This window comes from Lepisma saccharinum, chromosome 2 (genome assembly GCF_977018435.1).
Source record: "Lepisma saccharinum chromosome 2, izLepSacc3.1, whole genome shotgun sequence".
Classification (NCBI taxonomy): Eukaryota; Metazoa; Arthropoda; class Insecta; order Zygentoma; family Lepismatidae; genus Lepisma; species Lepisma saccharinum.
Window position 1 is genome coordinate 132,521,686 of NC_139230.1, and position 144,179 is coordinate 132,665,864.

Here is a 144,179-nt window from a genome sequence, read left to right on the forward strand (position 1 = left end):
TCTTCTCTAAGAGCTTGGAACAATTAAAATATCAGCAGCTGATGAAGCTATATGATGGATTGGATATTGCCACTTTTGAATCAGATGTTAAGCCACTCCATGAATGTCTCGATAATTCTGTTGTTGTGTTTGATGACATTATACTGGATAATCAAAACAAGGTTATAAATTTCTTTACACAGGGCCGACACAAAAACATTGATTGCTTCTACCTGGCACAGACTTTTTCTAAAATACCGAAGCAGCTGATCCGAGACAACAGCAATTTTATATGTGTGTTTCATCAAGATCATACCAACCTTAAACACATACATGATGAATATGTAGGTGGGGACTTGAGCTACAATGATTTTTCCACGTTTTGCAGTAGGTGCTGGAACCAGGACAGTTATGGGTTTGTCACAATTGATATGACAAGAAAACCCAATAGTGGCAAATACAGAAATAAAATCAACAATTTTCTAGACATTGAAACATATATAAATAACCATGAAAAGGCCAATCATTGATGATCTTAAATTAAGAGATTATCTTGTAAAAAGATTTAAGGGATGGAAATCAGAGAACCGAGGAATTTATGAACAACACTAACAAACAGAACAGCCTGTTATTGATGCTATTAGTGAATTAGGTAAAAATATCAAAACTGTTACAGAGCAAAATCAAAATTTGATCACAGAGCTTGTACCTGTAGCTGCAAGGAACATATTAGATTATCCAATCACCCCACTTTCTAGTATTCATACACCTAGTCCTGTTGCTCCTCGAAGAATTGAAGCTACTCAGGATCCTATTGAATTGGGTCTTCTTGCTCAAAAATATTTAAGCACACCTAAAGACAACAAAGATGAGGTTTTTGGCTTATATGCTGACACAGAGCGTGATGGTAGCATCATACATAGAATTGGCAATTTCAGAGTAACATTTATGGGAGATGATATAATTGTATATTCAGAATCTCATCTTGGAGAAAAAGGTGGTTTTGTTAAATATCCTGGCACACCTGGATTGTGGGAACTGATGACTAGGAAAAGGCCTGGCAGCTATACAGATCAAGATTATGAGCATTACAAAGAAATATTAATAAAATCAGATGCTCTATACCAGAACAATGATCCCACACAAAAAAGAGTCAAGTCTAGCAGTGGAGCAAAATACAACAACTTAATCAAGCCCATATGGTCACAGATCAAGACTGGCAGTGGAATCAAACAATACAACACCCTGCCTAAAGAATTTGTCTGGGTTGATGATGTCAGGAAACTTGTAGATAGGTTATTGGTGATAGCTGGGGAGGAAAATGCTGGCAACCACAATTTTTACAATGAAAAGGTTGGAATTATGGACATGATAAGCACCAAATTGTCTAATTTTATAGTGAATGACACTAAGGGGATTGGATATCTTATAAAAATTATTAATACTCTACCACCTAAATTTTGGAATATTTCTGAGGGCCGGGGACTGGTTAATGGCATTATAAACAAGCTGCCATTTGAACTACACATTCCAGGCTATCAGTATTGTGGTCCAGGCACAAAATTGGACCATAGATTAAACAGAGGTGATCCTGGTGTTAATCCCCTAGATGCTGCTTGTAGAGACCATGACATAGCATACAACACACATTCTGATCTTGACAAGAGACATGTTGCAGACAAAAAATTAGAAGAGGCTGCATTTGGTAGATTTGTAAGCAAAGATGCTTCTTTAAGTGAAAGAATAGCAGCATTGGGAACCACCATAGCTAAACACAAAACAAAAACTGGGTTGGGGGCTGTGAATATGTATATAATAAACCTACAATGAAGGCCAAGGGTGTTATGTATCAAATACCTTATGCAGGTCTTAAATCTCTTAAAACTATTGATAGTCTTTTAACCAAAAAGCAGCACAAGAAAAAAAATTCTTGTATTGCCAAGGGCCATGGTATGAAATTATTACTTAGTACCCCCCAATTAAAAAAATTACAGCAATCTAGAAAAAAATCACATGTGGGTGGATTTATATTTACTATCCCGGCCATCTTAGCAGCACTTGGGGCTGTTGGGAGCTTGGCTGGGGGATCAGCTGCCATAGCAAAAACAGTAATAGATGCCAAGAAAAATAGGGCAGAATTAGATGAATTGAAGCGCCATAACCTGGCCATGGAGAAACAAGGCAAAGGTGTTAAGAGAGCCATGAATAAGTTTAAAAAAACAAGAGCCGCTTACAAACCAAGATATTGAAGCTGGGCATCAAAAATTTTAGAGGTGTGTACATGTCTGATTCTTTACCAGAACAACCACTCAACAAAGAATGTGGCATTGTTAATTTGGATAAGTACAAAAATTAGGGCACTCACTGGATTTGTTATCTTAAATATTTAAAAGATGAGGCATTTGTGTGTGATTCATTTGGAGGTGTTCCACCTGAAAATTTAGTAAAATATCTAAAATCAGCTAATCTTTATTACAATAATGCCCGTGTTCAAAACTTCAAAAATGTTAATTGTGGACATTTGTGTTTATCTGTTCTTAGATATATGTCTCAAATAAATAAACCATCAATTGAAAATTTTCAAAAGGCCCTGTGGTATCTGAAACATCATGGGGGTATTCCATCTCACCAGCCAAAATTCAATATTGAAACTCAAATTACATGATGATATAGTGTATCCCAAAACAATAGCTCTCAGAGCATTTTATGGCATGTACTTGATCCCTAATATTACACACCACAACAACACAATTGCAGTAGGGGATCAAAAAATTGTCATCACTCCAGGGCAATATAATCTATCCACTCTAAATGCTCAATTACCCAGAGGTATAGTATTAACTCAAAATTCTGTCACTCACAGAGTAGAGATTGTATCTGCTACAGAAGCAGTGGATCTGGGTACTATAGGAGAGCTGTTAGGCTTTGAGAACAACACAAAACTTGAACCAGCCATCAAACACACTGCTATTAATATACCTAAATTCTTAGCCATAGAGACTCTGAATATTCACTGTAATGTGGCCGAGGGTATGATCACCAAATCAAATGGCATAGGCACTCACAAACAAACTGGCATCATTGCAACATTCAAACCTAACTCTGAATTTATGGAGCCCATCATCTACACTCCATCCCCAACATTATATTTTCCTGTGTGCCATAATAGAATAGATTATATTGAATTGATGGTCACTAATGAAAAAGAAGAATTAGTTGATTTTGCTGGAGCCACAACAACTGCAATCATGGAGATTAATATTTAAATAAAAATACATACAAAAAAAAATGGAAAATATTGAGAGTTATGAGCTACAATCATTCCCCCCAAACAGGAGGACCTTTGCAAATTTAAATCAACCCAACACAGAGATTGAGGTTGATCTTGATGTAGGGGATGCCTTTATACACCCCCACAGAGCAGATCTATACATCAAATTCGATGTTGTAAAGCTCGATGGAACAGATTATCCGGCAAATTCAAATATAAGATTGGTGGACAATTTTGTGCCGCATCTGTTCTCTGAAATTGAGATCAGAAAGCATGGTGTTGTTATAAACAGAGTGGATTATCCCGGCATTACCTCCACAGCTTTGGCCACACTAAAATTATCCAAAACCGAGGCTTCTTAATACAAAATAGGTGGATTTGAGGCTGGTGATAAAATTATATCTAAGAGCCACACAGTGCTGTTCCCAATGCGCCTGTTGCCAGGATTCTTCTCAGATTACAAATATATTATGTGGAAGGGTGGTTTAAGAATCACATTTAGAAGAGCTGCCAATGATAATAATGCTTTGATGAGGTACAGTGCAATAAACTCTACCGGGGAAGCTTTGCCTAATACCCTACCTGATGAGGGCAAATGCATTATTCAGACTGTGGAGCTAAGAATCCCGGTTGTTGAATATGAAGCCAGTTATGCTCTTAAATACAAAGCAGATATAATAAAAAATCCACAGATTCCTTTACAATTTTATACATATCAATGTGTACAGAAACCTGCCACTGGTACCTATTATGAGTTTGATGCTACAAATTCATTCTCCAGTATACAATATGACATGCCGGATTTTGTGGTGGTACTGTTTCAGACTGGAAGACACAATAATCAGGAAAAAAATTCAAGTAAATTTGATAACTGCAACATCAAGAACATATATCTTAAAAATGGCAGAAATGAGGTATTCCCTAGAGAAAATTATAATTTAAACATGTCCAAGGATGATTTTCTTAAATTATATGAAGCATTTACAGCATACAAAAGGGTCACTACTGGCAATACTGACATGTATTACACACCAGATGAATTCAAAGCACAGAGACCCATGTTTGTTATCAACACTTCAAAAAGAAAACAAGTTGTGGTTAATGACAGGACAAACATTAAAATTATCTGTGAATTCCACGATACACTCCCTGATGACACTATATGTTGTGTTATTCTTATAGGGGAAAAATCATATATTTATGATGTAAGAAATGAGAGAGTCACAGAGCAATTCTAGAGGGCCTCTGCATATTGCACAAGTTGAGCCTGGTGTATAATTAAACTTAAACCGGAAGTAAATATGTGTGTGTGTGTGTGTGTGTGAGGGGTGGGTGTGGGTGTGTATGTGGGTGGGTGTGGGTGAGGGTGGCTTAGTTTTAGGTGTAGCCAAAAAAAATATCAAAAAGGGCATATTTTTGACAGGATTATGGACAACAATCTCACAGATGTGGCTTTTATAAGTGTAGGCAAATCAATCTGAGGGGGTCATCATTTCACGGGAAATTCCCGAGGGCATTTTTACAAAAATCTTGGATTAGACAGGGTTCCACACTTGAGCAAAAAGCTCATATAGGCATGTTGAGCTTGTTTTAAGTGTAGCCAAATCTGCCTCAGGGGGGCTCATCATTTCTCGAGTTTATATTAGCATCAATTACACTACTTTCAAAGCATATTTCTAAAGATGTAGCTTGCAGTTTTGCTTTGAAATTGGTATGTGCATACTATATGAAACACCATTGTTACTCAGAAATTTGATTTGGTAAGGTTATAATTTTTCATTTTTTAATAAAATGATACAAGTTAGATGTAACTGTCATTTTACTATTTCAATAATTTTATCACGATTTTTTCTTCTTGTGTGTAAAGTAACCTGATATCCTTGTTTTCATACTTAATATTTCTTTGCTCATGTTATGGTTTTAAGCAACAAAGTAATTTTTCATACCATTGATGATTACTCATCTTGACAACACATTTCATATGTATGCAAAGGCATGTTATTTTAATCTTTTTTACAATCGATTAGTATTTACATCTTCTTTCATAATTTGGACAATCGTAGATATTTTGTTGTTGGATAAAGTATTTATTCAATTGCAATTCTTTAATTTACATGTATTCATGTTAACTTTTGTTCGAAGAAGTAGTAGAGATGTTATGCAAATAAAATATATTTATTTTATGTTTGCAAATTGGTTGCTTCATGCATGTTTAAACTTCTAGGATTTTTTTTGTTATTGCAATACTCATGTACCATAACACAAATGCTTACAACTCAAATTAACCATATGGTATATATGCATTTAATGAAAATTGAAACCGTAGTTGTTTCTTTTTTCTTTTGCAAGTATCTTATTGATTACTTATTTCATGTTACCAGCAACACACGATGAATAGCATGAATAGCTATATTTCTTTGTGGTGATGTCACCACAGCATTTTGTTTCATGATACATATCTAGAAGTTTAATAGTTAGTTTCTACATTTAGTTCCATTGGAACTTAAAATGTTTTCTTGGGTATTTAATATGTAATTGTTTAAATTAAAAAAGAATACACAGCACATTCTCATTCACACGGTATCGTTGTTTTCAAGGTATCTTCTAGTGGTAGCACAAGAAACTATCTAGAGTTTACTTACCTTTCAACCTGTTATGGAATTTAGTCTAAGCATAATATAGTTTAACCATCTTCACAAAAATATCTGTAAGAATGTTCCTTTTCTCCTACAGCTACATTTCATCAATTTAATTTCATCATTATTCATCCTCATTGATGTGATTAATCAAGAGAAGTAGAAGAGTGATGTAAAACGAGAAAGTAAAAGTAAATAACTTTACACATTTGTTATTACTCAATTGCAACAATGTCAATAATCAGCAAGTAATAAATATCAAATAAATTCAAGACTGTTATTAAACTCAAATATCATACTTAAAAACATAATTATACTTTTCAAATGTGTTCCAGAAAAATTGTGATATACAATTTTAGCTTGCCTCAGGGAACATGTTCTTAATTTATTTGACTGCCTCAGTGAGTGTGGGATATACAAAATGAGATTTGAAAATGGAATCTTGAATAGACAGCAGACACCGATGAAATTGAGAACTAAGAGTGGTAAACGTTGTAGTGCCAAAAGCGAAAGTGTTGGGAAATCTCATCGTTCAGCACATCAGCCCGTAAGAATGTTCACACTAGTGCTTTTTTACACGCCCTTTGAACTACTTAGGGGGCTACCAGCCAATTTTCACATTTCCCACATTATCAAGCATGGCACATTTCACAGTTTAACTTGGAAAATGGTGTTTGAATTATTGTGGCACTTACGCATTTTACCAATTTTAGTCTTCAATTAATGATAGGTCTTTATTGAGTTTTTTGTTTCCCCAGCCAGGTTTGATTGATTGATTTGTTTTATTTTACTTTGCATTTTGTGCCACATTTGGCTAATTTGTGAAGATGAGGATGATGAAATTGATGAATGGACACTCACAAGCATCCATATCCATGCTGTGATTCGAACCCGGGACCCCTGTCAGGAGCATAGATTCAATATTGAAGTGTCTTTATTCCTGTTGGCTTTCTATTGAACTTCCTCTCAACGTTACTGTGTCCATTTTAGTAGTTTGCCTTCAAAATTCCCCATTCCTGGGAATATTCCATGCTGGAAACAAGAGGTTTGGAACACTGACAGCATCCCCGCTCACCTAAGGTATTGGCGCAAGGAAAACGAATATGGATGTTGCCAGTCCCAAAAATTGTGCAGGGGGGTGGGGGTGTGGATTCAAAATGGCCGACAACTCGTTTCACTGAAACAGCAATATCTTCATCATTTATACGACTACAACAAATTTTCAAAGCTTTAAATACTTCTTGATGCAGTTTTTCCAATTACTAAAATATTCCAAATAATATAAATGAACCTGTTAGCCTCTTACGGATTGCTTGATACAGCTCTTCTGGTTTTCGTTGAAGGGTTACTTTCTGTTACAGAGTATAAAAAATATTTTGGAATGAAACAAAATATTCATTGTGTAGCTTTCATTATTTATTTAATTTAATTATGCCATCATCATAAATTTTAGATACAAGAACAGAAAAACTCCATGGCATCATATTGATGTATTTGTTTGTTACCGAAAACACAATGAAATGAATTAAATATTATAATAATCTGATTCAGAAGATCATTACTACAAAGTGTTTGAAAACAGGAGGTCATCCAAATAAAAATAATGTAAAATAATAATTACACTTATTAATCAGTTTCACTGTCTTCATCTGAACTATTATCCCCATTCTGGTTAAAACAATTATTTACATCATCGTCGGGGTCCACACATTCACACATGTCAGGGCATGGAAAGCCATGACGTCTGCATTTACATACAAGTGTTGAACATCTACTCTTTTTGCATGAACATTTCACTAGTTCCAAAATGGCCTGTGGGGCAGGTTGCATCATGTTCATCTGGAGTACAAATGTACCGTTTTGTCTTTCCCATCCATAACCAGCATCTGGCTGTGGAATCTTCGGATTTGCAACAACATCATTTCGCCATACCATGGCTTGATAATGAGCTCAATATAGCATAGCGAAGAGCTGACTGTGTTAATGGCATTTTCTCTGATTCGGCAATTTTCTTTTGAAACAAGGTAAACCGGACAGCTCCAACATCCGATTTTGCAGAGTTTGGCATGTAAAGTTTACAAACAAAACGTTCTAACGTATCAAAAATACAATTAGATAGTGTTGCATCCAATCCCAAGTTTGTAAAAGCTTGCAAAATATTTGTATCACATTGCTGAAATGCTTTCCAACATGAAAGTTTACCTTTGCCAGTGCCTGTGGTATTGCTTCCAGTGAAGGCATGAAACCCAGGCAATGCATTCACTTTTTCTTCGCCTTAAGCATTGTAGATTGGTTTTAGAGGAATCTGTCTTTTCTTCTTACCACTCCCTACAATACAAGATATTCTAGAACATAGCATGGAGTATCGCCGAAGAGCCAATATAACAACATCTGTATCTGGTGAGTGAATATCAATAGTAGAGGCTCCTCGTAAGGTTGCATCAGCAGCGTATAATATCAATTTTGTGTCAGCTTCCTTGTGTGAGCTTTGTAGGTGCTGTACTGTGATGTGAGTAGCTTCAACTTCTTCTCGCCATGCCACAATGACATGTAGTTTCAGTTATTTAAACCGATTGATAATTTTATTTGCGAAGTAGGCAGTTAACTCTTCTTTAGTCTGCACACTAGACAGCAATGTTTTCATGGTAATGTTCTATATTCTTGTATTGTCAACAATATGATATGCGATTGATGCACTTCCTCCGAGACGTTTGTGGTGAGTTGCATTCTTCAATGAAACCAGAATATTATATCTATCAAAAACAACTTGCACTTCGTCATAGGAGTTATAGTATGTCTGTAATCTTTTAAGGAAATGATTGGACAAATCTTCACAAGTATAGATATAATTAGGCTTATCAAGGCTCTGCAAAATTTCCATACCATCTACAACTGCAACACACATGTGGTTGAGTGGCTCTGGGTCTTCAGGTGCTTGGTCACCAATTTGAGATTCTAGAATGGCAAGAAGGTCACTCTTGCTAATTGGTAAAAGCAGGTTACCTTCATTTCACTTGTCTCTCATTATATGTCATGGATATTGCAGTTTGTGATTTGCTCATGACAGCCTTGTTAACACTTGATTGCTTGCGTTCTGAAGACATATGTTCAACAGTACCACAAATAAGCCATCTTAAAAAAGCATTCACTTCTCGAGGCACATGTTCTTCTGTTGCTTCTAATGATCCTGTGAATTCCCACTTCTTAGTGTTCATTATAGACCTACGAAGATAACTAACAGCATCATACAAACTCCTCATAGTCAAGTCCAAATCTTCGTCATTCTGTGATGTCATAGGAATATCTCGTGCATACTTCATATTAACAATTTCAGGTTGATTTCTTTGTTATGGACGGTGAAATTCAATATCTGTAACATTTTTCTGCAGCAATTTCTTAATTTTTTTCCTTGTTATAGATGGATAAGCGACATTATTCATAACACGAATGTTTTCATAAGTGGTTTGCACATCAGCCATACTCAAGGAACCAGTCTTTAAACACTCTTGAATCATACAGATGAATTCAATCTCTGATGCAGCTTCAGGGGCTGTAGAGATATTGGGTGCACTGGTATCAGGACATCGTAGTACATGTCACATTATTTGCCCAGCACGGCAAATGGTATCCAATGTTGATAGCGTGACCATCTTCAGGGTTAATTGATGTATTGAGCTTTATCTGGAGGGCTTCATTTCCACTTTGTAGCAATAGCATCACTCAGGCTTTTTTGAGCATGATCAACCGACAGCTTCCTGAGGGAATTTGCATGTGTCTGACCACCATTACAGAAGAAGCATTCATCTTTGTTAAATGGAATGCAATGCGAACGTGTAATCTTGGTGTGCTGCTTTCCGTCACAGTTGGTGTTTGCTGATTTTGGCTTTCATAGCACTTTTTCATACGCTCCAATTTTCCCTTGTGAGTGACATCTTGATAACAACTTCGGTGCCATGATGCCTTGTTGTCTGCCAGCATGGCAGCAGTCACTCCACGTAGACGAATATTCGATGATATTTGTATTCAGCATTCTCGTGCACTATTTGTAAAACCTTTTCATGTGTGGTGGGGTTTGTGATTAGTCCTTCTGTTAATTTCTGTTGACATATTATACAGAGTGCATAGCTGATTTCCATTTTTAGCCTCGTTTCTGGTTCACTGAGATCCATCTGGAAAAGAAAGTTTTTTGTATTTAATTATGCATAACATGAGCTTGTTCAAGCTTTTTTAAAATAAATATGTAGCGTTACCGCTAGTTTTTACACAATTCACATTATTCCTAATAATCATAATTGTATAAACTGCATCAAGAAGTATTTAAAGCTTTGAAAATTTGTTGTAGTCGTATAAATGATGAAGATGTTGATGTTTCGATGAAACAAGATGTCGGCCATTTTGAATCCCCACCCCCACTCCCATGCACAATTTTTGGGACTGGCAACATCCATATTCATTTTCTTTGTGCCAATACCTTTCAGAAAAACTAACTCCCATTATTGTACCACAAAAATCCCACGGGAAACTACATGCTCCCCCACTATTATCAATTTGAATAAAACAGTTTTGATGTTGTGATCTGTACTTGGGTTAGGTTAGGATGGTATGGCTGGTTTATACATTAATTGAAACCAGGTTAATGTAGTTTTAATATATTGTTTTTAATATATTTTTTTCCAGTAAAACAGAAAATTGCTAACAGTTATTATAATTTTGTACAACTGCAAATGCAGACTAAGTAACTGTAGAGGAGAAGGTCTAAATATGGGTTTTGAAGTTTTCAGCGCTCCCGGGTGCTGCAGCTGTCAGAGGCTATGGGAACTGCTTATCTGTCAAGGACAAAGTTTACGGCGCCAATTCGCAAGAGAAAGTGTGGTTAGTTTCGGCCTTGGATGCTGTTATAGAATTGTGACCTCCAAAAACTTTTTGCAGGTATGTTTTAAATCAGTGTTTTCAGAATTCTCCTCTGCTTTCTATAAGTTATGATATTAGCGGTACATAAAGCAAATGCAGGCTTTTATAATGCCATGATTTGTTTGTGAAATATGTACCACAGAGAGCGAAAATAAATTGAAGAACAAAAATAGCATGATGGTCTAAATATGGGCTATGACATGAGGTCTAATGCTGAGATCACATTTCCAAGAAATATTTGGATGTTTTTCTTAATTTAGATTTTTCCCATTCCGCATGATTTTCAAAACAACAGATTATTCATAAATATGAATTTTATAATGTTTAAGCGATAAATTACTGTTTTTTTTAAATTTTAATTGCTTTCGGTGATATTGCCACTAGTAGCCCATATTTAGACCACAATTTTAAAATACATCATTTTACCATTTTTTGGAAATTGTTTTTTTTTTTTAAAAAAATGGAGACCTTCTATACTTTAGCATGCTATTACATTTAAATATATATTTCATAGATATGCAGTTTAAAGGCAGGTGCTTGATATATTATTTTTTTTCTTCCGAAAATGACAAAATAAATAGGGGGCCCATATTTAGACCTTTTCCTCTACCATTTATCATCATTTTAACAAAGTGCTGGAACTCCTTGGACACATCTTACATATCTTGCAATATTCAAATACACAAATCTTTGAACCTCTAACAAAAAACTAATCTTTTAATTAAACATTTTTAGCATGAAAGACTTCTTAAAGCATTTACATCAGGTCCCAGGAAGAAAAGGATAAAACATTAAACCTTTTTCTTTTTTTGCATGAAAGACTTCTTAAAGCATTTACATTAGGTCAAGAGAAAAAAAGGATGAAACTGCTTTTGTGTATTAAAATGCACAACTGACAAAAAAAAAGTTTATGGAATGAAAGCACACACAAAAAAATAAATCTTCTATTAGATGAATCTGGATGGAAGATAGGAACTAAACACTGACCAGAGCAAATCACACACAAATGAATGCCGTGAGATCACCTGACATCTTGTATTAACAATTAGAACACAATGGTTTTTCATTACCTATGTCTCAAGGCTCTTCTTTCATCAATCAGTCCAAATGTGTTTATTAAACACAAACAATATCCTTATATAAAAACAGTGATATAGTTTAACTCTTGTGTTTTCATTTATTCAAAGTAGAAATGGAAACACTAATGATATCTTATTCAAAATATCATTAATCACAGGAATTTCTTCATAATAAAGATCCCTCCCGTCCTTAAATAACTAAGTGTTACTTCTCTAGGAACATCTTGAAATACAAATAATTTGCTTTGATTTTTTTAATAAATATTCTTAAATGAGGTAGGTAACAAATATAATTTTCTTTTCCACTGTGCCAAAAAAGATAACTCAAAAAGAGCTTCAGTCTTGACAATTGTCTTCATTGTTCTTCTGGCATGTATGTTGGTGTGAAGCATCCCAATGTTGATTCTGCAATAGAAAAGAGAACACGATAATTAGTAGACAAACCCTGGCTAGTTTCCAAGGTAACTCTTCACGTTTCTGTGTGCAATGACATGTTACCAGCCAAGTGAATATATTACTTGAATGTTACGCGACAGAACACAGCCATTGGAATATGCAGATATTAAATAACAGAACAAGAGCAATCTCGAGGTGAGAATATTTAGTGTTTACCATAGCTCACATGGTTGGATGGGAATTTAATGTTACAAAGTCATGAGCAGCTAGCGACAACTATAGCAGCTTGGAGAAAAATGCTTACAGCAGCAAACCTGACGTGCCTAACCTACTCAACATATACATTCAAGAAAAGGAATAAGCATGTGAGTTGGGTAGGCAAGTTAAGTTTTGTTTATTTATGCAATTTGATATTAGATAGGCCAGGTTTAGTGCTGTTAGCATGTATTGTCCAAGTTGTGATAGCTCTCTAGCTGCTCATTACAAAGTAATGGGCAAATACTACTACTATCGGAATACTACTACACAATAAACATCCGTGTGAAATAAAGGAGGAAAGAAATCTTAAGCTATTCAAAAATAAAAATAAAACTATATCTTAGTAACATCACCCTACAGCATAGAAGAACTTCTACAGAATATCTAAAACTGCTTTCTCAATATCACCCATATACATAATCAATTTGATACAATATACATAACAACATGTATGAAATTTTAATTATGTTGATCTGCTTCCCATATATGTAATTAATTTAGTGGATGTAATATATATTTGTAACTCAATTATGCTCATCTACATCCCAAATATGTAATCAAGGGTATGTCATATATATTTGTAGCTATTAATTGTTACATCCCATACATGCAATCAAACCAATGCACAGTGGGCCATAATTCTGAAAATGGTGACACTTCAAACCAGAGCCTTTAAAGAATTTGTTCCCGTAGAGCAATGATGTGGTTGTCTCAAACTGCAAATTGTTCCATCCAGATGTTAATATAAATGAGGATTTAAGGTGGGCAAAAAACATACATTTGCCAAATACCATTTCACACACGTCTCGCACACAGTTTTGCCCATTGAGACTGGTGTTGAATTATCGTAAAATTATCTGTGTGGGATTCTGTTGCACATATTCTACATATCGTCAAGGTATGCACTTTCTGTGGGTAGAGTATGAATTCAATTACTGTATTGTGGACATGGTTAGATGAGCAGGTTCATACACTGCTGTTTTCAGCCAATGTGTGCTTATTCCCTTTGACTTTTGAAATTTGTGGGACAAGGTGGGATGAAGATATTTATGCCGAATGATTCAATGGGTTTTATAAATGCAACCAAGAGAAAATGGGCTAATTTGCAGTTACAAAATACAAAAAGAATGTCAGTTGCATATGGCTTCACACTGACAAATCAAATATGCCTGCATAGAAATAGAATTTCATTAGAATGCAGTATTTAACATAAACCGAGCAGAATTAGAATACATTGGAGACCAGATACAGCATCTCAGTCCTACATACCTCTCAACTGGCATTCGGGAAGATCTGAAAGTTTTTCACACATTAGTTTGCAACAAAGTGTGTGGTACATCATCTGCTCAGGTGTGTTACATTTGTGGTGCTTGCCTGACATAAATTAAAACAATTTTGACAAGATAACTCATTCATAGTGCGACAAACATTTGAAACTGCGAAACATCATGCAGCAGAATATTTCTTGTATTATTGTCTGTTAGCGTATACAAGATCTTGGTGCATGGTCCAGATGCCATAGCAGCAGCTGTAGTTCGACAGCTTTCTGAGAAGGCACAAGAAGATAATGAAGAGAGTGACTCTCCCGACATCTCCCGAATTTCTACCAATGAATATCTTGTGCATCATCTGCTTATCTCATCTAATCCACTAATATGAAGCCTTCCACCTGCCTGCTAAGAAATGTATGCTATCAGAAGACGTCACTTGCTTGCTCGACATTATGAGTATCAGATAAACCACAACAATCTGCCTGACAATGGAAATCTTTATCCACTGCTAACAGTGAAGGTTAAGGTTCATCTCAGTCAGTACATGAACACGGTGCACTTTACAATTTATTTTGTAGTGTAACATACGTGAAATTCACTGTGTCCTGAAGGAATATGGGAGAATGTGGTATTTCCACACATTCACGATCTTGGATCTTTGTGGAGGTAATGCGATCAGTACCATCCTAACCCCCTCCCTAATTTCCGGGTTGCCTCCAGATACCCATTTATTACATGCTGTGTACACCTAATAGCTGCTTCAAGCAGGAAGAAAGCTGGAAAAATTCCGACCGTAGATCACCCACTCCGAGAATCGAACCTGAGTCCCCTCTTGGCAGTCTGATGCTCTACCAATTGAACCACCATGGCTCCATTTGGTAGTGTGTTCATGTTGTCAATAAGCACAAGATTTAATTGTTTTTGTGTAATATTGCAAACAGCAGTTTTTCTCAGTACATGAGCATGGGGCTTTCTTTGTACATGTTCTGTTAATTTATTATCTTGCACTGTCATCATGTGAATAACACCAGAATTTCAATCATTTCATGTTTTTTATGTATTATATTTTGTTATTAGAAATACCTACAGCATAAAGTATCTCTATTCACCAAATCAGATTTTTGACCCCATTTTCAGAATTCTGGCTCACTGTGCAATGTAAAAATATATACTTGTAACTGTAATTATGCTGCATCCCATATATGTAATCAAGTGGATAGATTTGTACTGTAATCATACTGTAATATATTATATGTAGCAAGATGACATGTTCTATATTACTGCAGATAAAAATATCAACAATCTAGTCCACAGAATGAGAATAAATTACAATTGCAATACCCATCAGTATATTCAATTTATCTGAAGTCACTGTAAGTTTATTGCTTATAAAGGAGGAAACTGTAAGTGGGTTTATGCTTATAATGAAGAAAGCATCTTACTTCAGGAAATACGCATTTGTGTTCTTGATTTCTCTGATATTTTTCTCCTATCTGTATTATGCAACACCAGCACATATATCTGAAATTTGGTTTATGCATAAATTCACCTCTAACCATTGCTTCATTATCACGAGGAATTCATTGATTGACACAACCTCTGTAGGCTACTTCTAATAAACATGGATTAAACAATGTTTCAGAACATAGAGTGACTTTCACAGGGCTTGTAACATTCTGTCAATTCTGTTAAAGTAGCAAGCACAACAAAGAGTATGGCCAACTGTTTCCATACTTGTGACTCTTTTAATTTATTTATGTATTTATTTATTTATTTATTTACCAGATAATTCCAAATACAGTGTTAGCCATTTTACATTGGAATGTAAATACCAAGAAAGATAGAACAAAAATAACAATAGAAGATCAAAAGTAACAAGAAGGAATAACATAAACTGATATACAAATACAGTATGTGATAAAGTGATATTGCTACACAATAGCCTTCTGAAACATGCCTGGTTTTTAAAAATAATATATTTGGTTTGCTAAAGTGTTGTATTGGCCGGGTATCTGTGGAAGAAGGAACTCTGGATGAGGCATAATCTTGGTTTCTGATATGTTAAAATTTGAGTGTTCCTTGTGGTGCACTCGATAGTAAATTTCGTGGAGAAGGCGATCACTATTGATGATGTCATTGGTTATTTTATGGAGGAATGTATGGTCTGCAAGTTTTTGTCTATTGTGAGGAGTATGGATATTAGCATTTTCAAAAGGATGAACTTATGCAACTCTATTGTGAATGGAATCCCATAGCGAACAATAGCCAGAAAGAAAATTAGAACAGAATTTAGTCTATCTAAATTTGAGGGGCATGCCATAGACCAGATCAGAGAACAGTATTCAATTCTTGGTAAAACGAAAGACTTGCAAAAAGTACTCAGAGCATATGGTTTATTCAGTTCAGTAAAATGATAGAGGAAACCCAGCATCTGCATGGAACCCTTAGTGACTGTGCATTTTGTAGGTTTTGGTGCATATTACTAAAAATCCCAGAATATAAAAAGACGTTAAAAAATTAACGTTAAAAACTGTACTTATGTATGCGAGTATGTTGTTCCTATTTTTCTTTCTTTAGAACTACGTTTTGGAGACTAACTATCCCCTTCTTCAGGTTCATGAAAAACTAAATATGCTGACCAAGGCAGTAATTTATTTTATTAAAAACATAAACTAAACGTAATGTTTCAACCTTCTAGCAAGGTCTTCTTCAGACTCTGTATCAAGTACAAAAGCAACAAGATACAAAAACAGGGTATTATATATACACAAACATTACTCCCTCCAGTCTGTATGTTTTTAATAAAATAAATTACTGCCTTGGTCAGCATATTTAGTTTTTCATAATCATGGAAACAAGGCTTAATGGTGTTATAATTCAGGTTCATATGAAAAAACTAGGTAGTACCACGTTGAAATGTAATAATAGGATTGTGAACAAGGCTTGATGTGGATACATTTAAGATATTATATCCCTGCTCCAGACATATATAAAAAAGCTCGTCGTTCACTAGAAACTTGCACAATTAACCTATTCTCATGTTAAAACCGTTAAAAAAGCTAAAAAAAAACCCTGTGTGTATCACTATATACAACTTGCAGGTTCAGCCTTTCCTGCTCAACTGTACTTCCTACTCTACATGAAGGTCCTCTGCGTGTACTGAGTCATGCTTTACTTCGGGTATTTAGGTATTTTGCCTCCTTGAGTTAATGAGTGACTAAAAACGTTTGTGGTTTGATTTGGTGTTGTTTTTGATAGTGTATTTGATGTATTCTCTGTATTTCATTTTCTGCAGTTGTTTACAGTGGCATCTTAAGTCAGTGAAAGTTTTGTGAGTGTTCTCGTTAGGAAATTGTCTCCAGAGATTCCAGTTTTTTTTTTGTTTTGATTGTTTCCAAGGACAAGTAAGAGTTCAGAGTCGAACCAAGAAGGGTATTTGCTTGATATAGTTTTCTTAACTATTAACTACGTGGGAGGGGTAAATTTGTCAAATACCCAGACACTTGTTGGTTGCCCCCTGTGCTAGCTTATCTAAAACAGTCTGATTCAAGTGTCGAGGTCATTTCCTTCATAAAAAAAAAAGGTAAAGTGTTCCCCTGTGCATAGCACCACGCCATGAAGGTGTATAGGGGTAACGCCCCACACTTTCTTGATCCAGTCGTGAGTGGGGGTAATGTGATCAGCATCACGCCCCTGACCGCCTTTACCCCCCGGGGTTTCCCCCAGGTACCCATGTTATTCGACGCTGGGTGGGCGCCGGGGCCGCTTTCACCGTTAGAAAAGTTCCCGGATTTGAACCGGCCGGGGATCGAACCCGGGACCTTGAGCATGGTAGTCAGACGCGTTACCGACTGAGCCACCGCGGCCAACCTTCATTTCCTTCATTGTGTGTGTAATTACAGCAAGGTGAAGTGGTTCCAAAGTTAATGGGGGTCAAATTTAACTCCACAGCCTAGTTACATATGTGATTTTTTTTGTTCATTTTTCTTGAGAACTTTCGCTTACTGTGCTTCGTGAGTGAAATATTTTAACAGTTTTTACTTGATCTGTGTTGTGTGACCGTGTTTTAATGGGAATGTTTAATTTTTCTAAGAAATCATTCAAAAGCTCGTAGTATGGCTGTTGGAGGACATTTTAAACCTAGTTCATCTGAAGTGCATCAAGATGAAAAATTGAGTCCAAATCAGATCATGATGTACAATATCATGTTATTATACTAATTCTAAGAGAAATCATGATGATGAGAATGATATCCCAGATGAAGATGAAACTTATTTCCTTTGAAAAGACAAAATAACTCAATGGAAAGAAGCTCCCTGCTCATGTTCGAATGTTCACAAAGAAGTATGAACATTGATTTACGTCATCTTGGATCACTTGCAACTGGAAAAAATGACAAATCTGCTATCGAGGATTTTGACATTTCATTTTGACATTTGAGAATCATTGTGGAAAATACCAATACATACATAGAAATTATATGGGGATATTCTGTAAGGGAAATATATGCCAAATTTGTTGATTAAAGTGAAGTTTTAAAAACAAGACAAGTTTATTTGACATAATATAAGCAGGCTTTCAGAAATGCGTGCATCAAGCAGCTGAAGAGAAATTAATATTTGTTATACCCTTGTTATTGTTTTATTATTATTGTTTAATTTTTATTATTTTATTATTTATTTATTCTTGTTACATATGTGTGCGTGCTTCTCATTTGTTAATTTCTATTTTTCTCGCTGTTGATATCCTGATATAAAATGGATTCTCTCTGTATTCAGGATTTCTCAAATAAATAATAATAAAAAAAATAATATATGATCAAAAAAATAATACAATGGTCCTGTTTAGTTAGTTGTGTAAAACAATTGGGATTTTGAAAATTGATATGTATTGGAACTTAATTTTTTCATGGGAAAACGTACTAAAAATATACATTTGTATTTCTTTAAAAAATGGATATTGCTAAATTTACACAAAATATTTGAAGTGTATAACTTACCAAAAAAATTGTATTTCCTCATTATTTTAATTTCATTTAACTATTGCAAGAACGGGTTTTGAAACGTTGAAAAAAATGCCGGCCCCCATGGTGGAGCGGTTAGCACTTCGTGCTACGACTCCAGGGGTTCCGGGTTCGAATCTTGGCCTGGGTGTGGATGTTTCTGAGTGTCCATTCATCAATTTCATCATATCGTCACTCATTCCGATCTTCGCAAATTAGCCAAAAGTGGCACAAAAAGTGAAGTAAAATAAAGTAAATCAATGAATGTTGAAAATGCAATGTCTGTCCATATATTTTTTTTCATTAATTGCACCTATTTTCTATATTCAAAACTACTTTAAGTTCTTGAAAAGAGTCAACTTAATCGTATAAAAATACTTTTGGGTACTTGGGGGTCAAATTTCCTCCCACGTGCCTAGGCGGTGAAAGAAGTGTGCCTGGTTAAGGGTTAAGAGCCATTCAATCTTTTATCACTGCCTGAAGAAGATTTGTCAACACGTCACATGCTTCTTCAACACTTTCACTTTCCAGAATCATCCAAAGGATGGAATCCAGCACAGAACGGATGTCGCCCCAGGGTGCTTTGTGTGAAACAATGTATTGGCATCTGGCGATGGGAGGTCCTTCACTCCTCACGTGGTCCGGGAGCCAGTACACAGAGTCCAGCGATTCGTGGTGAGGTTTCTCGAAGGGGCAATGTGCGCTGTAGGGAGGGAGGAAACAATGTAGTTAAGGTTGCTGTCTTTCCGAGTATTATGGATGTTGTGCTTTTGGAGCCCGAGGCCATAAATGAAGTGATGCATGAAATAGTTGTCCTGGTTGTCTTTTGCAATGCCATGCCTGGAGTCTGTCTATATTATAGAGAGGTTAAAGTCTCCAAAAAAAATTACATCCCCCATCGAGGATTCTGACAGCACACAATCATAACAATCCCCAAGAACTGCCCGAGGGCAAGTTTTGTACAGTCTATAAAAAATGCCAATGAATAATTTTCTCTTTTCGTAGGGATGCCGTGGGATATCACAATCACGCTCTAGGTCACTTTGCACCACACTTTTCCACTTCATTTTCACGCAAAGCATCACTCCCCTGCCCTTTGATCCTCTGTCCTGCCTGTAGATGTTGAATTTTTGTAATAATGTTAGTTCGCAATCAAGAACACTGCCAAGCTGCATAGTGACCAGATTCGCTTACTAGGCCCGCCTGGATGGCGGGTGGGGCGAGTAAAACTATAGACCTGGGTTTTGACCCATTAAGCATCAAAAGCCCACTGGTATAAATCCACCAACCCATCTGAAACCCTGGGGTGGGAGCAGTGGTGTTAGTGTCCCTAGTTAAAGTTAGAGGAAGCCTGTATTTTGCATATTTTCCGAGGTCTCAGGAAGCTTACTGGATCTATAACTGGAAGGCCTTGCAAGACCAACCTCGATTATCTTCAGTGAATGCTCATTCCGATTTTGCACAGTCTCCAGATACATGAGTCATGCAGTCACTGCCAACTTTTAGATTCTAAACTGGTCAAGGAGCACTTAAAATGTTCATCACATTTATCAATTTGAAGTTGCAGACATTTATTCCTTGGTAGAAAACATTTGTATCACTCACATCTAGTGGCAGCGATTACATTCCAAAACTAGGGGGCCAAGGTGTAAAAGTGGGGGTGCAAGGTCAGTTTAATTTCCCTTGGTACAGTTCTGTTAACAGAATCTGGCACACTCGTTTGAGTTAAAGATTAGCTTCGGAGCCGATCGAGTGTGGCAGTACAGCCAAAGTAAAGGTTCGGGAAACAGCACTCTTCAGTGTTGCTTACCATGAAAGTTTTTCACCGTATGCAGGGAATTTTCCAACTTGCCGAGTGAAAAGAAACGGTTACAGGAAAGCTTCGCATTTTAATTATTAATGCAATGTAGTGTCCAATTTTAAAAGAGAATGGCGGGAAAAATTCAGGAAAACATGTTCGAAAAAATGAGTATCCCATACTAAAAAAAATAAAAAAAAATAATAAAAAAACATGCCTCAATCCCTTCGCTTGCGAAAAGCTGAACTAATGAAAGTGGCACCCCCGATTTGACCAGAATTTCCTGATATAAAGCAGTCTGCAGCATGAAATTACTTGCCGCCCTCACTCTTTTTTTTAATATTACCCGGACCCGGTTGATACCACATTGATCTACCAAGTTGACGGTCACATTTTTTGGGGGGTGGGGAGGGAGAATGTTTCTAATGCTACCTGCGGCAAGTTTTTTCGCGTTTTCCTCAATGCCATCCAGAAGGATGACATATGGTCCCGGCATGTTTTTGTCTTACCAGTATTTGGGAAAACTGTGTTAATTTTCGGAAGCAGAGTCTCCGCGGGGAACTTTGTCTGGCTGGTTTGATTCCTCAATTTCATTCCAGTGTCATTTTTTGATGTTTTTCTCTGCACTTATCTGAGGGGGTGCTATGTGGTTAGTCTTGTTTGTCTTTTGGAGTTGATCTATTGTGCCCATGTCGATGGTCTCCATGGCCATTTGGGCCAGCTACCCAGATGAATGTATACGTATCACTTATTCTATTAAACCACGCAGTATTTGTTCCTATACAATACCTGTTCACTACACTATCACTTGGGAACAAAGTCACGAGAATTAGTTGAACATGTAAACACTGCACGAGGATCTGTGTATATATGTCTTGATCCTGTCAAGTTTCCAGTTGAACTCCACATTTCGGAAGATACACGTAAATTGAACGCTCGAAGAGCAGACGACAAACCAGCTATGCATACATGACGTATCAACATGGCAGATCGTGTTTTGAGTGCAACACCAACCTTCGCAACTTTGTAGGTCTCGTTTCTGCCTTAAACTGAATGCAAAGAAACACGAGAACTTGCAAGGCTCATTTTCCAGGATAGAATTGTTGTAAAAAATGAGTGGAAATGTCCATTAATAGTGTAATGTAAATTGGTCCCTGTATAATTACGTTTAACACGAATATGTCACGTTGATATTACTGTGGATTCTGAACTGGAATATATTGCTCATTTGTGTCATTTATTGAAATCATGCAAATAGAAATTAGAGTCCTATGTAGAATTTTGACTTCTCTCTCTGCAAGTAAGAAAAGTTTGGTTAAGTGAACGGTCGATAGATTGTAGAGTGCAGGTATTACGTCACTCAGTCTACCGATATCAGTGTAGGTATTCTGAATCACTTAACTCCACTTCCAGCTGGCACACGTTCCACTCGTAGTCAAACTAAACACCCGACGTGACAGAAGAGTTCAAGAAGGGATTGGAATGGACATTTCCACTTTGACATGAAAAACGTTTCAAATCCATTCTTTTTACGGATAATGACACAAACATGAGATGTGCAAAATATTTCGGCGATAATTGTTTTGGTTCTCGAGAAACACGCCTTCAAACACCGCTGAAATTCACCTCCTACATCACTGATATGAAAACGTCCTCTGCACAGACTAGAGGTCTTCTGACGTCATCACTTAGATATGCGTGCAGGCAGGGTTTCTGCTCATCCCGTGAAAGCGACAGCAAACTCACTTGTTACTGTGTAACACAAGTATCTTGTAACATCCAGTGCAATAATGTGTGCTCCATTTGTTGGAGATGAATTATGTCCTAAAACTATAGCAGTATTTACTATAACTCAGCCACTCAGTAGAGGGTTTTCCCATAAGGCTGACAAAGCAAAACTTGTAACAGTCAATGACTGAACACGTGAACAGCCCTGTTCATTGCGAATACACAGGTTGGTTCTGACTGGCAAGAACTTATTGTTATAGGAATGCTTTTTCTGGAATTACAATTATTTTCGTCATAATATTTTCTTCGCAAATTTTAAAATAACAATACGTTTAGAACACTCCGGTTTACATGCCAATTTCTGCAATATTACAGGTGATACAGTATAAAAAGGTACGGGAAGTTTTTAAATGTCCTTGCAGTAAATGATAGTTTTCTTCAGTTAATATATAAATTGCAAATTTTTTGTATTTACCCTACTTTTCCCTCGCTTTTCCGTCACTTTGCTTAACTGCAGCAATGAGAACACATAGTTAATTTAGTATGTATCTTCTCTAACATCACATTTCTTCCCACTTTTGGCTAATCGCGACAATGAAGATGAATGACTATAGCTTGACCACAAGGAAAAAAACCTTCCGTCCAAAGCGTTCGTGCAACTTCCCTGCCGTCATCGGTGTTCGGGGCAGTGTTGCCAGGTCAGATTTGAAAAATTCGGGAGATTGTTCCTTGGGAAACCAGAAGATCTGCTACAAAATCCGATGATCTAATAGAAGCGGATGAACGACGTTCTTGGGGGTGGAGGGGCGGAATAGGCGTGCCCACTGGTGGGGGGGGCAAGGGGAGTGGCGCTGGAGTGGCCGAAAGTAAACCGCTGAGGGAACCGACCAACATCTTTGATCTCTTCCGCATTTTCGGGTTAGAGGGTACGTGGAAAACACCCTCAAATTTGCCCTTTCTCAGCACCGACACAAGGGGTTTGGGATGCCTCTATTATCGCGAGGAATTTTTATGACAGGAAATGGTAGAAAGTTGTATTCACAGATGAAGCTAACGTGCCGACTTTCTTTGTCGGCGATTTTCCACAATCTTTCAAGTCAAATGCTAACAACAACAAATCAATTTGCCTTCTGCTGGTGTTCGGTGTACATCTATCGATAGGGGTGGGCACGCGTCCTGCACCATAATGAGAAAATGCATTACGTATGTGAAATATATTTGGTGAATTAGACAGCATGTCTTCCTCAATAATTCAAGATAACAACACTTATGCTAGGGTGCCACCCATCCTCCCCATCTGCTAGAAATACACACACACACCCACAAACACATACATGTATAACATAATGTGCCCATGCTACGAAGTCAGTGTTTCTACCTCATAAGGCAAGGACGTTTCATTGTGTTTGTGTCATTTCATCCATTTCATCAGTTTTTCGTTCATCCATATTGTCATACTTACCCGTAGAGGCACAAAAGTGACGTAAAATAACTAAAATAGAAATAGAGTTTAGGGTGGGATAAAATACAGCCATCTTAAAATAGTAATGTAGTAAAAGTAATAAAATAATGTCCTAGCACAATTGAGTAGTGTTTGACATAATTTCACAGTTCAAACAGCACTATTGACGGCTGAGTGGAGTTCCACTCCACATCTCCCCTCCATGTTCAAGTAAGATGAGCAGGAAACGTGTTTTTAAGCTGGCCGTTGGAGGTTCCATAGCAATAGTTTATTAAGGAATTCTCCCGAGAAATCAATAGTTCTGGCAACGCTGACGTGAGCCAGCGAGAATATTGCTCCCCCCTGCCCTTTCCGGCACCCGCCGGCGCGATGTGCTTCTGCGCAGGTTTGGGGTGTAAGGGGCGGCGTTCTTCTAAGTCGCCCAAAAGTCAACCTCACTTCCACGTAGTGCACCCTGGACTAAAGACCAACGAGGCTCTGGCGACTGGCACTCTGGCCAGTATAATTTTGTGTGTGTTGTCCTGTTTTTGTCCTTGTGTGTGCTGAGGGCCCTTTACAGCCTCAGCTTTTAATGAAAGTCAGAACATTTTAAGCTTTTACGATTTTACTTATGCAACGATAGAGTTGTTCTTTGTAACGATAAGGGGCTGGACCCCGTATAATGTGACGGGTGCAAAATAGCCTTAGTGCTGACGCACCCAAAATTTTAAATTCAAATTCAAATTCAAAATTCTGCGCAGGTTTTTTTGCTTGTGGTTCCACTATACAAGCAGTATTCGAAGTTGGGGTGCACGAGAACCCCTCCCCCTTACACACACACATACACACAAAACACACACACATACACACAAAACACACACACTACCATCACCACTAACCAGCACAATCTAAGTATCACCCAACCTGTAATGATATGAGACGAACTTTTTGGTCTATCCCATCTCATTTCGAAAACATTCGCTTGTCCCGTCTCCTTTTATGAGATGAGACGGGAAATGTTTCCTCTTGTGATCAACACTAACGTTAACAATAGTAGCATCTCCCTAGCTGTCCCCAAAGTCTCAAGCAAACACCCCATGTAACAATTTCCAGTTCAATGAAATAACACTCCGTCGTCGCCTTGTAATCAAGGGGTCCCAGGTTCAATACCCGGTGGAGGCACATAGTGGTTCAGATCCCACTTTAAACTGTAGGTCCAGTCCCGATTAGCCTTACTGTGTATAAAGTGGACTTAAAACACCAAATCAATCAATCAATGAATGAAATGTCACTCACAAGGAAACAGTCATACACAGGTCGAGAATCAAACATGGAACATGCGACTTCCTCAGATAAATCATGAACTTTGTGTATAATTATTAGAATGCCAGTTCATTCATGGTAATTCTGAATCTGCAGTTTGGTTTGCATATATATGCACGATAATATCCAGTTTTTGATTGTTCGTAGCATTGAAACGAGGAGTCAAACAAACAAACAAAAGAAAATCATTAAGAAAAGTTTTTTTTTGTATATTATAATCTCTATGCACTGTGAAAGTTTTAAACGCTAAGCCTTTTCATACATTGTTAATTTTATATTTTTCAAGACTTGAGACAAGAATGAGAATTTCCCTGTGAAACCGAGATGGATGTTTATAAATCGGGACAAGACTGTCAATGAGACATTTACAAATAAACACGAGACAGACATTTACAACTCTCAACGAGAACGAGACCCAGTAGTCTGCCATGCATCGTCTCGATAGGATCCTTAGTGGTGAAGTTGTGAAGCAACCAATTAATGCATTCAAGTATTTTTTCGCAGTACAAAATTCAAAATTTTTCGTACCATTTCAGTATGGGATATAATGTTATACGCATGGGCATATATATAGTTCACGTAAGGGAGATGGGTTCAACTTTTGGTATGGTTAGGTTTGCTTTATTTCATATGTGAAATTCCAGGACACTGCTGGCTGGAAGCTTGTTGGGGAGCAGGGGGGTAGGGGGTGCTGGACGTGACAAAGTTGTGTGTATGTAGTCACGAAGTCACCATACTTAGTATTGATACTTTTCTGTTCATCTTGTGTCTCTGCGTTTTTAAAAGCCAAATTTCTTTAAGATCACTCGAGGTGGGAAAAATAACTGATTTGACAGCCTCAATGCAGTTTCTTATCGCAGACATTTCTGCAGACATTTGGTCTGCAGTCCCATCTGGTGTGTGGAATTACGTAATTTCCTTCCCATCCGTACCCCATCCTATACGTCTCTAATTTAAGAGAATTAAATAAGTCCGAAGAAATTTTTATGAACAAGCAGATAGAACAGGTAATCTCTTAATTTTACTGAACCAAAAGTGAGGGGGTTTGGACCCGTTGATCCACCGCTTAAATATGCCCATAGTTATACACATTATTTCCTTTGAAATAATTATACATAAACTAAGTATTGATATTTGTGCAACTGATGAAATCTTCTCAGAGTATTTTCTTTTATCTGCACAAAAATATTTGATCATAATTTGCGCAACAGAAATGAAACACAAACTGAAATTGCTTTATGGAAAATAAAGTAAAAAAGGCTTTATAAAAAGTGAAGAATGTGAAAATTCTTATTTTGCACTACATAGGTTATGGTAAATTTCGATAAAAATAAGTTTAAAATATATTTTTGAAAGTTTGGTCAGCAACCAATTTTACAAGCAATATTTTTCGCATGAGCTGAGCAGAATCCTTTCATTTATCTTGCACATGGGTAGAAGGGATATTTCATAGAAGAATGATCATTACAAAGAATCGATTTCCACTATCGTTCCTAAATTCTTCCATTACTTAAATCTGTACAGATTTGTAAAACTGGGGCACATTATCGCTCACTGTGGGCTACCCCCAGTAAACTGGACACTCGAAGCAGACGACAAACAAGCTCTCTCTAAGTAGTGACGTATTAACATAGCGAGGCGTGTTTTCAGCACAACGCTAGCCTCTCAAGTTTGGAACATCGTTTTTGCCTTAAACTGGATGCAGAGAAACGCAAAAACTTGCAGAGGTCCTTTCTCCAGACTGTAGTTTTTAAAATTGTTTTAAAAAAAATTGAGTGGAAATGTCCATTAGTCAGACGTAGTGGTGAAGCTTTAATTTCTGTAGTAGATAATTTGCATAACACTATTTTATTTAGTTTTTTTTTGGAGAATTAGTATTATTACATTGATTTTTCTTGTTGAGTGATCATCAATTCAGACGAATGGGGGGGGATCAACACACAAATAATCACAGATAGTGCCTTATGCAATAAAGTACAATGTGAATTCATAATGATAGCCTCTAAAATAATCAGTATAGAGAGTCTAGTGTGATTTAGAAACATTTTGGTTATCATTGTTACATGAATGTTCATGATGCTTAAAAAAAGCATTAATCTAATTATTGTAGAAGTTGATTGTAATTATTCAATGACAGTTTATATATATATATATTTCTTTATTATTGTTCCAATACATTTATTAAACTTGTTAAATAAACTGTCCAAAATTATCAAGTGCATTTCATATTTGATGAAATTTATTACATAATATAGCTGATAACTTAGTATAGCACGTACCTTTGGTATACCAGTTACGCTGGTCATTAGCTATCATCAACTGAATTTTTGGAAGGGTATTATGCAGCAAAATTAAAAGTAAAATCTTAAGATGCAATTTCCGAAACAGAACAAGAATGAAGGGCTATAAAATGTTCTTCCAACAAAAAACTGCTATTGAATCCAAAAAGAGAATTTATCTTTGCATATTCCCAGAATTGTTGATCAGTAATAATTACATTATTTGAAGGTAATACACAGACAATAAAGGCAATGGTTGTTTTGAGTTAGTGTGTGTATAATCTATAGTTATTTTTGCATGTTCTAATTCATTGAAGGTTATGCATATTTTGAAAAATTTACTTTCGAAGAATTCCGGTTTCATTATTTAAGACTTGGCATAATTTGCTAACTTGCTATTTGAAGGAGATATTACCAGATTCTCTTTACTGAGATGGAAATGGCTGTAAAAAAATTGTACCATATACTTCACACCGTAGAGACTTTTGTAATACTAGGTTTGGGGAAGTTAATCTTCCACGGCCTCCATGCATGACTTCCTCAATAAACTTCATCCACCCACCTAGAATATTACACCCGTCATTTATGTTACAATTTTGAAATGTTAAGTTTACTCCACAGCTTCCATATTCTGTGACTTTTAATAAATATTAGTGCTCTGCATTTCTACAAAAAGCTAAACTTTAACCCTTTCTTTCATAGTGATCTCATATGAGGTGATGCCTATTAATGATTATATATTTCACAAATTACGCTTCATTGGATAGTGTCTGTATGCTGTGCATACATTGCTCAGAGATCATGTATGTTAAAATTGGAATGAGAGAAAAAGTTGTGTGGTTGGAAACACTGCATTCACTAGTTGTCAATCGCTGTCAAATTTGGACATTAATTTTTTTTTTGTGCTCAATGTATTTGTTTGTTTCTTTCTTTCTGGTGCTAAGATATACAATTCAGAGATGAGATATATTTCAAAGCACAAACTTTCCACTCCCGGTCATGAAAACCTACAACAACGACATTCAGGTTCATCATGCTGAACTTACATCATTCTGTAACTGGTTGGATGATCTCGCATCTCTTCAAATGGGGATTAGACCAGCAGTTGGTAGGTAGGCTCTGGCCTCTCATAGGCTGTTACACCACGGGATATTATTACTATTATTATTATTATAACTTTCCAAAGTCAAAAGTCTACAATTATTTTGAAACTAATTATTTTTATTGTTTAATTTTAAAAGCAATATGAAGTATCATCAAATTTGTTCGAAAAATACAAAAATTGTTGTCATAATCCTCAGAAAGGATTTGGTCAACTATGGAATGTAATGACTAGCTAGCACTTGGAAGTTAATAAAAAAACAGGTTCTTTTCTGAGCTTTGAAACAGTGCTAAACATGATATCAGTCCATTTCCCTCCAGCTAGAATCAGAAAACATTATTTTTATTTTGCACTTTATTTTATTGGCATTTTCAGCCCTTTTTCTGCTTTTATGTAATTTTTCATAATTTTCTTGCCATAGTTGTTGAATTTTTCTTCATTTTTTATTATTTATTATTTTTCTCCTGCCTTTCTGTTTTGTTAATTTTAAATGCAATTGAAAGCATAACTTACACATTTAATTTTCCTGACATGGTTCATTTAGCAAGTTCACCATTAATCGAATATACGGTCAATGGAAAAGCACAAATATTAAGTGAAATGTTATACATCACATTAGGTTAAATAATTAATTGTTGAACATTGATTGTCCCTGTAGCAAACTTAAAATACTCTTTGTTCTACTTTGATGTTCCCTTTCTGACATCTACAGAGGTTGCTCGCTTAATATCCGACCATTGTCGATTTGGTACTTCCACCTGGCGTATCATGCTGGAACTATGAGTCTGCTGGTGGGAGCAGTGTTGTGTCTGACCTTGTAGGTGTGTGAGTGTTGGTAGTGAATGTTACCAAATGGTGCTGAAAATCAACTGGTATTGGGAGGGTTATGTAATGTCCCTTTTCCATGCTAAGTTTTCATACGTACGCATTATGAAACAGTGTCGGGAGAATGGGTTAACACTTGGGGTGACTACTGCGAAAGCTATTGTGGCCCGTTACACACAACAGGCTCTCCTTGTGAAACATTCACCCACGAAAACCACCAGGAGAAGGGCTGCAAGCCAAGTGTCACCTGTAGTGCTAAGGGGGATCTGTCGGTTGGCGTGCCAAGAAAATCCCCCGACTCAACGTGATATGGCCCACAGATTTCACCTCACACCGTCAACTGTGAACAAAACAATTTGCAAGCACCTCACGTTGAAGTGTGTGCGAAAGGCCCATGTACACCACCTTCTACAGCATCACATTGCCGAACGTAAGACGAACTGCAGGAAACTGTATGAAAAGTACCTAGCGGGTTCCAAATGGAAGAAAGTTGTCACAATGGATGAATCATAACTCCATCTCACTGTTGGTGGTCACATTCTGGCGATCACATACCATGATATTGACGGCAAGAGGCGCAGCAACTTTGTTCGTCAGTGCAGGGAAAGTTTCCCTCGTGGCTTTATGGTTGTGATGGGATTCGGATATGAGGGTAAGTTGATGATATACAAGTTGGACAAAAACGTGAAGGTGAATGCCAGATACTTCCAAGACTCCATTCTGACACCTATCTATCGGAGAGACATCCCAAAATTGTATGGAATGGATGCGAACCAGGTGATGATCCATTTGGACAAGGCTTCGGGTCATACCGCCAGAACATCACTACGTTTTTATCAGGAAATGGCAGAGGAATTAGGAATTCATGTCATTCCGTTTGAAGACATTCCCGTGAAAAGCCCAGATGCCAGTCCAATGGATTTTTGCAAATTTGGACTGTTGAAACGACGTCTTTAACATCGCCACCCAAGCACCCTGGATGGTCTATGGAAAGCTTGCAGGGAGGAGTGGAACAGAATTGCCATGACTGTCCTGCACCGGAGCTTGATGGAATGGAAACTGCGATGCTGGGCGATAGTCCACAATGCTGGGGTTCCAATAGAACATGATCGGTGGTGGCGGCACGGTATCTCTTTAAGTACCCCTCAAACATGGTCGGATATAAAGCGAATAACCTTCTGTATTATCCCTTTAAGCTAGGCTTTTAAAGTAAAATTAATCGCAATATGAAAAACAATATATAATCTTATGTATGCGGAACACAACTGATTTTTTCAGATGCTGGCCATCTGCTGTATTGTAGAAGGTCCATTCTGAAATTAATTGAATGACTAATAAAAAATAATAAACACTTTGCAGTGTAGTTTATGTAACCTTCAACTAAAATTTTAAAGAAACTAAATTAGCACTTAATTGCTTTTATCTTTTTTCTTTAGTAGTATGCACGCATTGTGATGCTATTCACACTGACTATCTTTTATTTATATGTATCAATTTTACTTTACACCCTATATTGTTGTGTTTTGTAATAAGCCAAGGAAATTCATTTTATTTTTTAGAACACATTTCAAATGTCCAACAATCAGGAAATAGTATATTACTGAAAGGGTCACTGTTAAACTCATCACTCTCGTGAGTTTGAAATTTCTTGTGGCAAGAGCCTGTTCACTGCAACTGGAGACAATTTTCTTTTAGTACTTTTGTTTCTAGCAGTTTGAAGTTGAACTTGAGTTGTATTACATTTGGAAGGTGTCAATATTAGCCACAAATCTAAACTCATTTTCCACTTGTGACACCCATATGCAAAATAAATATGGCACACAAGTCGGCCAACTTGTCGAGAACTGGACGATACCAACTGGACGAGAAACATACAGTAAAATAACAACTTAAAGTGTCTGTTTTTATACTTCGATTCACAACATGAATCGAGATCAGAACTGAAAATGTGCATGGCCAGTTATGATAAGTAAATGGATAAATCACGTGACTACATTTCTACTCATATTTTAAAGAATTTTGATCAATCAAACCAAATAATTGTAAAAGGGACAATCAGTTGATGGCTATAATTTTAATTCTCCTATGCAAAAAGCAAAGAACTTATTTAATTTCATGTTTTCATTGCAGACTCTATTGTTGCATTTATCATGACATATGATCAACAAGGAGCAGTCGGCCATGGATGGCAGGGTGGGGAAGAGTGTAGAGCTATACGGTACAACACAAATATGCAAGAAAGAGAGAGAGAGAGAGAGAGAGAGAGAGAAATAAGCAAGTACATTGATGGCCATTCCCTAGCTACTTGGCAATGAGCTCCAATAAATAAGTGCCAATTTTAATAATTTACTACTGTTCTCCTTTTCGGCAACTTAATTTTCTACCGGTATGCCATACTGGTTCACACCAGCCCAATTTGGTCTCCCATTTTTTGAAAATTTCAAGGTCATTATACAAGCAATTTTTTTAGAACATCAACTTCAAAGTCCTAGTATGACTAAGCTATGCTTCCTCTCTTGTTTCGGCACCTGTCATGTGTTACCTAATTGTCTGCTGAAATTGAAATATCTGTCTTCAATTTAAAATTTACAACTCTGGGATAGAATCAACATTATTCCCATGAATATGAACAAATATTTCATCAAATGCCTTTCGCCTTCTGAAAAGATTTTCTGCTATGGTTTGGAATCGATCTTGCGGTCCCTGTCACACAAATTGAGCATGCTACAACTATACTGCAGATGCCACCAATACTAAACCTACAGTTTGAAAAATGGCAGACCACCTCCAAGTAGACCACATTGAGTACAGTGTTTCCAACCTCTCAACAGTTTATCTGATTCCAATATTAACATGCCGAATCATGAGTATTCTCTAAAATTATTTGTCATACTTAAGTTTTCTGTTTTGATCTCTATTAGTATGTTGAGTGAATATAGTTTCTGACTTCATGTAAAAACCAAGGATATAAATCTTTTACCTCAGTGTTTTTTGTCCAGTAAAGGGACGTATGGTAAAGTTGACTACTCCTTGCTGGTGCTTGAGAGCTACATTGCCATGTTAACGATTTCTGAATTTAGAAATATTTCAGGATGGTCAGGTAACAAATGGAGAAGTGTACATCAAAATAATGGAACCATATTAGAATTGTATTTAGATATTGTGTTAACAGTTGTTACTCTTTCTTCATATTCTGGAGGATACCAGAAGAATTGTATTGATAATTACTTTTAATGTCATTTTATCTTGCATATTTTATAGGTTTTTATGACATAATATTTTGCTAGAATTTAATGCATATAAATTCTCAGTCCAGTCAGACAGACTTGCATTAAATCCTTAAAACTATCACGAACTCACCTGACAGTGTTCGGAACAGTAGAACACACACATACAGGAAGAACAGATCAGCTCTGCTGGTTTCTGACACAGGTTGCACTTCGCTGCAGTTATCACTCGATTCTGCAAAGAAAATTACAAACACTGTCAATGCATTTTGACTCTAAGACAAACATGAATACAATGCTCACAAAAAATGTTTAGAGTAGAAAATTAACAAAAATTGTAATTATTAACCATATCTCTGTTTCATACATAGACTGCTTAACCAATACAGGGTAGATAACAAGGTATGGAAACTAGAATTTTAATCACAAAATGCCATTCTTGTAGTTTGTTATACCATTGCACATTTGCATTAAAATTCCATTTAAATGAGAAATTCGATCATGTTATGCAAGGAAATCAAGAGATATACAGAGACCCAGAACATGGACACACACTCACGGATATCTACAACAACTGTAGCGGTCTGCCGTGCTGACCACCCATCACCCCGTAACTGGTTATGATCCTCCTCCTCTGTTGAGGCATGTGGGAGTGAGACCCGCAATCTGTAGGCAGGCCCTTGCCTTTACAGGCTGTTGTATCACAGTACAGAACATGGGCAAGGAATAGTTTATTGGAATATAAGAACCAAACACATTATTTATTTTCTTTCCTTTACCCTAAATGGGTAAGGCAGTATCCTTATTTGCAAGTAAGTTGACGAACTATACACCTTCAAACTGCAATATGGTATTATCTTTTAACTGGATGGAAATAAATGCACTTGCCTTACCTCACTACTGACACAGCAAAAGGGTCCAAATTGACAATTTAACTGATGAAAAATGCCAGCAAGACTAACCAAATTAATTATAGAACATCAATAAATTAGCAGTTTAATCTTTATACACCTGATGGAAGATATATATATATATGACGGAGCAATTAATGCATCATTTCTTGAAAACTACTCCTAATATATGAGATATGTCTTTCTTGTTCATTTGTATACATATTAGAGTATTATTGTCTGGAAAGTTACTTTTTTAAAAGTTACTAGTTCCAGTTCCAGTTATTTGCCTCAAAAAGTAACAGATTTACAGTTACATTTGCTCGTTCTAAAAAGTAACTCAGTTACAGTTACCGGTATTTGAAAAACAACTGAAAGTTATGTCTACAGTTACTTCGTACTGAAAATGTTTTTGCAAGCAATTATTGTATGTACGACTGATGATCATTAACTGGAAAGTAATATATGAAGACTTACATGCCTTTTATTTATGGTTCTGGTTGGTACATAAGCCTTAATACACTGCCCTTTGCTCGTTCTAAAAAGTAACTCAGTTACAGTTACCGGTATTTGAAAAACAACTGAAAGTTATGTCTACAGTTACTTCGTACTGAAAATGTTTTTGCAAGCAATTATTGTATGTACGACTGATGATCATTAACTGGAAAGTAATATATGAAGACTTACATGCCTTTTATTTATGGTTCTGGTTGGTACATAAGCCTTAATACACTGCCCTTTGCTCGTTCTAAAAAGTAACTCAGTTACAGTTACCGGTATTTGAAAAACAACTGAAAGTTATGTCTACAGTTACTTCGTACTGAAAATGTTTTTGCAAGCAATTATTGTATGTACGACTGATGATCATTAACTGGAAAGTAATATATGAAGACTTACATGCCTTTTATTTATGGTTCTGGTTGGTACATAAGCCGTAATACACTGCCCTCCAGAAATTAAGCAACAACAAGAAAATGTGAGGTAAAAGAGAAAACAGCTGGAGAAAAGAGAAGAAGAGTGGTGGGCACGCTGAAAGAAAGCAACTAATGCGTTAGGGAAAACAGGTGAGTCATAAAGTGCGATCATCGTGCCCTCGCACGGATTTCTGGCGTACCAGGTATTGGAGTCGAAGATGCACGTGCACGGAAGAGGTGTGTGTCTCTATCTGGAGAGTGCAGAGGTGAGTCAAGTGCGCGGAAAGGGTCGAATATGGCAACCAGGCATCATTTGGCTGGTGAATTACGGTGGCGTGCCATCGGTAGACTAGAAGCAGGGCAGCGTCAGGTCGAAGTGGCCAGGTGGCTCAATGTCGATCGTTCAGTTGTCAGCAGGTTATGGAACAAGTTCCAGAGAACGCAAAATGCATCGAGTAGTTTCAGTGGAGGTCGACCGTGTGTGACATCGGTCAGGGATGACCGATATATCCATTTGACAAGTCGGCGTAACAAGTCCGCAACAGCTACCCAAGTGCGTGCAGCGGCTATTGCTGCCACAGGACGGCCTATGTCAACGAGTACAGTACGCAGACGGCTACACGAGGGTGGGTTGTATGCCAGGAGACCAGTGTTGTGTATACCACTCAACCAGCATCAGAAGACAGCCTGTTTACGTTGGGCACGAGAACATGTGAACTGGACACTGGACCAGTGGTGGTCCGTTCTCTTCACTGATCAGTCCAGGTTCTCACTGGACAGTGATTCGCGACGCCGATTGGTCTGGAGAGAGGCAGGAACTTGTTACCATCCCTCCAATATTGTTGAAAGGGACAGATATGGTGGTGGAGGTGTGCTTGTATGGGGTGGCATTTCTATTGGTGGACGTACTGACCTCTATATCCTAACACGTGGCACCATGACAGCTCAGCGCTATAGGGATGAGGTCCTTGTACAATATGTGGAACCCTTCGCATGAGAACGAGGTCCGGGCTTCAATCTGCAGGACGATAATGCCTGTCCCCATAGGGCAGGACTAGTCGATCGGTTCTTGGACGAACACCATATTCAACGCATTGTGTGGCCATCCCGTTCCCCGGACCTTAACCCCATTGAACACATGTGGGATGCTCTGGGGAGACGTCTCGCTGGCCTTGTGCCCCCTCCACAAACACTCCAAGACCTTCAACTGTCTCTCTCCCAACAATGGACCCTCATACCCAATGAGTTGGAGGACAACCTTATTGGCAGCATGCGGCGGCGTTGTGAGGCATGCATTGCTGCGTGCGGTGATCATATCCCTTATTAGTGTCAGACAACGGTCACTTTCCGTCTCCAACATTTACCACCTGTGATTTCTTTTGCCCACGAGTGTACCTTGTTTTGTGTTTCTTCTGTTCTGTAAGGCGTGGGACACTTGTTTCTTTCGTTACAAATAAAATATGTACACCCTCCTGCCTTGTGTTTGATTCTATTGGATGATCACCATTTGTTGCTTAATTTATGGAGAGCAGTCTTAATTATGTAAGTCTTCATATAGTTATATTATTCAGTAGAACCGGAAGGTATTCCTGTAGGGAGGGGACAAATTTCCAATAATTTCTCGTGCAGGGGTAGGGTGAATTTCAAACAAGAAAAACACTTTTAGAATTGCCGATAACAACAATATATAACATGCATTTTAAATTGAAAGACATTTCATATTTTAACGACACACACACACACACAGCTGGTAATGCCAAATGCACGATGTTTTCGATTAGCTACGTGGCCAATATTAACTTTTGAAACCGGATTATTATGAAATATGTGCTATATGCTATTTATTAGTATTCAAGTAATTATTTATATTTCACAACTGAATAAAATATGCATGTAGTTCATACAGCCAAATCGCTAGCACATGAGAAGTGATAAATATCATAATCATGTACTCCTTGTTTATTTTAAGATGATGTTCTTCTATAGCCTTGATCACGACTTGTATCATGAATGATGAACAATGACATTGATGATAGAATATTAACAAAAACATTCATGCTACAGTTTTAATTCTGAATGTTTGATATTACAACACTTGAGACAAACAGTATGCAGCAGAATGTTATGGTACTTTCTATTATACACAAACAGAAGTGTAATGATGATACCTTTAAATGTAATTTAATAAGGGTCATGGAACAAATATTTACTTTATCTTTGTATCTAGAAAATTTTTTCATCATTTTTCCAAAGCACTAAATTCTATGCTCATTTCTTAAAAACTATTTCACTGCTTCATCTTTCCTTTTGGTAGGCATGCACAATACACTGCTGATTGAGATATTGTTGTGTCGCCTTGTGATCAAGGAAACCCAGGTTCAATACCTGGTGGAAGCACATGGCACAGTGGTTCAGATCCCACTTTAAACTGTACGTCCAGTCCCGATTAGCCTTTCTGTGCATAAAGTGGACCTAAAAGCACAAATCAATCAATCAATTTTACAACTTATTTTCATTTAGATCATTCCGTGTCCAGGGCCAACTCCCACCACCCCCAAGCTATGCTTTTGAACTTGATAAGACTAAGGAAAGAAGGCATTGCGAGCGAAGAGTGCAAGAAAATTTTACAGAAAGTACTTTTATTTGCATAAATTTCAAATTGTGGCTGGTAATTGCCCCCCTGCAGGTACACTCAGCCAAGGTTGGGGGGCAATGCCCCCCTTGTGGTTGCGCCACTGCTGGAGGGTCAGTTAGCCAGGACACAAATCTTCTCAGATATTTCCTTATCTTCAGTCTCTTGGGTCAATTGCCAATCTATTGATGCATCGTGTAAATATAGAGTTCTGCAGCAGCAACATGTGGCTTTATAACATACATAATTGTGAAATATTTTCTTCAATGAATGAGAAGTTTCAGTCATCTAGTAGTTGACCTCTGTGGCGGAGTAGATAGAACAACACGATACAACACCAGATCAGCATGATACAAGATGTATAAGAAAAACAGAGAAAAGAATGACTGTAGAAACTTTTGCTAAAATAATAGTTATCATTAGACCTCAGTAGTAGTAGTATTAATATATTCCTTCTGCAGACGACCTTGTCCAAGGCCAATTGATACCATAGGCAATTTTGGCCAAAATGAAGCTATATTTTCATATTTTCTAGTGGATTTAGCTAATTTCTAGGTGTAGCCAATTGTCTAATCAAGCTACGAATTCTAAATCTTCAAACTATGATGATTAATACAATTCTTGTACTAGGATGATTAATATTAGTACACAATCCTAGTCAAAATTAAGCTATATTTTCATATCTTCTGGTGAATTTAGCTAATATCTAGGTGTAGCAAATTGTTTAACCATGCTACGAATTCTAAATTCTTGTACTGAGATTCTTGAATATCTAGCTTGGGCCCTAAGAGTCATGTGACACTCTGTTGATTGTTTGACAGTGTATTTAACTTATGCTCCAGACAGGTGAGTAGTCTTGTTTGAGAATGGAGCAAAGGTAGTTTCTTAGATATGAAAACTAGAGACCACTTGATTACTAGTAAATTTTTCCTTTGCTTATACCAAAGGTAGTTTTTTAAATATTATTTTGGTTACTAATGCTTTTGTCGCATCCTATGTGAGACTATTCTAGTCTAGTCTACAGCGTGTCCCGCTTATACGTATAATAAAAGAAAAAAATCAAAACATTTTTTATTTAACAATATTTTTTGTCCAAACTTTGTACAAACATGTAACAACTCAGATTTTTTTTTCAAATCAAGAAAAGTAGCGCACTTCCACATGTGAACTGTTAGTGGCATGGCAAATGTCAAACCGGTTGTCAGGATCAAGCCACATATTTTGAAGCATGTGCGGGGTAATGTTGCTTACTGAAACCACAATTCTATCATGCAAGTCTTGCAAATCTCTAACTGGTGTACAGTAAACTATGTCCTTAACACACCCCCACAAAATAAAAAATCACAAAATTCGAACCTCTTCCTATCCATTTTCCATTGAAATGCTCGTCCAGGAAGTCTCTAAGGAGATTTGAGAAATGAACCGGTTTCGCGCAACTGTTTTTCCCATATCTTTATTGAAATGTATGATGGAACTATTTCTTTAGCACCCAAACCATAACGTGCACAAAATCGTCTCTGCACAAGTGTCACAGACTTCACTTCGGACAACGTTAAAACACAAAACAACTTTTCTTGTGACGACTACATGACGAATGGCTACTGAGAAACTGATAATATCAGTTTTCAAGATATTCTGGATACTGCGCATGCACAACTACCACTGAATGTGTTGCTAAAAAAAAATCTGACTCATTCCTTAAAATAAAACAACAATCACACCATTCTGAGATTTTGTTTAGAACTTATGATTCTCTCTTTTATTATACGTATAAACAGGACACGCTGTAGTAAATTAAACAACTAAAATTGTTGTGTTACTCTTTCATTCTTCACATCTATGTATCATCTATATTTTTGTAAATATGTGCTATCATATTTATTTCTACTCAAAATAATTTCTATAAACCTCTAAGCTATCATATTTGTTATAACTAAAAATAATTTATTAGATAAAAAATACTGACTACTTGGTTACCAATAAAAAATAGATACTACTTTTAATACACCCATTTTTCATTCTTATTTGCCACAAGGTATTTTATTAAAAAAAATACTACTTTTAATACACCGTGCCTTTATGTAAATTACTTTTGGGACATACTGTCTATTGAAAACCTAGACATACTAGTATGGATCCAGTCTGGAATTTCTTGCACAAGGTTGTGTGCATGTGTATTGATCTTTTTAGTTTTTTTTCTTTTGCGTATGTGTCATTAGTATCCTTTCTCCAACATGCATAAACATGTTACCTCAGTCGAATGTTATTCATGGAAGTGTTTAAGGTTGGATAATGACAGAATTTGTTAAAATTGTTGGTTTAAGTTAGTTGTTCTTTAGAATATTATACTAATATTGTCTAGTAAATTAGAAGAGTTTCAAAATTTGATTTATTTGCAACATTTCAATATTTTGAGTGGTCTGGAAATCTATTATATACAATTTTGGTTAATGTATAGTGTGTTTAGGTTGCTTGAAATACAAAGTTTTAGTTACTATAGATGCTCTAAGGCTCAAATATTGCCAACATTGGTATGTATGCTATCTCTCTCTCTCTCTCTCTATATATATATATATATATATATATATATATATATATTAGATATATATAAATACCCAATAAAAAAATGGTTAATCCTACTTGTAAAACTGAGTGCCACATTGGTGGTAAATTCGTATCTAAGACAAATTTGTCAAAACACTTGGCAATATGCACTGGCCAACCCATTGTGAATCTCAATCACAAGCAGATATAGATCTAACTGATGGTTATGAACCAAAACAAAGTAAATTTTTGACTACACCTAGTGCAACAGCTTTTGGTGGTTGTCTTAATGATTACTCCTTTGAATCAGAGCCACATTGTGATAACAATTTTTTGAAGATCATAAAGTCTGCAAGAATTGAACTCCTGAGAAATGAACTTAAAAATAAATCTATCAAGTTTTATACTACTCTATCCTCGGAATATGAGAAACCTGATGAAACACATCATATACAGTACAATTGGTCCAAGATTCAGCCTTTGTATTTGGGTGATACAGATAATTTGGAACAAATTTATGCCAAGCTTATGGACACATTACTTACAAAACATGAGGAATTTGAGGCTAAAGGATCTGGTTGGGCATTATGTGGACTCCCTCATAAACTAAAACCGAAAATAAGTCAATTCTCACCTTTTTCTGCTTCTACTTATGTCCCTCTTCCAGTAAATATAAAAAATAAACATAACAAGTGTTTTCTGTGGTGAGTCTTGGCAAAACTTAACCCAGTTGACAGGAAAGACAATCCAGAGCTAGTCCATCATTATATACAGTATGAGACAAAATTTAAGCATGCTATGTCAGGTATCCAATATCCTGTTGCTATAACTGATATAACAAAATTTGAAAAACAGGCAAAATAATTTTTCTTGGCAATCAATGTGTATGCTTATACAGAGAATAATTTTGTTTATCCTCTCAGAATAAGTAATATTAATAATGATAATGCTACTGAGATTGATTTTTTACTTATTTCAGATGACAAAAATTTCCATTACTGTCTAATTCGTAATCTTTCTCGTCTGGTTAGAAGTGAAATAACTAAATATCATGGGGTAATCAAAATTTGTCATAGGTGTTTGACTACATTTAATAATTGTAAACAACAGAACTATATTAAATATATTAATCAAGAACTTACCATCCAGAAACTTAAAGAACACAAAAAAATATTGTGGTGAGAACAAACCTGTGCATATGATTATGCCCAAACCAAAAGAAGTTGAGAAATTCAAACAACACAAGGCCCAGTTGGAGCATCCAGCTATAACAATAGCAGATTTTGAGGCATTTCTTTAACCATTTAACTATTCAGACCCTGATCCTAAAATATCTTATACTACACCTTATCAACTCCATGAGGTCTGTAGTTATGCTTACGTAGTTGTGTGGTGTAATTCATTAAAACCTAATGAGCCTTATGTATACAGAGGACCTAATGCTGTCAAACACTTTTTTCCAAAAAATGAAAGAAGAAGTAAGGAAAATTGGTAAAATATTATCTGTGTCAAAACCAAGAGTACCATTATCTGCTGCTGAAGAACAATTATATGATGCTACTGAGATTTGCCCACACTGCAAATCATATTTTACAAATGAAAATAAGAAAATTTATCATAATGACCATTTCACATGATAATATTTGGGGATTTTGTGTAATAGCTGTAATCTCAAAATACAAAGAGACAAATTTGTCCCCATATTCTTTCATAATGGCAGTGGCTATGATTTCCATCATTTAATTAGGCATCTAAGATATGATCCAGAGCATATATATGTTCAAGCAGAAAATCAAGAAAGATACATAGTCTTAGCAAAACACTAAATATTTCTGAAAACAGTAGTATTAAGATGAGATTTCTAAACTCTATGAGAGTTCTCTCTGCTAACCTGGATGCTCTTGCCAACAAATTATCTGATGAACAGTTCAAAATTACAACTAATAATTTTCTTGGCTTAGGAAAAGAACATATTAGACAAAAATTGGTCTATCCATATGAATGTGTGACTGACCATACTAAGTTTAATGATGAATCTCTTCCTTCTCTCAAGGAGTTCAACAGCCAACTCAGAGAAAATAATATTACAATCATGCACAATTATTATTATCTAAAGTTATATTTGACAATTCTTGCTGACGTATTTCAAGCTTTTAGAAAATTGTCTATGAATATTTATAAATTGGACCCTGCACATTTTTACAGTCTGCCAGGGTTAGCTTGGTGAGCTATGTTGCTAGAAACAAAAATTGAGCTGTAGCTAATTTCAGATGTGGATATGTTTCTTTCTATAGAAAGAGCTATATGTGGGGGCATGGTACAATGCACACAAAAATATGCAAGGGCCAACAACATACATATGACAAAAGTATATAATCTAAATGAACACTTTAGCTATATATTCTATGTTGATGTGAATAATTTGTATGGTTATTCAGTGATGCAGAAACTCCCCTATGGTGATTTTCAGTGGATAGAATCTACATCAATAGACATAGAAAATTTTGATGACACTGCGTATGTTTTTTTTCTGAGGTGGATCTGGTTTTCCCCCATGAGTTGCATAATCTGTTTTCTGATTTGCCACCAGCCCCCTGAATCAAAAGAAAAAAGCTTCTCATGATTCTTGACACTAAAGAAAGATATGTCGTACACTATAAGAATCTCAAATTTTTAATAGAGAAAAAGGTTCATATAGTACGAATTCGAAGAGTCCTCAGATTCAAGCATTCAGGGTGGTTAAAGCCATACATTGAAACTAACACAAGACACAGAACACTTGCTACATCACATTTAGATAAGGATTTCTATAAATTAATGAATAATGCTGTCTATGGTAAGACCATATATTAGGAAGCATGTAGATGTAAGACTAGTCTCTGATTCAAAAAAGTGTAATAAATTAGTGGCAAATCCAAAATTTCAATTTCGTACAATATATGATGAAAAATTATGAGTTTTCCAAATGGAATAGGCATGGTTCAAATTTAACAAACCTATCTATGTGGGAGCTTCAGTTCTGGATATATCTAAGCTCCACATATTGCAACTTCACTATGATACAATAAAGCCTTTTTATAAAACCTTTCTCTTCTGTATATGGACAGAGATAGTTTTATAATATCAAGACACCTAATCTGTATGAAGATATAAAACATTCTAAGTTGGTTGATTATATTGACACATCTTCATACTTATTCCTTTATTTATAGAGTTGAAAATCACTTATCCTATAATAAATAATTATTACCAAAATGCCTAATGATATTTTTGGTCACTATAACAAAACTACTATGCTTGTACGTATAAGCAATGAGAAAACAAAATACATGTTCCTTTGCACCATACATATAACTGAACGCCAATTGGAATATTGCATGTTGTCGTAATTAGCCTTTGGAGTAGAAAAGTAAATACCAAGCCTGCCTGTGGAAAATCAATATCCCCACATTCTACACAGGGTGTGTTAAAAGTAATTACACTTTCTTAATAAGGCAGATAAAGTCCATGTATTCCCATAAGCAATGAGTTGTGTTAAGTAGAAACCGTTCTTACATTTTTTATGAACTATTTAGGCTATGCTATACCTTAAAAGCAAGATGAGACAACAGGGTGTCTTAAAAGTAATATACACTTTTTCAATAAGGCAGCTATAGCCTATGTATTCCCATAACGAAGAGACTATGTTAAGTATAAATTATTTTTAACATATAATAGTATTTGAGGAACTAGAAAATAATAGATTTTGGAGTAATATGGTATTATATGGTCCTACCCAAAAATTTTAAAGTTAAAATTCCAAAAAATAATTTTCAATTTTCTTAAAATTTTTCAAAATTTCCATAAACTATTTAAGATTACAACAAACTCATACTTCTGATTTTGGAGATTAAAATTATCTATTTTATAATAAATAACTATTAACAAAATTCCTAATGATATTTTTGTGCATACAAAACACAACGATCACAGTGATGAAATTCTTGTCCTTGATATTAGAATCAAAAAATTACGTACTGATCTACGAACATTACAAGAAACTCTCAACTCTAGTCTCCAATCTGAGATAATTAGCCTCCAGTCTCAGTGTCTGAATCCTATTCTCAAAATTGATGATGAACTAAAATCCTTACTGCAAAAATACACTAATTTAGCCTCAACAGACAATTTTCAAAACTTAGAAGACAGTGTAGGCAAATTAAAAATGAGGTTGAGAAATTCAGACAAGCTCAGACTACTAATGTAGAACAACTGTAACAACAATTAAATAATCAAACAAAGAGTATATTTCAAAGTACCATAGCCCACATTGAGGATACTTTGGCAACAATGAAAAATGAACTAAGTAGTGTCCAGGAAATACTGTGATCAAAATTACCTGGCATTACTGAAACTCTGAATATAGTCCAAGAAGAAATTACTAAGCTGGAAAATCTGAACACTGAATCTGAATTGTCTCATTTTCATCAATTGATAGATGACATACAAAACAAATTAGAAACACTTCAACAATCAACACCTACACAAAATGACATAAAACAACTCGAAAATGCTTTAAGTACTGTAGCTCATGCCACTGAATTAGATGCTGTACAAAAAGCTTTGACAACACTTCAGGATACTGTAGCTAGCTTACCTACTTCTCAGGAACTAAGAGTTGTGAAAAGGTCAGTAAATAGAATACTCAAGTCTGAAGATATTAAAAACATTCAGATGGAAATTGCACAAATAAGAAACTATTGCCACTTTGCTATCAACCAAATTGTCTGTGAACTTCACTCATTATTTATGGAAATCAGAAGCCAAGTACATGATGTTCCTAGCCAGAGTTCCAAATTAAGACTTGTGGGAAGTTTACAGTAATTTTTTTCAAATATTAAGCTTCAAATTGGGACTATAGAAATAAATCAAGAATCAACCTTATCAAGTTTCACCACACAGCTTCATGATTTAAATAAACAATTTGAACAACTGTATGTTGATGTGAAAATTAAACCTAGCTATGATGAGATTGTTCGTACTATGGGAGAACACTTGGAACCACAGTTGAGCAGACTAGATGAAGTAGAATCTAGTCAGTTATTCTCTGCTCAGATTGTCAGATTTCACAGTATTCCAAATACTAGAGGGCACTGGACATATATTAAGTCTGGTAATATTTACCAATGATATCCTTACTCACAGACTCATGAATTTTCCCTCAATGGTACTACTCAATTTTTAAAATTTGGATATTTGAAAAAGAGAAAACAATTTGAGGTGATACTTTTCACTATACAAAGAAAAGGTGGTGTATTCAGGGCACTTCAAATACTAATAGCATCTTCGGATAATACTACCAATAAATATAAAATACATGAAGATAAACAATTGTCTGTTTCTGATGTTGAAACTGGTGACCAATTATTATTTGAAGTTAAAGAATTGTACTTAGCAAAACTGAATACCCAAATACATATCTTATTGAGAAAGTATTACATAGAAAAAACAAAAAGTTATTAGTGGAATGGCTGGGACTTCCAGAAAAAAGTTGGATTACCACAGACCAAATAATTCTATGACAACAACATGGAATGTGGTAAGACGTTTGCCTGATTAACTAATAACTAGAAAGAAAAATGGTGAGTTGCTACCTAACAATATTAGGTGTCTCATATAGGTCTATCTGGTTGTGGAAAAACTACACTACTTGTAGATAATTTTCTGCTTGCCCCCAATTGGTTAGACTGGAAGAACTGACACTTGTATGTTTTCGCAAAAAGTTTAGAGCAATCCAAATGCCAGCAGCTTATGAAACTGTATGAAGGACTGGGCATAGCTACCTTTAAATCAGAAATAAAACCACTTGACCATTGTTTTGAAAACTCAGTTGTAGTCTTTGATGATGTAATTTTAGAAAATCAAAATAAAGTACGTATTTTTTTTTTTTTACTCAGGGTCGTCATAGGGGAATAGACTGTTTTTATCTGGCTCAGACTTATTCTAAGATTCCCAAACAGTTACTTTGTGATAATACAAATCTAGTTTGTCTGTTTCGTCAGGACCACACTAATCTTAAACATGTATATAATAACTATGTAGGAGGAGATTTAAACTACAGCCAATTTTCAAAATTCTATTTCGTCCTGCTGGAACAAAGATGATTTTGGATTTGCCACAATTGATATGACTCAAAAACCAAACAATGGAAAATATAGAAACAAAATTAACAATTTTATAAATGTTGAGTCATTATAAGATACGTTGTGATGTTATAAATAACTTATGAACAAAAATGACAAAATATAAAATTGAAAACAATTTGAATTTAAGTGACTATCTGACTAAAAGATTTAAAGGCTGGAAATCTGAGAATAGAGAATACTATGAACAACACAAACGTCAAGATCAACCAATTATTGAATTATTGATGCTAACAGTGGTTTTGGTAGAGAAATTAAGGGTGTTACAGAACAAAATAAGAATTTCATCTCTTGCTGCTAGAAATTATGCAGATTTTCCTCCTACACCAATATTTAGTATTCATACTCCTCTAGTACTACAACAATCACCTACTAAGGCCATAGGAGATTCAGAAAAAATTGAATTAGGTCCATTGGCAAGAGATTACCTGAGTACTGGATTATATTCAACCATGGAGCCTAATGAGGGTGTAGTTTGGAAAATTGGAAAATCTAGTTACATTTCAAGGAGATGACTTAAAAGTCAATTTGGGTGGAGCACTGGCACTGTGGGACTGTGGGAACTCATCACCAAGAAACATCCTAGAAATTATACAGATGATGATTACCAGAGTTACTCAGAAATTTTTACTCTACATGAAAACAATGATGCTAGTCAGAATAGAGTTAAATCTAGCAGTGGAGACTAATACAAAAATTTGATTAAACCTATAGGGAACCAACTTATAACTGGTAGTAGCATTAAACACTACAATACTCTACCCAAAGACTTTGTGTGGGTGGATGATGTGAGAAAACTCATAGATAGATTGTTCGTCATAGCAGGAGAAGAAAATGCTGGCAATAATAATTTCTATAATGAAAAAATAGGCATTGTGGATATGATTAGTGCTAAACTAGCCAACTTTATTGTAAATGAGAGTAAAGGCATAGGATACTTAATTAAAATTATTAATACTCTACCTCCCAAATTCTGGAAGGGTCAGGGTTTAGTTAATGACATTATTAACAAACTTCCTTTCGAAATGCACTTACCTGGTTACCAATGCTGTGGTAACAAAACTGGAGAAAGAAGACAAAGGAATTAATCGTTTGGATACAGCTTGTAAAGACCATGACATTGCCTACAATACTCACAATGACCTTAGTGTTCGTCATAAGGCTGATCAAAAATTGGAACAAGTAGCATTTGAAAGACTAATTAGCAAAGATGCTTCATTAGGTGAAAAAATAGCAGCATTAGGTACAATCATGAATACAAAACAAAAATTAGGGTGGGGACTATAATACTAAATATATATACGAGTATATAAATACCTATCATTATGAAACCTAAAGTTATTGTATACCAAGTACCTTATTTAGATCTAAAATCTCTAGGATCCTTTGACAATCCCCTCACTAAAAAAACAACAGAAGAAAAAATCTTGTTTAAGTAGAGGTCGTGGAATGAAATTAATACTTAGTACACCTCAGTTGAAAAGATTGCAGAGTTCTAGAAAAAAGAAACACACTGGTGGATTCTTATTCACTATCCCAGCTTGTTTAGGAGCTCTGGGTGCTGTGGGGAGTCTAGCAGGAGGTAGTGCAGCTATAGCAAAAACAGTAATTGATGCAAAGAAGAACAAAGCTGAACTAGATGAGTAAAAATGTCATAATCTGGCAATCGAGAAGAATGCTTTGAGAAAATATAAAAAATAGAACTATTATCCAACTATGATATTGAAAATTTGATTAAGTTACTGAAAATTAAATATTTCAGAGGTGTTTTCATATCAGATTCCTTACCCTTCAAGGGACCATATAAAATAGTGTGTGGAGTAGTCAATTTGGATAGTTTCAAAAATCAAGGCACTCACTGGATTTGTTATTACAAACAAGCTAACATAGCTCTTGTTTTTGATTCTTTTGGAGGAAAACCACCTTCAGGCTTAGTCAGATATCTTAATACTTCTAATCTTTATTATAGTGACGAGCATACCCAGAGTTTTGAGGATGTAAATTGTTGCTACCTGTGTGTTTCTATGCTGGCCTTCTTATCTCAAATAAATAAACCAACAATAGAAGATTACCAGAAAGCATTGTGGCATCTAAAGCTTCATGGGAGTATTCCATCTCACAGTGAGAATTCAATACCAAAACTTAGCTTCTACTAAATCTATAGCTCTACATGTTCTCTGCAGTATGTATCTTATTTCTAATATCACAGAACAAAATAATAGGGTTGCAGTATGAAATGAAAAAAATATTATTACTCCTGGTCAGTATAATCTATCAACATTACAAGCTCATCTGCCTAGAGGTGTGTTACTATCACAAAATTCTGTTACACACAGAGTAGAATTAGTTTCTGCAACTGAAACAGTTGATCTGGGTACACTTGGTAACCTACTAGGTTTTGAGAACAACACAAAACTTGAGCCTGCCATTAAACACGTAAAACATGTAGGTGACAATATTCCTAAATTCTTGGCCATACAGACTATGAACATCCATTGTAATATGGCAGAATGAATGATTACTAATTCTGATGGCAACATACAACCTTAGTGACAATGAAGTTCGACCAGTCACAAATATAGGAGTGCGTTGTGAAAGAAGGAGAACACATGCATATGCTGAACATATTTTATTCAGCAGGCTACATGGAACAAAAGAAAACATAAATTTCCGCTGCAACACAGCAATGTATGGTGTCCACACAAAATAAAACATTTTCGTCCATCTACACGTGACATTGAAGTTCGACCACTGTTAGAGGGGATCCTGTTTACCATGGTGTGACGCCGCCCCATTGGCGAATAACTGTGGCAATGCATCGGGGCATGCTGCAGACAAGTCGTTCAAGGTATTCCACATTGATGCAGTGCCATTCCTCCTGCAGGCAGGCGATAAGAGCGGCCACTGTCGTGGGTCCCCTCTGTTGCACACGTCGCTTAAGAACACGCCACACATTCTCAATGGGCGAGAAGTCGGGACTCGATGGTGGCCATGGCAGAGTTCGCACGTGATGGCGAGTCAACCATTCTCTTGTCAGCCGCATTGTATGAGGCCTGGCATTGTCATGTTGAAAGATGAGACGCCGCGTGTGGAACAGGTGCCTTCGCACAGTGGGAAGATGCCGCTCCAGTATGCGTGTATAGGCATGTGCATTCACAATGCCCTCACAGACGTGTAGTGGGCCAACCCCAGATGCCGTCATGCATCCCCATACCATCACTGACGCAGGTTTCTGTACCCGACGTGCATAACATTTTGCTTCATTCTGTTCCTCCTTCCGACAAATGACTGTTTTCCGTATTTTCCCATACACAACATTGAAAATGGATTCGTCCGTCCACAAAACCCTGTTCCACTGCCAAAATGTCCATCCTCGGTACATTCGTGCCCACCATAGTCGATTGCCTTTGTTCAACATGGAAAGAAAGGGTTTACGTTTCGCCTTGTACACTCGGTAACCTCATCGCTGTAGGTAACGGTGAATGGTTCTGGTTGACACTTCAATGTGAAAGCGTTCTCGAGTCCACAGTCGTAATTCGGCCACAGAAACATGATTGTTGGTCTGGATATAGCGCCTAAATATCCGTAGGTCACGCACGCTCAGCAGGCGTTTTCGACCGGGGGGCCTTACCTGGCTCTGTAGTACCCGTATTTTGGTGGTGTTTCATGATGCAGTGACTTGGGTAAGTTCAGTTGGCGCCCTATTTCCCGTTCACTGAGTCCATCCCATTGCAACTCCACCACTCTTCTCCTCACGGTGTTGTCAATAGGTTTGCCCCTGGCCATGGTGATGATGCACTGCAGTTCCTCGGTGCACAGCACGCGCTTATATACGGCGGACTCCCTTATCGTGTCCCTGACGTCAAGCTTCCGTCGAATGCGCCACTATCTGGAATTTTCCATATGGGTCTGGTGCCTGGTCGAAGTTCAATGTCACGCGTATAGTTCGCCGTTTTCGTTCTTTACGTGACCTTGGGTGCAACATGCTGGGATCACGATTCTTGCCTGCTCACACGCCTCCTCTTACACACATGCGTCACTTCTGCGGGTCACCCATTCCACCGCCTATGCCTCTGTGCATTTAATCACGTATTCCTTTCTGGTCGAACTTCATTGTCACCAAGGTTGTAGGTGGTCACAAACAAACTGGAAAAACTTTCAAACCAAATTATGAGTTCATGGAACCTATCATCTACACACCCTCCTCACCTATCTATTTTCCAGTATCTCACAATCATTTAGACCACATAGAGTTGGTGGTAACCAATGAAAAGGTAGCAGTAGTAGATTTTTCTGGTGCTTCTACAACAGCAATCACAGAAATTAATATATAAAATAACAACTAACATGGAGCATATTGAAAGTTATGAATTACAATCTTTTCCTCCCAATCGTCGTACATTTGCTAATCTCAATGAACCTTGTCGTGATATTGAATTTGATGTATATATGGGTGACAGTTATCTACATCCTCACAGGGCTGACTTGTATATTACATTTGACATAGTAAAAAATGAAAATAATGAAACATTTCCCCCTGGTGCAAACATAAAACTAGTAGATAATTTTGTACCACACTTGTTCTCTCAAGTAGAAATTAGAAAACATGGTATACTGTGATCGATAGAGTAGACTATCCTGGCATTACTTCTACTGCCATAGAAACAGTTAAATTTTCCAAAGTAGATGCAACATATTGAATAGGAACAAAAATTCTGACAAAAACCACACAATACTATTTCCCAAGCATCTGCTGCCTGGTTTCTTCTCAGATAACAAGGACATCATTTGGAAAGGTGGTTTGAGGGTCACTTTTGGCAGGGCAGCTAATAACAATAATGCACTAATCCGTTATAGTACTTTGAATCCTGATGGTACAACATTACCCAACACCTTACCTGAAACAGCCAAGTGTATCATCAAGACCATGGAGCTGAGAATACCAGTAGTAGAATATGAAACTAATTATGCCCTCAAATACAAAGCAAATATTCTAAAAAATGCACAAGTTCCTATTGGATTTTACACTTACATGGGTGTCCAAAAACCAGCCTCTGATGGACATTATGAATTTGATGCCACTAATCAATTCAGTAGTATATAGTATGATATGCCAGATTTTGTAATTGTGTTGTTTCAGACTGGGAGAGAGAACAGTCAAGAAAAAGATTCTAGCAAATTTGATGATTGCAAGATTAAAAATGTTTATCTTAAAAATGAACGTAATGAGATTTTCTCCCATGAAAATTCTAATCTAGACATAGCACAAGATGGTTTTCTAAAATTATATGAGGCTTACACTTTTTACAAAAGAGTAACTGATGGAAACATATATGTATACTATACTCCTAGTGAATTCAAGGCACACAGACCAATGTTTGTTATTAACACATCAAAAAGAAAACAAGTGGTAGTCAATGACAGAACTAATATCAAGATTGTGTGTGAATTCCATAAGCTTCTGCCAGACAACGCTTTATGTAGTGCTATTCTTATTGCAGAGATTACTTTTGTGTATGATGTGAAGAATGAAAGAGTCACAGAACAATTTTAGTTCTCAAAACTCTCTTGATTGTTAATATTATTTAGATCCAAATATTATAAAATTAAACTCTTAAATAAGTAACATACTTGTAGAATTTACTAGATCTAAGCAAATATGAATATCTAAAAAAATAACAAGTAATCAAGTAGTCTGTAGTTTTCAAACAAGATTAGTTACCTGTCTGGAGCATAAGTTAAGTACACTCTCAACCAATCAAGAGTGTGACATGACTCTTAGGGCCCAAGCTAGATATTCAAGAATCTTAGTACAAGAATTTAGTATTCGTAGCATGGTTAGACAATTTGCTACACCTAGAAATTAGCTAAATCCACCAGAAGATATGAAAATATAGCTTAATTTTGACTAAAATAGTCTACTAATATTAATCATCCTAGTACGAGAATTGTATTAATCATCATAGTACAAGGATTTAGAATTCGTAGCTTGATTAGACAATTTGCTACATCTAGAAGTTAGCTAAATCCACCAGAAAATATGAAAATATAGCTTAATTTTGACTAAAATAGTCTACTAATATTAATCATCCTAGTACGAGAATTGTATTAATCATCCTAGTACGAGAATTGTATTAATCATCATAGTACAAGGATTTAGAATTCATAGCTTGATTAGACAATTTGCTACATCTAGAAGTTAGCTAAATCCACTTGAAAATATGAAAATATAGCTTAATTTTGCCAAAATAGCCTATGGTATCAATTAGCCTTGGACAAAGTCATCTGCAGAAGGAATATATTAGTACTACTGACCTCGGATTTTTAGGTTCTAGAGAGTGTGATTTTAGGTTCCTAAAATAGGCCCTAAAAATCTTAAAGTAAGTTCTAAAAATCCTAAAATAGATTTTTAAAATCTTAAATTATACACAAAAATCCTGCAGAATCCAAAAGAAAGTTAAAATGCTTCAAAATTCTTGAAAAATACTGATTTGGTACATCTTCAAAAACAAAAGTTTCAAAAGAATCGTAAGAAATTTTTATAGCTATATATAACAACCAAATATTAATTTTCTAAAAAAATTTTCATTTGCATACATTATTTTCAAAATTATCCTTAAATTATTGTAATTCTACCAGTAAATCATCGTATTTCTTCAGATACCTGGGTGAAATTTCAACGTCTGTTCACCCAACGGAAACCAAAAGTTGAACTGAACTGGTATTGTCACTGTATAACATGGAAGCCACTGTGTAGAGAACTAATCTCTTTAATCAGCAGTGCATGACTGTTTCTGAATTAAGGGGGTGCCAAGTTCAGCCACAAAATTCCTGTAACACAACACACATTTTAAAAATGGATATTTTTTAAACTACTGGTGCCTCAGAAAAAAATGGAGTTTGATCTCTGTTCATTTGGCTTTTGAATTTTTTTTATATTCAGTACAGAAAGTCTTCTCTATATCCATTAGTTCCAGAAATTTTAAGGTTTCTTGAACCTCTTTCACAGAAATTACTATGTTGAGAATATGCCAGAAAATCTTTAAAGATGTCAATGATATTTCCTAATGGAAACTGCATGATGTTGGAGTTATGACTGAAAATAACATGTTTTAATGTTATAAACTCTGCATCTGACAACTGTAACTTTTGGCACATGTCAGGTAAATTTTCAGACAATGTAAATTAATGGCTTCAGGAGTAGGGGATATTGTAACCATTCCCTTCTTGGGGTACAACATACCCTGTACCCCTACATTCCTGCACGACTCTTTGTAAATAATACAAAAACAGAAAATGAAATGGATATTTATAATATTGTTTTATTATGCTCCATGTTCCCCACCACCACCAAAAAACCTAAGGTAACAACGTGTATTTGTACATAATACTGTCTAGCTGCCTTAGCCAGAACCATGGACCGAAGTGTGCATGCGCCAACAGGACTTGTTCAGTGTCATAATAGAGGTGATGGCAGAAATCACAGACCTCTAACTACAGACTGAAAATGATGAGCTTTTATTTCAAGTAACACATCTTCGCTCGCACATAATCCTGGCGGAGATGGACATTAGAGCTTGTTAAGTTTTCATTTTTATGAAAGAGATTATTTGTACTCACTTGTAGAGTAATATGTAGCGTTATATACTTCTTAGTAAACTTAAAAATTGCATTCTTGTGTGGTGCAATGACACAATCTTCAAAATAGTTGTTACAAGTAGAAATATGAAGGTATGCTCGCCGCTATGAAAGTATCACCCCCTTTTCAAAATTTTTGACTTCAAATCGCATTCCAGTCTGGAGCTCTGTAGCAGGAATGGCATTTTGAGAAGGAAGGAGTTCCGTGAAAATTGTTTGAATCATATGAAATTTCTACTGCTGGCAAAGTAAGTAGTAATATGACTAATGTGATGTGATAACTATATTGAAATATTGAGCTCAAATTTACACAACATTAATCAGGATAGTATTCACTAATAATACCTGCTTCACATTGAATCATCTTTGTTACAGACAATTACATGGCAGCAATCAGACTTGCTCATTTAGTTGAATGTGCAACAAAATGTCATCGTTTTCTTCCATCGACTTCGAAACTGTTTGTTATGAAATGAAATAGTCATCATGAATCACAATACACCACAGTGAGCAATAATAAATGAAAGAAGCAAATCTGTATAAACGAAATACCACAGGGAAGTCTGAAGTGTGCTTTTACCTGCTTTTCCTCTTCCGTTTGGAAATGACCTTTCCAGCTATTTTTGTCTACCTTGGCTGGACTGTATTTAATCTGGTCTGGTACATATAAATGTAGATATCTTGTCCCATAGACTGCATAAAAGGGGGGAAAATGTATGGGTTCATGTGAAAACAAGTGGCAAATTCAGGTTTTGTACTTTTTTCCCCTGAAGTCGCATTACATTCTACTGCCTCACATACTCAACACATTTACTCCTCTGAGTAAGTATTAAAAGATGGACAAGAAGAGGCTTTGATACAAATGTGGAATCTGTGCAAAGACTTACTACCAGTTGAGAACACTGAATAAAACGATCTGATATCTATTCCTTCTTTCAGAGGCTCTATTTCATGCGATATGGGTGCTCTGCTTGTTTATGAAAGAAGTTATACTAGACAAGTATGAACAGTATACATCAATGATCATAGAATGGGGATGAAGAAGGAATATTGCAAATCAATCAATAGGAATTAAACATGATACTTCAAAAATATTGTAAGACTCAAAGAAGAGGACTCATAAACTAGGTCACATTTTATAGCCCAGGTCTTATCAGAGTTTAGTAGACAATTTATCATGGGAGAATTGTTGACAGCATTTTGTTGTTTGAAGTGAAGCTGGTTTGGTGTTTGCAGTTCAAGATAAAATTCATCAATAAGTCAGTTTTCCTCCATTTTTGAGTTTTTTCTTGCATTTGAAATCCTTCCTTGCTTGCCGGCAGCTCCACAACACCATGGTTAAAGTATCCATAACAACATGGTTTGCATCAATTTACAATGAAAGTACACAAAATCTGGTACCCTACTATGAAAAGTATCTCAACAATGGTTGTAACTATGTTCAATTGTATTGTACCATAATAGAAATGTAAATGGTTTGTAAATACAATCTTGATTTTTCTTAATAGCTTATGAAAACTTACTTTATGGATAATAAAAAAAATAGAAAATAGAAATTTTCACTTTTCTCTAATCAACTAATTGGGACATGAAACTGTCAGATAAATTTCTCTCTAAATCGATTATTTATTCTTATTTTTAGACCTCAAAGTGGTGGCTCATGAAAATGGAATTCTCGAACTATATTTTGTACTTATTTTTAAGACTTTTTGTAGCAATATGCTTTTCATCGGATGATAACATTGTGCTAGGTAGACTCATAACTTCTCAGTAATGCACAGAAAAAGAACACACATTTGAATTAAAATAAAATATAATGTTTTCATTTTTGACTTGAAAATAATAAAGTTATCTTGAGTTATCACTATCAGCGACGATGATTTCTAAAACAAAGGATATTTTAAAGTATTGTGAAAATGGTACGGGAGAAAAGTTTTGCTGCTTTTTGCTATTTTTGTCAAATTTAGCTCATTTGTGAACATGTGCTCTGCTGTTAATGGGTCAGCTGGAAACCCTGAATCAAGCATGATCACTGAGGGGGGTAGGGGGGGGCAGATTTATATGCACTAAAAGAAACCAAAATATGCATGCAAATATGCACTATGTTTCTTGTTGGAAACACTTTTCTTTTTTCTTAGTAAGACTTGAAGCTTTCTGGTGACGAATGATGTATAGATTCTCTCGGGCTATCGACCAGGTGAGTTGTGGAAAATATCCCAAGCTTTCGAGAGCTAACATCACTGAAGTCTTCAACCCTGAAGATTAGAGTGACATTAGCTCTCGAAAGCTTGGAATATTTTTCACAACTCACCTGGTTGATAGCCTGACAGAATCTATTCATCATATGCTCTTTTTGCTGCATTAATCAATATATTATTGTGTGATTGTCAGAAAATAAGTCATTGCATTTTGAAAATGTTCTTTCCATTTCACAAGATGCCACTGGACAGCATTTGTTCGTTTCATTTCTTGTGTTGATATCCTGATGTAAAATGGATTTTTCTGCATTCAGAATTTTCAAATAAATAAATAAATTTCAGTTTTGGAATACCCAGGCAAATCCTGGACAGGTTCCCCCCTGCAACACAGAAATCACTCATTTTGGGAACTGCAAACCTGTGTTTCTGGAAGCTATTGCTAACTGCTTCTCCAATTCAGCTATTTCAACTTCTCCTGGTAATATTTTCTTTCGAACAATATCGAAAGGAATTTGGATGGACAAAGAAAGAAAAAAAATCTAATCTTTGTCCGTTCAAAACTTACAACGAAATTTTACCATATTTTCAATACTTCATTTAAGATTCAGAATAACTGCATTATTATTTAAATTAACAACACAATCATAAATTGCACATGGTACAAATACACACATACCAGAATGGTTTGGATGGTCTAATGAAGTGATTTAACACTCCAAATGTGAATCCATCACGTTAACCATCAACTCAAATGAAGCAATGCTGGATTGCTACATTTAACGTGTGGTTCTGGTGGCAATAGAGTTTGCACAGAGATAAATGTATTATAGGCAGGTATTGAACTTAGGCAGCAAACCATCTGCACTATGAATTCGTGGTTTGTACCTACCGTAACATGAGAGTCAGACAAAAGCTATTTGTAGCGCGAGATTTAATGTAAAGTAATGCACAACGATAGACCAAAGAATAATAACAGCATATTTTTTAAAAAATATAAATTATGTTGCAGGTTATATATGAGATATAATTGTGACCATTTTCCTTATCAAAAGCATGGACTGTACTATACGCTCATAAAAACTGCATTAAATATATCAATAAGTACACAAATTCCACGGATGCTATCTCAGTTTCTATAGGACTGTCAACTTTCTCCTTCCAATTACTTTAATAGTAAAATTATCACTTCAAATCACTACTACTTTCGTGGAGAAAATCACCCAAAAATAATTTTTAATCCAAACCATTATGTTGTTTGAATATTTAACTGCCGTCCATCCAGACATAAATAATTGCAAAAAGTTATTGTATTTTTATTATATCTAATTTAAGAATAAAATGTGCTCATAGTGCATATCTTCATCTGACCATCATTCCCTTAGTTTCTACCATTTTCTTATTTTGTACTAAATAACAGAATGATCCTTCACTAGGTTATACAGCAGCATTGTCCGAAAAATTAACATAGCTTTATAAAAATCACAGTGTCCAGGCCTACACAGGCAACAAATGTTTTCTGTTCCCAAAAATGAAAGGTCTGTTTGAGCACGGTAAATTTGCATTTAGGCAATTTTCCATTTAATCTGCCAAAAATTACTCTAAATGCCTGAAATGTATCACATGTTTAGAACTGTTACTTCTTCTCTCGTTCAGCATTTATTGTCATTTCTGCAGTGCACACAGACATACTCAAAGATTTATCAAAATGTTAAATTAACAGATATTCCTCAAATAACGCAACCCCAGTGTTGTTGCTCGAATTTGTAAATATGACTCTCATCTCTGAAAGGTTGTTGGTTCTATCACAGGGACATAGAAACACTGCCTGTGTAAATTTCACCAGTTCACATTTCAGTTTGGTTTTTAAGTATTTTCTTTTTTCCTCATTTTTATCAGTTGTGATATACAATAAATATGTTCAAAATATTTATAGAATCTAACATGAAAGAAACAAGTGCTTAATTCGATCTTTTCTATCTTCATCAAATTTTTCATGAATGTTTTATGAATTTTTATGACACAACACCACCTTTAACCCATAAGGACATGTGAATGGGTAAAAATTACCCAAACGATTTTAAAATATTTTTCCATCTTTACCAATGAGTGCTTGAGGCGATCCTTCTCAGCACCTTTCCAGTGAACCCTTTCGAATATGTTGTCATTACCATGGATCAGCATAGCTTTACGCCAAATGTTTACATCACTTCTGCGAATGTATTTCAGTTTTCCAAGTGTATTATTAAGTATTACTATGGCCACAAGTGTGTATTGAAATAGGTCAAGATTATACTTCTTGTATAATAACCTAAATATTCAATCTCATGTGATTTCTGAGGACCCAAAGTGTCAATTTTTACTTTAAAATGCAAATCTTACATGTTTGTATTGATTTAGTGGTCAAATAGGGAGCTCCTGATTTTTGCTGATTTTATTGGCATTCTGGATCACTGTGCATTGGCATGAGTCCCGAAAGATCTACTGAAAATATATCATGTAAAAATGTTAGTGAGTGTCATATTCCAAAATCTGAAATTACACTTCCTTTGAGCATTCAAGTGAATGTTCATGCAGTTTGCTTGTTTAGACATTTGATATAGTTGTGTGAGGACTTCAGCAGTATTTACTATCATGGCTATCTAGACAAAAATTTCATGGAAGGAGTCCTAAGTTTTCATAATTTTCACAAATTTGATACATCATAGAGGTTATTTGAAACAAGAAAAATTATACACACAGGCCAAAGATCAAAGGACAGAAAGGGAAAGATGTAGAGAAAGCATGGAACAACCTGTCCTTAAAATGCTATGTAAGGACTCCTACAACTTTGCAAATTGTATCTGAATTCATTACATCACAATAAGCTACAAAAAAATACAAACCTCATTTTCAGATTTGACATCCTTCTTCACAACTGCTGGTGATGGTGTTTTGTAGCCATTGTCTTGAGAAGTAGTTTGAGGAGGATCGATAGATGCATAAACCTATGAAAGGTAAAGAGTTCCATTGAATTGTGAGCTTTCCTGCATGTTTGCCTAACCAAAAACTGTCAATTTAAAATTTAAAAAATATATACACCCAAAAATGTTTGACTCTGTTATATTCTTCAATAGCATAACTGAAACTGGACCTATAGTTTATAGTGAGAACTCAACGTCTATGCAATGTTCCTCCAGATGATTGCAAGACAACACTATGTCACCTGGGAGACACACCCAAAAAACATAAATACAATTATTTTCATGAGTGGTTGAACTATAAACCTTCCTACCAGTACTGATGCTTGAAAGTTGAAACAACTTAGAATAGTTGAAGAATATTTAAATTTTAATATTTATAACATATTAATTTATTAAGGATTTGCACAATCATTCAATCACACAATCTCAGACTCCAGAAAAGTACAGGCCATTATTGGTAATTAAATCTGAACAGATTATCTTCCACAACACTGGTACTGTATCTACTATCTCTCAGCATGGAGCTTGTAGTTTATAGTAATTATGCAGGCACTGGAAATGAACAAGCAAAGCAAAGCAAAGAGAGGCAGGCTCAAGCAGAACTCAATTCTGAGTCTTTGGCATACCTTTTCATATCTACCAGCTGAGATATACGTATATACTGAGTTAATATACAGCTCCACTCTGGGAGATACTAGGAACCATCAAAGTCAACCATCAATGTTTCAAAAGGAACATATCCTGTTGAAGTATGTACAGAGACAATGGCTCGTATAGGTTTATACATAATAGCAAACCAGTGGAACATGAATCACTGCAGTGGCAAAGCCTCATAAGAGGCAGGGCAGGGCAGGGCCTACCCAAATATATTTGTCTATTATGGATTTGTTTATTACTTATAATTTCATTAAAGATGCTTAACACAAGAAAACTAAAATTCTAGGTCTTATGATAATTACTGGAAATGTCCATCCCTGCCTGGGTATTTGACCCTTGCATGGAGGAGGGCCTGAGCTGGTCAAATAACACCCTGTGTGATTCTTGCAGGAAAGTATATGTTCAAGGTAATGGACACATTGAGGCTGCCCTCTGGCACAAACTGGAAACCACATCTGTTGGTTGTCCATTGCAGGGGTTGTGGAACTGTGGGGTGAGGTGGGGTAGAAAGCAAGGATGTAAGATTTTGCTCCCTGCTTTTATGCCTATGCTTAGTGTCAGCTCAGATTGTCTGCCATCTGCTGGACAAGAGAGGTCTTAACACAGGGTCACCTTCCGTGCTTTTGAAATCTTTCTGGTCTCACTTATCGCACACTAATATTGAGCCCTTTTACTTGTGACATCAAAATAATTTCAATGTGTTACGGTAACCTAAACTAACAATGATTTGCATTGCATAATAGCATTTACCATAACGTGGAGGAATATTGTTGGTTTTCGTGTGCAACTAGATATCCCCAAATTTTTTGCTCTGAATTTTCATTAGTTTCTTGATTTATCATGTTGCATTTTTATTTTATTTAAAATGTTGTCCTGTATTTTCTTTACGTTCATTTATTTATTTATTTATTATCAGCGTGAAGTACGCAAATTCAATTATGGCTTGTACTTCCACAGAATGCTACAAGAACAAGCAAAAACAAGTCAAATATTGTACATATGGCAAACAGAAAATTGTGTTAAATGTGTACGCCTAGTTCTAGGCAAAGGGAGCAAGAGGGCATCAAAACAGTAAGTACTGCCACTTTAATTAAATCTGAAGCTTTAAATTACACTAACATCAATAAAGATGATTTAAGAGTTAGAACACTTCAAGAGTATTTTTTCACAATGTTAAATGTTCCTGTACAAATTTTTAGGTGCTATTTTTCATTAATCAGATGAAGGAAGGCCTGAATTTTTTTTTTAAAAAGTCCTCATCTTCTCTATTTGTTGAACAAAGGTGTTTTTAAAGTGCACTTTATTCTCAGATATGCTAATCAAGACTGGATTAAAGTAGAAACTGAACCATTGTCAATATGATGCCTCCATGGTTAATCACACCCTTTACTCTCGGATCACAAGAAAATAGTGTTAATCACTACACTATTCTATCTTCTCAATCCCTGCCCGGACTTATTTCGGACAGAAGTCAATGAGATTGAGGCAATATGGCAACTCTTATTTTGATGGTGCTATATTTTTCATATTTTAACATATGCTACTTCTAAAGAAATCACAGCCATAACAACATGAACTCAGTCAACGTCCACTCGCCTGTACCAGCCCTTCTAGCGACATCACACTTCTTTGTATCTGATTAACTGTATCTGTTCTCTGCAATACTTTCAAATTTGTTTAACATCATGCACTCCCATGAAAAAAAACCCTTGTCCACAAATCAAGTATACAACTTTGTAATGTTGTAAAACTACAATATACAAGGCCTCTTCATTATCAGGAAAATACCTGGAAACTGTGAAAGTTTGCTTACGATGTGGCTGTGGTGGTGTTACTTGGCCCATGTACAGAAGTGACACCTTTACAGGGAAATGTAGATTATGTTGTGAATTGCAGAATCAAAATTTTCCATACAATTTTATCTATGGGGGATACATCAAGGACAATGTCTACAAGTCAAAGTTGATGTTGAAAACTGTCTTTCAAGAAGGTTGATTGATTAATTTTTATGAGCACGTCAGCACATGGGCTATTTTTGTCCATCACATAATCATCATCATCATAATCATTTGCAATTTCCTGCCTCTGGCCGGGTCAGCATAGAAGTCAAGCCTCTCCATTATTTCCTGGTCTTCCACCACACCTCTCTTTCCACGGTGTTCCAATCTTGTCCTCTTCTACTAACACTCTCCACTATCTACTCTTTTCACTTACATCTTGGTCTCCTCCTTGGCCTTATTCCCACTTCTTGTGCATTGTAAGCTCTTACTCGTAGTCTTTCTGCATCCATCGTCTTCATGTGTGCAAACCATCTTATCTGTGCCAGATCTATCCAGTTCTGAAGCTTCACCACACCCACTGTCTGTTGGATCTCCTCATTCCTTCTGGCCTTCCCCAATATACTCCTTAAAAATGTCACCTCAACTGCCTGCATGTTTATTTTGTATCTCTCTGTCGTTGTCCAAGTCTTTGCTCCATACGTAAATATTGGCACATAGAATGTCTTAAATATTCCCTTCTTGCATTTCATAGGTATATCCCTGTTCCATATTAATCTTCGAATGTTTTGATGTAGTCCACTACTCATTTATCCTCTTCTGTTTACCCCCTTATCTATTATTCCACTTCTCTCAATTATGCTTCCTATATATTTAAAGCTCTCCACTACCCTCAACTCTTCTGTGTCTATCTTTATTCTTGGTTCATTTCTGGCTCTGTTTTTGTTAATATTAGCACCTCACTCTATTCTGCACTGAATTTCATTTCTGCTCTCCTCATTTCCTCATTCCAACTATGAAGCTCTCTCTGTACTTCTTCTTCCCTGTTTCCCCATGTTACTAAGTCATCAGCAAACAACAGGGCCATCATCTCTTCCTCTCCTATCTTCTTCCCCACCTCTTCGTTTAATTGCATCCTTTGTAATTATGATGAGCAGTTGGCAAAGAGCACTTCCCTGTTTTGGTCTATTAATTTATGCTGAACCACTCCATTCGTACAACTGGTGTCTTCAAACAGCACTGGTTGACCTTGTATGTGCTTTGCACTATACACACTATCTCTTCCTCGACTCCTTTCTCTCTTAGAGCCTTCCAAATCTTTGTTCTGTCCATGCTATTGTATGCCTTTTCTATATCTAGGAATGCCATAATCAAATAATTTCCATATGCGACCAGATGGTAAAGAACCTCTTCAGCAATTCCCAGACCACCTAAACAATCAACTCTCAAATATCAAGTTCACCATGGAGACTGAGTAGAATAACAGCCTGCTGTTCCTGGATATTTTCATCTAACGCAAGCCAGGTGAATCCTTGGGACACAGTGTATACCAGAAACCAACTCACACCAATCTATACCTCAGTGCCAACAGTTTTCACCACCCGTCTCAACGAGCTACAGTACTCTCCATTTTATTTCACTGGGCCATCTACATCAGTGAAATGGAACATCTTTCAGAAGAAATACAGCATCATCTTCGCATGGCTTTTAGGCAGAACACAACATCAACAAAACATTAAAATGAGTACTGTCCAAGAAGACCAGCACATCAGGGAATCCGGACACATCAGGGGACACCAACATGTAAGGGAATCCAGACACTAGGAAATCTGGACAAAGCTGACCGGAACATAGCCATCTTTCCTTCATCGGAAATTTGAATTATAAGCTGAATTCTCAAGAAACATAACATAAAAAACATTCACAAACCACCCTCGAAGATCAGAAGCCTACTACGCAACCCCAAGGATGATTTGGGTATGAAAACACAGCGAGTTTACCATATTATCTGCAAATGCAGTAAAGCATATGTTGGGCAGACGGGCAGGACAATAGAAAAGTGCTGTAAAGAACACCAAAGTTACATTAAGAATTTCCATCCGGAAAAGTCAGGACTAGTAGAACATTCAATCAACAGGGGACATAGACCAGATTTCAGCAACACAGAAATCATAGCCAAAACTTCAAACTACTGGGACTGCATCATCAAGAAAGCAATAGCCATTCATGAAGAAAAAGAGAATCTATATCGCAACATGGGGCTCAAACTGAAACCAGCTTGGCTAGTGAAACGCGGATGCAGCAAACACAACACCCAATTGGTCCGCCATTTTGACTGGGACTCCCCTCTCCAGAAACATATATACATCAGGTTAATGCTCAGGACTACACTTCTACCCTGAAGATGAGAGTGGCATTAGTTCTCGAAAACTTGGAATCTTTTCCGCAACTCACCTGGTCGATAGCCTGAGAGAATCTTTTCATCATTTTCATACTCGTAGTGCCATTCCTGCATTTACCTTATGGTGAATATCAGTTCTACTGTTGATCTGCCTCTTCTAAATCCATACTGTTCCTCTTTCATGTTCAGCTCTGTTACTTCCCTTATTCTTGTCTCTACTCTTTTCTCATACATCTTTGCTGAGTGGCACATAAGTGTTATTCCTCTGTAATTTTTACAATCCTTTCTGTCACCCTTGTTGAATATGGGAACTATTAGTCCAATTGTCCAATCTCATGGCACTTCTCTCTCTTGCCACACTGTTTTCAAAACTCTGTACAACCACTGCCCACTTCCTGTGGCTGTAATAAGTGAGTCAGACGTGTTTAGTTGAGCTCTATTTTTCACTAATTATGTTAAGAAGAACCAAGTTCTAGTGTTATCCAGATATTTTAGAGTATTTCGGAAGTTCTCAGACACCCGATCTAAATAACTCGGTTCCGTGGTTATGAATAATTGTACAAAAATCACTATAAACTGTGCTTAATGAAGTACACAGATGGTGCTTTGTTTTGATTCAAAAGAACTGTTCCTCTGAATCAGTGGATTCAGATAGCAATATACACACCGTTAGCCACATCTGTGGTACTTCAGCCTTCCATTGGTGATCAAAGTGCCTAAAACCTAAATAAAATATCACATCGGACTGTACTTTTGGGAACTGGGAAATTGTATACTCATGTAATTGTGTAATTCGGCAAATATTACCGGGTCGTGAGTGCGGGGAGATCATGCTGTATAAAACACAACGTACTGCACATTTGCTTCATTCCTTCCGGACACAACAGGAACGATACAATCGTGGTGTACAATTTGTCAAGCGCTGTGTGCACTGATAATATGTTTGAAAACGCAATTGGGGGAGGGGGTGTTTTTCACTAACTTAGGCATCTCCATAATTTGCTTCCCTTTTTCCTCAAGCTCCGACAATAAAAAACAGGACTTTGAAACACCAAAATCCCATCAGACGATGTGGTTTTCAGTATTCATCATCTGTTAGGGGAAGGTCGGGAGGTGTCGAACAGGTGATGGTATTGGACAAGAGCAGTTTAGGGCATTTGCCGTTAGAGGCAGCAATTGTCACGTGGGCAGTGTGTGCATCAAAACGAACCACTTGAGCCATCATCATAATGGATGTGTATGCCAAAGCAGTTTGTGTTGTGCTGCGAGTTTTTTGGTATCTGTTACATTGTGCAGTGCACAAAGATACATTTGGAGTATTACAACTGGTTTGAGAGTAAGTGTATTTAGTTTCTATTGTTACTAGCGTACATTATATATAGTTGTTACGTTGTAGCCATATAATATCGCTTGCTTTGTTGTTCTCTATGTAATGGCTATCTCAATGTAGCATGTTGTTCGGGTGGTATCGGACAAAATGAAATCGGGTGGTATTGGACAGCTTGTTGGTTGACAAAATATTAATTATAGTCCTAATAGAGGTGTTTTTGTTTTGTTTTCAGTAAACCATGGGCAAAATTTGTGGAATATGGGATGAAGAAAATATGAAGGCAGCAATTGACAAATTAATTTCAAAAGAAATGAAAATAAGAGATGCCAGTGCTAGATACTCTGTACCCAAGAGCACGATAGGAGATTGAGTGAAAATAACCACAGATTGGGGGGGGGGGGAGATAACAGCTAAGCCTTGCAGAGATAATCGAGGCACTTACCAAAGAACGTTTGATGAAAACCAAAAAGAAATATTATATAATCATGTAAGGGTATTGGACAGTAAGCATATCAGAGTTTTTAAAACTGGCCTACCAATTTGCTGAAAGGCTCAAAATTAAACACTGCTTCAACAAAGAGAAACAAATGGCAGGAAAAGATTTTTACTATGACTTCATGAACCGATATCAGGACTTAAGTCTGAGGACAGCCGAATCGACTAGTCTGGAGTTGGGTTCAGTAAAGATCAAGTCAGTAGATTCTTAACAAGTTGGCTGAGCTTATGGACAAACAAAAATTCAGCCCATGTAAGATATTCAATGCGAACGAAACTTTTACTTTTAATGGGCAAAAGAGTGTGTGGATCACAAAGGAGGGTTTCCTGAAATGGTTGCATATTTTTGTTGATCGGGTAACCCTAATGAAAAAATCCAGCCTTGTTGACTGTGGATGGCCATGGAAGTCACAAGGACCTTGATGTGATCCTATATGCCAGGGAACATCATATTCACATCAGTTTACCTCCACACACATATCACAAACTCCAACCTCTAGACAGGACAGTTATGAAACCATCTAAAAATGCCTACAATGAGGCATGTTCATTGTGGATGAGGAAGTATTCGAATATGAAAATATCACTTAAAGATATAGCTGGTTTGGTCAACACTGCCTTTTCCAGAATCTGCAGGATGAAATTGGTGAAATATGGATTCAGTTGCACAGGAATCTACCCACTGAATCACAATATATTTTGTGACCTGGACTTTGCTGCCTCATTCTGTAACCAGTCACAGGAAGTAGAAGAGAGCTCCACTACCATGAATCAGACCTCAACCAATCCTAATGAAGCAGCTGTCTCTCAACTATCTACTGCCTGCAATTTTTCTGAACCCTTGAATCAACTTTATGACCTGCCTTCAACATCAAGAATTTCTACGAGTTGTAGTTTACCTGGAACCTCAAGCAAACCAGACAATCAGACTCAAGAACCATCCACTTCCAAAGCAGCATCTACTCCAAAACCTCAATTGTCAACTTCTCAAATGTTCATCTCATCACCGACTCAAGGCATCTTAGAACAAAGTTCAACACTACCAAACACTTCAAATGTGAAGTACAAAGATAGAAAACATCGCAGTGAACAAAGTAAAATTTTGACATCTTCACCTTACAAAATGCAGCTTGTACAGAAAAGAAGACTCTTTGAAGAGAAGAATGCTAAAAGAGAAGAGAAAAACAAGACAAAAGACATCTAACAAAATGGCAAAGGTATGATTAAGAATCCAAAGTGTGAATTATCGAAAACAAAGGAAATCCAGCAAGCAACAGTTCAAGAGTGTAAAGCAAATGAAGAAGAAGGCAACAGTGATGAAAAAGCAAGAAAATAACTTAAAATTGAAGACAGCAACATAACATCTGCTTTGGTTACCAACTGCATCATGTGTGGAGAGTCTTTTGAGGAAGACTGGATCCAATGTCAAGTCTGCAAAGGATGGGCACATGAGAACTGCGCCATTCTTGAAGGGGGTAGTCATTTTTATTACTGTGACATTTCTGATGCTACCAAATGAACAAAAAATTTGCCAGTATTCATAAGTTTTCATTACCAATTAAGTAAATTGACTTCAACTTTAATTTTATTTTTGTCCAATACCACCCTCCACTTTTTGGAAAGGCTAATTTATAATGATTTTCATTTTTCACCCAAAATCAAAGTAGTCCTTTTAGCAAAACAGCATCCACACAGTGTGTGGGTAAGAGATTGAAGTTTTATATTATGTATTTCAGGATTGATTATAGCTAATCTTTAAAAATAAATCTTAATAAAAGCTAATGTTTCCGATACTCCCCGACCTTTCCCTATGGATCTGACTGAACTACTACATGGACCACACACATTACAAGGATCGACTGTTCCAGATTTTTGCTCCAGAGAATCACTTCAAAATTCCACGAATTCACTCCCAGATGACATTACGGACACTAAACTACAGAAGACCAAATCTACATCTAGTGTTTCTAACAAGAGACCCTGTGAGGATTCCCGGGTAAATGTTGAGAGCTTTCAGCTCAGTAAGAAGACGGCAAGGAGATTACCGATATATCAGCCAATATCCATCCCATTGAATAATCAATTTAGTGCTCTTTAGGAACATCAAACTGAGGATGCTCCTGGTGATAAAAGGGATGATACAACCACATTAAATTCAATTCAAGACACCCGTCGAATGAAACCACCACCTATATATGTGTTTAACCTTAACAATTTCTATGCCCCCTCACAACACTTCAAAGCACTTAAAAATAATCCTACAATATACTATACTTGTGCTGGATCAAAAATTCACTTTTCCACCATGGAAAAGTACAATATTGCTATTGATCATCTGAAAAGTCTTAATCTTGAATATGTAACCTGGACCCAAACAGGGGTTTCGGTACTTCGAGTTGTACTGCGAAGACTTCTAAAGAATACAAATATCATGGACATCGGCAGTGTCTCAGTTGAAACAGAAGGATCAAAATACCCATCAAGTCATACCATTAGCGCTTTTTCTGCTGACCATTAAAAAGATGGAAATTGCTAAAGGAATCTATAAAGAACCATATTTTGAACAACACCGTGTGGTGATAGAGGAGTATCACCCACTGGAATTTATACAGTGTTTCAAATGTCAGAGACTGGGACATGCCCAACAGAACTGCACAAATGTGCTCAATTACACGATACGAGGAAATTCCCTAAAAAACACCCTACATCACCTGCTAAATGTGTAAACTGTGACTGTGACCATCCTGCTAACTTTCGCGGATGTCCAATTTTCCAACGAATATAAGAACGTGCAAGAACTCCGAAAAAGTGGTGTACAGTCTACTTCCGACACTCCTAAGCAATCACTTACTTCTTTACAAGACCAGACAGTTTTCCGTGCATTACCAACCACTAGGAGTTATGTTAATGCTTCACTTCAAATACAAAAACTAATACAAGATGCCAGGAATTTAAGGATATTTGGACTAGCATGAAAGAAATTTTCGATTTCAGGGGTTTTCTTCAAAAAATTAAATCTGGTCTACAGTGAATTAGTCATGCCAAGACAATCCTAGATATGTTCAGTGTTGCCATGGATGCTTTGGATAAACTTTTCGGAAATGCTCTGTAAAAGTACTCTGATAAGTAGAATATTGACGTGTGTTCAGTGGAATGCTGGTGGATTTCGTACTCAATTTCTGACCATCAAACAATTTTTGGTGAATACAATGTTGATATAGCCCTGGTGAATGAAATGCACTTGAAACCCCATAATATACGGAAAATTGCAAATTATACCATCTATAGAAATGATCGGTTCCTGGGACGAAAAGGAGGTATGGCTAAAGTTGTCAAATTTTTGCTATTTGCACGTCAACTTCCAAATCCAGCTCTAGAAGCTTTAGAAATTACAATAATTGAACTATTAACTACCACCAACCCACTAATTTTGATAGCAGGATATAACGTTCCAGAACAGCTTACAAGAACTAGAGACTGTTTTTCGCTTGGGTCGCAAAGTGATTGTAGCTGGTGATCTAAATTGTGAAAACCCTACATGGAATTCGCGTGTAGTGAATCGTGGAGGTTCCTCTCTTCTCCAAAGTGTCCAACAATTGAACTTGCCCATTCTTGCCCCAAGAGAACTCACTCATTATCCACGAGAACGTGGACTTCCAGATGTGTTGGATATTGTGATATATCAAGGTGTAAATAATATGACTGGTCCCTATATTATTCATGATCAAGAGTCAGACCATCAACCCATACTTTTTAAAATGATTCATCATAATTTATTGAAACCCTCTCCTCCACTGGCCGCGGTGGCACAGTCAGTAACTTGTCTGACTACCATGCTCAAGGTCCTGGGTTCGATCACCGGCAGGTTCAAATCTGGGAACTTTTCTAACATTGGAAGCGACCCCAGCGCCCACCCAGCATCGAATGACATGGGTACCTGGGGGAAATCCTGGGGGATAAAGGCGGTCAGGGGCATGATGCTAATCACATCACCCCCACTCACGACCGGATCAAGAAAGTGTGGGGCGTTACCCCCACACCCCCTATACACCTTCATAGCGTGGTGCTAAGCACAGGGGAGCACTTTATCTTCACTTTTTTTACCTCCTCCACAATATCATGTTACAACAAACTGAGATGCTTACACTTGACAAATAGTGCCTATAACTGACTTCATTTAGCTTGAAAACCCAGCCGAGATTGATTCGGCTTTAGAAAACCTTACAGCAGGCATACAAACTTTTTATCATCACTCTACTATCAGAACCCCCCAGTTATACAATAAACATGGTTGTCCAGTGAGGGTATGATCCTCCTCAACTGTAAAAAATATTACCAATGGAAATGGCAACAAACTTATAACCATCGCTACAAACAGTTGTATAATCTCACGATCGATTTAGCCGAAATCTCATTTGACAGCGACAGGCAGATTGGGACACCGAACTTTCCAGGATATCAATCCAGGATAGTAGATTCTGACAATTATTAAGAAATTATCTTCGAAAGAATCCACAATCTGCTGCCTACCCTCTCTAGGGTCCAAATGGCATGGTGTACACACCAGAGGACAAGTCTGAAGTGTTCTCCACACATCTGGAGGACCAATTCCACACACCAGATCAACCGCATAATGGCAATTATATCCAGAATATTCAACGTTGACTGGAACAACTACATCATGAACCACTCACAGCTTCTCACAACTCCGCAGGAGGTCAAAGGTGTTATAAATCTTCTTCGACCTGGTAAGGCACCTGGCTTTGATACTATTACCACATTACAACTGAAGAATGGCACCAGAAAATTGCTAGTTTTTCTAGCAAAAGTCTTCAATGCTATATTCCTTACCGGCTATTATCCATCAAGTTGGAAAGTACCAAAAATAATCCATTTGCCAAAACCAGGAAAGAACATTCTTCTTCCACAGAATTATAGACCTATAAGTCTTCTGAGCCATGTTAGCAAAATCTTTGAACATATACTACTCAGACGATTACAAGCTGTGGTGGATGAAAAAGGCTTGCTGCAGTATCATCAATTCAGATTTCGTAAACAGCACAGTACTACTACGCAACTCGTCCGAGTAGTGGAGTATGTTACAGGAAATTTTAATCTCAGTCGACATACTCTAGGAGTATTTCTCGACTCCGACAAAGCCTTTGATCGAATTTGGCATTCTGAATTATTGTGAAACTAGCAGAATTAGGAGTTCCTATTAATTTTGTTCAATTATTGGATCAGTATTTACAAAATAGACAATTTCAGGTGCAATTTTTAAGCGATCGATCTACAGTTAAGATAATATGTGCTGCTGTCCCTCAGGGAGCTGTTTTATCTCCACTTCACTTTGCTTTATATACCAGTGATATCCCTGCCACTCATATATGGATGTTAGCTACCTATGCAGATGATGTTGCCATCTTTACAAATAGCCCTTTACAAGAACTATGCTACAGTAGGATGAGACAACAACTATTAGAGTTGGAAGATTGGTCTAGTTGCTGGTGCATGAACTATAATTCACTGAAGAGTGCGGCGGTTTTATTTACACGTTAATATGGACAACTACCAAAGTTTCTGTGACTCTAGGGATCTTCTATAGTGGACAAACCTTTTACCACATATCTAGGAGTGGTTTTGGACTGAAGACTAAATTTCCATAACCACATCTCAACTGTGACAGCAAAAGCACAAACTCGAGTTGGACAATTGTACCCAGTTTTCCAAAATTGTTCCTTGGGACTGACGACTCACTTGCATGTGTAGAAGATGATGGTACGTCCCACACTCCTGTATGCAGCACCAGCTTGGGGTCATCTCCAACCTTCAGTTATACTGAAATTACAGATTATGCAGAATAATGTCACTCAACTTATTACTGGACATAGCCGAGACACTCATATCTCACAAATCCATGAGGACCTTGAACTAGATTATGTTCAATCTGCTATATATGCCATGTGTTACAACTTCTGGACCCAGATCCAACAGTATCGAAATCCAGCAGTTCGGGGCATTGCAACTCGACCACAGGTCTGAAAGTCCCACTCCATGCCCCGGAATTTTGAACAAATTTAAATTAAAAAATGCTATTGTATTATTAATTATGTGTTACATATACTTCCTGTTTATGAGTACTTTAAAGTACTGTTTTCAATGGAGCAGAATAGTGTTCCTTGATAGTGCAGCTATAAAAGCACAGATTGTGATTTTTGTTGTTACATTGTTTCTTATATATTGTTATCATTATTATTATTCTATGTGGTTACTTTATGTTTAATGTGCCTTTAAAGTGATGTGGAAAAATGTAGTTTGTGATTAGAACTTTTCATCAGTGCACCAAAATATTGTATGCTTTGAACAATAATAGTGATTATTTCCTGCCTCTGTCAATGCAAAATGATAGCAAGGAACTCAACAATTTCAAATTAGTGAAATAATAAAAATGAACTATTGTCCAAATCCCTGCTGACAGTCGACCCGGGTTATAGCAAGAGAAATGGTCTACATACACTACTTTGTAAGAACATGGTAGTAAGTCAAGGACCCAATGGTACCGATATTTACATAAAACCTGTCAATAAAGCATTGGCATTGCTCACCAATCACTCCTGCTCCTAGTATCATTTCCACTGGCACCTCTTCTACACCATCACATAAAATTGGAATTAGATTCATTGACTAAGAGAAAACTTAACAACAACAAAATCTCTGTTACAAACCTCCTTACTCAACTTCATTCAAGAATTAAAGCACTAAAATTATACTGTCTCTGAGAACTAAAATCTCTTTACCTAGAATAAAAGTTGAAGCTGTAAAGGGACACTCAGCACACAAGAGAGACAAACACAGGACAAAACAACCCCACAAAGTATTATCCTGGCCATGACTTCAGGCACCAAAGCCTTGTTTACCTGCACAATGCAATTAGAGGAGTGTACTACATGCAAATGAAGTTGACTTTAGGTGCCTTCCCAAAAGGTTGTCCCTTACACCCCACAATTCATGGAGGATGAGGAATACTGAATAAGAGGGCAATCAACATGGACTGGCATATGATGAAAGCTAATACTTATGGATGTACAGTTCCCACCTCTCAATTGTTATGCTTTTCAGACATTTTACATTTTTCAACATAGTTTAATATTCAAATTCAAAACATTCCATTCCATTTAAAACTCCAATGTGGAGAGAAATTCAGAAATTAGAACTCACTGTTCTGTTTCTCTAATACTTGCAAGCATTTTGACATAATATAAACAAGTGTGCCATGTGCAAAATATGAATATCTACTGCACTCGTTTTGAATGTATTCATGAGAGCCTTATGTAGTTGCAGCAGACTGAATGAAGTACAAAAAAACTCGTAGCTCAATAACTAATTTCCACAGAGATTAAAAAATTAGTGTTGTTTTCTTTCTTAAAGACAGGCCTTTTAGTGGAGGTCAAATTTACAAGGTAACCAAAAAAGTTCTTGCCGTTTTTGACGTCCCATTAACCATGTGCTCACAGAGAGGAAACAAAATTATGCATGTGCCTGCCAAGCGATCGGGAGGTAGTCTGACCATCGACTGTCAGTAATACAGGCACATTGCGCACACACAGCAGTCATAGCTCATCCAGTGTCGAAGAGAAATGGAGGTATCGAAACAGCTTGTTCGCGTGTGTTTGTTGTATGACTTTAAAGTGGGCCTGTCAGCTGCCGCATCAAGTCGCCGCATTTGCCAGGCATTTGGGGAGAATGTCGTGAACAAACGCACTGCCAGGCATTGGTTTCAGAAATTCTGTTCGGGACATGTGAGTCTTTCGGATGAACCTCGCAGTGGACGACCACATGTGTTGGATGACGAGGCCCTGAAAGCAGCCATCGAGGAGGACAGTGGTCTAACGTTTGATGAACTTGCAGAAAGGTTCCATTTTTCCGCTGAAACAGTCAGACTGCACCTGCACGGGATAGGGAAGTCATACAAGTTAAGAAAGTGGGTACCCCACACATTGTCGGCAGCGAACAAGGAACAACAAGTGACAGCCTGTTTGTCCTTGCTCACTCGGCACCTGAACACACCCATATTTGATCGCTTGCTCACTGGTGAGAAAAGTGGGTCCTCTATGACAGACATTGGTTGTTGCCACGTGACCCTATTCCTCACACCACAAGACCACCTGTGCACCCATATAAGGTTATGCTTTCTGTATGGTTGAATTGTCGGCAAGTGGTGCATTACGAGCTCCTTCCACCTGGTCAGACCATCACTGCTGACCTCTACTCTCAGCAGTTGCAAAGGGTGCACCGTGCATTGCAGCAGAAGGAGCCGGCATTGGTGAATCAAGGGTGTGCTGTTCCTATACGACAATGCCAAACCACATGTGTCAAAGAGGGCCCAGGAGACCCTTCAGCAACTTGGCTGGGAGACACTGTGCCATCCACCATATTCACTGGATCTTGCACCAACAGATTACCACCTGTTTCATTTCCTTCACAACCACCTCCGTGGGAGATCCTTTGCAAATGAGGGAGACCTGCGAAACGCACTCATGGACTTCTTTGCATCTAAGCCTGCCGAGTTTTATCACAAGGGTATTGTGCAGCTGCAGGAATGTTGGCAAAAGGTGTTGGATGCTGATGGAGATTACTTTGAAACCTAAAGGTACATACCGTCCACTGTATTGTTCTTTGTTTATCACTGATCTAGAACGGCAAGATCTTTTTTGGTTACCTTGTACAGAAGGTTGTTTCACGTTGATGGTAACGATTTCGATCACCAAGGAGCAGCACGTAGGCATAGCACAGAGCAGCCAGAGCCAGTAGATGAAAGTACTGTGTGTTGACTTGCAAAGACGATGGTTGGTGTGTGAGTGAGTGTTTATATGGCACCAAAAATTCCAGTCTTTTGGGAGGGGTACATCTGTGCCTTTTCCGACGTTGGTTATAGTTATAGCCAGATAATTAAACAGTGCCACATGAAAGCATTCCATGTGTCAAAGAAGGGCATCAATGCAGTGTTGAATCGCCATAGAGCTTGCACTGTACCTGTTGCTGGAACCAGTCAAAGTGGGCCTCGGACATATCGAAAGCCCAAGCGTTCCTCCGATGTTGTGCGGAAAGTGAGATCCTTGGTGCGATGTGGAAAACCTGCAATGCAAAGAGTGATTGCACAAGCAGTGCAATGTTTCCCCTGCAACTGTAAATCGCATCATAGCCCAAAATTTACAACTTGTGCTGAAGCACAAGGCTCATGTTCATAAGTTGCATGCCTCACAAGTCCAAGAGAGGAAGACCAACAGTCCGAAGCTCTACGAACACAATCTGGCAGGGGACCGCTGGAAGTATGTGGTGTCCCTGGATGAAGCATGGGTGTATCTGTTGGATTGTAGTAAAAAAAAGGGCCATCTACTATCATCCACGTGATGCAAGAGGTCAATCTGAGTGGGTATGTGAATGTGCTGAAAGTTTTCCACGTGGGTACATGGTTTTTGGTGGTTACTGCCATAACGGCAAAAATTCCACTGTGCAGAGTGGAAAAAAGGCTAAAATAAATTCAGCCCATTACCAGACGAATATTTTGGAGCCACTTTACAGACATGATATTCCTTCTCTCTATGGCAGTGACACATCTCGTGTCGTCATCCATTAGGACAAGGCTTCCAGTCATATGGCAAAGTCCACGCAGGCATACATGGATCGGATGGCACGTGAAACGGGCATTCATGCAATCCCCTTTACAGACATCTCTGTGAAATCCCCCGATGCCTCTTCCATGGATTTTTGTGGGTTTCCGTTGTTGATACGAGCCTTCGGAAGCAGGCGGCCCTGCACAATTGAGGGTCTTTGGAAAGCTTGTCAGGAGGAATATGATCGTTTGGACCAATGTGTTCTTCAACGCAATCTCCTCCAATGGAAACTCCACTGCAGGGCCATTGCTGCAAGACAGGGGTATCACGTGGAGCACCACCGCTTGTGGAAATTACGATGTTCAGAAACTTTGCGTGATTTCTGAAAATGTCAAATTGTGGGCCTTTGCCTCTGTGTTGCATGTTGCTTAAAGTGTTCCTCTTTTTGTAAATGCAGTGGTTGAAGAGTTATAGTCATATTATTTTCAATTTATCCCATAGTAACAAAAGGAAAATGAAGACAATTTTCAAATGGCACATGTTAATAATAGTAACAATGGACATATTGTTTTGTTTTTAAATTTGAGTATGTAATATCTATAGTGGTATTGTAATTTAAAAAAACACATAAATTAAATATCGTGCATAGTTTTTAAGAAAGGGCACATTAAATTTGCCATGTGGTCCAGTCAAAATTTAAAAATTGGGCCTTTTCCTCCATGTCTACCCTGGACCCTTAATTGTCACACATTGTTTAAAGTGTTTCTTTTATTTGCAAAAATTTCTATGTTAAAAAAATGTAGTGGTATGAGTTATAGCCATTTTTACAACTCTATTCCAGGTGTTACAGGTGCAACAAAGGACTTTCACAATCTCTGCTTGTTCATGATAGTAACAGTGGATACAGTGGTTTCTAATTCAAGTATGCCATGCCTTAATATGTGTGCTAATATAAAAGAAAAAAAAATTAAGACAGAACTGAAGTATCGTGTGTACGTTTTGAGAAATGGTGTATTATTTACTGCCTTGCATTGCTGGTACATATACCAGCTGGCTGCTAAAGGTTAAGAAAATCTAAATACATATTTTTAAAAAAAATACAATAATCAGTGTTGCAATCTTAAGAATGTACTACATTTTTTTTACACACTACAACTTACCTCAATTATATCTGGTTCAGATTCCGCTTCATTTGTGGCTGAATTTAACTGGATATCCTCATTTGCAACCCTATTGGCTGAAGATACTGCAACTCCTGACAGAATACTTCCCATTGGCTTACTGCTTGAGCTTAATGCAACACCTGAACAGAATTGATCGTTGCCATTTTCCACCCTCTGTGAACTCTGGTTTCTGACTGTATTATGTACACTGTCACTGGATGTTTGCTTTGAGATACTAGTTACAGATCTCTTCCTTTCAAAAAGTTCATGTGCTTGAATTTGTGGATGCTGTTGTTCTAGAGCTTCCTGTTGCCCATGTAATTCAGCTTGATGTTTTTCCTTTTGTGCTTGGGCTAGCTGTTCTGTATGTACCTGATCTAGCTCCCTTTGATTTTGCACTGGAGCCACCCGTTGTTGGTTTTGATTCTCTAGATGTACTTGAGCTTGTACTCTTTGAATGTTCATCTGAAATAGTTGGTCTACCTTTTGATTTTGAGCTACAGGATCCTTGTGAATTCTTGTTTCACAGTTATGCTGATTCATTTCATCTTCATCTGATGCGTATCTTTGTGCTGGTGAGACTTCCGTGGCTTGTACATGAACAGTTGGTTGTGAATTTGAGAGTGGTGCTGATATTCCATCCATTCTTACTTGTCCTTGAGCTGGTGGCTGATGTCTTGATGCCACCTGCTGTTCAGCAGGTGTTTCCATGCCCTGAACATTAATTTGATTGGTTGGTTGACCTGACTGTGTCAGGACACGTTGAGAAGCAAGAAGGTTCAGCAAAGTCAGCTGCTTGGCTTGTGGATTTGGCTGATGGGGTAGAACTTGCTCTCTGTTCTGTAGACGGTCCACTTGTTTGCAGCTCAGCGGTCTATGTTCATCTCCTATCTCTGGAGTGGTTAAATATGTTGATAATCCTTGCTGTAATGGATTGTTCCACAACAATCCCAGTAGGGACTGATTTGGTTGTTGTGAAAACTGGAGATTCTGTTGAAGTGGAAATCGAGGATTCTGCTGCTGTTGAAATTGAACATTCTGCTGCTGTGAAAATTGGGGATTCTGTTGCTGTAAAAATTGGGCATTTTGTTGCTGAGAAAATTGGGTATTCTGTAGCTGTGAAAATTGGGGATTCTGCTGCTGTGAAAATTGGGGATTCTGTTGCAGTGAAAATTGAGGATTCTGCTGTGGTGGAAATTGAGGATTCCATTGGTACTGTGACTGAGGTACTTGTATGTTATTATGAGAAACATAGGGTGGGGGTTGCTTGACAAAGCCATAACCTAAGCAATTATTGAATGGAATTGAACATCTAGAAAATGATTGCGGTAATGGCTGCTGACTTTGGTATGTACTGTTCATGTGTCCTAAATGCATCTGCGGCATAGGTCTTTGGTTTTGATACATGTTGTTTGTATGTGGGACCACCTGCTTTGACTGCTGTTGCTGGGGAGAGTTGTGAGCATATTGGTACTGAGCAATTGGATAACCACTCTGTTGAGCAATGGGATTTGAGTGAAACTCTTGGTTTGCATTTGGACAGATGTTCTGCAGTTGCATTGAAGTAGTTTTTTGGCTGTTAAAGAATTTGTTTGCAGAAACACCAGGATTGGCTTGTTGGTTGGTAACAGTGTTCATTGATTGACTCCTGTCATTGCTTCGAAGTCTGGGGTTTATATTTACAAGTTGCTGTGTGTTTTGGGAAGATGCCCCTTGATATATGGTTTGTTTTGGTCCTGCACAAACTTCACTGACTCTGGGTATTTCGCCTGTAGTTACATTTGAAGGTCCTGTTACTGTGTAAGCAGGTTGTTTATAACCATGCTGCCCTGAATAGCAAAGACTAACATTTGGTGGAGAAGTAAGAATGCATTTTTGTAATGGAATGCTGTGCTGTGGTACTTGTGCACTTGATGGAGATGTATGTAGTGCAATGTCTTGCTGGTTATCACTAGTTGCTGCACATGAAATGACACTGGCTGCTGCAGGAGGTGCAATTGAGGTTGTAGTCAGTCCAGTATTCTCAGAATTTTGCACCTGAGTACTTAGTAAACTAGCTGAAGAATTAGATGTTTCTTCATCTTTTCTTACTTTCCTCTTAAAGACCTCGATAACTATCTTCTCCATAATGAATCCACTGTTGTCAACAAATGCTCTTAGAGGCATGATGGGTCGAAGTTTGCATATAGTTGCTAACCATTGTGCAATTTGTTTGGAAGTCAGTGGTGGAATCATAAATTTTGTGCTCATTTCCTCCAGTTCAGTTACAATTGCTACCTCAGAACGTCCAGGCTTGCTTAGTTCTTTCTTGAAGCAGTGAACCAATTGGATGTAATTCCTTTCCAGAGGTTCAATCATTGCTTGCCTCTCCACATAATTTACATCGGAACCACTAACAATCTTCTTAATAAACTCTGCATATCTAAAAGCTGGATAAAAATTCCCCAATATCAATTTCATCATCATCTGCATGTTTTCATTTTGTTCTGGTTTTTCTGCAGGAGGCATTGTTGGAGTCACAGTTCCTACAGAATCATTGTGATCTGCAGGGAAATCTGATCTTTTAAACTGATTTTTGTCCTTTACTCTTATACTTGGAAAAATGCTCATATTTGGACTATCAGTAACACAATCATTTGCTTCGGTTTGCTGAGTATTTTCTAATACACTGCAGTCTTTTTCTGTTCTGGGCTCAATCTTCATGATATTCCTTCCTAACACTGAAATTTCCTTTCTGCTTTCTCCATAACGTAGCACCTTATAATTTATTTCTTCAACTGTCTTCTTTATTTCCTCAAGTGAAGTAGCTCTGGGTTCATTGTTTGTATCTGAGCTTGCCATTTTTGAAATATCAGCTTTGTTATTACTACTCCTAGTTACACTTTGAGAATGATTCAATGTGTTTTCAGTACTTTTGGAAGTAACTGATGCACTTACATTCTCATTCTCGGAGTTACTGAATTTAGACTCTACAGACACCAATTCTGTTTCCAGCAACAAGCCAAAATCTTTACTTGAAGGAGCAGCTACCTCTGGTATGCTTATCAAAAAATCCTCTTCAGAAGCTTGACAAACAGGCTGTGCAACAAGCATGTTACTAGAAGCTACCAAGCTTTTTTGGGTGGCATTTGTGCTTTGATTGTATGTGGGCAAGTTTCTCACAGAACACATACTTGCTGCAACAGTACTGTGTGTGTCCCTCGTGGACATCATACAAACTTTTTCAGGTTGCGCCTCTGGTTGAATTTGGTTCTCCATGGTAGGTTTCAATTTATCTGAAGCTGCACATGTACTTGCATCCTCGCTAGCTGGACTTTCTTTAGTAGGTTTCTTAGTATTTACCTCCATAGGAAGAACAATCATGACCTTACCTTCAGCTGGTTTGAAATCTCCCCCAATGCATTTATATATTTCTGAAGCTTTCTGCCTACTTTTGGCCAATAACTTTGGCATCAGGTGTAATCTGTTCCAGTTTGCTTGAACTTTCCCCTTTCCTTTCAAGCTATTATTACTCTTTACTTTATTTGGACTTCTACTGAATCCACCTCCTCTACTACTCATTATACTGGTTGTTGCTTTATCGATACTCCTTACTTTGTTAGGACTTTTGCTCAAGTCAACTTCCCCATTACTTATTAGATTGCCTGAGGGCTGCATGCTTTGTTCTCGTTGCAGTTTCGATGTAAATTTCTTAAATATCTTTACTGCATTTTCAGCATTTCTGTCATCTGTCTGCAAATCAGAAACCTCTGGGGTTTTGGCTGTGTAGATGTCTATTATTGTAGTAATATCTTTGCTAACTATTTCAACATTATCTTTAATACTGACATTGGTACTGCTACTTCCCTTCTCTTCTTCCAAAATAGGTTGTTGACACAGAAATTCTGCTCTAGTATTGCTATTGGGTTTATTCTGTGGCTCACCAGGGGTTGGCAATGTGTTCGTATTTTCTACTTCAGCATTTTTGCATTTCTTAGGCATTTCAGAGGTGTCACTCTCATCTTTAGTTTTCCTTCGCTTGATGCCTTTACAGCTAATTTCCTCACTTTTGCATGCTTCGTCCTGCTTCATAGCTTCATCTACAAGTGACTTATGGATTACAGAATCCTTAGATCTATTTTTTTCATTCTCCAATTGCTTAGTGATACTCTGCATCTTACTTTGAGTATCATGAACACTATCATCATGCACCTTGACTTTTACTCTTACTGGCAACTTATCTTTCTTATTCCTTGGAGCAATTTCTTGCTTTTCAGAAAACTTGTTACTTTCCATGCAGACTTCGCCATTTGAATTGTGTTCTTCATGGCATTTGTCCCTATATTCACTCTTTGAAGGTAAAGATCCTCCTAAGCTAGGCTTCAATGGCAGATTAACTTTGGTACCACTGGTTCTGCTTTTTATGTTTGGCACACTGCTACTAATAGCACCTTTGATCTTGCTATTATGGTGAGTGTTTTCTCTTTTCTCAGTCGGTAGTTCTTGCTTTGAAGGAGGGTTCCCTGTTTTTTTCTTAGCAGTCTTCTCTCGTAACCTCTCTGAAGAAACTGCAGGATATTTATTTCTTGTATTATTTTTCTGTATGTAAACATTCAGAGTTCTTTGGTCACTGCTCTGTTGTATGACTCTGCTTGCCTTTCCAGAGCTCACTTCACTTTGATTGGATAACTTCAGAACACTATCCAAACTTGGCCCGAAAGTATTACCTGTTATTTTTTTTAGAGTTACTGGCTTAGTATGAATATGCAGATCAACTTCTGGAGTTCTTTTCACCGTTTTTTTATCACAATCGACTACTTTCTTTAAAACAGTACTTCTATTAGTATCTCCATTACCTTTGGGCTTGGATTTGTGTGATGCAATTAAGCCATCATGTTTACAGGACTTCTCAACAAAAACTGGCCTATTCTTATCAGGAACTTTCGTCTTGGGTAATTTTATTGCATTTTGATTTAAACTGAGTTTATCAGTTAGTTTTAGCTTCAATTGAGTTAGATCAGCTGACTCAAGTTTGAGGTTCTGATTATTGTCCTTGACATTCGTATCTTCTGTAGTTGTCTTTCTCCAGCAAGTGCCACTGCTATCTGTTCCAATGTTAGCCAGAGAAGATGCAGCATTCACACTCTGAGGAGTGTTCTTACTTGACTTTGGAGAAGTGACGGTAGAGATAAAATGAGGATTCTGGAAAAGAATGTAATCATCATCTACAGAAAACATCCTTTTTTTCTTCCTCGTGGCTTTAATGCCAGTTTGATCAATTATATTTTTGTTCTCCCCTTTTTCATTTATTGCACTTGTACTTTTTCCTGTACCTCCATCCATTGTCCTACTGGAGGGAGTAGCTACTATACTAGCACTAACACAGTCACTATTCGAAGATCCACTTAAATTTTGGCTATATGAAGTAACAGTCTTTTCTTTCACGAAGGATGACTTAGCAATAATGCTCTCTGCAGAGTTTGTACTCCTGGCACTTTCAAGTATGTCAACAGACTTATTCACACTTCGAGACCTAGACCTTTCTTCATCCAAACTATCTTGGGAACTCCACTACTCATGTCTTCTTTGTCTATTGCTTGCCGATCATGGCTGCCACTGTGCAATGGAAGATCATTCAACCTGGAAATGAGAAAATATATATTTTTTAAACTATGGACATGAGTTTTGCACAGATAATCATAACACGAAAAACAATCATTAATACCTTCACTGCTTTTGCGTGGATTTGCATTTACCCATACATGTTTATGCAATATGTTTCAAAGACCTTTTTTGACAATTTTAATCAAAACTGAAATGTGCACATCTTCTACATAAGATCAAGTGATTACAATAGTGACAGCTAAATGTTGTCCGCCTGTTTTTGTGAAATTATGCAACAAGATTTGCTTAGTATATTTAGGACTAACCATTAGATTTGTAATTTGTGATTTCCATACACCGAGATAAGTATATGACAGAAATAAATTGAAAACAGAAAATAATCGATGAATGTATCCTTTCTACAACTCCGTTTATGAGTAGCATGTAAAATGTCATGTGGAGTGAGAATACAAACGTAAATATTGTGAAAATGTTATACTTATGAGGGTCACTATTTATATTTTGAGCCTAACAATCAAAAAACAGGAATTTGGCATTGAAAACTGCTTTATTGCTTTTGAAGTATTCTCCTTTATGGTCAATACACTTTTGCATTCGTTCGAACCATTTGTCAAAGCAGTTTTTCCAATCTTCTTGAGACACCTCAATAATATGGTTTTTGAACGCATCAACGGCATCTTCCGCCGACGAAAATCGTTGTCCACGCAATTTATTCTTGACATTCGGAAACAAGAAGAAGTCATTGGGTGCGAAATCAGGACTGTATGGCGGATGACTCATCAATTCGATTTTTTTACTGTTCATAAAGTCGGTCGTTAGAAGAGATGTTTGACAGCTGGCATTGTCTTGATGAAGAATGATCCGACGGCGTTTGTTTGTTTTCCGTATTTGACCGAAGACATCTGGCAAACAAATTGTTGTGTACCATTCAGAGTTGACCGTTCTACGTTCCTCTAAAGGCACAGTTGCCAAATGACCAGTTTTCCCGAAAAAACAGGCAACCATTTGTTTCGATGTACTTCGAGCGCGAACAACTTTTGTTGGATTGGGTTCATCTTGAAACACCCATACAGTCGACTGCTGTTTACGTTCCGGCTCATATGCATATATCCATGATTCATCACCTGTTACAATCTTATATACATCTTTTGAAGCACCACGATTCTATTTATTGAGCATTTGTTTGCACCAATTGACGCGAGCGTCTTTTTGAGTTTTTGTCAAATAGTGTGGAATCCAACGAGAACATACCTTTCTCACAGCTAAATGATCATGTAATATTTTATATATGCTGGTGGAACTAATGCCTATGGTTGCCTCAATCTCACAGTATGTCACATGACGATCTTGCAGTATTAGGTTTTGCACAGCATCAATGTTTTCTTGAACAACAACTGATTTTGGACGACCTTCGCGAATCTCATCAGTGAGCGAATGGCGGCCACAATTAAATTCATTATACCAGCGTTTCACAGTGGCAAAGGATGGGGCTTCATCACCAAATGTGGAAGTAAGTTGATCGATGCACTCTTGTCTTGATAATCCACGTCGAAAATAAAAAAAAATCATCGCACGAAAATGTTCACGAGTTAATTCCATTTTATTGTTGTCGCGCAACCTCCAAGGCAACATAAACAACACGAAAATGTTCACGAGTTAATTCCATTTTCTTATTGTCGCGCAACCTCCAAGGCAACATAAACAACACAAATGAAGCTATTGACAAAACATTTGAAGTACGTTATGGTCAATAATGCCAGACGATTCCGTGCAAACGTCAAATCGCGCCTAACTTCAATCAGTGTTGCCAAGGCTCAAAATATAAATAGTGACCCTCGTATAAATGAATCAAATAGACTAAAGATCATCTATCCTGTTTCATTAGAATCTTGTATTCTATATCTGGCCATTTCAGTACATTTCTAGACAGCATCACCTGTATAGGGGATGTTTCTGGGTAAACAAAAAGAATTGGAGTAGTTTTGGAATAGTGTGATGTACCCAAAGCTCCATCGCTTTTACCACTGTTGTCTGCTACCTGATCTTCAAAATCCGTGATTGATACCCTGGTTGATACCGTGACCCACAAAGATGTATGTGCACACTTTTTTTTCTCTTTTTCTTTTTTTTTAATAAATTGTGGTTTTAAAGAAATATAATATAGTAATGTTGGTACAGAGGATACGCACAGTTTTGTTTTCCTATTTTCTCATTCAACTTCATATGCTTTACAATGAGACTGTAAATCTATTTATGAAAAATAAATTGTACATATCTCACGACTCTCTCGGTGAGTGTTTGCTAAGTAGAGGTACAGGGCCAGCTCTATGACAGAAAAATGGGTCTCATGGGGCTCCCCCTAGGAGGAAAACCATGTAAGGCAGGACATGGAGCTTGCTAATATTGCCAACCACCACCCCCCTCCCCCGGAAAAAAATTACCATAATTTAATCATGGTCTTTCTTGGCCTAACCTAACCTAAATCAAGGAGCTGGCAACCTTGTTTTAGTCTTTCACGCTGTATATTTTGAGGGCTCACAGCCTTTCACGCTGTATGTTAACCTCAACGACAGTGTTGGCATCTTGATGTAGCCTTTCACGCTGTATATTTTGAGAGACTAACAACCTTTCACACTGTATATTAATCTCACCGGCAGTGTTGGCAACTCTTTGTAGCCTTTCACGCTGTATAGTTTGAAGGGTTTACAGCCTTTTATGTTATATGTTAACCTCACTGGGCCCCTTGGCATAAGGTGTTGTCAACGTATGGTGCCGAGTCATGTTACTCTTTCACACTCTAATCTAAACTAACATCGTACTATATTATGACCCTACCTAACCTAAGTAGATGGCATGTTTCGACCTGAACTACGTTACCCTGGTAACTCATGTTACCCTAGCAATCGGTGTGTTGCCAACCCAACCTAACATAAATGGATAGCATGTAGTGCTGGTGCATCGATTTTGTTGCCTGGAAATGTGGCTCCTGGGGCTTGCCTTACGGTGCTCAGTGATGACGTAGTGTTCAAACTCGCGCGCATAAAAATAACTATGCCTATGAACTTGTTCGGGTTCAAAAAGCAAATTGTCATGGAAGCGCTGAGTCAGGCTGCAAATATTGTATGCTGCGTATTCTAGCTTCTTGCAGTCTCCTACGCTGTGTGTAAGCTAGCTATTGTAGTTCACGCGAGCGGAATCCTGGTGGTGTTGACCAGATGACGAGTAACGAGCATACTCCCTCCACAAGGTTCTGGATGCCAATTTTTGATAAACGCGAAAGTAGACAAGATGCACACGTCTATAGCTAGCACCCCTGCGCGAGCTGCTTTCTCTGTTATTAATGTTCTTGTATTATGTGAGTGGCTGTTGCTACTACAAGTTTCTAGGACCTTCTAGAACTATTTACCTTCACGTGACTCGCTAGGTATCCTCACAATGCTGAGGATAGGCGCTGAAAAAAATAGATTAATGTGCACTGAGTGGAATTTGAATGCAAGACCACCAGCTTAATTCATAACATGCGACTAAGGCAACGCACCTATGCTCCAACGCAATATATACTGATTTTGGAATTCTAATTTTTAAAATTGTAGATCTATACAGACCCCATATGTTACCTGTTTTTCCTACTGTCGTGACAAAAACATAACGGTATTTGTAGTGACCGTGATCTTGTTCAATTTTCCGGTCTCGTAACCTTCAGTTTCCTGTTTATTTTTCTCCCTCGTGCAACATTCGCTTTTCAAAGTGTAAAGCGAAATGCATGCATGCTTAATGTTTGACTTCTTTATTTCTAGTTCGACATGAGATACACACAATTTTAATTTTTGAAGCACAGTTAATATTTCTGATTAATTTTACTGTCCAAAAGTGAGCAAAATTTACTAAAACTAATTTTGTGTGGGAAACCTGTTGCTGATATAACAAATTATGTATCTATTAAATATATAATAATGTATAAATTATGACAAATTTGATACTACCAAGGTGTGCCAAGGGGACACAGTGCGAATTGATATGGCAGGAGGATCATGTCGCCAGCGCTATCAAGGAGCAAACAAATGTACTCGCAGAGTGTGGGGTACTCGGACAAGATCAACTTTCTTCAACACTCATAGATTTTTAAACGATTTCCAATAGTAATACGATTAGCTGAATACATATGATAGAGAGCTCTTGAGTTGACGTAGTTAATTGCTAGACGTTGTATATTGCTAAAATATCTCCTATTTGCATATTTCACATACCGCAATTATGTTATTGATTAGTTTCATTAAAATATCACAAATTAGCTTACGCTATTTGAGCACAACAGTATAAGAGACTAATTGGTGCATATGATGATATGAAAATATATAAATAGTATCTTCGATTCTGATACGTAGTTGGATCGAATTGATACGGGAATATTTTGCATTTTTTCGTAATAACAAATTAACTTTAGGTTTAAAAAAATTCTGTACACACACAAACAGCTTTCCAGATGCATAACTTTACATATATATAAACCATGTCTACGCGTATTACAAATGCTTGACCAAAAAAAAAAAGAAAAAAATGATTAGTGGTACTGACCCTGCTAGCTGTAGTATGTACACTCGAAATCTAAGGAAACGCCCCCTTACGGTTATGCAACCCAGAATTTTATATCATCTAGTTTCGCCAGGAAGAGCAGCTCGCGAGGAGCGTAGTGTTACCAACACTTGAATCTAGCCAAAGATTCACGCGACAGGGTGGAGATCTTGCTTTCCTCTTGATTTGATTTCAACGGACAACAAGTTTATTTTGAGAATGTCTCTGGTAATAATAACAAGTGTTATTAACTTTATGCTTGAGTTTTTCATTATTCCTTTACCACTTCCGAACGAATATGTGAAGAGAGGAGGTATCACGGATTTCGTTATCGCTCGGATACTTGACACCTCCCATGAGAGAGTCTTGCAGACGAAAAGATAGCATTGTGACTAATTCTATTTTCTATTTCAGAAAAAAAAGCCCCTTCCGATAGCCTAAAGTCGCCTTGTAATCAAGCGGTCCTAGAAACAATTCCCACTGGTGGCCCACCACTCTAGATCATAAGTTCCGTTTTCATTAATGTATCTGTGCATAAATTGAAAACTAAAATTTTCTTAAAAATTTACGTGTGCTCGGAACAACCCTTGAAAGGCAAAAGTAAAATGACGTGGAAGTTGTGATTGGTTTTTACATCAATCGCGCTAATGCGGACCCCCGAACTCCATTCCTGCAGTTATTATTTTCGAGATTTTTTTCTCGTTGGTCCTGCCACCATAGGTAAGTCCAAAGAGAGGATTCTGACCCCCATAACCATTCCCTCCCCGTTCAGTGTGCTTGTGCTTTTCCCACTGTATCCTATTTGCACCCATTACACATTTTTTTTTCATTTTGCAATAACGCTTTCGGCTTTTTTCTTCAGAGTCATTATTTTTGTTTTTAAATGTTTGGAGACATCTGTTTTCGATAAACTTCCACGAAGTTTGTTTTAAATGTAAATGTATCTGGACATACAGTGTGGAGTGGGATTCGAACAACAAATATGAGCTTCCGTCGCGAATCGAACCAGTGCTCCTTTCATTATGTTTTCTTTCCACGTTTATTAAAATTTGCTTCCTTTGCTTACTTTCTCTCTTAAACTGGTTATTTGAATACTTTTATACTTTTTTCTTATCGATTTTCCCTTCGCACTCATTACAGATTTCGGTATCGCGCTTTTCCATATTTTCAGTAATTTAATTCTCTTGTGTATAATTCCTTTGACTATTTTTAATTCGCCCTTAGTCCGAATCAAGAAAATATGTTAGGAAATGTTTCATGTGTAAATCTTATTGTATGGTGGTGTAAAATTGATGCCAGCTTTTTTTTGCGATAAGGGTTTTGAAAGTGCAAGGGTCTCATTTATTAACGACGGTGGGAAGGGGGGGGGGTGCCAGAAACCTTCCAGACGGGATATGCTTGAAACGAAAAGTAGGTGCAGCATTTGACCGTACTCTTCCATCAGCAGGTGGGGTGCTGAGAAGGCTATCTGCGAGCGAGGGGAGGGGGTGGCGAGCAGCACTGCCACGGCAAGTCGCTGTAAATGATTTCATCGTCTGTGCTGGGTGAAACCGGTTCTTGGTGCTCCTACACTTTTCCGATACATTTCTGCCAGCCTTTATAGCGAAGCGAGGTCATATGTTCCAGATTCGAACTCTGGTCAGGCATGAATGTATCACTGAGTTTGTCCCGTTACAATTTTATAAATTGATAATTCATCCGTATTATCGCGATTAACTCAAAAGGTAGAAGAGTGATGTAAAATCACCGAAACAGAAAGAGATGCATTTGTGCCTGGTGCTAGTGTAACGACGAAGTTGACTCCTTATAAATGATGAAATAGGTAGCCCCTTGCGCTCAAATACACTTATACCTTGGGGGGGGGGGGGGGGGAATCCAACTTATCGCTGATCTCTTACTACATTTGGAATACAGCCAAGAGCGATGTAAAGCAATGCAATTACATTGTGAATGTTTCACATCCTATAGTGTTTCTTTTTCTCGTAGCAGGGGCGGGGTTCATTCATTACAAATATCTAGGAAGGGATTTAGCAGCAATCCGTGATATACTTAAATATCATAACATGTTGCGTAGCCAGGGTTCTTGGGTCCTAGCCTCTGATAATTATGAGTTTTTCTTTTTCGTTGTTTCTTCAATCTTCATCAATTTCCCTGAAGCATCATCCATCATCTGTCGCCATTGGCTATATGTAAAAGTTGACATAAAATGAGTAAAATTCGAAAAGAAAACAGAAGGATCTACTTTTCTCATAGCTCGCCAGACATGCACATTTCCGTATTTTATGCTTTCAGCGCTATCATTATTCTTGGCAGGCAATAGAATTGAAGCAACTCTCACAACTAACGTAAACTACATGTCACTCAGGCATGACAATTCTCGCGGGCAAAGTGGATTTCTTTTGTATTGGCACATGGTAGCGCAATAACTATCTTCTGGCCTCCTATATTTAAATCCGTACTTTTTATTCCAGTTGCGTGATTGACTCACAATTTCGCTATTGAAGATTTGGGTTATACGTATTGCGTTTTTGGTGCGCTAGGAAAAAGCAATCCCAAAGGTTCGCACTGAACAGAAAATTGTTGGCTTTTCCTCTCTCTCTTCCAACTCCGTCCCTATCTCTCACCCCACGTCCCCACTATTTAGGTAAACTGGTGTTAGAAACATATTTTCCGAAGACTATCCACATTGAAAATAATATTCCCCAATTGTTTTGATAGGGCATTTCTATTGTTCCGAACGAATTATCTCCGTAAGAGGACTAGGGCCTCCCCGATGGCGCAGTCGTAGAGTCCTCACATTTTAATCAAGGGGTCCCGGCTTCGATACCCGGTGGAGGCACATAGTAGTTCGAAACCCACTATAAACTATAGGTCCAGTCCCAATTAGCCTTTCTGTGCACAAGTGGACTTAAAAAACAACAATTCAATTCAATTCAATTGAATCATCTTATCAATATTTTTAAATCTGCATGCACCTGCTTAATTTAATGGATTATACATTTATATTCATTGCAGGCAGAAATGTGAGAGAAAACAATGCATTTTTTTCAGGAAATGCATGAGTCAATAATAATGTATATTTTACGGTATATACTCTTTATATTGCATTGATTCAATAGTATCCTTATTTCCTAAAGCAACGTGAGTTTCTTTGCACACACCACGCAGGCCCTGCTTGACGTTAATCTCAGATGCAGTAACTACATGGTTGCCTTTTGCCACCACGCTTTGGCTTTAATTCGAGCCCCGGTGGGTGCTTCGTTCGAGATCCTGCAGCAGTCTTACTCGTATCTATGCATTGAGCATGTCACTTGCAACGGAACCAATAAAATGAAACTTTCTGCACCGGAATGGGTGTGAAACTACATGCACCAACGATAAGGTGTTTTCAAGAGGCATGTGCCACGTGCAGCATGTCCCTTCGGTCCGAATGTTCCTTTACGATATCATTTCATCATGCCTTACACTTCGGAATTTCCAAGAGAGAAGATAGTCCGCATGTTCTTGTGCGGCGGATCTGCTTTCAAGAATAGATTGGCCAGCAAAGTCTCCCAATCGAAAACATTTGGGCGTTGATGGTGAGAGAGTGGGAACCTAGACAACTGAGAACAATGGAAGCTCTACTGGCTCACGTGTTTGATGTTTGGGAGAGTTTAAGGAGAAGACCAAACATCTGCTCGTGGAATCCTTGCCTCGTCGACTAGATGATGTGCTTGAATCCAACGGCGGGTGGACACAGTATTGAAACTCTGCACTGTTTAACCAATGTTCTCTGCTACATCCCAGAACAAATTCCAATTCCAATTCTTTCTTATTGATACCTTGGTGCTCATGGTTACTTTTTCGCACACCTGAACCATTATATTATATTCTATAATATTAATATTCACATTATTGACAGATTTGATTCACATGAAATTCAAATGCGCAGCACACATGCACCCATTCCTAACACTTAACTGTTAGTTACATTACACCTATCACGTTGTCACAGTTCTAAATCAGGAGTGCCCAGGGGGATGGGCATTATGGCGCAGACTGTGATGGAAATTTGACTGAGTAAACAGGGCACAAGTTGATTTCCGTCATCAATTAGCCATTGCTGTTATACAAATACTCATTTGTAGATTGTCAGAGGAATTGTTACGGGTAATAAGTAATATTAGTGGGGGAGGCGATATCCAACAAGTTAGTGAGATTTTAAGGTAGCGGGATTGATAATTATTTTGGGGGGGCAGGGAATCCCAATTCTTGTGTATTACTATTACGTCTTAGATTGCTTTTTTGGAGGGAGCAATATCAACAGGAAGTCTAAAATTGGCATGGAAATTTTGTTGGGAAGATTGAGTATTAAATTTGAGGTGGAGGGGAGGGGAATGAAGTTTTGATAAAGTGGTATGTCTTAGATTGTGAAGGGATTTCTGACGATTAAGAAATTGACAAAGATCCGGGCGGGACTCGAATCCGGAATATTCGGTGTCTGGATCGTTAGTGCACCACTAACCCCGCTTGGTCGCAGAGCCGGTTCTCTTTGGTGGCCAAGCGCGTTAAGTGGTCCACTTCCCATATCACGAAATTTCCGGGTTCGAGCCACGGCTTCAGTATTGGTATCATGGTGTCAATTTAATCTAATCGTCACTCATCCTCATTAGCCGAAAGTGGCAGAAGAGCGACTTAAAATAACAAAAGATACAAAAACAACTTTAACACTCTAGTAATTTCTGATCTATAGATGCGTATTAGCTTACGATTATTATTGTTAATATGAATTGCCATCCATCAACAGAAGGACGGACCAATCGATCATTTAAGTCATTATAAAATATCTTCAGGAAAGTAAAGCGTAAAATTGAATTCTGCCTCTGAGTGAGTGCATGATATTGTTTATGTTTGAAGGTAATATATTAAACATGACTATCAGCATAACCGAACGCATATAATGAGATGATTTATTAGTGTTTCAAGGCTAAAGGTGTGGAGTGCGGCCTGTTGCCTCTTTCATTACGGAATTCCACATGTAAAAATTGATCAACTCTTATTGCGAGTAATCATTATAGGCTTAGACCAAATTCTGGCGTTTATATTTCAATTCCCTTCCTCAACAAATCCTTTCTCGATTGACAAGATTTTAAGCGAAGCGTCATTCAGTTGTCTGTCAGTGTTCTTTTTGCAGAAGCAACAGCAGCTCGCTCGCACCCACAGTGCCCCGCCCACTCGACAAGACGCGTTGTCTGTGCAGTGCAGAACAGTGACAGTGCCTGCCACTACACACACATTTCAACAATTCTTCCTATGCAACAAATGGAAAAGCAATCAGGCAACTGTTAAATGTCTCTTTTCTAGATTTTGTATTAACACTTTCCACTGTCAAGATATGTTAACTTGGTTCTGTTTCGTATTCCCACAATTTGGCTTCGTGCATGGTGGAAAAATACACTACTTAAGACAATATCACTAATAATAATTGGCCGCCGCTTTGCCCGAGCGTGGTAAGCCGTCGGCTTTTGATCTCGCTGCCGAAATTCCCGGGTTGGAGTCCCTGCCTGGGTAGGATTGTTTATGAGTGTTCCTTCATGCATTTTATCATACACTAATCCTCATCGTTGCGATTAGCCAAAAGTAAAGTAAAAAAAGAAAGATAATAATAGTAATAATAATAATATGAATCTAGCCCCCATGTTTTCTTTATGTCTGTCCTCGTATCAATTTCATCGAGTCATCATTCATCCTCATTGTTGCGATTAGCCAACAAATGGTAGAGAAGCTGCGAAAAATAAGATGTAAAATAATAACAGAATTTTCTCCGCAGAAGGAAAAATAAATGCTCCATAACACATGCAATACAGGAAAAGAGTGTCCTATAATGTGAGTCTGTAAACCAAATGTAACTCACGAATGAAGAAGTTTACGTGAAGGTTTCGTCTTCTACGAAGCAATAGAGGCTTGGATGGCCCAGTGGTATCGTCGTCGCCTTGTAATCAAAGGGTTCCGGTGGAGGCACAAAGGGGTTCGGATCCCACTTTAAACTTTAGGTCCAGTCCCGATTAGTCATACTGTGTATTGTGGACTTAAAGCACCAAATCAACAACCAACCAACCAATACAGGGTTGGAAACACTACAGTTATAGGTTTGGAAACACTGCTCTTCTCGGGAACTACTCTACCAGGCGAAACTATACGATATAAAATTCCGGGTTGCATAACCATAAGGGAGGGCGTGTCTTTCGAATTCCTGTGTACCGAAGTGCAAGTGGCCTGCTTGGTGCCTAGCTATTTCTGACACACCGAGAACATACTTGAATAAATAACAAGGGATTTAGCATATTAGCTATTTGTCACATGAGGTTTTACCGACCTGCCAGCTGTAGTGTATATCGAAGGGCAAGAGGCCTGCTTGGCGCCTGGTGATTTCTGACGCCCTGTGAACATACATACTATATAAATAGGGGGGTTTAGTGTATTAGCAATTTGTCGCATGACATCTTACTGTCCTGCTAGGTGTGTAGTGTATAGGGAGGGTAAGAGGACTGCTCGGCGCCTGGTGACTTCTGAAGCCCCATGAACATACATATACAAATAGGTGGGTTTGGTGTATTAGCAATTTCTCGCATGACATCTTACGGTCCTGCTAGGTGTGTAGTGTATAGGGAGAGCAAGAGGACTACTTGGCACCTAGTGATTTCTGACACCTTGTGAACATACATATGTATATAAATAACAAGAGCTTCAAGGTTTTACCTATTCGTCGCATGAGGTTTTACCGTCCTGCAAGCTGTAGTGTATACCGAAGTGCAAGCGACCTGCTTGGCACCTGGTGTATTTCTGACGCTCTGTGAACATACATATGTATATAAATAACAAGGGCTTTAACGTATTAGCAATTTGCCGCATGACATCTTACTGTCCTGCTAGGTGTGTAGTGTATAGGGAGAGCAAGAGGACTACTTGGCACCTAGTGATTTCTGACGCCTTGTGAACATACATACGTATATAAATAACAAGGGCTTCAATGTATTACCTATTTGTCGCATGAGGTTTTATTGTCCTGCAAGCTGTAGTGTATACCGAAGTGCAAGCGACCTGCTTGGCGCCTGACGATTTTCCTGACGACTTCTGACACTCTGTGAATATACATATATAAATAAAAGAGGGGTTCAAGATAATAGTTTTGTTATTATTGAGATTTTCACTAATCTGACATTATATATAAGTAAAAATGGTCTTCTAAATCGAATGCTGTGGTTTGTCAGAAGTGTACAGTGTAGAGCAGTCAGCCCCGTGAGAGCAGAAAAAAAAATATGGACGTCCTGTCACAGTGATCCTCATGGATTATTTATGAAGTAAAAAAAAGAAGTTTTCATTTTTTCCTTATACTCTGCTGCACTGGATACTGTGTATAAAATAACATACGCCCAAAATATCTCAGCATGGTGCGTTCGGTAAAAATTTGTCCTACGTGCATGACAGGTGTTTCAAGTAAACATTTTCAAACACACTGTCGTAGCTGCATGCCAGGCAAGTGTTTGTCCGTGACCGAACTGTGTCCCAGGTGCAGTAAATGGTTGACAATTGCGTACATCAAGCAGCACCAGTTTACGTGTAAGAGTGCCGGTGCACTTGTGCCACAACTGTCCGCTTGTATCAAGAGGAAGACGGAAGCAGCTCCCCCTATGTGCCATCTGCCAAAAGCGTCAAGCCTGTGGTGAAAGCGAACCAAACCGTACTTTGTACTCACTTCGCAAAGCTTCTTGGAGTGCGAATGGGCCAGGATTATTTCCATCCTTCGCGATACGCTGGTCACGCACTTCACCGAATTCTATGCCTCGGTATGTTGCCAGTACAAGAAGCCATCCAATGAAACGTACTGCTTCTGCCACAACACCAAGGCGAAGATGCTGCATATGGCGGATGGTGACAACCTTGCAAACATCTACAACAAGTTTGTCGAGGGGCTGCTGGCCAAACAGGAGGAGCATGAGGCTAAAGGCTCGGGTGGCTCACTGTGTGGCACCTCGCACGAACTCTGCGTCAAACTGACCAAGTTTGTGCCACCTGAGGTTACGGCCAAGAAGGGTGTTCTGAATATTCAGAACAGTGACGCCAAGTACTTCATCTGGTTCGTGCTTGCGGCGTTGCACCCTGTAGACCAGAGAGACCATGCAAACCATGTTGCCCACTACCTACCCTACGAGCCAGAGCTGGAAGATGCTATGGTTTCGATCGCCTACCCCATGGAGATTTCGGACATTCACAAGTTCGAGACCCGTGCGCGCGACTTGATGGACATGCAGCTGGCCATCAATGTTTATGGCCTCAGCAAGGGTAAAAACGTGGTGTATCCCATCCGGGTAAGCGACGTAGACGCTGATGGTGCACGGGAAATAGAACTTCTCCTTATCAAGGATGAAACCCGCCACCACTACACTCTCATTCGCTTCCTATCCCGACTTGTTTCAACCGAAAGAAGTATAGAAATTTGTCGCAGATGCTTGTCGACCTTCGACGGATGGGATTGATGTAATTCCCAACACCTCCAAAGTCCCAACAACAAGGCCGAGAAGCTGGCCCTCCACAAGTTCTACTGTGATGCCAATGAGCCGTGGGTGGCAGTCATGCCCAAATCTGGCACGGTGGAGCGTTTCCACATGCATAGCGTGATGGTAGAACACCCTGCTGTGATTTTTGCAACCTTTGAGGCCTTCCTCAAGCCCCTGTTCACATTCTGTCCTGACACCAAAGTTTCCTCCACCTCCCCTTACCAACTCCACGAGCCTCGAGTTACGCCTATGTTGGGGTGTGGCGAGACCGCGATTCGCCCCCGAGTCTTATGTGTACCGCGGACCGACGCTGCCAAACACTTCCTTAAGAGGATGGTTGAGGAGGCCATCGAGATAGGGAAGGTGCAGTTGGCCCCCAAGCCTATGTTAAAATTGTCTTCCAAGGACTGGCATAGGCACGAGTCCTATTTGCGCCAAAGAGTTCACCGCCAACAACGGTAAAGTTCACCATTATGACCACTTCGATGGACACTACGTTGGCTATTGGTGCAACAGCTGCAATTTGATGGCCCGGGACCCGCGCTTCATCCCTATGTTTTTCCTACAACGGCTCAGGGTACGACTTTCACCACCTTGTCACGCATCTCGGGTACGACAAAGCGGGAATCAATGTCCTAGCCAGAATGAGGAGAGCTATATCAGCGTAAGCAAGCGGGTGCCAATTCCAGGATCACGCTCCACCATCGAGCTTCGCTTCCTCGACTCCCTGAGGTTCCTCCCGGCCAGCCTTGATGTGCTCACGGGAAAACTCAGTGACGAGCAACTGCTCATAACCTCCGCCACGTTTCTGAACTTGAATGTACGGACACCTGGTGTATGAGAAACAGAACCGTGTGGCTTTGGGTTTTGATCTTCGCGCCTGCTTCAAATTCCCCTGCTTGCTAGAGTCGTTTTCACGTTCAGAAGACACAATGGGCTCTTATGGGCAATGCTTTTCTTATGGGAAATACGAGCGCGCTGTTGTGAAATTTCTGGATTTACAAATTTAGCTTAAGTAAAATCGGTACCTTTTGCAGGAAATTTTGTAGAGAATACGATGGTGACCACAGAAAACTGGTAACTTACTTACATAATTTGTGATAAATTAAAAACGCAAATTTTCTGTGAAAACACAATTTTTACATTGTTTTCATTCCTAACGTTAAAACATGCCGTAAAATTGAAGCTTTCATTATGAAAAAAATTGACACTGTTTTTTAATTGTCATAGGTGACGGTGGTACTCAGAATTTATCAATACTTTAAAGCATATTTGCATTAAAAAATATTCAAATAAAGTATGCTGGCCATTTTTTGTTCTGTAATTCCAAGTAAAAACTTCCAGCGACAAAGTTGTGGAGAAAATAATGAAATTATTTTTTATAACCACTCAAAGGTTCCCAGAAATATTACTTCCATGCATTTGGAGTTTCTTTTTAACCCGAACCGCGCGCGAAGTAAGGAGACGTTGTCTGGCCATCTTGAGCTGACTCACCGCAGCATTCCGGCTAATCACCACCAAGTTTTCGATTTATTTTATTTCCATTCAGTAAAAATATGAACTTCATGCTGTTTGTTATAATAGAATTGAAATTACTTAAATTTAATAATTGACAATGATTTCCAATGCTGCTGTTGTGAGCAACATTAGTGCTGTCGCAAATACACGTTGTTTTCGTTTACATTACTGTCGACATTAATACTGAAATGAAGATCACCTTTCAGTTTCCAACGTACACATAAATTCATAGACACCATATTAACCCTTGAAAGGCTTTCCAACACGTGACAAAATATGGGGCTTCAAGATAGAAATATGGCATGCCTTGCTTGAGTCATTCACGTCTTATCAGTTCACGTGGGCCATAACTCATTTGTTTGTTTGGGTTGCAACTTAATCTAACCCATGTGCCAGGTTCCCCTTACTTGAGTGAGAGATCTTTGTGGACTTAAAGCACTTTGGTCTGTTTAGACTTTTTCCCTCTCCCGAAAAAGTGTTTTCAGTTGTGTGAGCTCTCAGTGATTTTTACTTTTTTAAGTGATTTCTGAAGTGTCATATTCGTGCATTACACTCGCGTGTGTAGTGATCGCAATGGATCATAGTAAAAAGGGTAACTGTAACGTTCACAGTATAATATTAATATTAATAATTACATATAATTATCATTATATATACAAAATACGTAACACCTTCATTGTGAAGGAAGGTCATCATTTCCCGGCGACATGAGCTAGCGCTGTATTGGCAACACTGTGCGGTTTCTCCATAAGCGCCGTTGTGTCTTCTGAACGTGAAAACGACTCTAGTATGAGGCATCGGCCTTGGATAGTTTCAGCGTTTCCATGGCTGTCAAGGTGATACTGGGATAGTCGACTCGATCGATGACGGTGACATGTTTCCTAACTTCCACCTGCGAGAACAGGTACGGCACAAAGTTGTCCACAAGCCTCAGGTTCGCGTTGGTGGGGAAAGCTTCTCTGCTGTCTCTCTTTACCACATCGAACTTGACATACAGGTCCGCAACAAGAGTTTCAGAACCGAAGTCTCACTGGTGAGATAGAACACTCCCATCGAGCTTCAGATGCTACAATGCTTTCTGGAAATCCTCAGAGATGGCCGCAGTTCACTTTGTCGAAACCTTGCATGCATTCGTTGTTGTAGTAGAGGTTGGAAGCACCGAGGTACTTCACCAACCCTGCAGGTGGCACACTTCCCAATGAATCGAAAACAAAAGCAATACTGTTTGCTTGCTTGTGGTAGCATATCCAGTGGGTCCCCGGATTTTCGTGACTGTCTTGGTTGACCACACTACACTCTCTTTTCTTCACAACGGAGGGTAGGGAATCAGACATGAAAACACCCCTGAAGTGCTTGATTCCCAGCGGCTTGATTAGAGAGTCAATACCGAAGTTGGACAGCGGCCCTACATTTTCCAAATTTTTTTCAGGGCTTCCAGGTTGTTTTTTCGCTTCCCGCCCACACCTTTCCCTTTCTTCTCCATGGCCAGGTTGTGTCGTTTCTGCTCTTCCAGCTCAACGTTGATCTTCTTTGTGTTGATACCAGTCTTTGTGATGGCGGCACTGCCTCCTGCCAAGCTACCCATGGCGTCCAGAGCGGCCAGGATGGCTGGGGTGCTAAAAATGAAACCTCCAGTCTTCTGTTGCTTTCGCGAATGCTGCAACCTCCTTAGCTGAGGGCTGCTGAGCAGCAATTTCATTCCGTGACCTTTAACCAGGCAGGAACGTTTCTTCTCCCTCTGTTTCTTGGTGAGCAATCCATCAATAGCTCCGAGAGATTTGAGGTTTGCGTATGGTACCTGATAGACGACACCCTTGGGTTTCATGGTGAAGGTATGGTATTTAAATATCATGGAAGGCTAGGAAGAATGTTCGCGCCTAAGACAATGCGATGAGGTGTGTGATTATGCTGTTTCCGCGTTTGACTCATACCAATCGTCCGTATATCGTCTCCTTCCTTCCCTCGCCTCATGAGCCCGTCCATCCTATTGGCTAACTTTTCGCCTGCAGCCCGAAAAAGGGCATCGGGATTCTGTAAGTTTTTCATACTGCTTATTTTACAAAGATGGTCCATAAGAATCATCTCGCATGGTGGATGAAATTCAGGTGCTATTTTGCTGAAGTCGACGAGCTTCGCGACCTCCTCACCTCTGTCGAATGTGTACGCAAAAATCTTGTGCGGCAGTTCTAGTGGTAGGTTGGTTATACGAGTTGTCAATTTCACGAGGTGTTATTTAATTACAGTCAACATCCCAATTTTGTTTTGTGTTCATTGCAATGGTTGTGCCCAATGCAGCGACCTGCTCACACAGCGAGGCATCTCTGCTGACGAATCTCCCGAAAATCGCGTGCTCCAACTTCATGTCAGCATCGTGACGTGAATCGAGATCGGTGTGTGTTGTAAGCAATGTCGTGATCCTTCCATGCAGCATCCAGGGATTCACACCAAGGTTTTTCTCTCCATTTGCTCTTCGAGTTTAGTACCAGGGCCACAGTACTGGCAACCTGGCAGGTGCATCTAGAAGGGCATCTTGTTGACAATATCGTTCACAAGACCTCGGCCACGTTCAAAAATTCCGGAGGCAGGGTGTTGATGATCTTGATGAGGTACCCAATGCCTTTGCTGTCGTTCACAATGAAGTTTACAAGCTTGGAGCTGATCATGTATACAATGCCCACCTTCTCATTGTGGAAATTACGGTTGCCAGCATTCTCTTCACCTGCAATGACCAGAAAACGGTCCACGAGCTTCATCACATATTCCACCCATACAAACTCCTTGGGCAGTGTTGTAGAGTTTGACGCCGCTGCCAGTCTTGAGCTGGGTCCATATCGGCTTGATGAGGTTCTTGTACTTTTCGCCGCTGCTGGATTTAACACGATTCTGCGTAGCATCGTTGTTTTGGTACAGGGAGCAAGTCATGATCAAAATTTCCATATAACTTTGGTAATCCTCGTCCATGTAATTTTAGGTTGCTTTTTGGTGATGAGCTCCCACAGTCCCACCGTGGCCGGACACCTGGTCCAGCTGTTCATTTTGCCCAAATTGACTTTCACATCGTCACCCTCGAACGTCACTTTCGATTTTCCGATCATCCAAACCACACCCTCGTTGAGTTCCATAGTCGGGTAAAATCCGAACACCTCATCCTTTTCGAATTTCCTGGTGCTTAGGTAATCCCTCACCAATGGACCCAACTCGACTAGCTTGTCTGAAGAGGTGCTGCCAGGGGCCTGACGTTTTGGTGGCGGTGCGAGTTTGAATGGAGTAGTTTAAATGCTGGATATAGGCATGAGTACGGCATAATTTCGAGCAGTGAGCGGCAGAAGCTCGTTGATCAAGTCTTTGTTTTGCTCGGTGACATCCTTGATTTTTTTACCGAGTCCGCTGATGGCATCGATGATAGGTTGGTCTTGGCGCTTTTTATCTTTGTAAATTCCACGATTCTCTGATTTCAACCCCTTGAAGCGTTTCGCTAGATAGTCGCGCAGCTTCAGGTTGTCGTCTGAGTTTACGTTTCACCATTGTTTGGACGTTATGTTATTTTATGCAATGTTTCACCGTTCGTGAAGTCGTTTGATTTTGTTTCTGTATTTTCCATCGTTTAGTTTCGTCGTCATGTCGATAAATATAAATCCAAACTCATCCCGATTCCAGCACAGTGTGCAGAATTTTGAATAATCGTTCTAGTTCAAATCTCCACCCACATAGTCATTGTGCACGTGCTTGAGGTTGGTGGCATCCTGACGAAACAGGCATACAAGGTTGGTGTTGTCCCAGAGCAGCTGCTTGAGAATCTTGGAGAAGATCTGAGCAAGGTAGAAGCAGCCTGTGCCTCTGTGGCGGCCTTGGGTGAAGAAGTTCTGGTTTTCCAGGATCACGTCGTCGAAGACCACAACCGAATTTTCGAGGCAGCAATCCAACGGTATTACTTCAGATGCGAATGTGACTATACCCAGTCCCTCGTACAGTTTCGACAGCTGGAGATATTTTGTTGCTCTAAACTTTTGGAGAAAACGTACAGGTGCCTGTTCTTCCAGTCGTGCCAGTTGGGCGCGAGCAAAAAATTCCCCACAACCAACGTTGTCTTCCCGCATCCCGAAGGACCGATGACGAGGCAGCGAATATTGTGTGGGAGCAGCTCGCCATTTTTCCTAGAGCGTTCCGAGGAGGAATCGGGCAGTCGCCTCACCACATCCCATGCACCAATCACACAAATACCTCGTCTGAGTCGATCCAGCTTCTATCTTCGAGTCCCAGCCATTTGACCAGCAGCTTCTTTCTTTTCTTGTGCAGAACCTTCTCGATGAGGTACGCGTCCCGATGTTTCGTGTTCGAGAGCTCCTCTTCGTAGAATTGCCCTTTCAAGATTTTGTCGCGAGCATCCTTTATTAGATACGTGTGAATTGTTCCCGGCATAACCCGAACCACGGTGAAGAGTGCTGTGCTCCAGTTTCTGGTGAAGCCCTTCTTGAACATGCGCTTGGACTTTCTGATCCTCACCTGGTCTCCTACTTTGTAAATGGTTTCTTGGTAGTATGTCGGTACTTGGGACAGTAAACAGTGGCGATCAATCGCGCCTCATCGGACATGGTAACATCGGCAGGTTTCACGCGTATTGTACGGTGTACCGAGTTGTTGTAGTTGTTCACGAGTTTCTGCAGCACGTCGACCCACCTGTAGTTACTCTGAAGCGTGAATTGTCTCCACATGTGTAGTTTTAAAGTTCGATTTAAGCGTTCTACAATGCTGGCTTTCAGGTCGCTGAAGGTCGAATAATGCTGGATGCCATGCTTTTGAACAAACTGTTGGAATATCGAGTTGTAAAATTCCTTTCTGATGTCCGTTTGCAGGTAGCGTGGTAATCTAGAACCTTGCTCGAAAATAGATTTGAATGCTTCCGTAACACATGGAAAGGTTTTGGCTTTCAGCGGCAGAGCACATGCGTATTTGGAAAATGTGTCTATAAGGTCAGGAGGTACTTGAAACCCTTGTTGATTTTGTGCAAGTTCTTCAAATTACCGCTGATCATTTTGACTAGGTCCGCCTGCCACAGGTCGTCAATGCCCTTCGTGACAAATTGCAAGCGTTCGTAGTTGCAACGTGCTGGTTTGTGCGGCTCGTCCACGATAGCTTACCAAGACATTGAGTGAGAGATTAATTCTCAATGAGAAGATTACGGAAAACAGGTTATCCTTCGAAGAATAGTCTGTCTCCACTTTCGACGTCAAAAACAGATAATTGTTCATCATCGTGTATTTTATATTTGTTGGTCGCATCGTACCAATATGCAATAGATATTTGAAGAGCTCTTAATACCCCATCCTTTCTTTGCAGGTGAAGAGCGGCACTTCGGGATGCTTTTCATTTTTCCAGTATCTAAATTTGAGAAACTGAACAGTACCGTTGAGGAAAAATTCTTGAAACTGGGTGTAGGGATACAATTTGTAAATGTTACCAGCGCGTTCGCACGTACAATACCCTCGAACATTCGGAACACTTTGAAGCCTTACAATCTCAACGGAGAACAATTGACGCGAGTCTGAATCGTCTAATCTGCTCAACACCGGTTCCAGGTGTTCCCCGATGGAGCGAACAACCTCGTTGTAGCCAGGTTTGATCTTCACGTCGATGTACAGTTGCTTAAATTGTTCTTTCAAATCATAAAGCTTGGTGCCCAAGTTGGCCAAGGCCGATTCCTGATTTGCTTCGACGGCGCCAATCTGGAGCTTGACATTTGCGACAATCTGTTGCAAGCTTTCCACAAGCCTTAATTTGGAACTTTGGGTCGCGAGGTCGTGGACTTGGGTCCTGATCTAAGCAAACAGCACGTGGAGGTGGGCAACATTCTGGTTGGTGGGTAAAGCAGCAACCGTGTCCCGAGGTTGCACGATTTCGGCTTTGATGTTTTTGACATCGTCAGATTTGAGTATTCGGTTCACGGCTCTCTTCACGACTTTCAGTTCCTGCGAGGTGGACATGGTGGCCACCGTGCCTTGAAGCGACTCCAGAGCCTTTTTCACAGCATCCAGCTCAGTGGCATGGCATCTTGAAGTTGCGCCATGACAACCTGGGTGGGCGTCGATTGCTGCAGTGTTTCCAACTTGTTCCGTATGTCGTCTATCAGGTGATGGAAATGCGAGAGTTCGGATTCGGTGTTCAGACTTTCCAGCTTGGAGATCTGCTGTTGAACGGTGGCCAGGGTTTCGGCGATGCAAGGCAATTTCGATTCCAGAGCTTCCTGAACGTTCGAGATATCGATTTTCATGGTTGTCAAGGTATCTTCGATGTGGGCTACGGTACCTTGAATTTTCCCGAAATCTTCATAGGTCTCGAGCTGGAGTTTGATGTTTGCTACGCTGCGATCGATAGCGTTCAGTTCGCTGGAAGAAGGCAGGTTGTCTATTAAGCTTTCCAGCATTTGAAGTTTGACGTGGACCTCAGCGATGGCAGTGTGCAAGCATCCGTTTGAAGTTCCATCTTGATGTTTTCCAGTGTGGGAATTTCCAAGGACTGAAACTGCTCCCGTAAATCTCCGTAATCTTCCTTAGTCTTGATACTCTCAACGATGGATTGCAGTTCAGTCTGGATGCTACTCGTTTGATCCTCTAATTGCTGTTTCAGTTGTTCCACATTGTTGGTTCACGAGTTCGTGTTCCAACTTGCCGATGCTCACCTCCAAGTTTCCAAGGTTGTCGATGGACGCGAGGTCGGTGTATTTTTGCAGCAGGGATTTAGGCTAGGCATCGATCTTGAGGATGGGGTCCAGGCACTGAGACTGCTGGCTGGCTATCTTGGTCTGGAGGCTGGGGTTGAGCGTGGACTGCAGAGCCTGCAGATCGCTCCGCAGCTTCTTGACCCTGACGTCGAGCATGAGAAGCTCGTCGCCATGATCGTCGCGCTTGGGGTGACCGAAGATGTCGTTAGGCATTGCTACTATGCTTATTTATTGATTGATTGATTGGCAACTTGATGAAGTGAGGGATGAGTTTGTCGTAATCACCCAGAAGCTAAACATACAGGCAATCATCGGCAGGTACATCGTACGTGGTGGCACTGTCCATCCTATTGTGTTTAATGCGATAAATGTTCTTGCCAAAATAGACCTTGACTTCACCCTCATTCTCGGGATTCACGATTATCTGAAGTTTGCCACAGATCTGAATTTTGTAGAAATATAGGTTGTTGTTGAAGATGGAAAAAGTTTTGCCAACATCGTCATTGTATTTTGTCCAAATTCAGTTCAAGTGAATGATTAACAGGCCACTTAGTTTGGACAACATGGACGGCAACAGGACGAAGCTTGGTGATGCAGCCTGACTCGGTGCTTCCATGAGAACCTGTGTTTTGAACCCAAACAATTTCATAGGCATGGTTATTTTTATGCGCGCGAGTTGGAACACTACGTCATCACTGAGCACCGTAAGGCAAGCCCCAGGAGACACATTTTCAGGGACAAAGTCGATGCACCAGCACTACATGCTTTCCATTTACTTTATGTTGATTTGGCAACACACCGATTGCTAGGGAAACAAGAGTTGCCAGGGTAACGTAGTTCACGTCGTAAGATGCCATCTACTTAGGTTAGATAGGGTTGTAATAGAGTACGATGTTAGTTTACATTAGAGTGTGCAAGAGTAACATGACTCGACACCATAAGTTGACAACACCTTATACCAAGGGGCCCAGTGAGGTTAACTTACAATGTAAAAGGCTGTAAGCCCCTCAAAATATACAGCGTGAAAGGCTACAAAGAGTTGCCAACACTGCCGGTGAGGTTAGCAGACAGCGTGAAAGGTTGTTCGTCTCTCAAAATATACAGCTTGAAAGGCTACGTCAAGTTGCAAACACTGTTGGTGAGGTTAACATATAGCGTGAAAGGCTGTGAGCCCTCAAAATATACAGCGTGAAAGGCTACTACAAGGTTGCCAGCTCCTTGATTTAGGTTAGCTTAGGCCAAGAAAGGCCATGAAAAAATTATGGATATTCAGCAAACAACTTCCCTCACAATTCATTCTATGAAATCACTCTCCGTCGACATATTTTGAGCAAACACATCAGATACTGTGTTGAAAACATCCAGCATAAGCATTCTGCTTATGTTATTGCTGAAGTGATTCAAGGGATGATTATCATCATCACATTAGGAATGTGTACGTATAAAATATAGCAAATTTCTCACTGTAATAAGGTTTCTCATACTCTTTCCTTAATTACACGTTTGCCCGACTTCATGCTGTTTCTTCCCAAAGTATGCTGCGTTATGACGTCAAGTTGAATATCGTCCATTGTCTTGGTTTTGAGGCAAACCGTGTCCTCTACTTTATTGGTGATCTTTTTTTAATTCACTGTAAAACAAGCCGGTTGGCAGCCAGTACATTCATAATATTTACATTTGTATACTCACTTCATGTGACTAACGTTTCACGCTGTTCATAATAGAATCTGGATCAAGATAATGTGGGGCGTTACCCCCACACCCCCTATACGCCTTCAGGGCGTGGTGTTATGCACAGGGGAACACTTTACTTTTTTTTTTAGTAAGGATATGTTTATGGAATGTTTCTTTCTTTCTTTCTTTTTTATAAATATTTCTGGCTCATAACCTAGTGAATTTAAATCAAAAATCTAATGGTTAAACCTAAATATACTAAGCACATCTTGTTGCATATTTCCGTAGAACAGGCTGACAAAGTTTCGCAGTCGCTATTTTAATCACTTGTGTAAATTGTGTTGTGACAAATAGTAGTTAATAATAATAATAATTGTAAATAATTAATACTCCCTCTGTCCCATAATTATTGTCCAGTACACTTTTGTTTGTTGTCCCAAAATACTTGTCCGATATTCAAACTGTGACATTTGTGTATACAGAAGAAGAAAATGAAACAGGGGAATGAGTCATACAACGTTATTACTCAAGGATCACGACAAATTGGTCGATCAAGTATCCAAAAGAACATAAATAAAAAGTTACCATTTTGGCATACTGGACTATAATTATGGGACAGAGGGAGTATAACAATTTGATATGTTATCCGAAGACCTTATTGTGAAGACCTTAAGGTTTAACGTACATGAGCCCTACATAGATCATGCAACATGCACAAATCTCTAATGTCTTGTCATGTGGTTCCAAATGTAAAAGCCGCAAGGTGTCAAATCGATAGGGGGCTCGAGCCGGCCAGGGAATCGGTCCATTTCGGCCAATCCATTTCATTGGGTAATTTTCATCCATCCACTGTCACATGCCCAGGCAGAAGTATGGATGAGCGTAATCAACAATCATTTGATCGAGCCATTTTTCCTGCCCCAAATCTTAAATGGCATCACTTATGAACATTTTTTGCAGAACGGAAGGCCAATTTTGTTGGAGGATGTGCCTCTAGCTACAAGACGTGACATGATTTATCAGCATGATGACTGCCAAGCTCGATCCCCTGATCGATTTGACGCCTTGCGACTTTTACATTTGGAGCCACATGACAAGACACCGGAAAACTCGCAAGAAGAGCTCAGGGAGAGGATCTTAACAGCTGGTGAACACGTCAAGACCACCATCACATCACGATTTAAGATATCAAATGTCCGTAAAAACCTGCGTGCCTGCATTCGTAACGGAGGTGACCACTTTGAGCAAGACGTGTAATGTTCTTTAATTGTATTGTTCATTGATTCCATTCACATGAAGATTAATGAAGTATTATATCTTGTACACAAATGTGAATGTTAGCAACATTTGTACCTTGTTGGATAGCAGATGCCACAAGGAAGTAATTTAAGTAATTTGTACGCTTCGTGTCATACCATTTTTGTTATTAATACGTTGCCAAGTAAACTAAGAGTGCATTTTTTTATCATCACTTGTAAGTTTAGACCCACCTGTTACTTACATGTGATTGTTATTTGGGAAAAACTTTTTTCAACGAACCACTTATTTGTTAGCTATCAGAAAACGCTGAAATAAGTTCCATACAATGAGCAGTTTATTCTCAATTCATCTTTTTATGTGGAAAATTGTCATTTTTTAAAAAAAGAATTGAAATTCGATTATCTCGAAAACTACTAATTTTCGGACGGGGTATCATATGGTCAAATTTATTGCAAATTGTCTTTACTTTAACACCTTTCAGGGAATACATCTAATTACCAGTCACCCTGTGTATATATATATATATATATATAGGTCTTGATAGGTCACACTTTTAGATTGCGATTCTGAAATCACAATGAATTGAGAAGGCCAGTAAACCTATAATTCGGTTAGTTATAAAACGATAGTTTACAGGTTGACTGAAGAGGAGGTTTTGGGGACTAGGCGATCCAGACTGAGATGGCTGTTTGAAAATTGATACCAGACTTTCAAGAATAGTCGGTGTCGGCCTCTTTGCAGAATGGTCAGTGCAGCAAGCTACAAAGCCAGAGGTCCCGTGGTTCGAATCCTGGTTCTGACATGGATGTTTGTGTTTGTCCAAATGAGAAAACTGAGAATATAGTAAAATTTGATAAGTGTAAAAGTTGAGGAAATGGTGAATGATGGAGGATGACACAGTGTAGGGGTATTCCTCTTATTAAAGAAAAAAACGTGGGTATTTGACTGCCACGTGGGATACCCGGGTTTGATTCCCAGGCTGGCCGATGTAAGGTCGGAATTTTTACGGCCTTGTCCCCACTTAAAACGGCTCCAGTTTTCATCCAGTCTCAAATCAGCAGTTACCTGGAGGAAACTGAGGGAGGTAAAGGTGACTGGAGCATGGTACTGATAACATCACCTCCAAAGTGGCCGAGATCGAGAATATATGGGTGCCTCCCTAACCCACACATCCCTTACATGTGTGTTCATGGCACGGTGCTATACATGTACGGGGAACTTTACTTTTGCCTTGACTTTCAAGATGAGACCAAGGAAGAGAAATGCTTCTATAAATTGTTGTTGATCTTTTGTTTTAAGTCCACTTTATGCACAGTAAGGCTAATCAGGACTGGACCTACAGTTTAAAGTGGGATCCGAACCGCTATGTGCCTCCACCGGGTATCGAACCCAGGACCCACATGATTCTATAAAGACAGAAAACATTGAGACTCATTGTTCGACACTCTCATCTTGTTGGATAGTTAGTTAATCAAAATGTGTGGCCTTTGAAAACTTAACCTTAACAAAAATCACACGAGACCTGAGAATTGGATTGGTACATGTTCGTGACAGCTAAAATATAAAACTCTTGAAAATAGAGAAAGGGCCGAGAACAAGACAAACTTTGTAAATTCAAGAAGAGACCAAGACTTACTGTTCGAGAATGTTGCTCGGTTGGAGACTTTGGTAAACTGTAATGTAGGCTATAGCGTTTAAAAAAAGCATCAACCACAAATACATTATTATTTGATTTATTCACACATATAAAAGGAGTAAAGTTAATTTAATTCATTCCTCTGACGTTCAAAGGTGCTCGCAGGATTTTTCTCATAAGGTGGGGGGTGGAAGAGGAACAGTAGGATTTCATGTCTTGACCTTCAGTCATTAGGAACATATTTTACCTATAATAATTTTATTATTTTACAAATCATCATATTGTAATTGAATTCAAAATACTTTGGCATTGTTGACAAGGTCATATTTGAGTTCACTATTTAAACGAAAAACATTTAGAGATTACTCTGCTCTCCTTCATGGTACCTCTGATCCATGATTTTATGCCTCGAAAGATACTGTAAAAAAATAAAAGAAGTAATTGAAAATACCGTCACATGTATTGCGTCGCGTGTATTGTCAATGTCAGATTCGGACTTCAGTAAATGATTTCTGCACTTTATGGATCCCGAAAACGAAAGTCTAGAAATGTCAATACAAACTCACAATTTGGAATTCATGAACTTGTTCCAGATATCTCGGGGGGGGGGGGGGGCAAGTGCTGTCTGGTTCAACCTCTGCTGGCTACCTTTCTTATGTAACAGCTTTAAAACTCTCAGCATGCAAGAAAGTTGAAGCTCTTGGTGTTTGGGTGTTCCTCCCTCCTATCAACAGTCGTAAATTATATTGGCCATTAAGTGGAAGAGAGAAGCAGTTGTGGACTTGACCAGCAACTATCTCCACCCCGTGCCCCAGAGGTCTCTTCGGCAGGGTTTCCAGAAACCACGTCGAATCAGAAATGTGGCCCGCAGACCTTAACAAAGACGAAGTTGCTGTGCACTTCACATTTTGTCTTGACACCGCAGCATCTTGGTCAGAAATCAATTCTATGGGGGTGTGGGAAAGTGACAGGGGGGAAGGTTGCGGTTTTTAAAGATCCAGCGAGGAAGCATCAAGGGGTTCCTCAAACAGTGATGCCAAACCCATCAAAATGGTAATAAACAGTTTGGTCTTCGTTGGCCCCTAGCATCCTGCATTTATCATAATGATCAAATCTAGCATAATCTGCAACGGTGAGTCCCTGGTAGAGGGAAATCGAATTGAAAGGAATAGGTTTTCAGGAAATATAAATAAAATTAGGTCCAAATCTTATTTATACTTCACCAGTGGACTTGTTTAAAATGAAAGGGAGTATGGATACACAGCGACACGCTTTTTTTACAACAATGCAACACTCCATCCTCTATCTTTTCTTTATCCTGTCGATTTTGTTCCTGAGAAGATTCTACGGCAGTAAATCGATAGATGGTTGGGGGTAAACAAACCATTTTCTTAAACCATTTCAAGTTCTATGCTGACTCCATTTCGTTTGTTGAGCCAACTCGAAAAGTATATGCATAAATGAACTTAAAACTGCAATTATCTGAGAAAAGTAATTGATAATAAATCGTAGCACAATTTAGAAGCATTTAGCATAATTTCAGAGTTTAAGCATCACTTTTTATTATCCTCAAACCACACGACAGGGAGAAGGGACAAAATTGAAATTCTTGCAAAATTTGAAATATCGGCAATAGTTTTTTTTGTTGGTATTTATAGGTTCACATTGATAAATTTCATGGTTCAAGGGGCCAAGGGGCCATTTCCCTATCTTGTGCATGAGCCTGCATGTAAAATTCTAAATGCAATGGATAGTACGAGCGACTTGTGCGATTGTACCTGAACGCATTTTTCAAACCTTCCTCAGTTTACCATAACTTCTTCCTACACTCCAAAAAAGCCAGGAGTCTCCACTGCCTACTACAAATAATAATAATGTTATTATTATTATAATTGACACGTTTATCCTGATACTTGCCCACACAGAAAAAAAATTGTGGTTGACCCTTTGCTAAAACATGCATGCTCTCTTTATTTTCAACATCGCAGTCCCTAAATTTTATTCCACACTCCCAGATAATAAATTCTGGCGCCGACACTGAATAACAAACATATCTTTCAGTCTGTTCCAATTGCAACAAACATATGGCATTATATTCTGGGGAAATGCAACAAACAGCATGAAAATATTTAGTCTTTGGAAAAAAAATATTAAGAATTATGATGGAAAATAAATGTAGGGAAATCTTCAGAGAACTTGGCATTCTACCACTACCCTGCCCCTATATAATTTACTTAATTTATAATGACATGTAAAAATAGATCTCACAAAGTTCTCCAAATGCAACAAAGAAGTACATCATTACAACACAAGCAATAACTCCAATCTTGCAGAATCTTCGAGAAATGTCCAAAAACCAAAGGCATCCACCTCGACAACAAGTTACAATATTATAAAAACTATTGAACCAGTAGCCAAATTAAAAAAGAAATCATCTGTTGTACACCCAACAGCGAAAGAAACAGTAGGCGAATTGTCCACCACCACTTTAATTTGGTCTGAATTACACCATATGATAACAACGAATTGAAGTAATGACTTCAATAAGCAAAGAACAATGCCTGCTTCGAACCAACATAGTTTCTTTCCTTAAAACAACACAGGGTGTAGAACAAAAAAGTAATGAAAATAGCGGTGGACAATTTGCCAACCATTGACTTTGCCATTGACTGTACCATTGCTTTTACTCAGTGAGTGAATTTTTGACCCTCTAATCCATCAACTCGCTTGTGGGTTGATGAATTGGAGGTTCATGGATTCATCCACAAGAGTGCAGAATCCAATCTCACATGCTGTACCTGTTATATCACATGAGTGCAAGTTTAGTATCATTTCATAATGTTCTTAGTCTTACTTTTATATTATCTCTCAATATTTAATGTTTTAATCCATTACAGAATACATAATGTTTTTATATTGTAACCTTAATATGTCTTTCTAGTGTTACTTTTATGTATAGGCATTTTAACTAATATGAGTACACACCTCCCAGCATAAAACTGTAATAGGCTAAGGTATAATTTCATTGTATATTACATTATTTTATTTCATTGTGCTAGTATATTAGCCCAGGTACCAAATGCGTAAAAGTGACATAACCTCATTTTGAAGTATGAATAAAATGTTTTGACTGTTTTTGAAAGCTTTAGTTATGTACATTTATGTACATTTCAGATCAGATTGATGCCACTCTGTCAACCTTGATCAATTTTAGTAATTCAACATGGCGTCCAATATGGTAGACTTTCCAGTTAATGACCTATATCTCAGTAACCAATGGTCGTAAACAGAAAATCTTTCTTTAGTCTTGATAGTCATTAGATGGACTACGAAAAAGATTCTGTTTAGAAACCCAGACTACTCTAACCATATACTATTTGGGAACATGTCAAGAAAAGAAAAAAGGTGAATATGTGGTGTTCACTGATGAAAGACAGTATTATCTGCCTGTTCTTCTTCATCTAGGGAAGAGTAATGGGGAACTGTTGTTTGGACAATTTGCTGTCTTTCAGTTCCTTCCTCTGCAGCCAAATGTGATCTTCCAGCAGGATGGTGAAGATCTTCCAGAGTTTGGATGTTCGTGAGTTTCTGGACAGAACATTTCCACAGCGATGGATAGGATGTGATGGACCAATCATGTGGCTACTGCGATCTCTGGACATAACTCCCTCTGGATTTCTTCTTGTGCAGTTATACAAAACACGGGTTTACACTTCACCTGTATCTCACATTCGTATCTCTGCAGAAGAATTTAAAATGGCATAAACTCAATCACCCTTGACATGCTAGTGCACACATCAGTCGAGATCGAGTATTGGCTAGACATTTTGAGTGTTACGAAAGAAGCCCCCAGAGAAGTGAACTAAATTTAAATATATATGTGAGTTGCTTTACATAATGCCACAAACAGCAAGATTCTATGTCGAAGAGTTCCTCACAAATGTAATTTAAAGTCAGGGATGTCTAAATGTGAAGGATATGAAGACCTGATCAAAGAAGGAGAAAGATCCAAAGAGTGATTCATATCAAAATAATTTGTTAGACTATTTTCACTAGTTTTGTATCATGAATTACAATAAAGATATTCTTTCTTGCAAATAATAAAATGTAATACTGTATAAATTTCATTAAATGACTCCTTTTTTTTCAGAAATTATGTTGATTTCTTTGTAAATTGTATTTATCTTAAAATGCTATTTAAGGTAAATTTATAAATCTAAGGGGTTCAATTAATCTAAAGACTTCTTACAAACACTTCATAATCTTACAAAATAGAAAATGCCATTGTTTGGTTCAAGAATTATTAATACTTTCAACTCGCAGATAGTCTCATAAAAAGTTTTGCAGTTTTACTGCAAAACTTCTATTTCTTATTTTTCAAAAATAGAGGTGATAGGAGACAACGTTCCAGAGATATATCAAATAAAAAATTCCAATATGGCAGTTTATTTTCAAGATGGCGGCCATCGGAGCACAGATATCGATTGGTTACTCGATTGAAAATATATTTAACTATAGAACATTTCAATCCTACCCAGTCTCTTGCTTTTATCAAAATGTCAATGATTCAGAACTTGGCAGTCACTCTGTGATAAAGATCCACTATTTTTGGCACTATCCTTCATTTCAGAACATATTTTATAGCGTATTTTTAATTTAAATGCATTGTCTTATATTGTTGAAAAGGTTATATATTGGGCTACCACTTTTATTCGAAACAATATCCTGTCATTCAATTTTTCCAAAAGTTACAAGGAAAAACTTCTAAATATGCTAGAATAATTACATATTTTAAGGATATTTTTTTTAAATTATGGTAATACTACTGACATTGGCGAAAAACTAAACAGAATCTTTTTCATAGTCCATCTAATGACGATCAAGACTAAAGAAAGAGTTTCTGTTTACGACCGTTGATTACTGAGATATAGGTCATTAACTGGATAGTCTGCCATATTGGACGCCATGTTGAATTTCTAAAATTGATCAAGGTTGACAGAGTGGCATCAATCGGATCTGAAATGTACAGTCATGTTAGAAAAATCTGTCACATGGAATTTTTCTAAGTCCAAAGTGTTACCAAATTATGTTGGTAGCTCTGCAATAAGGAAATGTTGTGAAATATACGATCCTTTAATCAGAGTGAAGTTTGTTTCGGAGGAGCAAGAGGCGTGACTCATGGTCTTCTTCACAGGAAGTTCAACCAATGCCGCATTTTCTGACATGAGATAACGTCCTCATTGGTTAAATGTTGTTTCAATAACGCGAATCAGCAGAAAGATTGCGCAAATGTTTACATTGTCGTTATAAATGTGTTTAACCGTTTCAAATTAGTATTAAATTTTCCCATTTATAGTTCAAGAACTTAATATATGTATTCACGTATGTGTTTGACAACTCATTAGAAAAGTTTTCACATTGTTTTCACTATGTGAGATGATATTCATTTACATTTACGATAAATTGTGGCTTGGATGTAATAACAGTTTTCATTAATTAATTTAGAGATGCATTTTTATTTGTTGAGTTAATGATTAAGTTAATTCGTTATTTTTCTGGAAAAGAAGGAACCACAGCTGAAAGACAATACACAAATTGCATTATTGAGGTCAAGAGTTAGTTGTAACATCACTTCTTGCACACATAGGCTAATCACGACTTGGAATACATTTAAATTGGAATCTGAAACATTATACCACCTGACTGGAACTCAGAAAGACACACTGACTACAAGACGTCGATACATTACCACTATGCTCTGGCAAATGCCTATAATAATGAGGGATGTGTGAGAGGGAGAGGGGTGACGGAAAGTAGAACATAAATAGCATTTTTTTTGAGTATTGAATTTTTTGTTTATACACATACACGCCTACGAAAAGATTCATTGTGGTGCATGTGTGTGGGGGGAAAGGGGGGAAAGAGAGGAACAGAAATATATTGGGTGAGATGGGATGAAGAGGTGATTATTTTAGTTGTGGAACATGTTTTATTGACGTTCAGTAATAAAAACAATCAATAATGATTAATTTATAAATACCATATTTAATGTAAATTTATTTTAGAAAGGGGGGCTAGGAGCTGTTTGTTTAACTTCAGTGCAGGATAACAATTGGTTCCGGGTCGTATACCAGGTGGAGACACATAGTGGTTTGTATCTCAATTTAAACTGTAGGTCCAGGCTCGATTAGTCTATCTGTGCATAAGGTAGGCTTACAATTCAGTAGGGAAATAACGTCGATTTAGTATTTTGGATTTTAGATGCTTTGAGACCACTAAAATTACCAATTCTTATAATAAGAAACCTGTCCTCATCTTTTCATTTTGAAAGAGTGAGAGAGAGAGAGTTAATTGTATAATCTTTCATTGTTAATTTCAAAGAAGATTAATTCAAATACCAGGTATCCTAAAAAGTTCATGCCATATTTTATAGTGAGAAATAAAGGCTCTGTAATTTCTGGCAAATGTGTTTTATTCAGCAAAATGAGCTCCTTCAGCTTCAATTACATGTTCCCAATGAGATACAAGCTTATAAATCCCGCGTTTGTAAAAGTTCTGGTCCCTAGAAGCAAAAAATTGTCCTATGACCTGCGTGACATCATCCCGGTTTCGGAACGGTTGTTCACGCAAATGGTCATGCATGGCCAAAAACAAGTAAAAGTTGGATCGGGCAATGTCTGGGGAGTAAGGAGGATAAGGTAAAATTTCCCAACCAAGTGTGTTGATTACCTTCTTGGTCGCTTTCGCCATATGAGGTCTAGCGTTGTCTTGAAGAAGGATCACTCCTTTCCTGTTGACTAGTGCTGGCTGCTTAGGATACAGTGCAGCTGCAACCCTTTGCAACTGGGACGAGTACACCTCGGATGTGATGGTTTTGCCATGCTCTAGCAATTCGAAGTGCACAACACCAGTGCTGGTCCACCAAACACAGAGCAGTACCTTCAGTTGATGAATGTTTTCTTTGGGGGTCAATGCAACAGAACCAGGGGACGACCAATGATGTTTTCTTTTGAGGTTACTGTATGACACACATTTCTCATCACATGTCAATATCTGGTCCAGGAATGTTTTTTTTTTTTTTTTTGTGGCGTGACAGCAGTGATGGGCAAATGGTGAGCCGCTGGCGTTTGTTTCCTCGGACAAAACGTGAGGAACCCACTTACTGAGCTTCCAAGTCTTCTCAAGGTTGTGCAGATGCAATCGAATGGTTTCCTCCGACACTCCAAACCCTTGTGCAAATTCTTTGCATGTTTGCTGTGGATCACGCTCGATGGCCTCCTTGAGCAGGGCTTCCTCAATAGTGGCGGGGCATCCAGCTTTAGGCTTGTCTTGGAGGCTCTCACTGCCCAATGCAAATCGACTGAACCACTTTCGCACTCACTCACTGATGCCTCTCCAAACGTGGAGCATATCTTTTGAGCAGCGGCTGCAACATTTCTGCCCAATTTGAGCTCATACAGTAAACATGCCCATAAAACGTCCTTTGACACTGACAGGTTCCCTTCAGGATTGTAGTTCCTACAGACCTGCTGTCTATGTGACCAACACGCCTCCCAACTCTGCACTGACTGAGGGTTGCCGGGAATATGAACTTCTGACGTCATCCAGACAGGGTTGCCGACATATGCCGGTTGACTTTCACTTTTCGTTCCAGCGGCACAAACTTTTTTGGATACCTGGTAGTAACAATGAGAGACGAATAAAGCTTGCAAAAAGTTTTTGCCACAGAGGAGATTTGAACCTACGACCATTAGAGTGACAACCCAGTGCGATAACCACTATCCCACGAATTCGCTTCTTCATATGCCATGATTATAAGTAAGGACAAATTCGTTCAATGTGAATTAGAAATGTAATGCCCACCCGCCTCTTTTATAAATAACACACCTAAACGTTGTATAGTAGCAAATAAAAAAAAAGGTGATATGAATGTCACAAAACATTTAAGCAAAATCTACTATATTTACGCCAAAGTTGTTTTAGATGGAGAGGCTACAGCTTAGAAAATTGAGGTTGTGGTTGTGATTGTAATTGTAAGATACCCCATAGGTAAGTCAAGGGTCTAGTGTGCACTAAATTGGTTCACTTGTAATGACGTGCTCAGTAATTTGTAAAGAGGTATCTGAATATAAAAGAGTGTTAGTGCTTCTTAATTTTTTAAACAGTGAACTCATATTTTAATATCTCTCTTTCCATCTCATTATCTCACTTAGGAACTATTTAGTATTGCAGGAGTCATACTGAAAAAAAAATACTTACAATGACGAGAAATTAGATTTACGGAAGGAATGGTTTTCATATTTTGTAACCCAAGGCGCGACAGCCCTCAAAGGGCTTTGACCTATCTCCCAACTGCCAGTCTCCCTCCCACAATCCTACCTAGAGGTGTGGATATCTTGAACTGGTAACGAGGTGACATGGGTCAGCACGTCGAATACTCAGCCGTTATAAAATATATCTGAAACCGGGTTACACCAGTCACTCGTAGCTCCCCAATTTCGTCACGATGGTGGGTTGGTGTCCTATACACAGGCCGAGAACCCAGGCTGACTCAAATTCATGCCATCCCGCAGTCGGAGTCCAAAGCACAGCGCCTTAGACCGCACCGCCACGGAGGAGGAGGAGAGTTTTCATATCTTGTTTCTTATAAATGTCGACAATACATTAATTCTATTATGCATCAAAAATTAGTGCAAAAAATAGCCGATTCAATAAGAGATTAGAACCTTCGATCTTCACTCAACTAGGCTGCTATTTTTAAATCTTTCCCACTTCTTACTCGAAAAACTACGTTGAACATTTGTCTTAAGAGTCGTTAGCAATCTTGCAAACCTTATTAACCTATCTGCTGTCTATCACAAATTTATTTTACAACCTGGAATAGATTTTGAGGTCTGCAATTTAGAACTAGACTTTTGTAGTATGTAATTCTAGATCGTCTACTATAGTAAAATAATCAAGGTCTACATATCTCATATTTTGTAAATGCGAAATGTGATTGTTACATGTTACAAACGCTTTCTCATTCCACCCTTAGTTTCAGATTTAGCCACAGCCACCGCATATTTGCATTCTGAACACCAACGTGAAATGTGTTTCCCACATTTTGGAAGGTCAGGTGGACCCTTATCAGTTGTATTGGATGCCTGTGAAAATGTTAGTTCATACGCCATGGCGCTGTGGTGGATTCCTTTCCCTTCCCCTTTTACCTTGAACGGTAGTAATCCATGACTGGCCACGACAAAACAATCACAGAAAACCAGACTGTCTTGTAAATCGCATGCCATTTATTATTTCGATCTCCTAGATTTTAGAAAGTGAAATAAAAAAACGTATGTAAGATAAATTCATATTGGTTGGCTTCTTTGGGTATTATTTCATGTCACTTTTCTACTTACTCCTCTGAAACTTTTGTCTACTTTTTTACTAGATAAATACGTGTTTTGAAACATCAACTGTGTTGAGATTTTGCAAAAGATATAAATAAGAAAAATAATAAGGGGGAATGAAATGTAATATTTACAGCCAAAATATTAAGCTTAACATATTATACATTATACTGAATATATTATTTTCACTTGTAGTCTCTATACTGTACTGCTTTCAGTAGATCAAAAGGTGTTTTGAAACATCTATATTAAGATTTTTTTAATTTGAATTAAAATTTCGGTGCATCAAAACTTAGGGTATTTTTCACCCATCAAAATATACAAGGCCCAGCCCCTTAGCATTACAAAAATAAAAGCGTGTCTGAAAACTAAAATATCCTTACCTGGGTTAAGAGCTGAGGCTGTAAAGGGACACTCAGGACAAAAAATTACAACACACACAAAGTACTATGAAGATTATACTGTGGCAGTAGGTCCAGACGACAGAGCATCGTTAGTCTGCAAAATGCAGTCCATGCTGTATATGCGGAAGTGAGGTTGGTTTAGATTTTAAATTGATATCTAATCAAATTGTTAATCAGGAGGAATAAAAAGTTGTATTTACAGCCAACATGCTGAGCTAAACACACTACATGCAATATTCCATGTAGTACTGAAGATAATATTTCACTTGTAATTCCTCACAGAGGATTGTGTGGTAACAATCAGGGGGGAGGATTATGGTGCAGGGGAATTTTGGGGGAAATTTTTTTCCCTTCAAATAATATAAAATTCAACATTTATATATTTTCAAAAATATATGTAAATATTTTACCCCATAAATGCACCATATTTAATCCACTAGATGAAGAAAAGAAAGTGTTTGAGGGTACTATAGAAGAGGTGAGATATCCAACTCTTACATATTATGCCTTAATTGCGACACTGGTTCGGGGGGAGGGGATTCTAAATTAAACGTTGGGGGGGGGAGCAGTATCCAAATCTAAGTCTTAGTTTATATCAGGTATTTTACTTAGAGGGGGGATTGAGCATTAAATTGAGGGGGTGTATTGCTATTGTCTTAGAGTGTTGCGGAACATCTGGTGTGGAGACTGAGAATTAATGTGGAGGCAATGTCCACTCTTCAATATCAACAGTAAGTCTAAATTTGTCATGGAAATTTTGGTGGCAGGATTGAATATTAAATTTAAAGGGGGAGAGAAGAAACTTTTGATAAAGTGTTAAATCTCTTGTTAGGAGATTTCTTTAGTGGGGGAGAGTTCAAATATTATATTCTGGGGACTATATTCAGCGATATGTTATCCACAAGTTTTCAGCGCCGAACTTGCAAGAAGAGACGCTGGAAAAGGGTAAATATCGCGGGATGCTAAGAAAGTATTCACACCCCATTAAATTAATATTCTTGAAACCCTACAAAGACATGGATGCAAAAATTTTGTTCCTCGCTTCGCTCGCAATGGTGTGTTGCAAGAATTTGTGTTTCGTGCTTTATTGAGGTGAATGTGAAATTTTACATTATAATTGCATTACAAGACATAAACGATATTCTCGATATTCAATAATAACATCACTTTTTAAAATATAATGCTTAGTGTTGGTATACTGCTTAATTTTAAGCAGCTGCATCATTTGGAACAAACATATATTGAATCGGCGTTTCTAATTTCTTGTCACAGGAAAATTTTACTTTAAACAGTTAAATTTGTACTGAAGATTAAAACCATGTAATTATTGTTATGGGTTACTAAAATCATATTTACCTCAAGAGAATGGGGGGTGAGTTCTTTGAAAGAAGAACCATGTTATATTATCGCCCTGGGCTAGATTGGTTTATTATTTGGTTTGCAAAATGTAAGAGAAATATATTATTGTTTTACATGTTTTTACGAGAATACAACTATGCATTGTGAATAAAAAAATAAAATAAATATTATTCACAAAAAAATTCTAATAGTATTTATTTGTTTTGTTTCTTGATCATTTTCCCTAAAGTAAAAATGTATAACTTTTGCTGTACATGACATTTCATCGATGTAACACATGGATAATTTTTATGCAAATGTTTGTAAAATGATGAGAAATTCAAAAACATATTCTAAAAAATCATTTTAAAAAATAACATAGAAAAAACATTAGAAAGGAGTGTTATTTTTTTAAAATAGATAACATTTTTTCCCTTAAATTTTTAATTAAATATAATACATAGTTGCTCTGTATAATAATAATAGGGGTAATCGAACAGAAGTCAAACCTAGAATCTTCGTCGTGTGAAACTGATAGCATATCACTGAACCACTTTTACCATTTTAAAAAAAATTGAAGCGTTTTTTCCTTGGAAATTACTGGTTGTCGTTTTCACGTTCAGAAGACACAATGGGCTCTTATGGGCAATGCTTTTCTTATGGGAAATACGTGCACGCTGTTGTGAAATTTCTGGATTTACAAATTTAGCTTAAGTAAAATTGGTACCTGTAGTTTTGCAGAAAATTTTGTAGAGAATACGATGGTGAACACAAAAAACTGGTAACTTGCTTACATAATTTTAGATAAATTAAAAATGCAAATTTTCTGTGAAAACACAATTTTTACATTGTTTTCATTCCTAACTATGAAACATGCCGTAAAATTGAAGCATTCATTATTAAAAAAATTGACACTGTTTTTTAATTGTCATAGGTAATGGTGGTACTCAGAATTTATCAATACTTTAAAGCACATTTGCATTAAAAAATATTCAAATAAAGGATGTGGAGATTTTTTATATTTGTGCAGTAGAAAATGTCGTCGCTGGCCATTTTTTGTTCTGTAATTCCAAGAAAAAACTTCCAGCGACAAAGTTGTGGAGAAAATAATGAAATTATTTTTTATAACCACTCAAAGGTTCCCAGAAATATTACTGCCATGCATTTGGAGTTTCTTTTTAACCCGAACCGCACGAAGTAAGGAGACATTGTCTGGCCATCTTGAGCTGACTCACCGCAGCATTCCGGCTATCACCACCAAGTTTTCGAGTTGTTATTTTATTTCCATTCATTAAAAATATTAACTTCATGCAGTTTGTTATAATAGAATTGAAATTACTTAAATTTAATAATTGACAATTATTTCCAATGCTGCTGTTGTGAGCAACATTAGTGCTGTCGCAAATACACATTGTTTTTGTTTACATTACTGTTGACATTAATATTGAAATGAAGATCACCTTTCAGTTTCCAACGTACACATAAATTCATACACATGATATTACTCTTTGAAAGGCTTTCCAACACATGACAAAATATGGGGCTTCAAGATAGAAATATGACATGCCTTGCTTGAGTCATTCACGTCTTATCAGTTCACGTGGGCCATAACTCATTTGTTTGTTTGGGTTGCAACTTGAATCTAACACATGTGCAAAGTCCCCCTTACTTGAGTGAGAGATCTACTTTGGTCTGTTTAGATTTTTTCCCTCTCTCGAAAAAGTGTTTTCAGTTGTGTGAGTGCTCAGTGATTTTTACTTTTTTAAGTGATTTCTGAAGTGTCATATTCGTGCATTACACTCGCGTGTGTAGTGATCGCAATGGATCATAGTAAAAAGGGTAACTGTAACGTTCACAGTATAATATTAATATTAATAATTACATATAATTATCATTATATATACAAAATATGTAACACCTTTATTGTGAAGGAAGGTCATCATTTCCAGGCGACATGAGCTAGCGCTGTATTGGCAACACTGTGCAGTTTCTCCATAAGCGCCATTGTGTCTTCTGAACGTGAAAACGACTTTAGAACCTTGCCATACCAATATCTATTCTACCACTAAAAGAAGTAAAGTCACAACCTTAATTTTCCAACCTGTAGCCTCTCCATGTAAAACGACTTTGACGTAAATATAGTAGATATTGCTTAAAGGTTTTGTGACATTTATACCACCTTTTTCTTTATTTGCTACAAAAGAATGTTTAGGTGTGTTATTTATAAAAGAGGCAGGTGGGCATTATATTTCTAATTCACATTGAATTAATTCGTCTTTACTTATAATTAGGGAGAAAAATTTATGGTAAATAAAAACTGAGGAGAGCGGTAAATAAAATGTTAAATCAGCGGTATATACCAGCGTTGAAAAAAAATTTGACACACACTCTTTCATTATGAGAGGAAACAACATACAAAAGAGCTATAAATTGATAAACTACTTCATTTTTATATACTGTACACATACACAAGTACTTAGCTGACCAACCAAAAAGAAAACATCAACACAAAATTACTTCATTTCTAAATTGCATATCTCAAGTGATTTATTCATTGTATGTATTTAAAGGATATCCTTGCTGTACAACAAATAAAATAATCACTACTGCACATACACAAACACATGTTGAAAATCACATGATGATAAACAAAATTTATTCATGACTGAACACAAATGACACCATTGTTTCCCCTGATGTGCGGGAACAGACTAATCTTTTCGCTGCTACAGGCAAGTTCAATGAAACTGGAAGTTGAGTAGACATTTGGGGGAAGAAAGGAATGCAGCTTGACAGGAAGCAAAGTTTTCAAACTGACATTATGTGCATGGGAAATCCACATTAGCAGCATCTTCCTGATGTGATCGAAGATAAAACGTTCTTTAGCTGCAAGTGGTAGGAAACTTGAGGCAAACGTATCGTTACAAATCAACAGTTTGCGCGCACAACCTCAATTGCTGGTTTTTGCATGTTTTCTACTTAATTTGATGATTTTTCACGATTATTTCGCGAAACAGCGTTCATTTCGTGAAAAAGAACACTTTTCGCATTACTTCGTGAATAAAACTCGTGCATATTTCATCATTGCAGGTGTAGTAACATGCAAAATGTTCAAAATTGCATCTTTTTTTCACATTTTGCGATTTCGCGCATCGCAAAAATTCAATGTCCCTACTTATAATCATGGTGTATGAAGAAACGAACTCATGGGGTAGTGGTTATCGCACTGGGTTGTCACTCAAATGGTCGTAGGTTCAAATCACCTGGTGGCAAAAACTTCTCGCAAGCTTTATTCGTTCCTCATTGTTACTATTTGAATTAGTCTTCTTTGAAATTAACAACGAAAGATTATACAATTAACTCTCTCTCTCTTCAAAATGAAAAGATGAGGACAGGTTTCTTATTATAAGAATTGGTAATTTTAGTGGTCTCAACGCATCTAAAATCCAAAATACTAGATCGACGTTATTTCCTTACTGAATTCTAAGTCGACCTTATGCACAGATAGACTAATCAAGCCTGGACCTACAGTTTAAAGTGAGATACAAACCACTATGTGTCTCCACCTGGTATACGACCCGGAACCAATTGTTATCCTGCACTGAAGTTAAACAAACAGCTCCTAGCCCCCCTTTCTAAAATAAATTTACATTAAATATGGTATTTATAAGATAATCATTATTGATTGTTTTTATTACTGAACGTCAAAAAAACATGTTCCACAACTAAAATAATCACCTCTTCGTCCCATCTCACCCAATATCTTTCTGTTCCTCTCTTTTCCCCCTTTCCCCCCACACACATGCACCACAATGAATCTTTTCGTAGGCTTGTATGTGTATAAACAAAAATTTCAATACTCAAAAAAATACTATTTATGTTCTACTTTCCGTCACCCCTCTCCCTCTCACACATCCCTCATTATTATAGGCGTTCGCCAGAGCATAGTGGTAATGTATCGACGTCTTGTAGTCAGTGTGTCTTTCTGAGTTCCAGTCAGGTGGTATAATGTTTCAGATTCCAATTTAAATGTGTTCCAAGTCGTGATTAGCCTATGTGTGCAAAAAGTGATGTTACAACTAACTCTTGACCTCAATAATGCAATTTGTGTATTTTCTTTCAGCTGTGGTTCCTTCTTTTCCAGAAAAATAACGAATTAACTTAATCATTAACTCAACAAATAAAAATGCATCTCTAAATTAATTAATGAAAATTGTTATTACATCCAAGCCACAATTTATCGTAAATGTAAATGAATATCATCTCACATAGTGAAAACAATGTGAAAACTTTTCTAATGAGTTGTCAAACACATACGTGAATACATATATTAAGTTCTTGAACTATAAATGGGAAAATTTAATACTAATTTGAAACAATTAAAGGCAATTATAACGACAAAGTAAACTTTTGCGCAATCTTTCTGCTGATTCGCGTTATTGAAACAATATTTAACCTATGGGGATGGTATCTTATGTCAGAAAATGCTGCATTGGTTGAACTTCCTGTGGACAAGACCGTGAGTCACGCCGCTTGCTCCTCCAAATCGCACTTCACTCTGATTGAAGGATCATATATTTCACAACACTTCCTTGTTTCAGAGCCACCAACATAATTTGGTAAGACGTTGGACTTAGAAAAATTCCATGTGACAGATTTTTCTAACATGACTGTACATAACATAAGCTTTAAAAAACAGTAAAAAATATTTTATTGATACCTCAAGTCAAGCTTTTCCATTGCCACAACCGGACTATATTGTAATATTTGACTGACATATCCAATATCAAAGCCTGAAAATGGAAACATGATTCATGGATGAAATAAATCTAAATCTAAATCTATAACCCTATACTGGTCTCCATTTTTTTTACATTCCCTTATTATGAGAGCAATGAATGCGCTCAAAACATTGGAAGCTAATGCCAATTTAACCTGACTGGTAACCCAAGAATGCTTTTTCGATTCCTGGAATGTTTGCCCTTTAGGTCTCAGCACCGACAAGAAGCAGCCAACATTTGAAGTAAAAAGTGTTAAAAATCAACAAATAATCATCTTTAAGCAATGGTGACCTATGCTGTTTATGAAGAGCACTAAAAGCTTACAAAGCAGAGAAGTGTTTCAAAAGAACATGTAGAGGCATCTCATGGAAAAAGAAGAACAAAAAGGATATGTGACAACACACTATTTTATAGACTAAACTAGGAGAAGTATTCAATCTCGACCCAGATGATGATGTGCATGCTACTACTAATGCTTATGGTGGGAAACTTCCAATAAACAGAAATAACTTAAAATATAAGAAATTAAAAAATATTGAGGACATGGCCAAAATTGTGCAATAAGTACAAGATGACTTCAAAGACTTGTATGACTTCATTATATCATGGCCTACATCCATACAGTCTGCATATATTGAATATTGGTCCTTTCAACCCACATCCCCCCCTGGACCCTTAATTGCCAAACGTTGCTTAAAGTGTTGTTTTGCATTTTACTCATTATTACATGTGCATTTTAAAATTTTCAAAAAGAATAAAAATAAAATGTGGTGGTTTAGGAGTATAGCAATTTTAAAAAAAATATATCCCATTTTACTATTAGAGGTAACAAAAGGACTCTTTTCAATATCTGCTTTTAATAATAGTAACAATGGATGTATTGTTTTGTAATTCATGTATGTCATACCTTCATATGAATACTAATGAAGAAATAAAGACATAAATGAATTATCATGTGTAGTTTTCAAGATATAACATGTTAATTACTGCCACTTGAAGGTGGTTTCAATTGAAGCCAGCCACACAAAATTCTATAATTCCGGTGGTTTCACTGTAAACCATCTGCTAAAGCTTAACAAGTAATCATTACCTGCTGAGGCTCCATCCTATAGCTTTGTTGTCAGGCATATAGTGGTTCTTGTTGTAGTTCACATTATCACTGGAGTGTCTGCTACTTCTAAAACAAAAGACAAAGAATGAATGAAGTTGACTAAAATGTGCAAGCTTGTCATATCATAGTAGTGTTCAATTACTACAAATGGCCAAATTATTACATTACGGTTTGGCACACACTGGGTATGTACCATTACAGAAACTTAGCAAAAAATACAAGCTAAACATGCAGGCCAATAAAAAATGAATTAATCTACTTCTCACAACTGTGAGTTAGTATAACTCATGATATAACTTAGGTCTTGTTCTAAATGCCTACTTTGTCACCCTAAACAGATTGTCTTTCAATGCAAAAATTGGTGTCAGTATAAAACAATCATTATACAAGGCTCATTCAATATATAACCAGAAATATGTTGTATCAAATATTTATTACAAGCACGAAAAGAACTACAGTACTATGTTTCAATAAAGTGCCCCCTGGTTCAATGCACCAATGCCAGTGCTTGATAAGGGCACTGATTCCACAGGGGAAAAAATATTTTGGATGCTTGCATAACCACTCGTGCACCACTGACTGGACTTCATCATCATTCTGGAACCTAGATCCACTTCGTGCATCTTTCAGTGGGCAAAGGTGTGGAAATCGGAAGGTGCAAGATTGCGCAAATATGGAGGGTGGGGTAAGCACTCAAATTTTAGGTCCTCGATGGTAGACAACGTGTGGTCTTGCATTGTAATGGAGCAAAAGCACATCACTAGACACCAGACCAAGTCATCTCTGCAGAATGGCTGGTTTCAGTTTTTCATGCAAAAGGTTGGAGTATGTGATTCTGTGTACATTATAACCTCTGGGTATGTAATGTTCATGAATTAGCCCTTTGTGGTCCCAAAACAAAGTTAACATGACCTTTTTTGGCACTCCATTGAGTATGCACCTTCTTCGGTCTGGGAGACGAAGGATGTTGCCATTCCATTGTTGTCCTCTTATGTTCTGGTTCATAGAAATTAAACCAACCTTCATCTCCAGTGACAATACGATGAAGAAATGCCTCACCGTCAGCTTCATAACGTCACAAAAGCTCCCTGCACACATCAACACGTCTCTCCTTCATTTTCAGTGTCAAATGTTTCAGAAACCACCTTGCACACACTTTCCTGAACCTCAGTATGTCATGACTGATATGGTGGGCTGATCCTACACTTATTTCCATCTGGGAAACAATTTCACTGACAGTAATACGCCGGTTCTTCCGTATCCAGTCCTCCACTTGAGCAATGTTGCTTTCAGTGACTACAGTGAAAGAACGACCTGGACGTGGAGAATCTTCAACACTGGTTATGCCCTGTTTGAACTTCTCAGCCCACTCGTACACTTTTGATCAACTCATACAGTTGTCACTGTACTGAACTGTCATTCAGCGATGAATTTCTATCTGTTTCATGCCTTCACTCAACAAAAATCTCACAACACTTTTCTGGTCCAGCTTGGAGAACTCCTGTAAGGGTACCACCATCTTGTGTAACTGTTTATCAGCATCCCATGTGCAAGACAGGCATACCAGCCCGAGCTATGAATAGCTTGTAGATATGCCTTCACAAAATAACTGGAGCATTATGCAGAAAATGGCACAGCATTCTGTTCACCGATGAAAAAATGTTTACTATTCAGAAGGGTTTGAACTTGCAAAGGGACAGACTGTATGCCACAAGTCCATGAGAAGCTTCTGCAAAGGCTCTACTTCAGTCATGGTGTGATGGAGGTGAGTTATGATGACATCACTGAGCTCCATTTCCGCAAGAAATGGCAATAAACATTAGCCTGAATGTACCAGGAGAGTATCTTGGAGAAAATGGTCAAGGACCTCTGCAACACTCTTTCACGGTCAGGAGCAGAGCTTCTTGCACCACATAAGACTCAAACAGTCCAGCAGTGACTGCACCTAAGTTCTTTCTCCTCAGAAGTTGGCAGTTCTCACCTCACAGCTTTCGACTAGAAATTGTGGTTGATGCTTCAATACATGGTTTGAAAGAAGACACACTCCATTATTGCCAGTCTGAAGCACTCTCTTGTGAAGGTAGTGCAGATTTCCCCCTTGTTACAGTTCATACTGCAATTGATAAGTGGCCACAGAAAGTTACAGCATGTGCAGGTCAAAGGTGGTCATTTTAAACAATGATTAGTGCTTTGTGCACACACTATATCAATGTAACACATATTCATGGGATATCAAAATATCACAAAGTATCTTCTGGTGTATCATTCAAAGCCTTGTGACAGTTGCTATAGTATAACTGTGTGTGTGTGTGCCCGCGCGCATAGAAAATTTTTGGCAAACAGAAGATTATAATATTGATTAACCTGTGATGCAAAATAAACATATATCTAAAGCATATATCTTAAAAGAGTTTGTGTAACAAAAGTTGTTGAAGTTGTAATTATAAGTACAAGAGTATATTTTTGTCCTTCAGGTGTGCTTTATTGGAACTCAATAATCAATTAGACAATTTTCCCTGAGAGTTTCATTTTCAAAATTCCCAAAGATTTTCAAGTTCTCCAGGTTTTCCAGGTGTGTGGGAACCTGTACCTGCTCTTCACCGCTTGGTACCATCACTAGGCTAGCTTGCTTTTTCACCACCAAACCAACTACAGGTAGAGGCTGCTCTGGAAAGTGAAGGGAATATTTCTGTGTCCTCCCCTACTCTTGAGCTCGAACCCTCCCACCAGTTCAATGGATGAAAGGTCATGGTTTCAAGTACCCCAGTCTATTGCCTATATAGTGAGAGGATTGGTTTCCTCTGATTTCATTTCATTTCACCCAAGAAACTCAGGGGAGTGATCTAATATTTGCACCACAAATTAACACATTATATTTATGTGCAATAGCACACAGCTTCAACATATTATAAGTATGAATGAGTATTCCTGATAAGGGCAAATCTACTCTGTAAATGAAGGGGTCAGTGGGAGATAGACCCATGAGGGGTTGCTGGTCCCCTATCGGGTGCCTCCCTAGATGGCGAATAAGGGAAGGCCTTCCAGATATGGAAGGTACCGGAAAGATCCGGGGTGGACAAAATGAAAATTTAGAAAAAATTCCACATTTCACTTCAATTGCCTATATTTTTGCTTGTGTTGATTTTTTAAAACTCATATATGCCATAAATATCCAGACAATCTACAAACACCTTTTTAATTTCTGTATACTTTACATAAATAATTATGTTAAAAATAATTACAGATAACCTTCTCGATTTGATTTCCTCTTGTAAATCAACTAGCACTATAGTTTGTTATATCCTTTGCTTATAGTATGAAAGTCTAGTTTTTTTATATATAAATATGAAAATTTCTCCTTTTCTGCACTCACAAACTTTTAAAAAATAATAAATGCACACACGTATGTACGTTCATTGTTTACCACTTCACATGATCCTTTCAATTGTTTATTGTTTTGGTGTGACATCACATCCACAAAGTCAACCAATCGGAGAGGAGAATTAAACAGCTGCAGTGACTCACAGCTTCAATGATCCACTTGTGATCCATGAATAACTTCATTTGAAAACAACCAACTGGGTCTTTTCATTCGCATGACTGATTCTTTTATTTTGAACAGGTCGTTCATGAAACACACATCTCTAGTACAATATAAATGTTAAGCTATGAATTTCCTCATCATTGCCATGAGTTCGTTATGAACTCAAATAAGTTTATATGCCATTTTTATTGTCACATCACAATTAAAGTTCAAAAAGCAGGAAAGTGATGTGAAATAGCAAAAGTGTAAATTACCACAGCAAGAAAACTAAGAAGTTTTGTGTAATTTTGTGTAATTTTCCCAACCCCTCCTCCCCTTGCATCCCATCGCACACATACATATTTCAGATTGTTACGCTTATTAAAATGTATTGATCAGCTCTCACGAGAGATTAGTGTATTTAAAGATAATACTACTAAACTTAAATAGAGAGGTTTTTGTTATTTTATGTTAATATAATTGTATTCATTACTGGATGAAAAAGTAAATTGCAGAAAATAATAACACATTATAAGTATGAATGAGTATTCCTGATAAGGGCAAATCTACTCTGTAAATGAAGGGGTCAGTGCGAGATAGACCCATGAGGGGTTGCTGGTCCTCCATCGGGTACCTCCCTAGATGGCGAATAAGGGAAGGCCTTCCAGATATGGAAGGTACCGGAAAGATCCGGGGTGGACCAAAACTAGCAAACTACTGCCTTGTAGTATGAAGATGGATCTTCAAAAGGCAAAGGGACAAAACCCTAACAGAAAAGCAGCAACCCTGGGAGCTGTGAGAGGCAATCCCTTACCACGTGGGATTAACAATCTAACCCAAAAAAAATCCTTGTTATGAAGCCAAGTGATAGCAGCCGGATGGATATGAAGGTATGACACAGGCAATGCAAAAGAAAAAACGATTTGAAAAAGGCAACATGGAATGTGAGAATCCTTAATAAAGCAGGAGGATATAAGATCGAAGTTATTGCACTACAAGAAATATGAGATTGAAAGGAAGAGTATCATTTATACGGAAGACTACACAATATTCTATAGTGGACATGGTCAAAATATCTTTGGAACTGGATTTTTAGTGACAAAAAGAATAAAACAGATTGTTATAGATTTTGAACCAATCAGTGAATGTACCGGGTGACCCAGAGATGTATACGCATTTTGGAATGAACATTACACAGTTAATTGTACACCAAACTCTATTATTTTTGTTGTATAATGTGTGTGCCATTTATTTTACATTTATTTATTTATTTATTGCAGTCACCATGCAGTCGTTGTCGGTGGAACATCGCGTGTTCACGTATGATGCCTATGTGAGAAAGCTGCGACTCAGTGGTTGCAACTCAGCGGTTATTCCGCCGGCACTTCCACTTAAGGCGGCATGGATCAGTTCCAACATGCAAAACAATCTTAAAATGAGTTAAGCAGTTTCGAACCACAGGCACTGTAACTCCAAAAACACCACAAGGTGCTGAACCTCTGAGCTGCAACATAGGCATCATACATGAACACGTGATGTCCCACCGACCACAACTCCATGGTGACTGCAATAAATAAACAAATAAATGTAAAATAAATGGCAATATATCACACACATTATACAACAAAAATAATAGAGTTTTGTGTACAATTAACTGTGTAATGTTCATTCCAAAATGGGTATACATCTCTGAGTCACCCTGTATATGCAAATTAAGACTGAAAGCAAAACTCTTCAATATCACACTTATCACTGTACAAACACCAACTGAGGAAGCAGGAGAAAAAGACAAAGGCCACTTTTATGAGCAGCTGGAAAGCATATACATATAATAAACAGCCAAAACACGATGTTATAATAATTCTTGGAGACTTCAACACCAAGATAGGAAGAAAGAGAGGATATATATAAACCAAATATTGGGAAGCATAGCTTACATGTAAACTGTAATGAAAATGGAGAAAAACTAGTAGATTTTGCTACCAGTAAAAATATGATTGTGAGTAGCATGACATTCGCACACAAAAACGTACATAAAGCTAGCTGGCAGTTTCCAGAAGACATTGCAGCTATATATTAGATGTACGGAGCTATAGAGGTGCACATATAGACTTTGATCATTACCAAGTAACCATCAGATATACACAGTGGATCTCAAACATGAAGAAAGAACATGGGATAGACAGACTTAATATAATGTGAAACTGATGATAAAAATCTAGAGAAAAGAAGAGAATATCAAACCAGATTGAAACAAAATTTTGAAAATATATAAAATACCATAACAATAGAAGATAAATAGAAAAGAATAGAGAAAAACATTCAGAAAACAGTAGAAGAGACAATAGGATGAGAAGGCCTCCCCCATGGCGCAGTGGTAGCTTCATTGCCTTGTAATCAAGGGGTCCCGGGTTCGATACCCGGTGGAGGCACAAGTGGTTCGGATCCCACTTTAAACTGTAGGTCCAGTCCCGATTAGCCTTACTGTGTATAAAGTGGACTTAGAACACCAACTCAAACCAAACCAAACCAAACCAATAGGATGAGAAAAGAAAACTAAAAGAAAGGAATGGTTTGACGAGAGTTGCCAGAAAGGATTATATGAAAGAAACGTAGCTATAAGTAAACTTCTTCAAAGGAAGACCAGAGCAAGTGTAGAGAATTGAATAGAGAAAAGAATGAAGCCAAGAGAGAGACTGTAGAAGAGAAACGACAGTGGGAAAAACAGAACCTAATAGAATTAAATAATAAGAAAGAAATAAGGAATATGTATCAAAGAATAGCAAACTATAAGAAAGATTTCCAACCGCAAACAAATTTGTGCAGAGAAAAAAAAGGAAATCTTATTGGAGATAAAAGGAAAATAATAAGTAGATGGGCAGAATATATTAAAGAATTATTAGGTTTTCATGAAAATGAAAATAGGATATCAGAAGTAAGAAATGCCCAACAATGGGATGAAGAACAAGACTTGACTCAACTAAAGGATGTCACAAAAGTCATGCAAAGCTTCAAAAATAACAAAGCACCAGGAGAAGATCAAATTACTGCTGAAATGCTCAAATATGGAGGAGCAGAACTAAAGAGACAAACCTTTGAGCTTATTAAACAGATCTGGAAAACAACTGAAATGGCATAGGAGTGGACAGTGGCAATAATATGTCCGATACACAAAAAGAATGACAAGACATGTTGTATGAACTATAATGAGACCAATAGTGATGTATGGGTCGGAAACCTAGTGACTGACAACAAATTAAGAAGAAAGGTTAGATATATGGAAGAGGAAGGTTTTACATAAGATATATGGACCAACCAATGAACATTGCATCTGGAGAATCAGAACGAACGAAGAACTAGCTACACTTTACCAGAACACAAGTATAACAAGTGAAATAAGAGCCAAACACCTTAGCTGGCTGGGGCATGTAGAAAGGATGCAACCAGACAGAGCAGTATATATGATCTACCAGGGGAAACAGGAAGGCAAGAGGAGTGTGATGACGACCCAGGAAGAGATGGCTCGACCAGGTGGAAGAAGACCTCAAATGAATGGACATAAGAGGATGGAGAACTAGAGTGAAGAACTGAGATGAGTGGGCAGCTTTAACAAAGGAGGCCAAGGCCCTGCATGGGCTGTAAAGGTGTGGAGTAAGTAAGTAAGTGGGAGATAGTCACAAGCCACACATAGACAGTTTTAAGATCCAGGCGATTGAATGTTTTGTATTCATTCGTAAATCAGCATCAGGGCCTCATGATGGTGCAGTGGTAGTGTCATCATCTTGTAATCAAGGGGTCCCAGGTTCGATACCCGTTAGGGGCATATAGTGGTCCGGATCCCACTTTAAACTGTAGGTCCAGTCCCGATTAGCCTTACTCTGCATAAAGTGGTCTTAAAACCCCAATAAATCAGCATCGTGATTTATGGACGTGGCATTGAGATGAATATACACCCTAATATGTTGTTAATCATGTATTATATCAGTCTATGTCTTCCTGTAGCTTTTTAACCTAACAATTTGGAGAAAAACATGAATGTGGCTTGTGACTATATCCAACCAAAATTTTTGTCATAAGTTAAGAATGTGATATGGAGGTAGAATAAAAGCACCATGAATTATCTCAGAAGAGAGCATGTATTATTAATTTGTTCATGTTTCATGTGTAGAATGATGCACGATACAAAAAGCAACTTATGGACATTACACATATAACTAGCCTGTTGCGAACTTTTTCAAGAGAGATCTATGACAGTCAATCAACAGCCGTTTATGTCATAGTATCAGGTTAATTTTTTTCTTTTGACCAGCAGTGGATTTTGGAATGGGAAATGCATGCAGCATATCTATTGATATTACACTATATTCTTGTGGATTTTCCTTTGCCAAAGTGGTTTAATCCACAGTCAACTTTAGGATACTGTCAGCCTTTTCCAAATGTAATTCGTTTGAACATTTCATTTCAACAATTTCCTCTGGAGACACGTAGATTGAACATTGTTATCTGATATATATGTGTATGATTCCTGTTTTCCAATGTTAAACGATCATTTATTTCCTGTTGAAAATATCTCACTCTACATGTATGGTTTTGCTGACTATGGACAGTTAAAAATAACTCGTCAGATTTAAATTTTAAAAGCCATGAACCTGTACGTATTACAAAAAAAAAAATCTGATCTTGTTCACTGCTCTTTATCTTTTTACTTTTGCATAATTTTCATGCCACCCTCAAGTTTAGTATTCTGGGCTTCAAAATCTCGCAATTTCCTCTGATTTAAAGATATTTCCTTCCTCTCCGAGCAATTTGTCATAACTTTTCCTCTCAATATGTATTCCCCCCTCTTCCGGCATTACGTAGCCATTTTGTTATCTCTCAGTTCTACTGTGGGCAATTCAGCTGCCTTTTCCTTCAAGGTTTGGGATTTTGTGGCGATATTTCATCTGGTTGGCCCAATTTAGAGTGCAAGAGTGAGAAAACGCAGTATGAACAGCTGACAGGAGAGATAGTCACAAGCCAAAAGAAATAAATATTACCATACTACCATCCACTAAATGGCACTTCTCACTTAATGAATGAAGTTTGACATGTATATTTATTTGCTTCTTATGATAGATACAATGTATTAAGTTAATGTGATCAGGGAATTGTAACAATCAATGTTTTGTACAACACATTAACTGTCGAGATAATCACATGCCACAGTGAATGTAACTATAATTGTTATTCATTATTACACTTGCTGAAAGTTCCTCTTACCCTGAACTACTAGTAAACGGGTGCCAGGAACCTTCACTATCACTACAAAAAGAAACTGACTCGTAAGTTCTGTCATTATTGTCACCAAAATCCACTTTCTCCAACAGCCGACATTGAGGGTGCATCTATCTTCATGTGGCTTATGACACTGGTGTACACAGAATTATTTTTGGGGGCGTTGGAACTGAACATGTGAACTTGGATGGTGCATAGTTACGTTCAGTGGCACAGAAACATTTCTCGTCTGGGGGTAAAAAAATCGTCATGTGTAGGGGAAAGTCTTACAGTACTGACCGTCTTACAGTACCGACCAGCTTACAGTTCTCACTTCCACTGATAATTTCAGGGCACTACAGTGACATGGGAAGGGATCCTGTAGTCATACCTCACATAATTCAGGTGTGATGCCATTTGTTCAGTAGTTAGGGAACTGTGACGCATTGAATAAGTTTCACGATATTTTTGAGTGATAAAAGTTATCCTTATATATTGAACCGCAAGCAAAACAACCTGCGCAGACCCGCGAGTCCTGTGCACCATAACCCCGTGAGTAGGGGAGGGGGAGAGTTGATGATGCTTCCTTATGGCCCGAGATGGAGGGAAGAAGGGAAAGCTGCGCGGGGACTTCTCGTCCCAAGGTTTTCTTCCTTATGGTCGATCTATACCATTGGCTCTTTCTAAGTAAGTCATGTGTTTGGTTAATGTTTATGATAAAAGTTATGTAATATATTCACTACATGGTGTGCCATCACCTGCAACGTAACAACAAGTGTGTCGTCCAGTACCGACCACCCCATCGTCGTCCAGTACCAACCAATATTAACTGTAGAAGAAAATGTGGTACAATTTGAAGATAGTGGCCAGATCCTATTTTTATCATTACAGGGGAAAATGGCAACACCGAAGGAGAGGAAAATAGGAAATTGGGCGGAAACAGTTATAAAGGCGGATGTAGATGAAGAAATTCCTAAAATTCACATATGATTTGGCAGAGCATCTAGAGCTACCTCATCAATTAATTATTCCATATCACAGTATTATAAAATATAGTTATTAGAATTGGGCAGACATTACTAATGTAAATGGTTTCTTGTTTCATTGATTTTAATAATTGTTTTGTATTTCACTGTCATCCATATTAGGGATGGCCAAACTGATCTGGATCCGAAAAATCCGGATCCGGATCCGGATCCAAAAGTTACGGATCTGGATCCGGATCTGAAAATTCCAGATCCAGATCCGGGTCTGAAAGTTTCGGATCTAGATCCGGATCCGAGAGTTCCAAATCTGGATCCGGATCCGAAAGTTCCGAATCTGGATCCGGATCCGAAAGTTCCGAATCTGGATCCGGATCCGAGAGTTTTGTATCTCAATCCCATTATAATATTACCACACCTTAAAAGGTATTATGATCTTCGATTACAAAGAATATTTTTAATAGTTAGTCCTACAAGAATTTTTTTTCAAATGTTGTTCCTAAAATACTTTGCTACGCATCGGCTAACACACTCGTGCACAAAAATAATCTTACTTGTTTAACAAAAAATGTCAGAGGTGATTTTGTAAATGCCATTGAAACGAATATGTATTCATTCGAATGTATTGGAAATGGAAACACACATAAATCTGAGACATTCCATTCCAGGATGAAACCTTTAACACATATAACAAGATAGAAATTTTATACAAAAATTATACAATTGTTCTACAGTTACAGTTTTACAAATTAAAATAAAACATTATAATATATGCAGTGTTATATAATTACAAAGTGTAAGACCAACAAGCGAGGTTATCTAAGTGTCCCCCTCCGATTTCCATGAAACTTGGCAGGCGTATAGTGGGGCCCAAACGAAGAAATACGTTTTTTTTTTTGTTTCAGCTAGAAAACGGTTTTAGGGGGCAAAACCCCCTCAAATGTCTAGATGAGGACAAATTGAAGTAAGGATCTGACCCCTGTGTACCTCCGATTTCCATGAAACCTTGCAGGTATAGTGGGGCCCAATGGAAGAAATACCTGTTTTTGTATCAGCTAAAAATCTGTTTTAGGGGGCAAAACCCCCTCAAATGTCACGATGAGGACAAATTGAAGTGAGGATCTGACCCCTGTGTCCCTCCGATTTCCATGAAACTTGGCAGGTGTATAGTTGGACCAATGGAAAAAAATACGTGTTTTTTGTTTCAGCTAAAAAACTGTTTTAGGGGGCAAAACCCCCTCAAATGTCAAGATGAGGACAAATTGAAGTAAGGATCTGACCCCTGTGTCCCCCTCCTATTTCCATGATACTTTGCAGGTGTGTGTATAAACGGGCTCAAAGGAAAAAATACGTGTTTTTTTTTGTTTCGGCTAAAAAAACTGTTTTGGGGGCAACCCCCCTCAAATGTCAATATGAAGACAAATTGAAGTGGGTATTTGACCTATGTGCCCCCCCCCCCCCCGATTTCCATGAAACTTGGCAGGTGTACAGTGGGGCCCAAAGGAAGAAATACGTGTTTTTTTGTTTCAGGTAAAAAACGGTTTTACAGGGCAAAACCCACTCAATTGTCAAGATGAGGACAAATTGAAGTGGGGATCTGACCCCTGTGTCCCCCCTCCGATTTCCATGAAACTTGGCAGGTGTGTGTATAAACGGGCCCAAATGAAGAAATACGTGTATTTTTTTTTGTTTCGGCTAAAAATCTGTTCTAGGGGGCAATCTCCCCTCAAATGTCAAGATGAGGACAAATTGAAGTGGGGATCTGACCCCTGTGTCCCCCTCCGATTTCCATGAAACTTGGCAGGTGTGTATATAAACGGGCCCAAATGAAGAAGTACGTGTTTTTTGTTTCAGTTAAAAATATGTTCTAGGGGGCAACCTCCCCTCAAATGTCAAGATTAGGACAAATTGAAGTGGGGATCTAACCCCTGTGTTCCCCTCCGATTTCCATGAAACGTGGCACGTGTATAGTGGGGCCCAAAGGAAGAAATGCTTTTTTTTCGTTTCGGCTAAAAAACTGTTTTAGGGGGCAAAACCCGCCTCAAATGTCAAGATGAGGACAAATTGACGTGGGGATAATCTGACCCCTGTGTCCCCCTCCAATTCCCATGAAATTTGACAGGTGTATAGAGAGACCCTATGCCCCCCTGTTTCTTCCTATGTCATATTTACATGGTTTCGGGGTCAGATCCCCACTTCAATTTCTCCTCATCTTGACATTTGAGGGGTGGCCTCTATACACCTGCCAAGTTTCATGGAAATCGGAAGGGGAGACTTAGACCTCCCTTGTAAGTGTATTAATTAATTACAAATCGCGCACGCGCGTACACACACTAAATATATATGTGTATGTATGTATATTATATATATATATGTATATTAGCATGTAACAATATGTTATACACACATTCTTACTTTCCAAAGAAGCACATGTGGGAATGCAAAATGGATCCGGATCCAAAAATTCTGGATCCGGATCCGAAAGTTCTGGATCCAGATCTGAAAGTACCGGATCCGGATCCGGATCTGAAAATTGCGGATCCATGGATCCGGATCCGAAAAATTTTAGTATCCGGAACCAACCGGATCCAGATTTCGGATCCACCAGGATCCGGATCTGGCCATCCCTAGTCCATATTTGGTAGTCGGTACTGGACGACATTTTTCAGTCTGTCGAAAATAATACATTTTTATTTTTCTCAATATGTAGCTATTTATAAGTAAATATAAAACATATAATATATTTTTATAGCAAAGGAATTCTGGAAAAATAGAAAATTGCCTTAAATTCACAGTTCTTTCACTTTAATAAAAGTTATATTCAAAATACTTAAGGTGGTCAGTACTGCAAGACTTTCCCCTATATATATGACACGTTCTTTTATGGTTCCCTTCCGCAATGTGTGTGGTTGCCTGCTCTTCAAAGGTTTTCGCTTGTAACTTTTCACTGGGGCATTTCCAGGCCAGGGTTCTCAATCTCATTTTGTCGCTTTTGTTCCCTTCCATCATCCCTGCAAGTCTGCAACACAGTCACAGAAACACACACATACACACACACACACACACACACACATACATACATACGAACATACACACATATATAAAGTTGGGGCATTGAAAGATCCATTTTAGAAGAGCACACACGTTTTTCCAGTTTTTAATTGAAAGTTTACTTAAATACATTTTATTTCTTTAATTTTAAGAATTTATGGTTATTTTAAGAATGGAAATTTCCTAAACCAAATAAGTTCTATGCCTCATTTTGGGCTCATTTTAATCTGATTGAATGGAAAATCAGAAGTTTGTGATTTGAAAGTAGTGAACGAACATGCAGATATTCATTTTAATGCAGCAGGCGACATAGTGTTTTATGAGATTTTCCTGAAGTTTGTTTGTTCTTTGGTGGATTTGTTGCTTTCAAATATGTTAATTAATGTAAATCCATAAATGTGTGAGAAGGCTGCTAGAAGTTGAGAGATCTCAAAGTTTAAAATATCTAAAGATCTGACAAGGTATGTATGATAAAAGTATACTTATTATATTTAAGAGAATTTATCTGAAACTAATTTTCAGAAATATATCTAACTCTGAAAGTTATTTTTTCACTACAGATGGAGGATGTCTCATACCACTGAATGTACAGTAAAATTAATATTTCTTTTTACCTTGTACTTGGATGCATAATGGCTCAAAACAGCATTCCTTTTCTAATAAAAAATCAAAACTTGTGACAAAATTGAGGGTGAACTGATGTTTCCGTTATTGTCTAAAAAGAATGCTGTGTCTGTAGTCAAAGCACAATACCATTTTGTAGAAATACCATGTGCTTGGTCTGGTTTGTCCAGAATTCCACCAAGTTGTAAAAAAAATTCAAGTAGAACTGCGTTAAATATTTCGTCTATCATGAAAAGTGGTGTATATGCCTCCAATCAAGAGAGAACAAACAAATTTTGAGTTTCAAAAGTAGTTTTAAATTCTACCATGTACACTCTTGTGTTTAATCAAGGCTTGTATGAGATGATGATGATGAAATTGGTGGTGAGATGCTTTCTGCAAATTATCTTCACACCTCGTTTTACCTTTATTTCCAGGTCACCTGTAAGTCACATGACGAAAGGAAGTCACTTCTAAAAAAAAAAAATGGAGAGGAAAGATGTCTGTGGGTAAACAGATGCATGGTAATCTGAGGAATTGTTTTAGGTCTTTGAAATTAAATTAATTATTATTTGTGATATGGATGTGTTTGATTTTCTCAACTTCAAAACTATAGAAACTTTTATTGTTATTTCAGATTTGCAACTGGTTAGAAGCAATCAAAATGTAAGATGTGATAATAAACCATGTGAAATATCTATTTCCCTGCTTTTCATTACTTGGAGTGGCACTTCATAACTGGTCCCAGTTTCGATGTAGCAGTTCAATTTGATCCACAACCAAAATATCTTAACACAAGTGTTTTATATTCTAATGACTTGCCGATATCTTCTACCCATGACATTCCTTTGACAATACTGCAGTGTAACTCTTCCAAAAGAAATCTTGCAATATCCCTGTGAACTTACTTGCTTAATAAAGATGAATGATTCAAGTGAAAAAAAAAAAAGAAAGACAATTAGCCACATTTTTAGTGAAAATAAGTTTTAGAAAAATGCTTTTTGTCAGTCATTTTATCACTTAAGGGTGAGCCAGATTTCATGCAGTGGGAAAACACAAGCATATTCTATTTCTAATTTTATGCCATACCCCAGTTTTTCTGTAATGCTCCTAAATAATATGAATGTTGTGGGAATAAAGCATGTACTACAGGTGTTATATGAAAACAGTCCAGGCAGAAAGAGCAGTACAAACATTTTTGTCCCAATTGAAATTAAGTTAATTTTCCCTGATTGTGTAACTATGTGCAAATGGTGTGTGGTGTTTACCCATCATTGTGAGGATAATTGATATCTACTTAAAATCAGTGATATTGAGCATTGGTTTCTGAAAGCCAGTTAACTGCATTGATGGGTTTTAATGCACTGTTCATGTGTTACTCAATTAAAAGCCACTTGGTAGGCATTCTATGTCAAAGGACTGTTAGTTTTAGTTCATCGTGTGTGTGCATGTGCATACATATGCAATTTAAACTGGCTTCAAATACCTTTCATGAAAATATATTAATGTAGCTTCAGGTTTTCATTTTTATAATTTGTCACCTTGTAATCAAGGGGTCCCAGGTTCGATACCCTGTGGAGGCACATAGTGGTTCAGATTGCACTTTAAACTGTAGGTCGAGTTCCGATTGGCCTTACTGTGCATAAAGTGGACTTAAAACACCAAATCAATCAATCAATCCTTTTTATAAGTAACTTGCATTGTTTGAGAATTTATAAAAACATGAGAGAATATATAGACAGATGCTTTAAACCCACTTCTCATTGTAGTGTAGTAAACATATAATTATGAGGAGCTGTAAGTGCAGATCTGTTTCCAGTTTTTGTTGAATGAGATAAAATTGGATAAATCTCTCTCCAGCTTTCAATGTCTCATTATTGTACTCACTTTTCCTACATAGATGTTTTAAAATTAAATATTTAATTGTCGCCTGAGCCTTTTAAGTATATTTTGTACTGTGTGAATTGGTGGATTTCTTGTAGTTCCTCCTTGATCTGTGTTGAAATAGGTATTGTACTTAAATTCATAATTTTCTGTGCCTGTCTTCTAATAATGAAATAAAGTCTAATTTTATGATGGTATTTGTTGTTTCATAAGTAACAGAAAGTTCGGGCAAGTACATTACTATGTTTACTGATAACATAAAATCACTGCATGAAACTATACCAACTTCTATAACTTGACAAGTTTAAAAACAAGACGCTGCAAATAGCTGTTGCGTAGCTCACACCACATTTCCCCACTCCAATCTCTGCAGCGATGTTGGTTCGCAGTGTTGCAGCCTGAGGATTTTCAACGAAATTTGTATTCGCTTTTTCCTGGGCTGTTTTCTACCTGTCAGAGTACAGAACTTCAGGTCACATTTAAAACCTTTAAAACTTGAACTCCCTGATGGCGCATCATTGCCATGTAATCAAGGGATCCCAGGTTTGATTCCCGGTGGAGGCACATAGTGGTCCGGATCCCACTTTAAACTGTACGTCCAGTCCCGATTAGCCTTGCTGTGCATAAAGTCGACTTAGAACAACAAATCAATCCAATCCAATTCTTTTAAAACTTGAGAAACCATCCATTTAGATACTCCCGTGGCAGCGCTTGTGGACTCGACAACATTATACTTAAGTTTATGTAACTCCTTCTGATTTCGCAAATATGTTGCAACATTGTAAACAATTTCTCTGGCCTGTCCTGTAAGGGGCTTCCAGAGCAGATTGTGGATTTCGTTGGACCCAGCATGATTTGATTTTTGCATTTCAAAAATATGCAGCCAAGAGTAAGGAGCCAAAACATTTCAGTGCTTTAAAAAAGAACACAGACAAGCATGTTATCAGATTGCCTTCTCGTAGTGATTGTTGTACGATAAAAAAAATAACCCCACCCCACTCGGCTTTTTAAAAAAACAGGCCATTGCTCGATGTCGCATTCAGAAAATGAAGTCGTCGCCCAGTAGTTTCTCTTCGTTATAAACATTAACGCTCATGCATAATACTACAGTTTACGATCCACGCACTGCACGCATTTTCAAAGACCGGATTAAATCAAATGAACCACTGATAAACTGATATGAGCAGGCACCGACAATCTACACAGTAAAAATAGTTTGTCATATTTGTTTTAGCTTAATTTTGCTGAGTTGGCACCACTCGTAGTATCAAGGCCAGACCAGTACGTAGAAGAATGGTGGGGAGGATGACATAATAGAAAGTGCTCCGCAGCTCGGGCCTTAACTTGTCAGGCTATAATTAAACACTTATGTAAAAATTGAGTATTTTATTTGCTCAGTTTTGACTGAAAGACAAGCATCTTTCCGAAGACAATTTCCTTCACGTTGTTACATTAAATCATTTGACACACACATATATTTCAGTTGCGAAGTGTGACATTTTTACGTAATCATCGTAAGACTTGTCAAACATCAGGGTCAATATTTCCAACCTGGAAGAGGAAGGTGGGGGGACAATATTTCTTCTCGGTAAACACCAAAAAGTTTCCAAGATTTCGATAGCTAACATCACATTATCTCTCGAAAGCTTGAAATCTTCTCCACAACTCACCTGGTCAATAACCCGAGAGAAACTATTCATCAAAGGAGAAAATGTTTCCACTAAAAATATTGTTTTAAAGCATTGCAAAAAGTGCACACCTGCCTGGTCCATTTCATTGTCATCAAATATTAGAAAAAAAGTCAATTATTGGCTTCCTGTACTGTTCAACAGTGTTAACTAAGTGTGATTTATAACACCACCTGGGTTGTGAAAAGGATGGGATGGTTTTCTTTTAACATTCTTGTTTGGCAAAGTGGATAAGAATACATGGTATTTCATTCATTCCCTGGGACAGCACTAAATCTAGATTTGTGTGTAGCAATGCATAACTAACGTCTTCGGGTACTCCTGGACCTTCTTTTGCAAATTCACTAAATACCTTGACATAACTGCTGAGGCCGACAATTTTTACATGAACAAATAACCCGTCAGAAATAAAATCGGTACTCATATCAGTAAAACTCTCCTCCTTATGCACAGAGCTCAAGACAGTTGACAATTAAGACCTACTGTTACAGATGGTTCATTTAACATAATTGAAAGAAAGTCTGATTTTTCATTTTATTTAATTCTTTTTCACTCATCACATCACTAATTGCATGTATTAGATCATTGCATTGTATGCTTTACAATGATGGAAATAGCATTCAGAAAAATTTTAATCCTGATGACATATGAGAAACCCTGCTGTAAACATGGGAGCTGAAAAACAAAAGGACTTTCAGACCTTGAAGCAGGCCTCGCGTGTCTTCCGAGCAGGTAGAGATTCGCAAATTTTTTTGTGATGACCTGGGCCAGCGAAGACCATTGCCTTCAATAGCAAGCGTAGCGTGAGTGTTGGCCATGGGGAATAGTACTGGACTCTCATTCCAATGCGCTAAACTGAGTGAATCCCTTGCATATATTTCTAGCCATTTCACGGTGTCGCTTGGCTTATTTAACACAAATATGAGAATATTCTGACTTATTTTTTTACTTCTTCTCTAAAATATTTAAAATGTAGTATTTTTATTATTTTGCTAAGCCATTGCTGCATCTGCCGATGCATTTGTCAATGCAATAAACAAATAAAAAATACATTTTTCTTAGTGTGATGAAAATTACCTAGCAGGTTCAAAAATGTCAGTTTTAAAAAATACCATGCTTTCAATTCGATCTTCAGCCGAGAGATCGGGAGAAGCGTGGCAGGCGGCACTGACGGAGATGCCGACATTTGCGGCCTGTAATGCCCGCTAATTTTTATGGACATATGCAGACATTTATATAAATATTGCAAAACGAGCACTAATCTGTGTTATAAGAGTACGGTTTTAATTTTAGTAGCTTAGTGGCTGTATGTGCTGATGATTTTGACACGCTCATCTCCTGTGAAACACGGCGTAGAGGTTTGTTTGGAGAACGTTCTAACGTTGCACCAATTTCATCGAGTTTTGCTTCGGTTAGAATCCGTCGTTATTGCTTAGGTGTTTTAAAATTTAACGATCCAGTTTCTCATAATTTAAGGACAAGATGTCTAACCGTATCTCTATGTGGAGGTGAAGCGCCTGGGAATTTCTGTACAAATTGACTACACACGTCTCGACACGAGTCTGTTTTCACGTAAGTTTCATACATAAAAATTCTTTGTTCTAATGTGAACCTTGCGGCTGGCATTCCAATCGTCTCACTGACACAACACACATACACACTGCAATAACACAAACAAGTAATGGCAAGTAATCAAGAATAACACTCTTGCGCACAGTTCGAAATTAACAAGCTCTTTGTTTACATCTGCTCGCCACTATATTCACAGCTCTGTCTTCATCTAGTCGCGAAGGAACAAAAAACTTGAGCTCGGAGATTTCAGATTGCAAGAAAGCTCAAGAAAACCATTGACTTTTAACGGTTTCGTCTGCAGCGTAATCTTGATACAGTGTTGCATATTCAAAACCTCCAAACGATCCCCATCGACACAAAACTCGTTCAAGGATATAAACTTAAGCAGGACGTTACTGGTCAAAACTATGATTAAAATGTTTTATTATCTGTGGCTCTTAACGTCGTTTCTAAAGTGTATTTATTTGTGTGATGAATTACAGAAGAACTTTTACGTGTTATAACACAGGTTAGTGCTCGTTTTGCAATATTTATATAAATGTCTGCATATGTCCATAAAAATAAGCGGGCATTACAGGCCGCAAGTGTCGGCATCTCCGTCAGCGCCAACCACCACGCTTCTCCCGATCTTTCGGCTGAAGATCGAAATGAACGCACGGTAGTATTCCATGTAATGTTCAGAGCTAGGAATTTTAGGTGCAAAAAATTGCCAATAAAGGTGCAAAAAAGGTGCTAATTTTTGTACAAAAAAGTGCTAAAATAGGTGCTAATTTTCAGATGTAAAATTTATTGTGAGCAGTGCATACATATATGATTCAACTTGTCTGGATAAACACATAGAGTATTCTCTAGTTTTAAATCGTTTAATATAACTAAGCAAAGAAAATTCTCTGATACATTAGAAAGCGACATAAAGGAAAACATGCTTCTTCTTACTTGCTTAGAATTAGTCATCTAGAAATCTGTTAAAATAGATTACATTCAAAATGTCTGTGTTCTTCTGAGTGAGGCTACTTCTGCAGTCACTAAGCAGATACAAGTGGTGTGTATTTTGTTTTCAACTGGTAATGCACATCCTTGTTGGTTGCGCCTTCTTGAACATCAGGATTTTTGGCTGAACTTTGTTCTAACTTCTCTTTCCCGACTCCTTGCAGCTCT

At 37.8% G+C, this 144,179-nt stretch overlaps 1 protein-coding gene across 1 annotated transcript; it reads right to left on the reverse strand.

The window, feature by feature from the left end:
• Positions 1 to 12,157: 12,157 nt before the first annotated feature.
• Positions 12,158 to 78,577, reverse strand: LOC145984501 (uncharacterized). The gene is made up of 4 exons (XM_083118155.1): positions 75,920 to 78,577; positions 58,407 to 58,508; positions 32,660 to 32,761; positions 12,158 to 12,281 (listed from the first exon to the last, which is right to left on the reverse strand). The coding sequence occupies exons 1-4, from the start codon at positions 78,530 to 78,532 to the stop codon at positions 12,213 to 12,215; spliced, it is 2,886 nt and encodes a 961-aa protein (XP_082974281.1). The 5' UTR covers positions 78,533 to 78,577; the 3' UTR covers positions 12,158 to 12,212.
• Positions 78,578 to 144,179: the final 65,602 nt, after the last annotated feature.

Excerpts from the sequence above, each read along its gene's own strand:
- LOC145984501 (XM_083118155.1), bottom strand. The coding sequence starts at position 78,532 with ATGAGCATTTTTCCAAGTATAAGAGTAAAGGACAAAAATCAGTTTAAA. Across the intron at positions 58,509-75,919 it reads CTGAACCAGATATAATTGAG|GTTTATGCATCTATCGATCC; the intron begins GTAAGTTGTAGT and ends TACCTTTCATAG. Across the intron at positions 32,762-58,406 it reads ATGTCAAATCTGAAAATGAG|AATCGAGTGATAACTGCAGC; the intron begins GTTTGTATTTTT and ends TTTTCTTTGCAG.